Consider the following 130784-nt stretch of genomic DNA (forward strand, 5'->3'; position numbering starts at 1 on the left):
CCCTCCTCTGGTTTTACTCTCGACATGTTGATTTAAGAAACACTTCTGGAAGCACCTAACAAATTCTGCCTCATCTAAACCTCCTGCATTGTTGGCTTGGCTCATAGGTGTGTTGTGGTTAGTACTGTTTGATATTGAAAGCCTCTTGATAAACCAAGTCAGTATGATGAGTGGCTCAGGGGAAAAAGGGGGTTAATGCAGGTCGGGCACATTTGCCACTCCTGTGCTTACTGGTGAATTTTGCAAGGGAGAGAAATGATGCCAAAATAAACAGGGTGACAAAGTGCATTGAATGTTGTAGATAATGCACCCACAGCACATCTCCACAGCTTAGATAATGAGTGGGATAAGGAGTCAAATTACATAATCGGTCATTAAGTGAACAGCTGTGTCATAGATATTGTTGAATTTCTTAAGTGCTGTTGAGGTGAGAATTTCATTCACATTTTGACAACTCTTATAGATGTTGAGGAGGCATTAAGGGGTCAGGAGGTGAGCAACTCATTTCTGAGTACTCCTGCTCTGCTCCAGCCTCATACACAAAATGCTGATAATGCTACTGTGTTTAAGCAATTGGTCATGTAGACTCTGGATGTTCAAATTCAAGTTTATTGTCATTCAACCATACACATGTATACAGCTAAATGAAACAATGTCCCTCTAGGACCAAGGTGCAAAACACAGTCATGTATCACATACAGCACATAAAATAATATTGACAGGTAATAATAAAAATATTCTGTCTATGTACAAGTTGACATAAAGTGCATATGCGACATATAGTTAAAGATACAGCAGTTTTACTGCTAATGCCACTGTCATAAATAATGTGTACTGGTGGTAGCAGTCTCACACCCTGCAGGAAGACAGCCTAACAGTCCTTGTTCTTTTACTGCAGTACCTCCTGCGTGTCAGTAGGCAGTTCAAAGTGATGGTGGGGCGGATGAGAGGGGTCCTTGACAATGTTGAGGACTCTGCGAATGCAAGGCTTCTGGTATATGTCCTGATTGGGGGTGGGGAGAGAGACCCCTATCATTCTCTCAGCAGTCCTCACAATCCATTGCCATTGATATCTGTGCACCAGATCACTGAATGTTAAATCATATTTGGACACTTCAGCCTTCACTTTGCTGTATTGTGCTATACTGGTATGGCTTGACTAAATGTCCAGCTAATCTGATGGATGAATCTTCACCACTGCATATCAACCATTGCATTTACATCTAGTTTAAATGTAAGTGTACGAATATGCATTTAAGATATAATATTCTACTCCAGAATGGAGGCAGCTACAAAAGTACTAGGAATAATGCTAAGACAGAAGAAAACTAAATTTAAAATTCTGAAAATATTGCTGCTTAGCAACCAACAGGCTAGGAGCTGTTTTTTACACACAACTGAACCAAACAACATAATTTACAGCATCAGTGAAACAAAAGTCATGAAGACATAATTAATTTTATCTTACCTATCCAAGGAGAAACCACATTTTCACGTTTCAACTTATTGCAGGGTGAAATCTTAAACAAATTTGAATGGTAATTTTTTTGCCATTATTAATGATAACAACTTGAAATGAATGAATGAATGAATGAATGAAATTAATTTATTTCGGTCAGTACAAACATAACAAAAAGCATCATTTACAACGATGATTTCATAGGACAAACTTTCAACAAAAAACATGCATATTCTTTAAAACAGACCGGAAGGGTGTAGGCTGAAGCTACAGCTTATTACGCCTACCCCTTTTACTTATACAACAACATATTTGGCGCCAATCATCACATCAAAAACAAAAGAATTCATAATCTTTTATCACAAAATCCAATTCCAAATATCATTTATTTACATTGCTCCCATACATTTTAAATCACGTATTTTATATTTGTTCATTAAATAACTTTTTAAACTTGTTAAATGTAGTGCATGTTTTTAAATTCTCACTACAACTGTTCCACAGATTCACTTCTCTGACTGAAATACAATGATTTTTTACATTTGTTCTTATCCTTTGATTTTGAAATATACATGTTCCTCTCAAATCATGTTGACTTTCCCTCATTTTAAACAACCTTTGAATACTTCGTAGTAACTGTCCATTTTTCACTTTATACAGACAGACAGACATACTTTATTGATCCCGAGGGAAACTGTGTTTCGTTACAGCCGCACCAAGAATAGTGTAGAAATATAGCAATATAAAACCATAAATAATTAAATAATAATAAGTTAATCATGCCAAGTGGAAAAATAAGTCCAGGACCAGCCTATTGGTTCAGGGTGTCTGAGACCCCGAGGGAGGAGTTGTAAAGTTTGATGGCCACAGGTAGGAATGACTTCCTATGACGTTCAGTGTTACATCTCGGTGGAATGAGTCTCTGGCTGAATGTACTCCTGTGCCTAACCAGTACATTATGGAGTGGATGGGAGTCATTGTCCAAGATGGCATGCAACTTGGACAGCATCCTCTTTTCAGACACCACTGTCAGAGAATCCAGTTCCACCCCCACAACATCACTGGCCTTATGAATGAGTTTGTTGATTCTGTTGGTGTCTGTTACCCTCAGCCTGCTGCCCCAGCACACAACAGCAAGCATGATAGCACTGGCCACCATTTGTAATCCTCCTTGTAATCCTCCACCATATCCACACTGACCCCTTGGACGGAAACAGGGGTCACCAGTGCCTTAGCCCTCCTCAGGTCCACCACCAGCTCCTTAGTCTTTTTCACATTAAGCTGCAGATGATAATACATAATTTGTATTATTTTAAAGTCTACAATATCTCTGAATTTTAAAGTATTTAGTTGAATAAATAGTGGATTGGTTGGCTCATAATAATTTGTCTTATTTACAATTCATATAACTTTCATTTTGGAGTAGAAAAATTGAATTTGTATTTGTTTTGTATGTATTTCCCCATACTTCTGCACAGTAAGTCATGTATGGGACTATAAGTGAACAGTAAAATGTATACAAAGATTCCTGATTTTAAAAATCTTGTGCTTTGTACAGTGTTGCAATAGATTTTGACATTTTTGCTTTGACATAATTTATTTGCGGTCTCCAGTTTAATTTACTATCTATTACCACTCCTAAAATTTTTGCTTCAGATACCTTATCAATTTCAACATCATTTATTCTAAGTTTACTATATAAGTTTGGTACAGTTTCCAAATATTATGAATTTAGTTTTACTGAGATTCTGTGATAATTTGTTAGTATCAAACCATTTCTTTATAATTTTTAGTTCTTTCTCCAATGTATCCAAAAGTTGTTTCAGATGTTGCCCACTACAAAATATAGTTGTAACATCAGCAAATAATATATATTTTAATGACTGAGAGACCATACATATATTGTTTATATACAAAATGAACAGCAATGAACCAAGCACTGAACCTTGTGGAACCCCACAAGTTACCCCCAAAAGTTTTGAATTTGAATTGTTTATATGTACATACTGATACCTGTCTTCCAAATAACTACTTAACCAGTCATGTGCCACCCCTCTAATACCATATCTTTCTAATTTTGTTAATAATAGTTTATGGTCAATGGCGTCAAATGCTTCTTTTAGATCAAGGAATATTTCCACTGTGTATTAATCTCTTTCTATAGAGTTTGATATTTCTTCTACAAAATCTATTAATGCTGTTGTAGTGGTTCTGTTTTTTTCTGAAACCATATTGCTGTTCACAGAGTATATTATGTTTTGTTATAAAATAATTTGACCTTCTTACAAATATTTTTCCAATAGTTTGGAAAACTGTGAGAGCAAAGAACCTGGTCTATAATTTGAAAACACATGTTTATCTCCAGCTTTGTGTATTGGAATGACCTTGGCTACTTTCATTTTATTGGGAAATTTTCCAGCAATCAAAGACTGATTACAGATATGAGTCAGTGGTTTCACAACACAGTCAATGATAACAACAGAGAAGAATCAGCATTGACTTGAACAATACCTGTCCTTTTGGTTTTGCAGGGAAGTGGCAAATATTGGTCAGACCTGACCGGGACTCTCTTCTAGAACTTGAAGCTGTTGGTGTGTTCACTTACTGGAAATGAGTAATGCAGTCTGAATAAGCAATAAGGTTAATGCCAACTTGTATTAATTTTATGCATACAGTTCATATTGGCTACATTAAATTTTTGTTGATAGCAGGCATTAACCCCCACATAAGATCAGATCACACGAAGATTGTTTACTAATTACACATAGTTGAAAGATTATCTGCATAATAGCAACAATAATGGTGGGGTCTTTGCAGCAAGTGCCGGTGAATCATAACTTGAGCACTGGTAACACTTTCCAGTCCCTTCATCTTGTTCCCCCTCCCTGCCCTTCGCCTCTGCCCCATAATCTGATACACTCCATTGTGTTTTCTCCATTTGTAGCTTCCTAATTCTCCAGAGAAATTCTTAATTCATAGGACTAACAGTCCTTCAGTACTCACCTGTATAATAATTTTTATACAAGCATTTCACTAGGATATTGTTTAACTTCGGGGAATGTCCTTCCTGCACCTTGTGTGCTCTGCATTAGATCAGGATTACTTTCCAGACTTGATAGAGATTAAATATTGAGGCATATAAAACTTGTCTACTTGGGTAGACAGAGCCCAATTAAGAAGAGTCAACATGTGTTTGTATGTGATAGGTCAAGTCTAACCAAACTTGCAAAGTTTTTCGAGGATGTTACCAGGGAAGTTGATGAAGGAAAGGCAGTGGACTTTAGCAAGATCTTTGCCAAATCCATCAGGGAGGCTAGCTAAGAAAGTTCAATCGCTTGGTGTTCAAAATGAAGTAGCAAATTAGTTTCAACATTACCCTGGTGTGAGAAGCCAGAGTGTGGTAGTAGATGGTGCCTCCTTAACCGGAAGCCTATGACTAATGGTCTGTTGCAGAGATCGGAGCTGGGTCTGGTGTTGTTTGTAATCTATATCAATGATCTAGATGATCGTGGTAAATGGGATCAGCACATTTGCAGATGACATCAAGACTGGAGGCATAGTGGACAATGAGGAAGCCTGCCAAAGCTTGCAATTGGATTTGGATCAGCTGGAAAAATGGGCTGAAAAATGGCAGGTGGAGTTTAATACAAAGAAGTGTGAGCTGTTGTAATTTGAGAAAACAAACCAGGGTAGAACAAACATAATGAACGGTGCAGCACTCAGGAGTGTGGTAGAACAAAGGGATCTGGAATACAGATATATAATTCATGGAAAGTGGGACATTATGCTGAAGTTGTATAAAATGTTGGCTAGGCCAAATTTGGAGTAATGTGTGCAGTTCTGGTCGTTTACCTATAGAAAACATATCAGTGGGATTGAAAGGGTACAGAGAAAATTTACTAGGATTTTGCTGGGACTTGAAGACCTGAGTAGAGAAAGGTTGAATAGGTTAGGAGTTTATTTCCTGGAGTGCAGGATAATGAGGGGAGATTTGTTGGAGGTATACAAAATTATGAGGGAGGGGATATTGTAATGAGCTGTTAGTGGTGGATGAGCGTTTGATTGAATCATTAAAGATAAATTTGGATACATATATGATGGGAGAGGTATGGTGGATTGTGATTCAGGTGCCAGGCACTAGACAGAATAATATTTTACCATGGACTAGATGAGCTAAATGGCCTCTTTCTGTGCTGTAGTGCTCTATGACTCTATAACTTGGGGCCATATACTTCAGCACATTTCTTGCTGAACTTCAAGGTATGTCCACAGATTGGTGCCATGGTAGCAAAGGGGTTAATGTGATGTTATTACAGCTTGGGATATCAGAGTCCAGAGTTCAATTCCGTTGTTGGCTGTAAGGAGCTTGTACCGTGTGGGTTTTCATCAGTTCTCCAGGTTCCTCCCATATTCTAAAGGTGCACCGGTTGGTAGGTTAATTGGTCATTGTAAATTGTCCTTATGATTAGGCTAGGGTTAAATAAGTGGGTTGATATGCGGTGTACCTCATTAGGCCAGAAGAGCCTATTCCACCCTATATCTCTAAAATAAAATAAAAAGAAATAAAAGCATAATAATCCCACTACGTACTGGAGGTTCTTCCTGGGTCTGTGAGTCTGTGGACCCAGTAGGGAAGTCAAAGTCCACGTCTACTAGAGGCTGGAGGTCAGAGATGGCCTGTCCTGAGATTGTCTATGTGCATGCGTGGTTTGAGGAAGATATGGGGCTAGTTTTGGTATTGTGTTTTGTTGCTGTTGTTCTACTGTTGTGTGTGTTGACCAGAACACAGTGGGCATGCCATGTTGGCAACACTTGCAGACTGCCCCTAGCACATCCTTGGGTTGTGTTGGTTGTTAACGCAAACTATATTTTTCAATGTACGCATGATAAATAAATGAATTTGATTTGAATCTGAGATATCCTAAATGTGAAGACAAGACTTTATTTTGACAAAAATGAGTGGTGGTCATTGTGTAGAGGCATGCATGTTATAGGATTTGGTCAAAAAGCTTCCTCCCTTTGTTGAGCTTCCAGGTCATCTATTGGAAGATTGGTAACATACAGACTTCAACTACAGTAATAACTCTCAGTGGTGGATAGTGAGGACCCAGCCACAGTATATCCTAAGTTGTTACTTCCCTCAGAGCTTCCAACAATTAAAGTTCAACACGAAGAACTGTTGATTAATGAAATGAAGAGAAGTTGGTTGATTGCAATAAGTTGAATGCTGCCTTGATTTTGACCTGCAGGCATGAGATTTCATTAGGTTTAGAACCAATTCTGATAAAACCCCCTGGGCCACTTCTACCCAAGTGCTGCTTATGAATTTAATTGTGTAACATTCTTTTCAGCATTGTGTATTTGAATTTTAATTCATTTCTAGAGTAAAATCAGTAATGACCATTTCCAGATCACATTCCATCCCTCCAGATATTCTGCGAGGCTACTCTAGACATGAGTTATCCTTGTGTCACAGATACAGTTTCTACTGTGCATTAGGAATGCCTGGAATGATATTCAGTTTGTGCAATGCTCCTTTTGGAGAATTGTGGTAGAATTTTTACCACAAAGTCCTAGCACTTCCAGAACGATCTGGTATATGTACTGCATGTAGTGCTGAACTGACTATTGCATTAGTCACCAATTTATTTATCAAATTTCCATTCTTCCCTCATAGCAGTGGTATTTCCACACTGGGTGTGATCATGATTGCTAAGGTCCCAATATCCTGAATCCATGAACCCAGGATTCCTCCAGGCAAAGCTATCAGTTCCCCAATTTTGAGACTCTATGATCTCCCAAGACTCCCAGTGGAAGCTTTGTGTTTATTTCTTATCACTTACCTCATGCTCAGCCTAACCCTCATTGTAATCACTCACTCGGGCCTATCCCCCAGAGTCTCTCAACAGTTTCCATCATGGCAAAAGCTGCCAATGACACTCCCATACTTGTATGGAACAGCACAAGGCAGTCCACCTGTTCCACCACAAAACAAAGGCTTTGATGACATTTTTCAGCAGTTCAGTAGGGGTTCACACCTTTCCAGATCTTTTACTCTCAAACCACAAAATGAATGCTCCATAGAGGCACAGACTCAGATGTTGCTAATAAGATAAGGAAAAGGCTATAAAATTTAGAACAGGAAAATTACTCTAAATAACTACACACAATCAAACACTGAACTGACAAATTTGATGGCCACTTCAAGACAACAATATCTATAAATAAAAACCCAAGGCCTCTTTCTGTCTCCTTTTTTTCTAATCTTATTTTACTCTCAGCAGCATCACAACAAATAATGACTGGAACCTGACAAAATAAAATGGAAACATCTATTTAATAAAAGTGGCCCTAAAATGTTTTGACTTTCTTTAAACGTTAATACCTCCAGATGAATTGGCTCCAGTACTTTTGTTTCTTTTTGAATAATAATGAAGCCATTACTAATCCCTCCCTGTACCTCTGTTACTTAATTGATTGCAGAACCTTTACTTGAAGAAAATGTGTCTTTAATTACCAGTTAATCTTAAAGTGTATCAGAGACAATTGTGGGATTAACTGCACACATCAAAATTTACTAACAATGCCAGAGTAGTCCAGCAAGGGCAATAGAATAAAACATAAATCTGTTTAATATTAGTTACTTAACCGTGAAACACAGTGCCTTACCTTAAAAGCTTATGATTTCTCGTTAACTATTCATTATTTGTCAGGGACATCTGTGACTCACTCTAGTTACAGTATTATCATTTGAATTGACCTAGCAGTACAACAGATTGTGGAATGAGCAACCACACATCAGGATAAGCACATAAACTACTACAGAATGTAATTAATGTCTGATTTAATGCCATCGAACAATGCTACATTTGGATTAATTTGGGTGCTGAATTGGATAGGTTGCCTCTTCGCACTACTTTTAATTGGAGAAGCACTCTTCCACACAAAAGTGCATATTGCATGCACATAACAATTGTGTCTCTTTGTTTATTCAATAATTTTTATATTAAGGTTGTCTTTTGTCTGTTTTGAAATAAATAATTACTATAATTCCAATCTTCATTTGAAATAGTATAACGCCAATATTCTGCATCTTCATTTTATGCTTTGTCATTACAGCTAACTCCAAAAATATACCTCCTAAAGAATTACATCCTTTAACAACTTGTCAATTCGCTAGTCAGTTCTTGCTGGACCCTATATGCTCAGTTGCTGATTTCATCAATCTGAGTACTTGTTCAATTAGTAAATATGTTTGATCTCATCATTCCATCCTAACTCATATTATACTCTTAACTTCGATATGACTGCAATTTTCAGAACACTTCAGTTAGTGTCCTATTTACTAACCAGCTACCAAAACCTATAACTATGTTTTTTCTCTAATAACTCTTTAACTTTGAGTCAACTAATTCTAGGTTTAACAGTTTAGCTTCTCCTGCATAATATCTGTACAAGTGTTTAGAAAGGCAACTTGATAGATGTATAGAAGATGATAAGAAGCATAGATAGAATGGACAGCCAGAAACTTTTTCCTGGGACAGAAATGGCTAATACAATGGTGTTTGGAGGAACATATGGGGGAATGTCAGAGGTTTATAGAGAGAGTGGTGGGTGCATCAAATGCATTGCTGGGGTGGCAGTAGAGGTGCTTAATAACACCATATTTTATAACATTTTCATAACTGCATTTAATTATAAAAAAGACAAACAATTATTTAAAATTAAAACAGAAAATGCTAGTAATATAGCAGATCAGACAGGGAGAAAAGAAATAAATTAACATTTAAAATCAATGACATCATTAGAATTTGTTTAAAAATATGTTCAAAAAGTTTATTTCCCATTTATTTTCCAACCATATCATTACATCATAGGTTTTGGCTTAATGAGCCATTTTTGAATGTTATCAAAACAAAAGTGGTTATTTGGGAATCAGAGTAGCGCCCTCACTCCTGTGCAATTGAAGTGAGAAAACCTCTAATAAATTATATCATATTGCTTTGCTTTGAAAATGGTGCAGTAAAAGCCTTATTTTAACAGTGCTTAGATAATCCTTTGGGTCTCCTGGGATTTTTAAAACAGAATGAAATCATTTTAATGTTAGAAGAGAAGCTGCTGCCTGCATTCTCTCAATATTAAAAACTGTCCATCTGGGACTGGATCTTACTTATGCTCTTTAGTTTCTAAAATTCAGTGTGGCATATTCCTCTCAGCATAACCTGGATCAGCCAGTTGCTTTGTGCACTATATAAGGCACTTTATTACTGTCTGCACATTCTACTCCCAGTTGCACTCTGTATCAGAGAGCCAATTTCATTGAAGAATACTTAACACCATTGTTAAATAGGAGACTGAAAATTGAACATACTCTTCCAGCTTTCTGCATTTACTTAGGTTAAACTGTGGTTGTAATCCAAATGCCAAGTTTGAATACCTGAATTATTATTATTTTATTATTTTTTGTGTATTTGCACAGTTTGTATTTGCATGTTGATTGGTTGTCAATTTTTTGTGCAGTTTTTCATTTGTTCTGTCAATTTGTTTCTGTTCTCCTGTGAATGTCTGCAAGTAAATTAATCTCAGGGTTGTTTATTGTGTCATACAACATATATAATTTATATATAAATTTACTTTGAATTTTGAACTTTTTAAAATGTAAATTTAAATTTAGCTAGGACAGGAAAAAGACTACTTTGTTCTCTCTGTGCCTTTTGATTACACTTCAAAAGAAGTCAAATAATGATCTGAAAATAAATGCTTGAAGCTGTCATTAAGGAAGAATTAGTGAAACATTTAGAAAGGGGTGGTTCCATTACACAGAAGCAGCTTGGACTCAGAAAGGGCAGTTCCTGTTTGACAAACGTACTGGAGTTCTTTGAGGACATAATGAGTGCAGTGGATAGAGGGGAACAGGTGGATGTCGTATACTTGGATTTCCAGAAGGCGTTCAGTAAGGTGCCACACAAGAGAGTTATAAATAAGATATGGATGCATGGAGTCAGAGGAAGTGTATTAGCATGGATAATGGATCGGTTAACCAATAGAAGGCAGAGAGTTGGTATAAAAGGGTGTTTCTCTGGTTGGCAGTCAGTGGTGAGTGGGGTGCCAGAGGGGTTGGTGCTGGGCCTGCAGCTGTTTACCATTTACATTGATGATTTGGAAGAGGGGACTGAGTGTAGCGTAGCAAAATTTGCTGATGACACTAAACTGAGTAGAAAAGCAAATTGTACAGAGGATGTGGAGAGTCTGCAGAGGGATATAGATAGGTTAAGTGAGTGGGCCAAGGTCTGGCAGATGGAATACAACATTGGTAAATGCGAGATCATCCACTTTGGAAGGAATACTAGAAGAGCAGAGTATTACTTAAATGGTGAAAGACTGCAGCTTGCTGTTGTGCAGAGGGACTTGGGAGTGCTTGTTCACAAATCGCAAAAAGTTGGCTTGTAGGTACAATAGGTTATTAAGAAGGCAAATGGAATGTTGGCCTTCATTGCTAGAGGGATTGAATTCAAGAGCAGGAAGGTTATGTTGCAACCATACAGGTTACCGGTGAGGCCACACATGGAGTACTGTGTGCAGTTCTGGTCTCCATACTTGAGGAAGGATATACTGGTTTTGGAGGCAGTGCAGAGGAGGTTCACCAGGTTGATTCCAGGGATGAAGGGGTTAACTTATGCGGAGCGATTGAGATGCCTGGGACTATACTCTCTGGAGTTCAGAAGAATGAGGGGATTTGATAGAAACTTACAAAATTTTGAAAGGCTCTAAAAGTAATCCGGGAAATTATAGGCCAGTAAGTTTGACATCAGTAGTAGGTAAATTATTGGAAGGAGTACTAAGAGATAGGATCTACAAGTATTTAGATAGACAGGGACTTATTAGGGAGAGTCAACACAGCTTTGTGCGTGGTAGGTCATGTTTAATAAATCTATTAGAGTTTTTCGAGGAGGTTACAAGGAAAGTGGATGAAGGGAAGGCAGTGGATGTTGTCTACATGGACTTTAGTAAGGTCTTTGACAAGGTCCCGAATAGGAGGTTACTTAGGAAGATTCAGTTGCTAGGTATACATGATAAGGTAGTAAATTGGATTAGACATTGGCTCAATGGGAGAAGTCAGAGAGTGATAGTGGAGGATTGCTTCTCTGAGTGGAGGCCTGTGACTAGTGGTGTGCCACAGGGATCAGTGCTGGGTCCATTGTTATTTGTCATCTATATCAATGATCTGGATGATAATGTGGTAAATTGGATCAGCAAACTTGCTGATGATACAAAGATTGGAGGTGTAGTGGACAGTGAGGAAGGTTTTCGAAGCTTGCAGAGGGATTTGGACCAGCTGGAAAAATGGGCTAAAAAATGGCAGATGGAGTTTAATACAGACAAATGTGAGGTATTGCACTTTGGAAGGAAAAACCAAGGTAGAACATATAAGGTAAATGGTAGGGCTCTGAGGAGTGCAGTAGAACAGAGGAATCTGGGAATACAGATACAAAATTCCCTAAAAGTGATGTCACAGGTAAATAGGGTAGTAAAGAGAGCTTTGGTACATTGGCCTTTATAAATCAAAGTATTGAGTCTAAGAGTTGGAATGTTATGGTGAGGTTGTATAAGGCATTGGTGAGGCCAAATTTGGAGTATTGTTTGCAATTTTGGTCACGGAATTACAGGAAGGATAGTAATAAGGTTGAAAGAGTGCAGAGAAAGTTTACAAGGATGTTGCCAGGACTTGAAAAACTGAGTTACAGAGAAAGGTTGAATAGGTTAGGACTTTATTCCCTGGAGTGTAGAGAATGAGGGGAGATTTGATAGAGGTATATAAAATTATGATGGGTATAGATAGAGTGAATGCAAGCAGGCTTTTTCCACTGAGGCTAGGGGAGAAAAAACACCCAGAGGACATGAGTTAAGGGTGAAGGGGGAAAAGTTTAAAGAGAACATTGGGGGGGGCTTCTTCACACAAAGAGTGGTGGGAGTGTGGAATGAGCTGCCAGATGAAGTGGTAAATGCGGGCTCACTTTTAACATTTAAGAAAAACTTGGATAGGTACATGGATGAGAGGTGTATGGAGCGATATGGTCCAGATGCAGGTCAGTGGGACTAGGCAGAAAAATGGTTCGGCACAGCCAAGAAGGGCCAAGAGGCTTGTTTCTGTGCTGTAATGTTCTATGGTTCTATGGATAGATAAGATCGAAGTAGGAAAGTTGTTTTCATTGATAGGTGAGACTAGAACTAGGGGACATTGCCTCAAGATTCAGGGGAGAAGATTTAGGATGGAGATGAGGAAAAACTGTTTTTCCCTGAGAGTGGTGAATCTGTGGAATCTGCCCAGGGAAGCAGTTGAGGGTTCCTCACTAAATATATTTAAGATACAGTTAGATAGGTTTTTACATAGTAAGGGAATTAAGGGTTATGGGGAAAAGGCAGGTAAATGGAGCTGAGTTTATGGACAGATCAGCCATGGTCTTATTGAATGGCGGGGCAGGCTTGATGGGCTGGATGGCCTACTCCTGCTCCTATTTCTTTTGTTCTTATGTTCACTGACCGTGTAAATTCACTGATTACTTTCTGATTCTTCAGCTTTGTACTAATTTAGACAATTTGTGTTAGTTTTTTTTTGCAATAATTTCCATGGAGATTAACAATCTGGTAGAGGAACTCAGCAAGTTGCAGAGAATTCATGAGCAGAAATGAATTGTTAGGAGAACATTTTGGAAACTCTGGGCCTGAGATGTGGAAAATGCAGCCATTTCAATTACTTAAAATATAAAAATATATGAAATAGTAGCAGTGGTGGTGAGAGGGCCCCTTGAGCCTAATCTGAAAATCAGTATGATCATGACTAATCATGTGCCTCAAGTCTACTTTCCTGCCTGATCTTTGTATCCTCTGATTTCTTTTATGTTAGTCTCAATCTTCAATATACTCAATGACTGAGTCTCCATAGCTTTTGAAATGGAGAATTATTTGTCTTCTTAAAAATTAAGTCCATCTTGAAGGCCTTTACTGTTTGTGTTTATCATTCTGGGAGAAGTTCCGGTGGTGGAGGAGACAAACACTTGGCCATTCACCTGTCCACCTCAACAACAGACTTGACTGGAAAACCAGCACCAAGGCTGTTTACAAGAAGGAGATGAGCAGATTCTATTTGCTAAGGAAGCTGTGATCCTTCAATGTGTGCATCAAGATGTTGGAGATCTTTTACCAGTCTGTCGTAGTGAGTGCAGTCTTCTTTGCGACTTTATGTTGGGGGAGCAGCATTGGTGCTGGTGAAGCAAAAAGAATAAATAAGCTCATCAAAAAGACTGGATTCGTCCTTGGCTGCAATCCAGACTCTTTTGAGTTAGTGGTGAAGAGAAGGTCAATAAACAAACTGATATCAATTATGGACAATCTGGCACATCCTCTCCATGGACCTACTGAACAAGCAGCAGGGCACCCTTTTGAACAGACTCATTCAGCTCCGCTGTCACAAGGATTGTTACAGAAAATCTTTCCTATCAAGTGCAATAAGCATATACAACAGTTCATCTTTGTGCAACAGGATACACACATCATAGTACAAATAGTCTGTGCTTTATTATTTTGTACATTATTATTGCACATTATTGCAATTATTACTGTGTATCTTATTATTCTGTACTTTATTATTAGTTAAGTCTGCACACTGTGAAGTGTGTTTTTAAAGGTGTTGCTGTCATGAAAGAATTTCCCACCGGGATCAATCATTATTATTATTATTATTATTACATGCATATCACTTTAGTGATGCACAGGCTTCACATTTTTAAAGTATTATTTTGGACTGATGATGAATTAAGTGATGTATTGAACAATTATAATAATTGTTATAGTTGTATAGAGTTATAAGAGTACTACAGCATGGAAATGGGCCCTTTGCCCCAATTCATCCGTACTGAATAAGGTTGTCCAACGTGACAGTGGAAAATTCTTGAGACAATGCTATACCATTGATAACACCTTGCTCAAGATTCATCCTACATATTCATCTATTGAATGCTTTAATTACATAGCATTTTGGAAACACCAAAACATTTCATTTAATTTTAAACCGGTCAACGAAGGAAGGCGATTGAAAACACTAAGTACTTTTCACTTTCCAGCCTATTCAGTAGGTTGTTGTTTCTAGATCAATTAATTACGTTAACCTCCATATCTTATCATTGAACATTGGGAAAATCTCTTTGATCAGTTGAGATACAAAATGAAGTGATTTGGTGTATATTAAATATCTATTGGCACTACCTGATTAAAAATGTGAAATTCTCCTTAAGTTTTGGTGAGCACTCTTTCTCAGGCCACATTATTGGTCCATTCAGGATTAAGTCAGAGAATGTTGAAAGTGCACAGCAGGCAATGCTGCAGCTGCCCAAGAAGAAATAAGGGAAATGGCCAGGACCACAATCTTCTTCAGCTTCTGTGGAGACTTGCCAACCAACAACATTATGTGGATCAGTACATCCCTGTCTGCTGCCTCTGTGTGTTGCAGCACAATGCCCAGAAATAAAGTTCAGCCTTGCCTACTGAAGGGCCAGAATCATCATTGCTTCTGGCCCTTGGTGTTACCTGAAATTAATGGGGTTTTGACCTGGATTGTGAAGGCCATTTCAGGTTAATGTCTTTCTCTTTCATTTATTTCCTATGTTGCTACTTTCAGTTCATGTGTTTCATTTAAAGGTCAAGTAGAGGTCTATTCAATCTAATATTTCAGGATGATAAAATAAAAATAAGTGCAGATGCTGGAAATCTGAAATAAATGCAGAAAAATGCTGGAAGCTGGGCAGGTCAGGAGGCATTAATGAAAAGAGAAACAGTTAATATTTCAGACTGAAGACCTATCACCAGCTCTGGAAAAGAAGCATAGAAGAGGGAGTTACACATGGATGGAAGAAGGGATCGTCAGGACTGAGGGAATATCTGAGGCAGAGAGAGGTCTGGGTTGCTGTAGAGGTTGTAGGGTTTGTTGGGACCAATGGATTAATGGGGGCAATTATCAGGTGATAACACAGGTAAAGAAGGCATCATATTTTGTTAATAGCACAGGTGTGGGACATTTCCAATATCTCAACTGGATGACTACAGCAGCAATGGCCAGTTCTGAAACAGACAAAGAAAGTGAGTTAAATGAAGTTAGAGATTGATTTGATTGATTCATTGATAGAATACATTCAGTATCTCTCTCCCTGCATTAATTCTGATTGTTTTTTGGACACATCCTAGAGCATGCTATTGGCAACACATTACTCTATTCATTTTTTTCCCCATTGCCCTCACTTGACTGAATAACATCTGCAACTCATTCTCAATGCAACCCTAGCCATATCCCAACGCAGATCATCTCTTTGTCCTGCCACCTGTTCTGCAGCTACTTATCCCTCTTTCCCAATTACGACAATAAGTCTTTAACCTGAAATGTTAATATATTTTTGCTTTTGCAATGTATTTATTTTTCATAGCCCTCTATTTCTAATGAGAATATGCTCCAGTTTCATTCCATTTCAGTTGTTAATCAACACTTCACTTTGCTTTGTATTTTGCACAAATGCCCAACAGGTACTCCACTAATCATTATTAAATTGGCCAAGCTCGACTATGAAATTGTGTTAAAATGGTTTTCATCCAGAAACAAGTGCTATTATGAGATTTGTACAGATCCCCTTGGAAACCTCACTCAAGCTTACTCATCTTAAATAATCTGAGAATATTTCAAAGTCAAAATTAAAGTTGAGGGTATTGCCATATACATATGTACTGTAGATGTATGCACAGATGCAATGAAATACTTATAAGCAACAACAACAGAAGTATATAACATCATATGACCAGCATTCAAAAGAAAAACAAAATTAGTCACAAATTACTGTTCGTAGAAATTTTCAAGAAAGCACAATTAGTACAAAAAATACATCTTAGTGCAAGGTGGTCAAAGTGGCTATTGTGTTGTTAAACTGTCATGTTTAGAATTTTGCCAGTTAGTTCAAGAACCAAGTGACCGAAGAGAAGTAGCTGGTATTGAACTTAGCGTTGTGGGACATCAGGCTCTTGTGCCCCAATGCTACCCTTAGCAAAGTGTATGGACTTTGGAAGTTATATATGTAAATGGTCCACAGTCAGTTCTGAAGACACCCTTTCAGTCTCCCTAAATCAGCTTAGTTTCCCTTTAGAGAGAAAAAGTGCAGCAAGCTAGCACATTATGTTTCCTGTGTTGAAACAACAGTTCACATGAGCTAGCACTGAACCAGATTTTTACATAAATTTAGCATAAGTATCTAGCTTCTTTGCTCTGAACCAATATTTATATAGCCCAGGGTCCTATCTATTTTATTAAACAGTTTGTTAACCTGTCATACCATCTTCAAAGATGCATGCACAAATCCACCCCACCCCCCACACCCCTTTAACATTTCACCACTTAAACACAAGTCATCTTTCCTCATTCTTCTGAATAATAAGTATCATCTACAAAGTTTTGGATTCAACTTCATGTGTCTTTCTTTTGTGTGGCCTCTCTGTGTCTTCTTGAACTAAAAATAGAAAATGTTGACATTTCTCACCAGGTGGAGTAGCATTTGTGGAGAGAACAGCAGAGCTGGTGTTTCAGGTTCATAACTTTTCAACAGATACTGCTTGACTTGCTCAGTATGTCCAACATTTTTTCTGTGTTTTTTTCAGCATTCATTTGGTCTTATGGTCTTATTTCAGCATCTGTAGTAATTTAATTTAGAATTTTGACCGCTTGAAGCCATAAATATCATTCTTGCTATTCATTATACCTTAATGTTGTGTATGATTGGATACGGATGAAACTGTCTCCAGTTCTCCCCCAAGTCCTCGACATGAATCAAAAACTAATGGTGGTGCCAACAGTGAACCTCACCGAAGCAATGCACCTATTCAACCATTTACCACAGACTCTCTTTTACTTAGAGTCACTATTATCTATCCCTGAGCCAGGTTTATATTCTTGCTGCTACTGTTTTATTTCATGAGCTTCCATTTTATAAACAACCTTTATCTCTGATATTTTGTCAAATAGCTTTTGAAATTCAACAACTGTCCAGACTTTATATACCCACTCAGTTATGGTGCCAAATAAAAACACAATTAAGTTAACCTAACCCTATTTACCTTTAACAAATTCATGCTGGCTCCACTTCTGAGGTTAACCAAAGTGGTTGAAAAGAATTGTTTCTAAAAGCTCCCTACCATCATATTAAACTGAGGGATCTGGAATTGGTAAATCCATGCTTCTCCATTTTTGTCTGAGGGTGCAATACCTCCAGTTCTCTTATATTACCTAACAAAAAAGAGGATTAGTTGATTGTGACCAACACATCTGCAATTTACACACTATTACATCCCTCAGCAATTTAGGATAAAACTCATCTAATCAAAAAGACTTACCGACTTTGAGTACTAGCATCCTTTCTACTATAGGCCCTTATATATTTATATTTCATCTAGAGATCCAAAGATCTTCTTATTTGTCATATGTTTGGCAGTTTTCATGAAATTAATTTGGCTATGCCTTCTGTTTCCACAAGGGATTTTCATCTTGCTCAACAACTAGCCCCAGAAACCTTTAGGTCCTCTGTGTTGTTAATCACCATTCTGTGCTCTGTATTCCTTTAAGCAAATTACTTTCATAATTCTTTATATTTTATATCTCAGCTTGATTTCCCATTACACTACAAAGCTATACCTATTGACAATTTCTACTTCATTCTATTAACTCCTTTAAAAATCAAAGAATTTCTGACTATGGTAGCTGTCTCTATTCCCCTTGTTAGAATGTAACTGAGCTATAGCTGAACCATTCCTCTATACTATGTGCTCATTGATTCAATACATTAGTTCTTTCCAGTCTTTAACTCTGATTTACTTGGATCAGATCCCACTGTACATACTTCACTGAAGTTTGTCCTTATAAGTATTCTGGGTTGCTCATTGTGCTTCTCCATAATTAAGTTAAATGTAAAGAATATGAACACAATTACTGATGGGCTCTCTGGTTCTAAAGTACTCTACTGAGCCCATTTTATTATCAAGGTTAAACAGTTAGGATGAAACTGTTACCTGCGATCTTAACACCTTAATCAGGAGCAGAACTAGGCCCACTTGTCTCACTGATTCTGCACTGCCATTCCAATATTATTCCTCTCAAACCCAATCTCCTATCTTCTCCCCATATCCTTTGACGCCCAGACTAATCAAGAACCTATCAACTTCAGCTTTAAATACAGTGACTTGGCTTCCACAACCATCAGTGGTAATGAATTCCACAAATTCACTACCCTCTGCTTAAAGAAATTGCTCCTCATCTCAGTTCTAAATGGACATTCCTCTGTTCGGTGACTGCGCCCTCTGGCCCTAGTCTCACCCACTATAGGAAACATCCTCTCGATATCCACTCTATCTAAGCCTTTCAATATTTGACAGTTTTCAATGAGATCACCCCCCCCCCCCCCATTCTTCTAAAGTCCAGTGAGTACAGGCTCAGAGCCATCATCACGCCTCACATGTTAACCCTTTCATTCCCGGAATCATTCTCATGAACCTCCTCAGAACCCTCTCCAATCCCAGCACATCTTTTCTTAGATAAGTAGCCCAAACCTGCTCACAATACTCCAAGTGCAGTCTGACCAATGTTTTATAAAGCCTCAGCATCACATCCCTACTGTTATATTCTAGTCCACTCAAAATAAATGCTAACATTGCATTTGCCTTCTTTACCGCTGACTTAACTTGCAAGTTAACCTTTAGCTACTCCTGCACAAGCACTTCCAAATCCCTTAGCATCTCTGATTTTTGAACTTACTCCCCATTTAGAAAACAGACTATGCCGGTATTCATGCTACCAAAGTGCATGACCATACAATTCCCTTCACCATATTCCATCTTCCACTGCTTTGCCTATTCTCCTGATCTATCTAATTCCTTTCGCAGACTTCCTGCTTTCTCAACATGAACTGTCTCTCCACCTACCTTTGTGTCATCCACAAACTTAGTCACAAAGCCATCAATTCTGTCATCTAAATCACTGACATATAACGTAAAAAGAATTGGTACCTACACTGACCCCAGCGGAAACCCGGCAACCAACTAGAATAGGCTCCATTTGTTCCCACTCTTTGACTCCTGCCTCTCAGCCCTTCTATCCATATTAGTATTTTTCATGTAATACCATGGACTCTTATCCTGCAAAGAAGCCTCATGTGTGGCACCTTACCAAAAGCCTTCTGAAAACCCAAGTAAACACATTCACTGACTCTCCTTTGCCTATCCTGCTTGTTTTTTCTGCAAATAATTCCGACAGATTGGTTGGGCAAGCTTTCCCCCCATGGAAACCATGCTGACTTTTAACTGTGCCTATTTTATCCTGTGCCTCCAAGTACCCCAAAACCTCATCCTTAATAATGAACTCATTCTTTTTCACACACTTTTATTCTGTAACTACTTGAAAACACAATAAAAAAAGTTTTTTTAAAAAAAATGAACTCCAACCACTGAGGTCAGGCTAACTGGCCTATAATTTTTTTTCTTCTCCTTCCCTCCCTTCTTGAAGAGTGGAGTGACATTTGCAATTTTTCGGTCCTCTGGAACCATTCAATAATCTAGTGATTCTTGAAAGATCATTACTAATGCCTCCAAAATCTCTTCAGCTACCTCTTTCAGAACTCTGGGGTATAGTCCATCTGGTCCACATAACCTATCTGCCTTCAGACCTTTCAGCTTCCCAAGCATCTACTCCTTAGTAATAGCAACTACACTTACTTCTGCCCCCTAACACTCTCTAATTTCTGGCATACTGCGAGTGTCTTCCACAGTGAATACTGACGCAAAATACTTAATAAGTTCCCCTTCCATTTCTTTTTCCCTCACTACTATCTCTTCAGCATCATTTTCCACTGGTCCAATATTCGCTCTTGACTCTCTTTTACTCTTTATATATCTGAAAACAACTTTTGGTATCCTCTTTTATATTAATAACTAGCTTCATATTTCATCTTTTCCCTCATAGCTTTTAGGTGCCTTTTGTTAGTTTTTAAAAGCTTCCCAATTCCATATCTTCCCATTAATTTTTGCTAAATACTATGCCCTCTCTTTTGCTTTTATGCCATTTTTGATTTCCCTTATCAACCATTTTGCCTCATCCTACTTTTATAATACTTGTTTATCTTTGGGATGTATCTATCCTGTGCCTTCAAAATTCCAACAGCAGCTCCAGCCAATGCTGTTCAGCTGTCACCCCTGTTAGTGTCTCCTCCAATCAACTTTGGCCAGCTCCTCTCTCATGCCTCTACAATTCCCTTTACTCCACTGTAATACTGATACATCTGACTTTAGCTTCTCCCTCTCAAACTGCAGTGTGAATTCCATCATATTGTGATTGCTCCCTTCAAAGGGTTCCTTTATCTTAAGCTTCCTAATCAAATCTATTCCATTACACTATATCCAATCCAGGACTGCCTTTCCCCTAATGGGCTCAATCACAAGCTGTTCTAGAAAGTTATCTTGTAGGCATTCTACAGATTCTCTCTTGGGATCCTGCACCAACCTGATTTTCCCAATCTACCTGCATATTGAAATCTTCCATGACTATCATAACATCACCTTTTTTACATGCCTTTTCTATTTCCCATTGTAATTTGTATCTCTTCAGAGGCCTATATATAACTTCCATCATGATGTTTTACCCTTGCAATTTCTTAACTATGCCCACAAGGATTATACATCTTCCAATCCTATGTCACTTCTTTCTAAAGATTTGATTTAATTTCTAGCTACAGAGCCACCCCAACCTCTCTGCCTATCTGCCTGTCCTTTTGATGCAATGTTTATCCTTCGATGATAAGCTCCCAACTATGATCTTTCAGGCATTACTCAGTAATGCAACACCATACCTGCCAATCTCTACTTATACTACAAGATTATCTACCTTATTCAATATACCTTTTTCGATTTTGCCCCGATATTACAATTCAACTCATCCCACTGACTGCAATTTTGCCCGTCTTTCCTCACAGTCTCACTACACACAGCATCTACTTGTATACCAACTGCCCCATCCTCAACCATATCACTGCAGTTCCCATCCCCTGCCAAATTAGTTTAAACCCAAAACCTCTAGGAATCCTGCCCACAATGATATTGGCACCACCCCCCACCCCCACTGGATTCAGGTGTAACCTGTCCTAAATAAATACTTCTCATCCGCAGTCTGAATGGAGAAGGATATTATAATTGTTTAATTCAGGAAGATGGGTGACAGAATTCTAAAACAAAATTAATTTACATAAAGTGGAGTAATGAGATGTATCCAGTGGCTAAGCAAGGCAGAGGAGAGGACTGCTGATGTCCTGTAGAGAAGTTTTTAATTCTTCTCTGGCCACAGGAAAGGTACCCTGTGACTGAAGGACAATGAATGTGACAAGAAGGGCAGCAAGGTAATTATAGGTTGGTTAGTCTAATTTCAGTGCAGGGAATATATTGGAACAATTTCTGAAGGACAGGATTAATGTGCACTTGGATTCGATCTGTAAAAGTCAGTGTGACTTTATTAAGGGAATGTCCTGTCTGACTAATTTGATTGAATTTTTACAGGAGGTGGGTTGATGAGAGCAGAGCCTAAATTGATTTCAATAATGATAGTGCCCCACATGACAAATTGATGCAAAAGGTTAGAGCCCATGAGATTCAAGCCATTTGGCAAACGGAATCAAAACATGGTTATCGAAGACAATGGGTGATGGTTGACAGTTGTTTTTGTAACTGGAAGTCTGTACCTTCAATTATCAATGCTAGGACCCTTGCTGTTAATTATACACATCAATGATCTGGATGTGCATATTGAAGGCATGCTGATAGCTTTGCAGGTTACCTGATGATTGGGGGTGTTGATAATGTGCACGTAGTCTTTGGCTGAAAAATGATGTTGATGAGTTGGTAGGATGGACAGAGAACTGGCAAATGAATGTAATTGAAAAATGTGAGTTGATACATTTTGGGAGGTCTAAAAAGGAAAGAATATGTAGGGTAATGGTGGAATTCTCGGAAGTGATGAGGAACAGAAGGACCTTGGTGTACACCTTAAGATTACCGAAAACAGGAGAGGTAGAAAAGTGATTAAGAAGGAATAGATACTTGCCTTCTTTAGCTGCAAAACATAATATAAAGCATCAAAATTATATATAATTCATTCATTAGGCCACAGCTGCAGTACTGTTTACAGCTCTTGTCACCACTTAATAGTAAGAATGTGATTGCACTGGAGACACTGCAAAGGATATCCATCAGGACAAGGCCTGTGTTGGAGCTTTTCAGTTTTGAGAGTGATTAAGATTGGTTTACCTTCTTGCTAGCAGAGAAGGCTGGGACAATACAAATAGGAGAAACAGGAGTCCAAATAGGAGAGGCATAGATGGAGGAGAAAATGAGAAGCCTTTCTTTTTAGGATGTATATATCTGACCAGAGGACACAACTTTAAGATTAGTGGTATGAGATTTATAAGGAATTTAAGGAAGAAATTGTTCATATGGAGAGTGGTTCACATCTGGAATGTGCTATCTGGAGGTGGTGGTTGAGGTGATCTCACAACATATCAGAAGTAATAAAAACAGAAAATAATATATCATTGGGGGTGGCGGTCAGGCAGCATCTTTTGAAAGACACATCAATTTGTTTTTTTAAATTTTCGATCTCCAGCATTGGCATTTTGCTGTATTAAAATCGGAAAAGTATTTAGATCAGCACGTTGCATCCCATGGAATCAAAGGCTGTCTCTTGGAAATCGGGATCAATAAAGATCAGTACTTGATAGCCAGTGAGCCGAAGGGCCTGTTTCGGTCTTCTTTGTCTATGATTCCAAAATACCTCAATCCACCCTATCAGTTCCTTTTACAAGCTTGAAAGTTGTAATCTCATTGGCATCGCTTACTCACGTTGCTTCTTGCCAAAGGGTAAGGTACCTTACATTTCCCAGCTGGATGTACTGTAAAAATGTTGAGAATCCCACTCCATCCCTTTCCCTCCCAGCTCATGTGCGTTTAAGTAATCTGCTTACCCCATTGGTCTCTGTGGAGTGAGAGCAGACCCTTGTACCTCGTGACCTGGACTAACTAAAAGCTCTCCATCTCCCGACTCTGACCAAGGGTGAATAAGACCTGATATTTTATCTTTATAGTTCCTGCACACTAAGCTTTCGGATCTTCCAATGGAATGACTTTTACACGACCCCATTCTGCAAGTGGATCCTTCCGTGCGGCTCCTGGCCCATTGAATCATTGGGGGTGCATTTCAGCGAGTCGGGAAAAGGTGAGAGCCATGCCCCTGTACCGATTGGTTCTCGAGCATAACTAAATATGTCAAAACATGGGGGGGGGGGGTCAGTTTTGTAAATGAGCTGCGTATTACTCACTGTCACTGTGTTAACCACGTTTATAGTTTGCAGCTATATTCAATAAATACATGGCGTTCCTCGGTGGTTACTGGGGTCAGGTGGACAAGTGGATTCCGGGTCCTCGAGGTGGCCGTTTCCATCACCTTGGGCTTCCATCATATTTATCCCGATCCTGCAAGCAGTCATTTTCATCGCGAAAAGATATTTAACAGAAATCCATCTATTCTGATTTCTTGTGTAATTTAATTACGGGGAGGAGAAAGGAACAGGGGACTGCGTTCAGAATTAGAGAGGGCTTCTTTGGGCAAAATCGGCAGGTAGGTTGGGCCGCGTGGCCGGTGCATTCCCAGTAATTCCTACCAACAGTGGTATTGTTCACTGCGGATGAAACGGATATTCGGATATTTCATTTTCGAGGGGATTCTGTATTTTCGCGCATTCAGATTCTTGCTGTGAAAGTGATGATAAAGCAAACAATTTATCCTTCATACTCTGCATTAATCCATTACTCGGAGCTTTTACCCCTTTGTATAATGACCTCATTATTCATATGAATTCGTAAGTTATAGATTACTCAGGCAAGGGACTGGGATGGTAAATACATTAATACCTTGAGCATTTCTCTATTGAGATTTCGTCATTTAATTGAAAGACTGTTTGGTTGAGAGCGCGTTTGCTATAAATTCAAATGCATTAAGCTTGGAAGAAGATGTGAACACCTGGATAATGGGCAGCGCATCATTAATGTTTTACCGCAGTATTACAAAGAATTGCCGTGTGAAAACGTTGGAGGGTACACTGAGGTTTACAGCAGCCAACGTTTGTATAATTTTCGAGTTAGAAATAGGAAATCAAAAAATTCCTGTACAAACTGAAAGAAGATTCTCTTCATTTTATTTTATTCATGGAAAAATTAAGTGCTCTAGGTTCTGCGTGATCATTTGAAATGCTGATATATTTATATCCTCTTTGTGTGTGTGTGTGTGTGTGTGTGTGTGTGTGTGTGTGTGTGTGTGTGTGTGTGTGTGTGTGTGTGTGTGTGTGTGTGTGTGTGTGCGCGTGTGTGTGTGTGTGTGTGTGTGTGTGTGTGTTTTCAGAAACAATGGAGAGATACTTAGCCCACTTTGTATGTACCTTCCAGTGCACCAGTCCGCATTTTGGTGGCGTTTAGTGGAAAGTTATTGTGTATGGGGCATTGCATTATAGTAAGTTTTGCAACAATGATGGTATTATTTACTGTCACACTGAGATCACACCAATTATTGATTATTCCAAATATTACTCCATGAATTGTAAAACTACTTCAATAATACGTCAATGGCTCTCAAACCTTAGACCGCAGGATTAGGACACCAAGTGCCTGCAAACGTCACAATCAGCAGTAACCACTCCGCATGTAGTAGAGAACTGGACCACAGTCCCACTCCTCGTGTAATACGGACCTGGACTGCAGTCCCACTCCTCGTGTAATACAGACCTGGACTGCAGTCCCACTCTGCGTGTATTGCAGACCTGGACCACAGTCCCACTCCTCGTGTAATACAGACCTGGACTGCAGTCCCACTCTGCGTGTATTGCAGACCTGGACCACAGTCCCACTCAGTGTGTAATACAGACCTGGACCACAGTCCCACTCCTCGTGTAATACAGACCTGGACTGCAGTCCCACTCCTCGTGTATACAGACCTGGACTGCAGTCCCACTCTGCGTGTGTTGCAGACCTGGACCACAGTCCCACTCCTCGTGTAATACAGACCTGGACTGCAGTCCCACTCTGCGTGTATTGCAGACCTGGACCACAGTCCCACTCAGTGTGTAATACAGACCTGGACCACAGTCCCACTCTGCGTGTAATACATACCTGGACTACAGTCCCACTCCGCGTGTAATACAGACCTGGACCACAGTCCCACTCCGCATGTAATACAGACCTGGACCACAGTCCCACTCCGCGTGTAATACATACCTGGACTACAGTACCACTCTGCGTGTAATGCAGAGCTGGACCACAGTCCCACTCCGCGTGTAATACCGACCTGGACTACAGTCCCACTCTGCGTGTAATACAGACCTGGAGTACACTCCCACTCTGCGTGTAATTCAGACCTGGATTACAGTCCCACTCCACATGTAATACAGACCTGGACCATAGTCCCACTCCGCGTGTAATACAGACCTGGAAGTTTATTGATATTCCTTCATAATTGTGGAGCTCCCAGCCAATGGCACTGTGGAAGTAGCTTCGCCCATGAGTGCAGTAGTTCAGGAACTTATTGTTTGTCTTCCAAAGGGCAATAATAGAACAGTATGTCTGGTCTTCTCCAGTAAAATCCTTATTCCACAGGAGAGTAAAACAAAACAAAATTAGATAATGATGTTGGAAATTAGTTTCTTTTGGAAATGAATTTACATGATCTCCATACCTCCCAAAATCTTTACAATGAAGAATAGCTACTAAGTGAATGCAGAAAACAGGTTATCAGCAAGGTACCCAAAAAACAACAAAACAAATTCCCAGAGACCCTGGATTTCATATATTCATCACTAAGTGGGTAAGTCTCTAGTTCATCTTTTGGTGACATCCTAAGAATCTTTCATTTCAACCTGGGAAGGTTTTCAGGAACTCCTGTTTAATTTCTCACCAGAGTGCTCGCACAGCCCAGAGTACAAAGTCCCTCTGCATTCTGCACAGTTGTCAGTGATGATTACTAATGCAAATTTCTTGAGTAGGGATTCCAGAATTGGAATTATGAAATATACAACTTGCTGATGTGCAGTAGAATGCAATAAAACAATTTTACTGGGGTTTGGTTATTAGGGTGGGGCTCTATATAATTAGGTATGAGCAATTTTGATAATCTAAGCATATTCTTGGGTACAGAAATAGAGACTGCATACTATGGAATATAAGCAAATGAAGAATGTCTTGAACAGGGATTTTAAGATTTTTGAAGGAATTTATAGGATAGATAAACTGAAAGTTTTACCACTGGTGTGGAATGGAAACAATATTAGAACCAAGCCACCAGAGGAGGTTATGAAATATTACTTCTAATGATTCTAGTAGTGTAAAACTTTCTCGTATAAAATCAACAATTTTCTAATCTAAAGTCAATCTGCTATTGCTATTGTGCATATAAAGGATATGCAGATGATACAGGTGGATTGATGAGATACATATCAGCCATGATTTCATTAAATTCCAGGCAGTTCAGAAGGGCTAAATGGTTTAGTCTCAAAATATTTCTATTCCAAATGTTTACATTTCTTTTCAGCTTTAGCCCTTGTATTTCTCTTATTGTGATCAGATACATATAAATAATAGTAACACCAAATAATAATTTCTCATATTTTAATTTGGTAATAACATTGTTGCACCTTGGCAGTATAATACTACGTGCAGCTGTACCTGTTACAATCAGGAACTCTGCCACAGAGGCTGGGCACCCTTACAGGTGGGCTGCTGAACAGGGCCAGCAATCAGACTCATGAGAATGCACATTCCACCCAATTAGTGGTTGTTTTTAACTCCCTCTCATTCCAGATTTGTGAAACCTTCAACAAAGCATGGCATCATCAGTGCTCCCTGCTTACCTTTGTCCTTATTCTGGGAATGTAGACCACCATTTAGATTGATGCTGTAAATGAGTGGTATTTATTTAGTGTTAACTTATTGCTTCCGAGCCATAGTTTCGGCATTAGCTTTCAGCTTGAGTTTTTGTTAATGGCCCTGTTGGCCTAGTGTTTATTGGTTTTCCTTTAATTTAGCACAGTTCTTACTAAAATTTAGTGAACTGCTCACTTGCTTCCGTGTCTCTGTCTCTGCAGTTTGGCCATCTGCCCACTCCCATCAGAAGGTTGAATCTTAAATACTTCCTTACAGCTTCAATCTAAATGGTGGTCTACTTTCCTGGAACAAGGATAGAAGTAAGCTGGGAGCACTGACATTGCTGTGATTTGGTCAAGATTCAACCATACTGGAACAAGAGGAAATGAGTTAAACACAATTGCAGTGAAATACTAGTTAGCTGGAATGTGCACACTTATGAGAAGGATTGTCAATCCTCATTCAGGAATCCACCTGTGAGGAAGCCCGGGCTCCACGGCAGTGTCCTTGGTTGTGGCAGTACCAGGTTCCACTTTGATACAGGACCAGATGTAATTCATGGGTTTTATTCTTGATGCATTTTATTTGTTCACTGTGTTTTCTCCTTGGCGGGTTTCATCTTAAATCTTGAGAATGAAATTATTAATCCATTCGCTTGGAGAAGAGCAGGATTCTAATTGTATCTTTGTCCTATCTTCTCATCAATACACTGCAGCAAAAGGTAAGAAGATATCTCATCTTTATAGTGGTGAAAGCCAGATATCAACTGATTGCAAATTGCCTCATTGGAAAGCCAATGTACCAGCTTTTGCTGTCAAGGGTAGGCTAGATTGAACTCTTATGACTGTGAAACAAGATTACTACTACAGAGTGACGGGTAATGAAATGTGGATGTAGGTATCTTACAGGATACTTGCTTAGTAGTTAGGGATTATATTACAACATCTTCTCACCAAGACAATCTAGAATGGAGGTAAAAAAATTCATCTTCAGAATCGGGGCAGAAATTCTTGCTTTCCGCTAGAGATTATTCCATCTAGATGCAAATGATCCATGGAATGCCACTTAAATATTGAGGACTGTATTCCAGTTTTCTCTATCAAAGATGAGTTTCAAGCTCGTCTAGTTTGGAGTCAGGAATTGCACTTTTGGGCAAGTGGTGCCTTATGCTAATACAATTAGCCCAATATTGGAAGATTAACATACCACTGATTGTTGGAAATTTGGAAATGTCCATCTATCAACAATATATTGTTCTGGTCCAAATCCGTAGACACTACATCCAAAAAAGCACACTAGCACCTCTATAGCCTCCAAAGGCTAAGGAAATTTGGCATGCCTCCATTGACCCTCAGAAAAGCCTCCCCTCCATTGACTCTATGTCCTTCCTGCTTCAATAGGAAAGCAACCTAAATAATCAAAAAATCCACCCACCCCTGTCATTCTCTCTTCCTTCTCTCATTGGGCATAAGACACAAAAGCTTGAAAACACACACCACCACATTCAAGGATAGTTTCTATGCCACTGTTGTCAGACTCTTAAATGGACGTTTTCTATGATAACTACCCACACATGATCTCTCACTCTACCTCATCATGGCTATTACACCTTTGTCTATCTACACTCCATTTTCTCCTTACTGTAAATGTAATGTAACACTATACTGCCTTTGTTAGGCTTTGATAACATACTTTTGGATGATTTTAATGTACCCTTGTTTCAGGGTGATCTTTATGGATTGCATGCAACACACAATTTTTCACTGTGTCTTGGTACATGTGCAAATAATAAACCGATTAGCAATACAAATTAGTTATTACCTTTGAGGAATTATTGGATAGAATTACAAATTTCTGCCATGTGTTACTAAAAGATAACACATAGCTTTTTAATACTTGGAGTTTTCTTCTAAAAACGATATTAATTTATAGTCACAATTATAGCTTGTCACAATTGTGAACATATCATCAGGTAAAAATGGACATATAATGCTAGATTGCAATCATACATTTTTAGTAAAGGAAAGTATTAAGTACCTCTTTCTTCGATTTTTTTTGAATAATATTATCATTTATTGAGCTTTAATGACATATTACTGTATGATAGCATAATATTTTATCATAGATTGCTGGCATGTTACTAGAGATAGCAGGTGTATCTTGTCATGCTTTTTTTGACATTCTTGATAATAACACACATACAGCATCATACAATGGCAAGATTGCTGGGGAATTAAACTTGCGCCCTGTCATAGTTTGGCATCATATTTCCAGGTATTATCTACATCATTTGATAACTAACTACAGCTTTTCACATTTTATATTATTTGTACATTGCGCACATTTTACATTGTTAGGCTTTGATAGCGTACTAGCAACTTAATAAGATGTATTTCATTTTAAAAAATATTACATATTTAATAAATAATATCAGTACCCGCGGATTGTAATGGGTAAGTAATTTTTTTTGCTCTATTAAGACCAATTACTCGACATAACAGCATTTTTTCTGCCACATTTAATAATGTTACAGCTCAGTGGTAAGACATAGTCTTTATTATATTACTAAACTATCTCCTATATATTTTAATGTACTGTTTGATGAAATAGGAGCAAAAAGACAGATGTTGTATTTCACTATGTTATATGATACTGAGAAATTTTACTTGGTGGCAAAACAGATTACTTTGCTGAGTTTGGCTCTATGTACTAAACCCTCAGAACAACATGATGTCACGTTTCATCTTGGTGATATATTGGTAAATAAAACATAAGAGTTGGAGAGTTTGATGGCCCGTCACTGGCCGAAATCATTCACGTCGATCTTGTCATTCCACGATGAGTTGTCAACGTTTGGACATGTTGTTGTTCTTGCTTCTTTCTAAAGGAGCTTCCCCCCCCCCCCCCCCACCCCCGGTGAGACAATGTGTGAAGCCAATGATCTTTGTGGTAGTTGAAAAAAAGCAGCCACTTATTTACCCCCAACTTGGGGAGGTGTGTTTCGAATGTATTGTAAATGGGGGCTGGGTGGAGGAAAGTAGTTTAGAGCTGTTAGACATACTCCTTTTAACTTTAAAAAAAAATATTTGTAAGTAGAAGTACAAAGTAAAATATGGTACTGCTTATGTTACATCAAACCTGAAATTACCAGAAGATGTAAGAAGAAAGGATATCGGAATGAAGAGATGATGCAATGATATTGGTTGTTTTCCTGTTTGGCAAGAGCTCACAAAAGGAAAACAAACATTCGGGGTGGCTGATGACATAGTCGGGAGAAAGCTGCAGCGAAGACGCTGAGTACATCCCCTGCAGGAAGGAAGTGGATTCTGAAGAAGGAAAACAAAAGATGGCAGCCTCTCTGACCGCTGCTTGAACCAGACCTCATCGCCACCAGCTGCTTCCCAGCAACTTCCCATTACCTTTCCGTGACACTTTACCCTCCTCTTTCAATAGCAAACGCCAATTTGTTCACTTAATTAAAACGTAAATACCAATTCAACGTAGACTCATCTCTCATGTAACTTATGCGTAAATGTTTTTAAGACTACGCTCCCAACAACCATTCAACACGACGATCTTTTGTCATTCGACCCGTTATGTAGGCGCATTCACAGCTTTCTGCTTCCCTCTCTGAGCCCCACGATGTTTTTCCAGCGTATGCAGGAGCACTGAAACCTACAAACATTGTAAAACAAAACCTTCAGTTTTATTGCAGTAGCCTCTTTACAATATAAATACTGTGGGTGAAACATTTGGAAATGAGGCGAAGTAATGAGAATGGAGGCTTGTGTTTCTTTGTGGAGGGCGGGGTAAGCAAAGTAAACCGCTTCTGCTGTCCAGACCACATATTGAAAACAGTGGCTTCAGTTGTTAACACAATGCTTCGAATCATCAGCGGCCTCCAGGCGACTTCAGTTGTCATCGCACTATCAAAGTAGTCAATGGCTGCCTAAGCTTATATGAAACTTATTATACAATGCGTCGTGGATATCAGAACTAGGCCGCTCCACGCTCTGTTTACATTTGCCCGTACGAAACAAGATGAGGATAATTTGGATAAATTGCTTGGAAATGGAGTCTGTTTAACTAAAATTAATTAATGGAACTATCTCTGATACGGACTAAGATTTTGCTTTTGCAACAAGACAATGGAGCCTATACATACTCAAAAAAGACAGAATTGTATGAATTGTTCCGAAGTCGTACGGTCCAGCCCGTGACACTTAGTTGCTGAACAGCAAAAGGTACTTTTCAAAAAACTTTTAAAAAAAGTATTGACCGTTGACCACATAACGCCTAGCACAAAAACCTAATGTGACAGCAGTTGTGCCCAAACTTATGTCCTGATACGCCATCACTACGGGACATCAATAAATGATTATTTAAATCAGCCATTAGGTACACACTAACTACATTAAAATTAATAAGCCAATCCCGCTTGTTAATGAGCGAAAGAAGATGCTATTGCAAACAGCTGTTCTCTATACATATTTTATATCATGTCAGATAATTAAAAATAAACATTTCAGGCTACGTGACTAACTATCACTAGTTAGGAAAGTTAAAACACTCTTGCAGAATTTTGGTGTATGTATTCAAAATTCAGCTCCCTGAATGACATGCCCGATAACATTTTATTTCAAAACTCGTTTCCCCTTGAAATACCTATTTGCTTCTTGGATGTTTTTGTAAATTCGTTTGCGTGTACTATAAATGTTTCTATTGTCTGAATTTTCCATACAATGTATTTAACCATGGCAATAATTTGACTTTCAATAGAATCGAATTGAATTTTAATTATGACATTTCTCCGAGCATGCTTCTTTGCAGACAATGATTTAGCAAACAAGCCAACTTAAAACAAATTAATGAAGTAATAAGAAGACAGACCAAACTTCGAAGTTGTTCGTTCTCACAGCCCCTTTGTTGGTATCACCAGCAAAGCTTAATTTAAGAAGCTCACATGTTAGTTTGGTAGATACATATAAGTAAACATTGTTTTATATTTGCAATAGCCACTAAAACAATTAAGATTTGTTAAGAGTTGAAAAATGAGCGTTGCTTAAAAATAACACAGTATTTTAATATTCTGCTCGTTCATTGTTAATCTTTAAAATATTAGAATAAATATTGAAATTGTGCCCGAAGTTGATTAATTAATCAAAAAGTTATGTGTTTTTAATACATATCTAAATCAATGTGGAAACTGTGGAAACTTTACTCTGCTTCCCTTTTCCTGTTGTATCTTATTGAAGTGAAAGAAGCAGAAGGTGAATGGATGTCCGTGCAGATTAATTACGAAACCAACATATCGTTTAAATCGGATAAGGTCGATAAAAAACCATATTTATGCATTCTTAAAATCCTAAAATACTTCATAACTCTAGCAAAAATTAAAGAAACGGTTCAAATGCTGGAAATCTAAAATATAAACAGAAGATGCATGAGCTATTCAGCAAGTTGTGCCGTATCAGTCATTTTTCATTTCTGAATCTTTCCAGATTTTGAACATACAAGTAAGCCATTCAAGTACTGCAAGCTCATGTAGATATCTAGGGTTTCCTTTCTTTCTTTCTTTCTTTCTTTCTTTCTTTCTTTCTTTCTTTCTTTCTTTCTTTCTTTCTTTCTTTCTTTCTTTCTTTCTTTCTTTCTTTCTTTCTTTCTTTCTTTCTTTCTTTCTTTCTTTCTTTCTTTCTTTCTTTCTTTCTTTCTTTCTTTCTTTCTTTCTTTCTTTCTTTCTTTCTTTCTTTCCTGTCTATCTGTCTGTCTCTTTATCTATCTATCTGTCTGTCTGTCTGTCTATCTATCTATCTATCTATCTATCTATCTATCTTTCTTTCTTTCTCTCCGTGTTTTATGGTAAGTACTCAGCTGTATGAGATGGGGGGGGGGGGGGTGGAAGTTTCTGGTAGAGGTGGCACTCCAGGAATCAGGCTGAGACCCGGGGTTAGTCCACAATATAAAGTCAAGCTTGCACAAACGCGATAATAACGTCAAAAAGTCGAGACCTTCCGGCTTTCGTGAGTTTAGAATCAAAACTTCAGCCATGTTTTTCTTTTGTTCCTGTGTTTCCTGGCGGTAATCCCTTTTCTGATATAAAGACATTCGACAATTGAAAAGATGTTGTGTGTCTTATTAGCTTTTTCTGAATCAAAAATAATGAGGAAAAGATCTTTTGACAACTTAAGGAGAACGATATTCTATAGACACGCCTTTTGTTTTTGTTGCCTTTATTTTACTTTGTCTTATGCAGTTAGCAGGCAAAATTCAAACAATTTCTTCTCTTCTTGTAGAGTGTTTTATATTCCTATGAACAAACCCGAATGAAGATATGAGCATTGAAACGTTTAAGAAAGCACAGCTCAAAAGAATTACAACATTTTTTATAAGTTCAAAACAAAATTTACTTGAACGCAAGAGATTCTGCAGATGCTGGAAATCCAGAGCAAATACACACAAAATGCTGGAGGAACTCTGCAGGTCAGCCAGCATCTATAGGAAAGAATAGCAGTCAACGTTTCGGGCGGAGGACCTTCAAAAGGACTGAAGTAACTGGAGGCAACTTTAATTTGATTTTTTATTGTCCCTGCAGTTTCGAATCATACCTAGGACATCCCACCACACCACACCACTACAACACAGCCATCCCAAGCCACTTGTCTTGAAACCAACAGTTTCCACAATTCTTTATAGCCTTGAAAACATACAGAATGCTTTATATATATGACAAAGCACTTTAAATCAAAAGTGTGTTGCCCCCTGCAAATCGATGAGTAAGTTCTACAATGGATAACTGCTGAAGTGCCAAGATGAATTCGATAATACCATGAATGAAAGGCTTAATTGGGTGCCCTGGCTTCATTTATGACAAATATTATTTATTTATCTTCCTATTATTCATCTTGCTAACTTAAACCACGCAATGTTCAAATAAAGGGAAACATTTTTATACTCTTTACCAATTCTGCGGAAAAGCAAACAACTACGAGCATCTAGCTGTGAATTTTTTAATGCAGATCTACAGCATTCAATTAACATGCATAGTTCAATATCGAGCAAGCGTATAGTTTACAATTGTTATGCTACTTGACGGAACCCAGATATTGTAATACGCATTGAATGTGATCTATCTGTTTATCTAGCTTCTATCTGTTTATAATAGGAACAGACGGATCGATCAATAGCTCACTGGATGAACAGATAGGTAGATAGATTGATAGATAGATAGCTAGGTAGATAGATAGGTGGATAACAACAGGAACAGATATATAAGATTACATTAATTTCATTGCAATTGCTTCGGCCGACTGGGTGTTTGTAGTAATTTCGGTTTTTATTTTAGATTTTTATGATCTGCAGTATTTTGCTTTCCAAAATCCTATAAACGCTTCCAGGACTTATACTAGAACAATAATGCTAATTGTGCTGTCCGTTTTGTCATTGTTCCTGAATCCTTTGTATGTTTATACAATTTAATCACAAAGGTAAAAAAAAACTTCTCTGAAAAGTTTATTTTTCTGTCTGCGATTTAAGCCAGCAAAACAATTTATAAATATGTATCACTTGCCGGCAACATATTTGTAAACCATGATCTTTCCCATTTTAAAATCAGGCACATAACCTACAAAGCAATAACATAACCCATCAGTCATTTCTGTGGGATACTTATGTAGAGTAATACATTTATTTTACATGAATATAAGACATAGAATATTATAGAATAGTTTGGGGCCATTTCTAATGGGTAACAGTTTAAATTGCGTTATATAAAGAACATTAATAATTGGTATTCATTAAAACGCTGTTTATACTTAGTTCATTGTTATGGAACAAAATATAAAGTATAGACCACTCTGCGGAAATTGTATTAATGATAAACTTTCGAAACTGGGCTCTGGTGCGATTACTAGCTTAAAGTGCAATAGTGCTGCATGAAGTTAAATAATCCGAATATATCAACTTTATGAAAGCAACAGCAGCAGTGTTTGCTGCAGCGTTTCAAAATATCATTCCATTGGCTGTGAGTTGAAAGCAGTTTCAAGTTCTACAACTGTATGCAAACCTTTTCTATTCAGTATACTAGTACAATGTTCAGTGTCCGCCACTTTTACTTCAAATACCTTAAAAATAGCACACATTTAGTTAGTAGTTTTTACAAATGAGAAGCGCTATGATGAAATGTAAAGGTTTCAGGGCCCATATTTTGAAAAGAAAGGAAAATTTTAAAGAACGGTTCACTATTAGTAATTGCATGGCATGAAATTAAAAATGTATGATGTCAATAATTCAAGTACAGCCTTCTTGACTAGTTCGGTTATCTGAACTGTTTTTTTACTAATGAGATAGATTGAAAGAAATAACCACTCCAAATGGCACTAAAACTTGTCCCGTGTTCTTTTGTGGATTGCTACTGCAAAAGAATGCAAATAGACCTGTTGCGGTTTTGGAGTTTGGTTATGTTATTCTGATTTGAGACTGAAATTATCTGCTGCAGTTTGTCGACCGGCGATACTGTAAAAGAGATTCTACCAACACGCAGAGAAAAAAAGTAATCGAACAAGTTCTAAACAAGCAGTCTCGCCTTCCGTTGCATCGCTGTTCACTGATGATAACTGTGATTTGACCTAAGCATTTTTCAATAATGACCGCACCGTAATTTCCAACAAGCTGTTGGTAGAAATGCAGTTGCTTTAAAGCTGCCATTGGCACTGATCAGGCAAATACTGTATATTGTTTTTGTCACGGGACTGCTGTTCACAGGTTACTGTCTCTCCTCTCAGGCGTCAGGCGCCCTTATCGGTATCGATTGTGGCAGACAAAACGGGAGAAAGATGAGTATGATATTCGACAGATGTTGCTCATTCGTGAATAACAAGCTCACTGAATGATGTATTTGTGCCATTATCCTGTAAATTAATCGAGTAAAATATATCTTCCTTAATATCAAAATCTATTTATAGGATACAACCGCTGTATATGTGCGTCTGACCTTCTGTTACAGCAGCCTCAATCAGTACACACTTTTCAATTGTGATTGTGTGTACGTCTGTTTGTGTTTCTGTATGTTAGTTTGTACTTTGAGCGCGCGTGTAAATGTAAATGTCCGCATGTGTGTTTGCACCATCAGCATTAGTCTATCTGTGTGCCCAAATATATTTTCAGTGTTTGGGCATTTGACTGTAATATTGTTTCAAAGTGTGTGTGTGTGTGTGTGTGTGTGTGTGTGTGTGTGTGTGTGTGTGTGTGTGTGTGTGTGTGTGTGTGTGTGTGTGTGTGTGTGTGTGTGTGTGTGTGTGTGTGTGTGTGTGTGTGTGTGTGTGTGTCTTTATGTCTACCTCTCTCTTGGTCTTTGTATGATTATCGCAGCGTGTAGTTTTGTTCTATTTATCAACCCGTATATTTAAAATCCACCACTAATATTTAGCAGATGCAAGAAAAGAGTTACACAGAGGGATTTTTTTCCCGAGGCAGCCAACTTGACCTGGTTGACTGCATCCATTATAGAAAGCAACCTGTCAATTTTAAACAGAATTATGGCACTAACACATTCAATAACAACCTGTAAGGAAGCACATCGTGGGCTGTCCGCAACATAATATAATCTTGACATCATATCTGTGCTATTTTTGCGAAATAAGATAACAAATAGCTGAACTTATCAATCTGGCGAGTGAGTGGCATCGCTATTTGCTTATCAATGTGGAACTAAGTTTACACATTCAATGCAGAACTTGTTATGTCCTATTATATCTCTTGTATCTGATTCTTCGTTGTATCGTCCAGCGTTCTCAAAGTACAGACTGTTTGAATTAAATAAAACGCCAGTAAAGCTGTTAATGATATTCAATGTATATGAGTTCGTAAAACAGTTTCAATAATGTCTAACCCCTTGCTCGGTTTATGTCATATTGACTATCAATAAGTAACTAAAAGATGAACTCGGGTAGTTTATCTATTGAATGGATGAAGTTTATAGGTCCGATCAGCCTGAGGCTGTTAAACATGGAATGCGTTCACTCACAGTACGCACTGTACAATACTTAAAAACTTAATGAATTTGCGGGTAACATGTATTTCAAAGGAATTCGTTGAACTGCTTTTTTGACAAATTCATCAAATAAATGAATAATAGCAATGAAGGCTGATTTAAAATCGAATGTAATGTAGCCTGCCATTAATATCAATGATACAGTTTAATCAACAGTCGTGATTTCACAAAAATGCCAATTATATTCTAAATGCGCGTGGCACAAAGCGTGGACAGCTAGGGGTTCTAATTTCACTACAACGCATCGTAATTCAGAGCAAAGGTGCATGTATATTATTAACGTTGAGATGATCAGTATTTGGAGGAAGAAATCGATGGGGGCGGGGGGTTTGATCTTAAGCATTTTATTATTATTGACCGTGTTAAGTCGGTGAATTCTATATGGCATATCCCATACAGTGTCTGTTGTGCGTTTTTTTTTTCATTTTCATCCTTTCTGTTTTTTTTACACAACGAATCCTAAATGAGAAGAAGACAATGCAACAGGTAGGAGAGACAGGCAATGAGGGTGAGTGAAAATTGACCAAGCACAATGAACATGTGAGAATTGGCAAAGTGTTAGTAAATTTGAGTGTTATAAGAAAGAGAAGGGATGTGAAAATTACTGAGTGCGTGAAAAATAATTCGGATGCTGTGTAAGAACAAAGGTGTCAGCGGAAAACAATACGAGCCTGTGCGTGAAAGAGAAAACAGCAGGAAAAGGGAAGAAAGAGGGCAAGCAAGAGAACAGTGGGACAAGGATTGTCCATGTGTTTGTGTATTTAAGAACGAGGAAGCCAGAAAGAGAGAGCAAAAGAATTAGTTAACTCAACGGATAATAGTCTGAACTCTCATCTGAACCCGCTGTTGTGCAACAAGCAGCCAGATTATGGATGGTAAAAAGAATTAACTACTGAGAGTAAAAACATTAAGATGATACATTTTCAATAAACCTAGTCTACTTAAATGAGAAGTAAATTGGTAGTTGAAGATTTTTAACTGGGTCATCATTACTGAATATTTACCTCGGTGCATCAGCTCTGTTCTCAATTCTTTAACTTGCTTCCAAACTTTGGAAATGTTGAGCGGTTTATACATAAGCCAATTTTTTATGAATGCATTGTGTATAGGTCATTCTCCGAAATCATTAGTGGATAGCGGTATAGAATTAAATTATAAAAACTGGTTGCTCTTCAGAGATTTAGAGCGTGATAACATCTTAAATTATGAAAGAATACCTAGAACTACATGAAGTTAATAGTTTTATTTTCAATATTGGCATATTATCATTGCCCCTCGGTGCAAAGGTCCCCTTAGCTATTTCTAAGCATTTCTCATTAGATCTTAGCCGATGATGATGTTCACAGTGTGTGTGTATGTATGTATATGTATATATATAATATACCTGTATAAATCTAGTGCCGTAATATCTTTGCGATTATGCTTTGTGTTTTTGAATGTTAATTCATTATGCCCGTATTAGAATATCCGAGTTTCCTGCTCTAGGGTCCATTAGGTGGAGAGAGGCTTCAAACTTCAAAGCTTCGAATGTTATTTCTTGGACATATCAGGAGTTGGTTTTGAGAAAACTGTATTTTCATTGAGAGATGTAATTCATAAAATAAACCTAAATCCATACATTCAGCATTACTTGGAAAGTTTATCATTTTGTTGATCATAAATGGCGCCCTCTGATGATACTAAATTTGACCTACATTAATCCTGAAATCTGGACTTGGACTGGCTCGCACAGGAGCGTGATTTACAGGTGTTCCGTTTCTGGGGCTGGAAAGTCGGGGAGGTGCGGGTAGGGGGCTGGTGACTTCAGGAGATGGGGCTTCAGAATTGCCGTGGAAAGGACAGCGTCCTCTGCAGGGCACTGGGGGCATATCATTCCTGCTGAACCCAAACTCCAGCCAAAAGAAGTTAAATTATACAGTATCATCAGTAAAATAGCTAGGTTCCTGGCTAGTACAGTAAATAAACTGTGTCGGTGCAATTAACGGCATAAGTATACTTGTGCTCTATCAAGATCCTTATCAACTGCAATGAGAAACACAATTTGTGATCGCAGCAATCGGTATTATTAGCGTTGTCGTACTAAGAAACCACAATACACTTACTTCTATGGATGCTTGCCCCTGATCCATACATCACCTCTCGACCTCACCAAACTGCCTTAACTGAGGAGCGAAGGGAAAACGGGTGTGCTAAATTCCAAAAGGCGTTGAGCAAAATTTATCTGCTGCCAAAGTTACTTCTGCGTTAGTTCCAGATGCGAGTAGTTGATTGAATTCAAAATCAATAATAAAAACTGTAATGCTGTGTAGTTGATGCATACAGTTTCACTCGCTTTCTTCTCCGCGTTATCTGACCATTAAGGCAGCACTATAATATTAATGTAACATTACCAGTGATTACTTGGGTAGCTCTAATCCGGGATAGCAAGAAAAACTTTAACATAAATCTTCCAGCAAAACCACCCGAGTAAATGTCACAGTAGGTTTATCAGACCAGTGAAGGATTGGTTAGCGTGATTCATTAAAATGGGTAATGCTTAAGGTAAATGAATTCCCAACAATTACTGCTGGTAGAGAGTGCTGTTCGATGCCTTTGAATAAGTAGTTGCGTTACATTTCAAGGTCGGTATTTAACATAAATTAGTATATTTGGAGGTCTAATAGATCTTATTAATAACGGTTCGTCAACTTCACAACCGATAGCAGTTTAAAGGCACGGTAAAACATCCAAGAGTTATGATGAATATTTTTGTGTATTCGTTTCCGAGCATGTGGCACATTCTCATTTGACATCTATTATTTGTTGTATTTAAATGACATTAACGGGTAGTTTATACGTTCTGTGCCCCATGTGAATGTTGTGTGTTGCTTATGTTCACTGTTGTGTGTGTTTTTTGTTTTATCTTTGTCATTTCGTGCTGAGTTTTTATTAAAGAGGCCATTCTGCCCAATGTCTTCCCTCTACTATCTGAAGCGTTATTTCCATCCGCTATACGTTTAACCTTCTACATATTGCTTTTCCGCACATTTTTCTAATCTTCCTTTGAGGATATTTGGATTATCATCCCACCCTCTATTTCAGATAAGGCGTTTCAACCTCATTACAGTCAGCCATGTATAAATATTCCTTATAACCTCTACCTTCCAGAGTCTCTGCACTTTGCATGTAAATATATTGTGTGTAGAAGGTTAACACTATGTGGTGTGTACTTTACTAAATTGTATGTTTCATTTGTGAGCATTATTTTGTTAATCATGAAAATGTTATACCAAAAGAGGCAGCTGGTCCATTTTACCTGTGACAGCAGACTTTCAGTACTTAACGCACGTTAGTGTCTAACCTCATTAGCTTCTGTGTAAATGCCTTTCACTGTTCACCTGTATATTTAATGGTTTTTTTCCCCTCAAATATCCTTGTATTTGGTCGTTTTGTGAATGTTTTCACGCTGAGTGTATTGCTATTTCCGTTGGCGAGACTGCTTCTGTGTATGTTTTCTGAGGTGGCCAGCGACTGAAAATGTCAGCGGAGAGCTGAAAGTTTTACTGCGGTGCCAAAGAGTTATTGACTTCTTTTACTGAATAATATGAATCTGTGAATACACATTAATGTTGTCCGGCGCACATCTTTTTCCAGTGCTGTTTTATGGTGCTATCTTTGTATGTATGGTTTTGAATTTTCAACAGAGTACGTGCTGCGCTGGAATATGTTAATATTATAACTTTACAATGTTGTCAAAAACGTTTCCAGATCATAAAGCATCTTGTAATTTTCCAGAGGTATTGTAAATACAATTGCATTCTTCTCCCATGTTTATTTGCTCACCGTTTATTATATGAATACAGTACACGGGACGTCAATTAATTATTCCCAACAGGTATGCTGCGACTGAACTGCCGTAAGGAGAAGCCCCTGTTGAATCAACAACTACGGCAGCATGTATATTTTTTGGTGCTTGGATGTTTTATTTCTGATTATTCCAAACATTATATAGTTGTTTTAGAAAGATAAAACCATGAACAAAGAAGCAGGTGAAGACAGCTGTCCCTTTGAACCTGCCCTGCCCTTCGGTATGATCACGGCAGATCCACAACGCTGACACCAAATTCTGACAACACACACAAAATGCTGGAGGAACTCAGTATGCCAGGCAGCATCTGTGGAAAAGAGTACAGTCGACGTTTCGGACCAAGACCCTTCAGCAGGACTGGCAGCCGACGGTTTGGTCGGAGACCCTTCAGCAGGAGTCTGCTGACTTAATCTCGTTTGTGACCATATTCTGACTCTCTCGCCATTTCCATTGGTCCCTTTTGAGTCTAGAAATACTGTGTTACCCAAGATCGTTCATTCAGAACGGAAGGGAAGTGGTCTTTCCTTAGCGATCCCAGGTGCAAACGAAATTAAGCCCCTCTATTGGCTACAACGAGTCAAATCGCCTCTAGGCTGGTAAAAGAGTGGAGGGAAGGTAGCGCTGAAAAATTATACATATTTTTAAAAAATTATTGGTAGTACAAAGCGTAGTGTACCTCAAATGCGTGCGTTTATATTTATTGTAAAGATATAATTGTCTGCAAAACAAAGATAACATGTATTGAGCTGAACAATGCCTGGATGGCCTATTAGATACAACATGCATTTGAAGTACAGCACGACTTGTACAGTACTGTCAACTCAAAATTGCAATACTTCTTCAACGCCACTTTCTCAGGTCTCAACTCATTCGCCGCCCTGGTCGTCAAGTGACTTGCCGTAGGTCGTAAACAAATTGCCAAGCTATTGCCATTGAAACGTTCGTGCACATCTCCGGCACAAATATTGATAGAAGATGGTGGCCGTCTTGGACATGCTTAGAGAGAAGAGGTTACTTTTAGTGAATCGCCTAAAGTAAATTCAAATAGCCTGTGAAAAACAGGCCAAAACGTTTCACTAATGTTAGTCTCCAGACATTATAAAGTTCATTTTGCTATCAATAAAATATTAAAGTGTAACTGTCTATCTATCTCACAGTTTATGGTTTGCCCACCTGTCTGCTAATTGGTTCATCCAACCGTTGTGCGCAACAATGACGCAATCACGCCTGTATTTGTCCAGAGAAGTTTTTTTGACATTTCCCACCTTTTGACACTTGAAACAGACTGTATATTTATCAAATACTGTACGTTCAGGTTCATACCATTTACTATTTAATATTGTGGAATTGTGAATTATTCTGATTAAATAGATTGACTGTGTTTAAAGAAAAAAACAATCATATAATTTAATATAGGGGACGTGGTGGGGGAGAAGGGGATATTGAAGGGGGATATTGAAATGCGACGTAGATTTAGTGAATTGCACTCTGAAAAATCATAAACATTGCAACACAATGAACTAGTGCAAAATGGGGCGAGGCATAATAACAGTTCGACACGGAGTACATGGGCAGAAGGGCCTGTTTCTGTGCTGTCGTACTCTATAACTCTATGACTACGACAAGTAGATAAGGAGTACAGAACAAGCTCGCCTTTATCGGTAGGGGCACTGATATGCAAAATCGTATTGCATCTGTATAAAACTTTGCTTAGGCCGCATTTGGAGTGCATTCTGGTCTTTGGAGAGGGTTTCAGAGAGGTTCACCAGGATGTTGTCAAGATTACAGAGTCTGAGCTATAAGGAGAGGTTGAACAAACTTGAATTGTTTCCTCTGGAGCGTTAGAGGCTGAAGGGGAATAGAGAGCAAATGTCTTTTTGCTGATAGATGGAATTATTTATGATTAGCATCATGGTCAACGCAAACATGGTGGGCCGCAGGCCCTGTCTCTTTGCTAAGGTGTTCTTTTGTTTTGTTGCCCAATTGTTATAACTGAACTGCAGTTTTCAAAATTAATTTTGCATTAATTTGAAATCACATAGAAACCTGGTGAAGATATTTCATGGAGTATAAGTTCTTTACTCCGGTATCATTAATAGAGATGCATCCATAAAAAGAAAAGTTAACCTTCGAAACGACGGGATTGAAAGCAACAGTTTATTTATTCATAATAAAGGAAAGTTCTTTTAAAACTAGTCAAGTTGCATGTTAATCCTACGTGTTGTGAACTAAACCGCATATTCCAAGAAGTGGTCTGCGATGAAGAATGATATTTGTATTGTGAAACATTTGTGAAATTCCACCGCAAGGGCAAGACTTATACGTATAGTATTATACATATAGTAGTATGCGTATAATACTATACGTTTTAGAGACTATATTAACTTTTTCACAAACTAACAGAATTAGAAATACTCTTTTGAAATTTGGGGTAATGCAACCAGGCTACCTCGAAAGCGTACTTAAAACAAAGCGGTACACTAGGATGGCATCCGAGGCAGTCATATGTACAGAATTATGTTTGGTGCACATATCCACCAATCACACTAAATCCATAGAACTCTGTCGCATATGTGAGGACTAAGGATAATGATGCAAAAAGACACAATTATTATCATGCCAGTTTTGACGCCAGAACACAATAAATACTGTTGAAAAGAACGACTGAATATGTTTTCTTACGACTCTATTTGTGCACCTTGGTAGGTCGTTGATCTTCATATCAAGAGACCAAGTTGGTGTTTGCACTAGCATCTGCCGGTTGTATCATGGAGCTATATACAGTATAATACCAAGAACAAGTGCAAGATAAAGCCAGAGTACTTTAGAAAACTTATAGTTTGTGTACTTAAGTTGTCAATGAACGTTAACAGATAAATATGAAATTAAGTGCGTTGGTGGTTACAAACAGCAAAGACTTAAGCTACACTTTGCAAATTAAGAAACAAAATATGGAATAAGAGGAAAGGAGTGCTTGTGAATAAAAAAAAGCATTACAACAGCAACACAATTAAACAAAACAATGTAAAATGCCAACACTGGAATTTATTTCCCGTAAAGGCAATGTAATGTTTGAAATTGCTTGCGCAGGAACCTAGCCAACCTTGTATCAGCATAAAGAAAAATACTTTGAAGCATTCGAGAAAATAAAAAGGAAGTAGCAAATTTGTAATCAGATTTTCAGAAAAGGAAAGAATTCGAAATAATCTGATGAAAAAAATACAGTCGATATTACGAATAGATTCGAGGGAGCAACAATGAGAAAACATTCCCGCAGTGAAAAAATTCGAAGCATCGGCCGTCGATAAAAGTTAGTTACATCTAATTCGAAATGGATTTTTGGTCAAAGACCTCACTATCATAGTAATTGGTTGAGATAAATACTTCGGATGTTTAAAAATAAAGCCAGGCAAGTACATGAGAGAAAGTGGAATAGCTGGAGACTGCCATGAATTATACCAAATAGGACAAAGGTCAAGGGAAGTATAAATAACCATGTAATCCAATAAGGTTATGTTCTTACTTCGGCATTGTATATCGTAGGTAAATCTACAAAATGTAATAACATTTGAAAACGGCTATTAATAATCTTGTATCTAGTTTATATGGCTGATAGTAGGAAATGGCAAGTAGGATTTAAGTGAGAGGAGTGAGGTAGTGAACTTGCTGAGAAGCAATATAGCGAGGAAGTACATAGATAATGGAACAACATTAAGTAAAGGAAGAAAACCACCTGTATGGTGGCTTCCTTCATACGCTTTGCTTTGCAGTATCTGGAGAGATCCATAAGATGTTTAGTTTGGCAAGTAGAATGCCCCCTCCCTTTATTAGCCGACCATAGCATATAGGCGGAGATGTAATGCTAGAACTACATAGAACTCAGTGCAGTTCATGTACATTTCTGATCATCAAGTCCCAGTCAGGAAGTACGGGCAATATTTACAGGGATCTTCAGAGGACTGAAAATTTGCAATTATCAGGAAAGGTTGGATTGATTGGTTTGGAACCCAGAAGGCTGAGGGAAAACTTAATTGAGCTGTAAAAATCTATGAGGAGCTAGATCGAATACATAGGAAGGGCCTATTTCTTCCCTTTTATTGATTCCCTCATGGATCGTAGACACTTTAAAATTATGGATTTAAAATAATTAATATATGATGTAGCAAGGTGAAGAATAACTATTTTCTATTTACCTAGGAGGTGGTATGGATCTGGAATGCACTGCCTGAAATGTTGGGAAAGGTAAAAGCGCACATAGCATTTGAAAAGAATTTGAAAGTTTACTTGGAACCCTGACCTGCTCCTAGCAACAGTGGCTCCGATCAGGTTGGGTAATTCTTTTCCGATTCGTATTAACATGATGGACCGAATCACGACTCTTCTGTGTCGTGATTTTTCTATGATTTAGAAAGTCCATAACTGGCGTTAGAATTGAAAGAGTGATGGTTAAGAGACAGGTTAGTGAACATACATTATCCAATTGGGAACAAATTGAAGTTCACGGAATTGTGTATGTAAACACAGAGCCTTTTAACAAGCCTATCTATAAACTAATTTCACCATTTGACCAGCTGACACTATGTAAAAGGACGGCGGGACGGCGTGCTCGGTGAAATTATTACCTACTCGTATTGCAAGATACGGTATGTCCCAATGTGTTCGTCTACGTGGACTGAATGAACGGGCAACTAGAGACCCATTGATGTGGGGCACTGGTCAGTCTTTGTATGGGTGAAAAACGATTTTTAAACCCTTTCAAGCTTGAGTTCTAAATGGCAAATACCTTGAAGAAGTAAGCAAAATGGATTATTGTTATCAAGCTTCCTTTTGTATAGAGTGAGGATGAGTGACAGGGCAGAAAAAAATCTGATACTTCCATCTGCTAATTAGAACAAACACATTTTTGCACTTCATATAACAGTCTGAAAGTCCAAACCTGCAGCAACTCGCTAAACATAACATGCCTGACAAAGACTTGGCAGCAACTTTGTACTTAACACTGATCATACGCTTTAGATAATCGATCTATTTGTGTTTCAAAATCAGCACCACTTGTTGATCATCCGTCACTTCAGTTTCAATTACGTTGTATAAGATTTGTGGTGGGGAAAAAAATGGGAAATGAAGAAAGGGGAATATATGCGCTACTACAACGCCAGAGACTCGGGTTCAATTCCCGCCAGTGCCCGTAAGGAGTTTATACATTCTCCCTATGACTGCGTGGGTTTCCTCCAGGTGCTCTGGTTTCCTCCCACATTCCAAAGACGTACGGGTTAGCGAGTTAATTGGTCACTTGGGTGTAATTGGTCGGCATGGAATTGTTGGGCGGAAGGGCCCGTTACTGAGCTGTATTTGAATAATAATAATAATAATAATAATAATAATAATAATAATAATAATAATAATAATAATACCAGCGTTGTTTTCTGCTTGTGATATTACTGATAGATGCTAATCATGGCTTCTCTCTGATCCATTGCGTTTTTATCTGATTTGAAAGACGTTGTTCTCTATTATACGGACACGTCGTGTACATTGTATAAAAGGTGGCTAACTTAAATCACGGAGAACCCCAAATGAAATCCAACCTGCGCATTAGAATATGAGTTCAGAAAATGAAGTCAGTCCCATCCCAAGGGTTATCCGATAAGGTCATCTTCATCTTTCTCTCCCTCTAGAAATTACCCATCATTTCTGAATTTAATCACATGTATGATATGACCACATTATAAATTATTGAAAGTAACGGTTAATTCACTTGATTATCAGTTCCATCGATTATTATTGTCAGGTCTGACTACAAAGGCTACATTGTATTAATAGTCAAATCAGTCAGCAGCGAGTGAAAAATAGTTTTCTTCATCGTGTACCGGATTAAATCAACAGTCCATTCAAATCCATTCGCACATAGGGTCCTAATGTACACGAGATTGCAATGGCGTGCTACAAGCAATTGTTATCAGAATACTACTGTTGTATAAAGTGGAATATAATTAGTTCGATGCTTGTCATAATTCATCTTCCAAATACTTGGCAACTATTGTAAACAAAACATGCAGCTTGAATGGTCTATTGTTTAGTTTCAAAAACAGTTAACTTGATAGATAAAAAAGTGAGAGGATAGGTTATCATTTCTCAATTTCTGTCACGATGCTTCTATTTTCTAATTTCATACAGGTATTAAGCACGGTGGATTGTGCTTGATACCGCTGCTCACGCGCACACTAATCATGGGGATAGATTCCGAAGCTGACTAAGCTCATATATATTTTATTTTGGATTTTACATAAAATTAGATATTCATTCGGCACGTTTTTTTCTTCCACAAAAATCGTCCTCTCTGTCTTTTGAATGAAATCCAGCCCATTCATTGGGTGAGAAAAACAATTTGAAAAGACTGTTGTTATGATTTTAATTCTATGCTGTCACCCAGACTTTTGATTCCTAACTGGCATATGTAACTATAGTTGTAACCATAACAATAAAGCATTATGCATCATATTCAAATAATACCAGTTAACCACTTCAGTTTTATTCAGCGACCCTTCCTTTCCTTAGAGCAAATGAGATCGCTGCTGCCCTACAGTTCGAAGTTTGCCAGAAAACTTTATCAAAAGGAACATGCGGTGCAGTATTATTAAGCACAATGTTTCCATTGTAGTCGGAAGCATATAGTCTCTGTATCAATTTTGAAGATATTGGTAAGTGTAGGGAAATTATGGTGATTGATTATCTGTGGAGGAAATGGTCATACGTAAGTATTTAAATATATTTAAACATGTGGTCGTTTCTTAGATGAAAAAGCCCTACCCTAGACATGGCTCCACCAATTATTGGTTAAGTAAAATATATTATGCAGCTACAGCGGGCACAAGCACTCTAACTTTGAGCATATTACTTCATTAGCACGTAGATCCGTTAGAGAAGAAGAATATATTTCCAAAAACATGCAATAAATGAAGATCCTGTTTTCTCATTCATTTATTAGTATTAATATTATTATTTAGCGAAGTGGCACGATAATCCTCTAACGTTAAAACCTTGCGCTTGACTGACTCATCTGTTGAGTGCAATGCAGGCGATGGAAATCAATGTATCTGCTGCAGGCTAGGCTAATGGATTAGAATTAGTTTATAGTGTAGAGTGTTCGATAGCATGGGGGATGGTGATTCTTGAGCCGGGATTGTGTAGCTCCCGTTTATCTATAACAAGCTGTCCGTAATCCAAATAAAGTAATCATCACCAGCGTGAAAAGTTCCGGCAGCATTATTTTCTTACAGTAAGGCAGTAGTTCTCACACGCACAAATTAATGAAGGCGCTCAGCTAGTGAAACGGGAACTGATTTGGCAAATTGTTCTTTCATCATCTGTCAGAGGCTTTTTAGAATAAAACAACATTAAAAGAAACCTTTTATCCTCGCTCCGCTCTCCCTCGGGGAGCACTATACATTTGTTTCGAATAATTTACTTTAAGATTTCAAAAGACTAATTGATTTTTAAGTGCAAACTCAGTAGGGGGAAAGTACAATGCCATACGCCAAAAGCAAGCAATTGGCAATTGAAAGGTTACCTGAATTTCATAGCAATCGAGCGTTTTTATTCGGGAGAACTCAAGATGGGCATCTGCTTTGGGCCGCTCGAGGGACCGATTATGAAGAGGCAGTTAAGTCAACTTTTTTTGACTAAAGCAGATTGAAATGTCAAGCCGACTGACCAATGAGCCATGATAGCACCATATGATATTATATTGTGTTGAACTGGATTCAGTGCTTTTATTCATGTAACTAATTCGTTTTGACACATACACACATAACCCGGTAGCAGGAAGCCCGGCGTTCACCCTTCACCTTCTCCTCCTCCCAGTAACTTCACCACCATCCCTATCCCCACCCCCACCATCCTTCAGCACAAAAACGCGCTGCTAAATTTCCTGGGCTTGGACTCACATCTTTGTTCAATTCATTAGAAGTAACGAGTTGACATAAGGTAAATCTACGGTGAGGCGCCTTTATTTCTTGTCTATAGGGCGACCTCATTAAATATCGCTAACAAGGCGTGCAAATCTCCTGATTGGACAGACGTCCTGTAACGCACTGCCCCTTGTAGGATATACACTTAATGAAGGCCACGAGAAAAGTGGGCAAGAATTTGCAAATGCCCCAAGTAAAAGAGTGAAAGTTTTTCAACCATGTCATTTGATACCTGTTTACACTCTCACCACAAACTGCGCATTCATTTCTGCAAAAGAGAGGTTGATTGCAAACATGGTTGTAAAAACAAAGCTGTTCCTTCGAACGTGTTAGAATCTTACTGTCTGCATTCTTAGTTGATATCAGTGTATTAAAATCCACACTAGGCAATTAATGCTTGTCTTATATAAAAGTCTACCAGGAAAGCTATTCCTTCCCAGGTCGCTTGATTATTTAAGCGGCCTGATAATTATTTCGATAATTATAATTTTAACGACAGACTTTTAAAGGTTGTTTTTTTAAAAAAATAAACATCGGTCATTGTCTTCTATTCCAGGCTACGCTTTGATATTAAAAGTTTCATCGTTATTTTTAAACCTTTCTACAATTTCACCATGCCCCAGCTCGGTTATCTTGACTCTCGGAATAGCGACATATGTGGGTCCCTGCATTTCTGACTTTTGGAGCATACTCGATTTTCATCGCTGAAATTCTGGAAGTTTGACTCCTTCACTTCCAGGACTTAAGATCCGGAATCGCCCTACCTCCCGAAGGAAAAACACCTACGTCTCTCTCTTCCTTCTCGGAGCTTCTCGATCAGGCTTTGGACCATTTGTCCTAATATCCCTTTATGTGTCTTGAGGTTAAGCTTTTTTTTCTGTTGCATTGTGTTGCGTTCCAGATGAGAGAAATTTGGTTAGTCGGATTTGGGTCATGCTGCAGCTGTAGAGGGTTAAAACTTACATGCTCTCTAGTCAGTTCAGATCCGAGTGCGTGACTTCTAACTGAAACTTATTACGCTCAAGTTCCAATTCATCTATTGAAACTTACTGTAATGAAAATTATGCCAGCGTAATTTAAAAAGAGAGAATGCACTATATTGTCTAATAAATTGCTGGATTAGAACTCGTTTTGTATGGTGTTCATTGATATCCGATGAGATACCCTGCCCTATTTAACTTTTCTTTTCATTTATCACCTTATATTATAATCAATGAGGGAAAATAATCTATGGAATATATTTCACTGGATGGCGCACTTGCGGATTATGCAAATTTAAAACAACATATTGTATCTTTAAACATTCCACTAAAATAATTCTTAATAGAATCCATTAGTCAATGTTTTAGAGGGATTTAGATTTTCCACTATTAGTTAGATGTTTATTTTCACACAATTTTAATTGACTTTCGTTGAGTTGTAACCGCCTGAATTTATATGATTTAAAGTGAAAATGCTACTCCGCTTTATCTGCGATAAAACCAGATCAGAGGCTGTCGCTGTTGATTTGTATGTACCAGCATATAAAAAAGATTATTAGCGAATAGAAATCATTAATATAAGTAGTTCATCCATGATCCAATGCGAACATATCAGGGACAATACAATTAATAATGCATGCAAACTAAAAATGAATCATACAAGTAATATGTTTCTGCGTTGAGGATTAAAGGCGCGCTGTGCAAGCAATAGATGATGAATCTGGGCTGATTGCACCCAGACTTGGTATTGAAAATAGCGTCAGGAGATACAGGCCCAATGGAGCTCACATTTAACCAGCCACCTTAAAGAGACAAGGTCAATGCAAGAGGAAAGAATAATGGAAACAGTTGTAGAGGATACAAAACAAATTAGAAAATTAACAAGAGACACAGAGCAAAACAGAACAAAAGCCAAATTAATGGCTCTAATTGTATTTGCGACATCAGCACCGGCAATAGTTGTAGGACAATACCAAAAAATATTAAATAATGAATGCGGCAATTTCACATCATGAAATAGGTAACAAATCAAAAGGCAATGCAAACGATTTAATAAAACAAAACACAATAAAAAGTTAGTTATTATATTTCGACACATTCTATTTTATGCCGTCCGGCTGGATTAATTTTCTTCATAATATTGTTCATAAATACACATGGATTCAGCGTTACTTTGATGTACCTACACTTCCGCTCCTTCAGCTGTGTGAACTTTTACAGTTGATCAACCTATGCTGGAGGTTGTTAACCAGTTTTTTTAATAGTTTACGGACACTGGCGATTGATGTTTAATCATGGGCTGTAGCGTTCTGTGTTCAATGTTGTGGAAGTGCAATACGGTAGGAAGGACCTAGTCGCGGCTACAAAAACTTTAAAATTTTCTGATGGAACAGAAACTTCATGGAATTAATGGAAGTCATCTCCGGGGAAAGAGTCCTGGGTATGTTCACCGCTTTCGGATGCCGGTCTATCACTTAGGTTGCTAAATTTCTTAATATCTGTGAAACTTTAATGTTTCTTTCTATTTGGTGAGTTACAGTTGCTTGAGCCGGACAGGACTCGGAGCTTTGTATGAAGCCGTTTCATTGACGGTCGCTGTTACAAACAGAAGCGGCCAGCTGCCGTCATTAAAAAGCTATTTACACCCAGTACTCTTCACACAAAGATTGGGCGAATAATTATGTGCTTGTAGCTTTATGAATGTGTCTCGAATAGGCTCTGACAACCTCGTAGTTCTCTGCTTTTATTCTTAACACCTGCAAATGTATACGTTGTGTATTCATATATATAGCATACATTATATATCATATATACTCAATCTATACATTTATATACATACAGACAGACATATATGTATGTATGCAATCTATACATTTTTACTTTTCACTATCGTTGCATACAGCATTATTAAAAAAATGATGCCACCTACCATTGAGGTACATTGCGGGTTGTTCTTAAGACTGCGCGACACATTGTACAACGAAATATTTGCCTTTTTAAGGCGCTCTCCTTTAGCAGGCGGAAAATCGGAGGCTCCCTGTGTGTCTGAAATAAACAAACAAACAAATAAATAAATAAATACCGATTACCGCGCACCTCATAGGGTTAATCTACAGGGATAATAATTCAACATTTTAGAAACATTTCGACAAACATTCTTTCCCCACCCTTTGTTTTGTGAAGCAATGAACGAAAATTAAAGTGATTATACAAGTGGAGATTATGCTGCTAGGAGCTTCCTATCCTCTTGTGTTGTTCCTGAATGAAACAATTTAGAGTATTTAAATGGGCGTTGATGATACTTTTTAATAGAAATCCACAGCGAATGTGTAATACAGCATCACTGTTTCCAGTTGAACAATCTTCCCAACTGGATCTATTCATGTGCCACTTGGAATTACTTCATGCGGAGTGCGCTATGACAGAAGCGCAAACTGTTTGCAGTCCACTACAGAACCCATACCACCCATTAGCGTTATTATCTTTGTGCAAGGCAAATTCGCTTTCTTGTTCCCCTTTTAAAGACTGCAATATCTTTTTTCATCTGAGTTTGGAAAGCAGATTGGCCGTTATCGTACACCTCTCGTTTCCTCCGATCTGCTTTGGAATGTGGAAGAGAACTAAAAAAAAAAGTTTTGAATTCCTGAATGATTTTTTTCCCCCGTAGAAAGGCGGCTTAGGATAATTATTTCAGCTTTATTGAAAGCAGATTAGTTGAAGTCTGGATGCTGCGTTTCAATACGCGTTGTACAATCCGGTACAATGTCCGTATTGTTCGCTACTGTGTGTGAACCCATTCAAAATATACACTTTTTAACACCAAGCAAAGTCCTGTCTAAATATACACAGTAAGGCTGGAAAGACATCCGTGACCCGTACAAATCTTTGTAAAGCACACTTCCATAGTTACAGAAGCCAAACAAAAGAGCCAACAGCTCAAGATGCTGATTAAACCCTTCTTAAAGGCAAACATACCCAATCATAAAATATATTTGCTTGGCACCGATGACCAATAGAACGGCTGGCGTCAGCACCGATCGAATTATAGCATTAAAACATAATCCATGATTTCAGCAACTTCAAGCCAATGATTTAAAATGAAAGTTTTTTTCCCTCTAATACAGCATGTAACATCTACCTGCGGACTATCCACATCCGTTCCATGGATTCCCACATAGCCCTATCTGCGCGAAGTCCTTAACACAAGCTTCAATGATCCATGCTCAATGCCATAACAATGTACAGTATCATTATTGCAGAATCCAAGAAAACCGGCTTCGGGTTAGCAGCTACGCTATTAATTAAGTGGAGTTACGAGCACGAAGAAAGCGCAGATTAAAACATTTCCTTTCTAGACATAAAGCCATGGCATAAAGATGGGTCTAATTATCTCATTTTTCTTTTATTCCCCGGTACTATTAATGCTCATACCAGCAGAATGAAATGAAACTACGTGCAAATCATGTGTAAACTGCCTCAGTTAGGAGCCCTCTATTCCGAGGAACACAGGCTCTCCCATTTACTTTCCCCCTATCTTCCAGACTTAACGAGAATCGTTAAGATCACGGTAATATTTTCGCCCTCTAATTACTCATCCCATTCAGCAAATATGTGCGCCGAGGTTTTCACATCTGAACTTTCCGGGAGGTAGGTGGGCGATGTTGAGATTTATTTCAGATAACCCCCACGCAGCCCCAAAGTGGTGAATGCCTTTACGTTCTGCTGGTTGATTGGCACGCTTGACAGTGATTGACAGCAGCGCCATGGCAACGGCACAACGACACCGCCAAGACCAATAGAAAAAGCGAAAAAAAAATCGGCGCTCCACACAGTATTTTGGGGATATAATATGAGGGAGTGTGACATTAGTCGATTCCATTGCATCTGACACGTTTTTGTGTTTTTTTCAAATCATCAGGTCAGTCCATGGTGTTCAGGTCCCAGCTAGAGCTTTACAGCGCTCTTCCTCTCCTGCCAAACTCAACCGAGCGCGCTTTCCTCTTCCTAGCTAGCTCCCAGCCCCAAGAAGAGTTGTCAATGTTCCAGCTACCGACCATCAACTTCACTCCGGAACAAGTGGCCAGCGTTTGCGAGACGCTGGAGGAGACGGGCGACATCGAAAGATTGGGACGTTTCCTCTGGTCTTTACCTGTGGCACCAGGGGCATGCGAGGCGATCAACAAACACGAATCGATCCTCAGAGCCCGGGCGGTAGTAGCCTTCCACACGGGCAACTTCCGAGACTTGTACCACATCCTGGAGAACCACAAGTTCACCAAGGAATCCCACGGCAAGCTGCAGGCGATGTGGCTCGAAGCGCACTACCAGGAGGCCGAGAAGTTGAGGGGTCGCCCTCTGGGGCCGGTCGATAAGTATCGCGTCCGCAAGAAGTTCCCCCTGCCCCGGACCATCTGGGACGGCGAGCAAAAAACTCACTGCTTCAAAGAGAGGACACGCAGCTTGTTACGAGAGTGGTACTTGCAGGACCCATACCCAAACCCATCCAAAAAAAGGGAACTGGCCCAGGCAACCGGCCTCACCCCGACGCAAGTGGGGAACTGGTTTAAAAACCGTAGGCAGAGAGACAGGGCAGCAGCCGCCAAAAACAGGTTCGTTGTTTCATTCTGGGTTACTCCTCTGCATCGGGTCAAATTAACATTTAAATAATGTTTCAGGGACCCAGCAAGCCATCGATAAATCACGGTAAATAACGTCATAAGAGACGCCGTATTTTAAAAGTACCAGCTAGTTTGCTTCATTAACAAAATAACCTATATTCTTCCTGGGTAACTGTCGAAACAAAATGGGATCACAAGCTAAACTTTTTGAGCAGTTCAGTCAATAAAACAACTTTCAAATCGATTTGGGAAGAAGTTACTAGATGTTTTTGGAGCAATAACACATTAGCATTTATAAAGCAGGCACATAACGCCGATACATCGCGGCTGGCAACAAAAAAATACGTCAAACAAAAGCCACATGCGTTTTTATGAGGATAAAACCATTTAATGTTTTTCTTTCTTCAAAAAAAGATTGCTTGTTTAAGTAATGGCTGTTGGGTAGAACATTCGCAATTTGTTATAAAATTCATTAAACTTTTTAAAAATCTAGTAATGTCGCTTTAGTAAAATATAATATAGACATTTCGGGTATCCCCGATTTAAGACATTGAATTCTTCTGATTCAGAAAGACAATACAAGTCGCGTTTGATAGTAGTGGACAAGCGATCATTTGGTTTTGTAAAGAAAAATGAATTTAGAGTGAGGAGAGACGGAACCATTAGAGAATGAGGAATTGTAGCTTCCGGGGAAAACGCGGTACTTTCGAACTTTAGTGGATGGATACACAAAACAATGATTCTTATTTCGAACCCGAAGATAAACATAACTGAAGTGAGATAAAATAACAGGGTGAAGAGATGCAGAAAGATAAAAAAAATAGTGCGTTTATAGCCCGTATGTGTCATCCCAAAGATGCACTACGGCCCCCCTTGTTTTGGATAATTTAATATATGCCGTTGACAAGGTAATATTAACTTCTGCTTCTGGACAATTATTGCGAACTCATCTCATTATTATAAACATATATAAACTTTTTCAGTGCCCCAAAGAATGCGTACTTGGGGGGGGGGGGGCATTCAAATCAATATAGAAAATGATTTGCTTTGATTACTATACCAATAGTTTTAACCAAAATAAACTCATATTTGTCCTGTTCACCCTCAGTGTCCTTCTAAGCGCTTCCAGTTGGCATTATAAATATTAGTTACTGAAAGAGTGCACCTTAAACACGATATTTAGGTATAGCATGAAAAATAACCTAAGCATGTGGGCTTTCGATAATGAAAACAATAAGACAACTTTTAAAATTTAGCTTTCGAGAACCACTTGCGTGGCAAAGAGACTCGTGATAACTTTTAAAGCACAATAAATGCAATTATTTACAAATAAGTGGACTGGATTTCGTTTCGTTTCTGAACCTTATGTTAGCTGAAACTGGCCAGCAAATTGCAATAATTTAGTGATTGCATATGTTAATTTCTAACAACTTCTAAATCAGATTTCAATCCAGCGTATTTTCGTGAAAAAATAGTGAATGTAATTTGAAAACGTTAGACTCTTGTTTTACAGAAGCAGCCTATTGAAAGTGATTTTGCAAATGATTATATCCTTGGATTTCTTGTCGTGTGAAAGTATGTTTTTGCCTAATTATGTTCTTATTTGTCTTCCTTCCACTCTCCGACTTTGTTGTTTGTTCCGGACAGGCTGCAGCATCAAGCGGTTGGACAGAGTGGGGTTTGTACGCTATCGGAGCCGGGCTGCACTGCTCACAGCGCGGCGGAATCTCCGTCCACAGCCGCCAGCCCTACTACCAGTGTGTCGAGCATGACAGAGCGAGCGGAGACGGCCACATCCATCCTATCGGTAACCTCCAGCGACAGTGAATGTGATGTATGATACACAAAAAAAAAAGACAAATTCGTAATACATTCACAAAGGAATATGGACCTGAGCTGTAAGACAAAATTAAAAAAGACATTTAATGACAATTTTTAAAAGACAGAAAAAAAACCACATCCGAGAAGAAAAAAAGTGACAAACAGTTCTAGGACGAGCACGTCTGATCCAGCGCTTTTCATGGAGGCACCCGTCTTGCATGATGTATTTTATATCTGAGGAAATAATAATCTACATTAATATTTTTTACAAGGAACTGCAATGAAGAGGGAATGAGAGAATTTTCGTCGCCTTTGTTGCTCTCTATAGTCCGAGTGCTGGTCAGACCCCCGAAGTCAAGCTGCAATCGTTTTTCAGTTTCGCAGACAATCATTTTTCGTAAGCACCTTTTTCTACACTTCTGTTACTGCCTATGTGGGTACTGGTTATGTGAAAGAATAGTTATGACTGTAACAGATTTTTATTTTTATTTCAAAATTTTATATGAATTATGTATATCTAATGACGCGATCATTCTCCCAGTTTGTAATATATGTGTAGAAATGCCTGTATCTGAAATGCTCCTGTTTTTCCTTCTTTCTCTATCCATCTGGATCACAGACTCAATGTTTTTGCATATTGTGTTAAGCGTCTGACGAAAGTGCTAGGTTCTCAAGAAAATGGGAGGGTGGGTGATGCCCAGCTGGATATATCTAGTGCGATGTAACTTTATGCAAAGTGCTATTTTGGGTATTTTCAGTCAGAATGAAGTTATATTATATCACTCCAGTTCATGTTGGGCGCTTATTAGTCACTGTTTCTTCAACTACGTGTTTATCTATATGTAAAGAAAAACCTTTCTAACTCAAAATATAGTATTCCGTTTTGTTATATCTGCTGGCTTGTTGTGTCTTTCTCTTCGAAGTATTTTGGATACCTCCTAAATACTTAACAATAGAAATTTAGATAAAGGCGTATGGAGTTCGCTAAATCTAACAGTGTGGAAACGCTGGATTCTGGAAAAAGTTGTTTAATTTATAAACGCTAAACTTCACGCATTTATGAACATGATTTGATACATCAATGGGGGAAAATACACATGCGTTCTTTTCTAGGTAGACTGTTTCACACAGTAACTACATCTGAGGAACATGTTTGCAGCAATTGATATAGACTAATTATACAAGAAACGGGGTTGGAGACACTAACTTCCTCCTATTTATGGCGGCAAATGAAAACAGTAAATACGGGGACTCGCCATTTAATCAGCTAATCATATTACAGCTCCTCCCCGTGAATCTTAAGTTCATTGTGAAGAGTTGAAAGAAGTCTTTATTTGCATGACTAACAGTCCACCACCAGCACCTTTGCACTAATGTCGTTCATTGCCCCGGGCTGTTAATTCAAGCGTGAATTAAAAATAGAATTGAGCCCTGAACTTGTTTTCACTTGTGAAGTTTTTGAAATCTATCCCTGTGTGCTTTGGATAACTGATTGAGAATTTCCGTGACGAGTTTTCTGGCAACTAAAACGAGATTTAAATGAGGCCCAACGGTTAACCGAAGAAACTAGCAAGCACCACTAAGCGATTGACGGCTTTGAGATTTGACTTATAAACACTGATTAATTTTGCTTATACAAAGGTATGCGCATATATGTTATGCAAACAGGAGGATAGAATTGTAATACATTTCACAGACATAAATGTACGGATGTCACCGGGATAAGTTTTCCGAACTTTCCGAAGTTATGCAATTAGGGACAAGTTGATTTTATGTTACCTTAGCAATGAATGAAGTGATTCCTCTTTCTTTATATTGCAATAAATGTTATTATTATTCATTTCATCATTATAACTAAAACCACAAACAAAGAACTATTATCATTGATGAGCGCTTATTTGTTTATTTTTTTCCCAAAGTTTGTGTTTACGCCAACCTTTTTAACTACTTGGCAACGATGTGTTTCACTACGCGCTTGGCTGGTGACAATTGAATCTTTCTGAACTGTCTTTATGTGAAGAACGTAATCTTCCGCCGCCGATTTCTATTTCTATTGAAACCCAGCTGAGTAGAAACGCTCTTAAAAAGTAAAACAAATCTGTTTTAATTATGTAATGAAAATGCTAAAAAATAAGGTTTACAGTGGGATTTTTATACCACCTATTCGGGCTGAATTGTTTCTTTTCGATTTTGAAGACAGCAAGTTACAATTTATCAAGGCAATGTAGTGTTTGGATATTTTAAAGTCAACCCTTATAGGGTTATATCGTCGCTATATTTTAAATAACTGCAATATTGAGCATTTTGTTTTTGCTCTAGTATACGGTATTAATACCTGGGTTGGGCAAACATTATCGCCAATAGATTAAAATGATTATATACAGATACATTAATCATACCCTACAACTCAGAAATCGTTGTGATTTAGGTTTGAATGTGCGGTGGTTTTAATTTTTCATTGAATATGTCACTCCGAGGAGAAAGAGGACACACATAAAAGCCCGCCTATAAAAATGACTGCAGCTCCTGCTTGAAATCCTATACGAATGTCGGGGAGGTTGTGGTTGTGCGTGGGCAGGGGAGAGAAAGAGCAAAATACGGAACCGGAATCCTCCTGGAACTGGGTTTGCAGGAAGGAAGCAGCGCGCCGCTCCGCGGAGAGGCCGCGAGCATGCGCGTTCTCGCTGTAGTTAGTTTCAAAGAGTGAGCTGAGCTCAACTGCCAGAACAAATCGTGTCAGGCAAGCAGAGATAACATCCCCTTATTAGTCAAATCTCCTTGAAATAATGGCCTGTAGTTTGAAAGTAGTAGGTCTGGCAACATATGCCTTTAAAGAATGCTTCTTAATTGAGATCTTAGGATGCTTTATTTAAGAGTAGAGGAAGTCTAGAGAATTTGGATTCGTTTGTTCTTGGGTAGACGATTGAGACGTAAATCCGAATTTAAGATTTCTGACTTGCTAAATCCTCCTGTCCCGGAAAGATATGGCCTATCGCATGCACCGAGCTTCGGCAGCTTCTTTCTGTTTGCCCAATACCGATTATTATCGATGGGTCTTCTTCAGACCTTCATTAGTTTATTATCCATGACGAATCTAGCTGTTGATTAAGATGAAATTAATCTAAAGCCGATGAGCTTCTATTCATCTATGCTCAAGCCTTCGGCGTGAGATACAAGTCAAACGGACGGCATGGCTGCATTTGTCTTTGATATTCCACACGGGCGCTAATATGCCAAATGCACCAACTCACTCAAGGGGTGCAGCAAGCAACTCCAGCTGCTGACTCTCTGCGCCTTAGTGCAGAGCTTGGACCCTGAAACTTTAAATATAACTAGCCACCTAAAAGGCCATTCCACATTCATAGCAAAGTGGGCATTTTCTATTAACATGAGGTGCACCTAACTCTGTGTCTGTTTGCAGCGTTACTAGTTCTGTGTGCCCAGAAGCCCAAAATAATACACCCACCCACCCGTTTGAACAGTCTTTATTGTCAACTAAATACTATACATACATGCAAATTATTTTGGTATCGCGCGACCATATCGATTATTCATCCATTTGCTGAGGCGTTTTCAGCTTGGGTTCCGAATGGTTGTAATGCGGTGGCTTCAAGAAAGATAATGGCGTTTTGATCATGCTCTGTTCTAATCTTGCGCTAATTTGGCGGTTTAGCGGAGCAGACTTTTTTTTATTCGTGTGTAGTCATGCAGTTCTTACTCCAGCACTGTAGTGATTTCGAGGTGATTTCGAAAGACGCAGGCAGCCGGGAGATATTGCAGTCCAGAAGAAACGTAAAGGTAAGATATAGCTGAATAGCTGCAAGTGCAAAGAATTCCCATCATTTTCTTTTGCCCTGTAGCACCATAAAATCGTACATATATACGGTAAATCTATGTTTTATTTGTTTTATTTTAGAAATAGATTATCATGAATTATTGGAATAAGCTATTTATAGTGTAATTTTAAATATTTATTATATCCATCGTTGGAATCCCTTCAATCCATTTTATTTGTTCACCTTATGCTGTATTGAATCAGTGTTGACTATTTTGTCGTTAAAACATGCGCGGAGGCGTTGGTAGCTAAACTTATAACGAAATTTTAAAGAGTCCCAAGATTCTACAACTTTATATTAGCAATAAAAATTCTACTAATTAATAAGATCTATAATTTATCAGAATTATTATTCTGGATTTGCCGCCTGACCTGACGCTTCCTTATTTCTATTATTTTCTCGTCTAACTTCCAGATCAGGGTGTATAATCATTGTACATTAGTTCGTGTGTCGACCTTGTCCCAGGATTTCCAGAATCTGATTTATTTCACATTATTTGCTTTTTTTTTGTAGGGGAGGGCGTGGGAAATGTGCGGTGGTGAGAGTTGTGGGAAAGTTCCGCGTTAAAATTCGGATGATTAAAACACACGCACCCCAAGAGTCTAAGAATGTGTCTCTGTTCACCGGTATTGCTGCGGCGCCCTGAGAATCGCTGAAATATTTTTAATCGGAAATAATTACTTTAATTAGGAAGCGGACTGTTTTGTTTTCCATTAAGTTTGCTTTGGTTGAACCTAATCTAAGTAATATCATAAAACTTTGGCTGGTAATTTGAACACTGTACGTCAGAAACAGTCTGACCTGTCAGTAGATTTCTTTCACTCCACTGTACGATGCGTTCGATTCTTGTTACTCTATTATGCTCATTCTTTACTGATAAAAAAAACATTCCTTAAGACTATTTGGATTTAAAACTGTAATTCTATTAAATAGTAATTGAAGGATATGATACAGGATCAACTGCCACATAAGCCTCCCGTGTGAACTTTGATTTGTTGTCATACGCAGATGGGATCATGGCCTTTCCAGGCTGATTGTGAATCCCAGACATGGAAAGCTGCAGCTACATTGTAATTAATTAATCTTCATTTAAACGAAGAAAATTGATAGAATATTCGCTCTGTTTCAAAACGATTTCTGATCGTTTTTAACCTCGTCATTCCTCTTGTGGATTAGTTGGGATTAAACACGTTTTGTAGATTGCAGTTAAAAATGGTGAGATTCGGATTTCTGCACTGCTATTCCTTCTCAAAGGCAGAACGTTTGTCGTTGAATTCACTTCGTTTGTTTGTAGTTGAAGATTAATTTGTGTGTTCTGGACTATTTCCAAGTGCGGCTATAAATGTTACTCACAGGCTCATAGTTATCGCCGTATCCGATATAGCATCATCATTACATTGGTACTCTCGGGAGAAACATTCGTCAGTTGGTTTATTATTAATTACCAAGTTCATTAATTGTTTTGATTGAATGGTTGTGGCTTTGAATCTGTATATTAACCTAATACGCGTTACACACACATTAAGCTATGAGCTACGGATGAAAGATAAATAAAATGGATAAAGCGACTTCTCCATTTAAAATTTAAAATTTATTAGCATATTTACATAAAAATATAAATTAATTTAAACAATATAATACTTAAATGGGGCTTCTATCAACTCAGTGTCTACATTATAATTAAATATACCTATACTTCGAACACAAAACATTAGTTCCAAACTCATGTTTTTTTGTGAGAGAGTTTAACTTTGGATTTGCAGGTGTGCACACGAGTGCGCTTATTTTAACAAATGGACACAAAGTGACTGCTGCTAATTTGAATTTTTCACATGTGAAGTGTTCTAATTTTTTTGCACACTTGGAATAAATCTGGTGCAATTAAAATATATGTATGCCTTGTATCATCTTGTTATCTTTTCGTCTCTACGAATATATATTGGAACTATTTCTTTAGATAAAGTTAGAAGTTATGAACCTTATCTCAGCGAAGCTTTGCTAAATGGCGACACTCGTTTAAAATGTTACTGTGGTGCCGCTTTACGGTCAATGTTAATGAACTATAATTCCGAAAACACAACATATTTCCCCAAAGAACAAATTCACATTAGTTTGTATTTCCGTATTTAAATCAGTTATCAAACGGGAACTTCGAGCTGCCTGTACAGAAACGACGAGGTCGCTGTTACAGGAGTTGTGTTAGATAATGCATAATACATCAACAAATTGAAGTGTTAAACATTACAGCACATTTCAGCACTTATGTTGCTAGTGTATTGGGTTCAGGGCTCTAATAGTTCCATTTTATCTGGCTGTGTTTTGAAATACTACCTACTTTGACAGGTCTAAGACACACATTAGCTATGTCATTTCGATGGGTGCGACGATGTGCAAATAGAAACACGCATTTCTCAATAATAATGTGGACAGGTAGGTACATGATATGTCATACAATAAGTCCTCAGAATTAAGGAAATACTATACGTTTTTAGAAAGTTGCCTGCCTTTGTTAAAACGTGTGCATCTATTAATCGTTTAGATCTTTCTGTAATGCCCAATATGAGTACTCTCGTTCTATCTGCCTATTTACAGACGATCATATCTTTTCCTTCTTAGCTTCAAGTTTTGCCCATACAACTATTCCTCTGAGCCAAGGAAAGTTTAGGAATAAACTTCATTTGATATATCCTCTTCTGAACAAAAGACTTAATTATCTTAACTCCACTACTTCAGTTTCCCTTAGCAAATCTCCTTAACCATTTGTGTGCCTAAATCCCTTTTAGTTGCTTCTTTATGAGCGCGAGCGTGCAGGTAGATGTCCGATGACGTACAGTTCGTGAACTTCCCATTTTGTGAGTCAAAACGGGCAGTGTAAATTATTTCAACATTTCCGAGTTGGGGGTTACTGCAGGACGCCAATTAATTGGAGGCAATCAACGGGCAAGGTTCCAATAATTTCCTGTTGTTTACAAAATGGAAATTCATATCTTACTCAGTGCTGTGGAGCAGCTAACTTCCTTCCTAGACTATCACTAAATCTGTTCGCAATTATGCGTACGGTTATGTACCTGTCTAAGGATAGGATACATGTGCACGAGCCTAGCATACAGTATATGCGAACAGGCCCAATTTATGCGTGCGTGTGGAAAATTGGTAAATCCATGTATTCTTTTCTTATTTGGATGAATGAGCCGAACAGATGAATATAGTCGTTGTATACGTATTTTTCCGGGGGGGGGGGGGATCAGAATTGCCACGAAAGAGCAGACGTGTAAAACTAATGATTAATACCTACAAAAAGTGCGTATAGTGCTATGACTTGCGTGTACCTACACCCTGCTTCTCAGCTGAGTTGCCCGTACTCACTTGACAACTTGACCAGAAACTACCCTCGCTTTATTAATGACCGAATTAGAAGACTTTTGCCGACCCCCTTGTCGGGGCAAAAAATTACGCTCCATAAATACTCAAGAGATTTTGCAGATGCTGGAAATCCAGAGTAACTCGCACAATGCTGGAGGGACACAGCAAGTCAGGCAGCGTCTATGGAGAGGAATAACGAGCTTTGGGCCGAGATCCTTCACTAGGACTCAACGCTCTATCTATTACAAATTTTAGAAAAGTCAGTTTTATGTAGCATTGTTTTCTTTCGTTAATGCATTGGTATAAAATAATGCGTACTATTATTATTGACAATACAACACGGAGTAGGCCTTCCGGCCCTTCGAGCCGCGCAACACAGCAACCCCCCAGTTTAATCCTAACCTAATCATGGAACACTTTACAATGACCAATTAACCAACCAATCGGTATGTCCTTGGACTGTGGGAGGAAACCCGAGCACCCGGAGGAAACGCATGTGTTACGGCGAGAACGTACGAAAGTACCCGTGGCGGCGGGATTGCTCCCCGGGACTGCAGTCTTTAAGTGCACTTCTGTCCCTCCATTTTATACGTAAGGTTATTAATTTCTTGTAAAGCGCTTGTGTCTTGCCACGATGCAGCCCTCAGTCTCAATTTTATTGAGGGTGGTAGGAAATTTAGGGTATATGGAGCAGACATCACTCAAGAGTCTCATTTTCGTCCAATACCGCGCGTTCTGGTAAACACAGCTAGCATTTACTCCATCGTGCTGGACGGCTACAGCAGGTGGGTCACGGAGACTTCTGAACTGCTCGGTCCTCAAATTTTCATATTAACATTCGACCTGCTGGGTGATTCTTCTTGACAGGAAGGGGCATAGAGAAATCCAACCTCGAGTCCAGGGCAGTACCGTTAATACTAACTATCTGGGAGATAGATCAATAGATATAGTTAAAATATTCCCCTCCTTGAACGTTTTCCCCGTTATGTAGTGTTTAATGGAAAAGGGCCGGTATTAGGTAGGAGATTAAAGGGGAAGTTTTTTTTCAGGTAAAGTTTGGAGCCTGGCCCTCTGCGGAGGTGGTGGAGAAAGATACTTTCACAACGTTTATGAAGCCAACTTTTACAGAGAAATGGCTGAATGCTCAAGGCATCAACGGCTACAGGCCAAATGTGGATAAGTGGGGCAATTGTGGTCGGTATGGACAAGATACACTGAACGATTTGCTTCTTTGACTCTTGGAGTCAATTGTCAACTGTCTAGTATCCTCCTCGTGCCAACCAAGAACTCTAAGAGTCAGCCATTTCCTGGTTTAGGCACTGCATGTTTCACTTGGTATAGACGGGTCCGGTTAGTCATCATGAGAAGTATTGTAGTATCAGTTGCTGTAGTATCCGCTATCTGCTACTGTGGTATCCGCTACTGTGGTATCCGCTACCGTAGTATTCGCTACCGTAGTATCTGCTGTTGTGGTATCTGCTGCATTGTTAGAAGCAGATACTGACACCTTATGCAGCTGTAGAGGACTACTGGCAAATCTGCATATCGACCAATTTGATTATGAAGACAAGAATCAGGTATAATATTAATGTATGTTGTGACATTTGTTGTTCTGCGGCAGCGTTGCAGTGGAATACATAAAAATACAGCACTATAAATGACAATAATAAATAAATATAATTAAATTAAATGAGAAGTGCAAAAAGAGTGCAAAATAGTAAGGTCGTGTTCCTGTGTTTGTTCTTGTCAATTCAGCAGTCTGGCAGCGGAGGGGCTAGGAGTTGTCCCTAAAACGTTGAGTGTGTGCCTTTAGGTTCCTACACCGTCTTCGGATGGTAGTAGTAAGGAGAAAGCACGGACTGGGCGATGAGGGTCCTTGATGATGGAAGTCGCTTTTTTGAGGCATCGCCCTTTGAAGATGTCCCCGATGTTGTGGAGGCTAGTGCTCATGATGGAGCTGGCTGCTACCCTCCGCAGGTTTTTACAATCTTGGGCAGTGGCCCCGCATAACAGACGGTGATGCAACCAGTTAGAATGCTCTTCGCGGTACATCTGTAGCCACATAGAAACGGAAGGTTTGAGGGTGGTTGGGTTGTCAGCGACCCAGAGAAACGATCGCCGTTCCTGTCTGCGCGGAACCACGAGTTCGCATGTTTAACTTCAGTTTTAAACATTTTGGGCTTTGCAACAAAACTAAACGTGTGCAGTATAAATCAGATATGAAATATTACCTAACTTCGGAAGTCGTGTGTCAATATCTCCTCTAAGGAATTTCTTTTATTTTCCGCTCCACCAAGCCCACATTCTACATTCGGTCTCCCCAGCCGCCCTCCGCGCCAGCTAGTTATATTGTTTTGCCCTGTTCCCATGCCCCGCTGTCCAATTCTTTTCCGTCCACCTATCCAAACTAATTTTGAACATTGACACAAATGTTGTCTGAATCACTGTGAGTAACTGCCAAAGTCCCACAAAGCGGAATTTATACTGAAATTGTACCGTTATTCAGTTGCTTCAGTGTGTGAGATAGTGGTCTGAGTCTGTATGGGAATATGTGTGACTCATCGTGTAATGATGCATGGAAGCTTGTGAGAATGACAGCAGTGTAGTTGGCCGCAGCTATTTTTATGAACGAATATATCGAGCGCGTTCGTGTATGTCAGGATCTACGCAGGTGGGAAAATGCGCATACTTCAATTCAATATAGCAAATTTGGCTTAACAGTGAGAAGATATTTTGCTGTAGCCGAGATTAAGTTTAGCTTTAAGTGTAATGTAATGCAAATTAAGCAAGTAAGTGAGAAGTAGCTCATTTTAACATTTATGTGAAGCAATGAAATATCTGTGTGGTTTAATGTAAAACGAGCTCATTGGCTGAACTAGCTCGCTATAATTGTGAGTGTGCGTTCCTCGTGTCTGCGAGTATAAATAAATCCAATGATAACTGTGATAGTGCAGTGTGAAAATGAGCTCAGAGTGACTGGATGAGAATGTACCATGTGACAGTGCGTGCATGAATGAGCTCAGACTGACTATTGGTATGCAAATGAACCCAGTGTTAGTGTGTCGATGTATAATTGAGCTCAGCGTGACAGAGTGTGCAAATGAGTGCTGCATCTGTGAATGTGTAAAAAGGTCCGCGTGACTGTGACAAAGGGCCCGTGTAATAGTGTATGAATGAGTTCAGCTGACGACACAGGAGTGAATTTAGCGTTACCATGTCATGGAAAAGAGCTGAGAGTAGCTATGATTGTATAAATTGGGTAAGCGTAAATGTGATCAGTGTAACAGTGTGTAAAAAGAGCTCAATGTATGACTGATCACTCAACCATCACTTATGTGAATAAGTTCTTTCATCACTGCGTTAGTGTGTCTAATATAACCGTGAGCTCACAGCCGTGTAAATACGATTGCTGTAACGCTGAGCGTGTGAACTCAATCTAACTTTGTGTAAACAAAGTTTGTGAGTCTGTATGTCAATCACTCAATTAGCATCACTGGGATTGTGAGAACCTGCTCAGTGATAATGAATATTCAACCCAGCCCAATGTAGCAGAAAACGTGAAGAACTTGGGTAAATGTGCCAAGTAAAGTTGCAAGTGTGTAAATGAGCATAGTGTAACTGTGAATGCACGAATGAAGTTTGTATATTAGCCCATGGAAACGGTCAAAGAGAAGCGTAGATAACCTCCAAGAATGGCAACCATGAATAAAATCAGCGCAGTAGTGAATCTGTAAATGTGCTCATTGCGATAGGAAATCCACCGACTTCAATCTGATTGTTACTGTCTGAAAGAGCTGTGTTCGTTAATATTCATGCACTGTAAATGAGCCTACTGTAATTGATCAGGGAATTCAGGTGCTCAGCATGGGCATGTTGGACCGGGGGATCGGTTTGTGCCGTGGAGCTTTATTTATTTATTTGTTGATTGATTGATTGATTGATAGATATACAGCACAGAATAGGCCCTTCTGGCCCTCGGAGCCATACTGGCCAGCAATCCCCTGATTTAATACTAGCCTAATCACGGGACAATGTACAATGCCCAGTTGCCCTACCAACCGGCACATCTTTGGACTGTGGGAGGAATCCAGAGCACCCGGAGGAGACCCACACGGTCATTGGGAGAATGCACAAACTCCTTACAGGCAGCGGCTGGGGCATCTGGGCTGTAAAGTGTTGAGTTCACCACTACACCACTGTGCTGCCCCAGTGTGACTCTTATGACTCCGAGCTCAGCGTGACACTGAATCTGCAAATGAGTTAACCGTGTCTGTTGGTGTAATTGAGGCCACTGCAGCTGTGAGGACATGAAGGAAGTCAGCCTAGGAGTGACTGTATAACCAAGGTTGGTGCAGCAGTGTATATGAATATATTGCATTGTGAGCAGGAGGGTGTGTTCAGTGTGACTATGAGTGTGTAATTGAGCTCCAAATAACTGAATGAAGTGTGTGGATGAGCTCATTATAACACACACACACACACACACACACACACACACACACACACACACACACACACACACACACACACAAATAGATATATATGAAATTTTTGAAATTGTGAATGTGTGAATTAACTATAGTTATGCAAATTGGACTAATAGCAGTGGTCTGTAAGTGCAGAATGAGCACAGGGTGAGTATGAATGTGTAAATTAGATCAGCATGTTCTTTTATTCACAACATTTCTGTTTGACTCTATGGGGCTATGAGTGTTTAAATGTGAATGTGTAAATGAGTGTAACTTTGAGACAATGAATGACCTTTTCTAACTCTAGCTGACAGCGGTACCTAAAAGCAAAGAGAAGCAGTTAATGTTTTAGGAATGGAATCTTGCATCAGAACCGAGAAAGAGTAAAACAATTTCACAGGAGTGACACCAAGTGAATAAGTGACACTGAATGTGCCTTCTGTGTATCTGTGTATGAATGCTCTTTGTTACAATAAGTTTGGTGTTACTATGGATTAAGAAATCAAGCGCTGTGTGGCCATGAGCATGCAGATAAGCCTGATGTAAATGTAACTTAATTCTATGTAACTTTATATGTGAATAACATCAGTGGGACGGTGTGTACACGAGATTAGTGTTACATGGAGCTGAATCAGTATCAGAGTCAGGATCCGAGAGACAGGTTTATTATTACTCCATTATGTGATGTGAAATCTGTTGCTTTCTAGCAGCAGTACAGTGAAATGACATAAAAGTTACTATAAATTACAAAATAAATCAATAGAATAAAAAAGAATAATAGGGTGATGTTCATGGACTATTCAGAATAAAGTGAGCTTTGTAGAAATTGCAGATTTGTTATAGTTGTGAAGGAGATCATTTGGTTCCATAAGTCTGAAACAATCATGTAAGAGCAATACAGCCAGTTTCATTCCCACCCTGTCCCCACAGCCCTTAAAATTATTTCCTTTCAGATGTTATCTAACTTACTTTCCACAAAGACCATTGAATCAGCCTCCATTCCTATCCCTAACAATGCGTTTCAAACTCTACGTAAAAGAAAACTTCTTATCATGTCAGTTTTGGTTCTTTTACATTTGTTATCCCCTAACTCTTTACTGTTCTGCCTACGTGAACAGCTTCTGTGATGATTGTGTCTGGAATGCTGCTCCAAGCAAGCTTTTTAATTGTACCTGTATCTTACCATACTTGTGCATATGGCAATAACTCAGCCTAATTTTATTTACTTTCTATCTACTGTCTCTACTCTTCATGATTTTAGACACCTTTATCATACCTTTTGTTTCATTGAGAAAATTTTCATCTTTTCCAGTCCATTCATGAGACTGAAGACCCCCATCACTAGTTTCATTTTGGTAACTATCCTCTACACCCTCTACAAATCCTTCACATCTTTTCTAAAGTGAAGTATCTAGAAATGGATACAATACTCTTGTTGTGGCAGAACCATCAAGATTATAGATGGTCATCATGGATTTCACTCCTCCTCCTATCCTGGTTTCACCTACCACCTACTATTTTGAACTTCTCTCCTCCCCCCACCTTTTTACTCTGACTTCCCATCTCTTTTCTCTCGGCCTGAAACGTTTACTGTACTCTTTTCCGTAGATGCTGCCTGGCCTGTTGACTTCCTCCAGCATTTTGTGTGTGTTGCTTGGATTCTTTATTCTTGGGCTCTGTGCCTCTCTATAAAGCCTGGAATCCCTTACACACTTTAACCGTTTTCTTAACCCAAATCTTTGACTCTTCCAATGGCAGGTTTGCTAAGGAAAATGGTTGAAAACATATACAAATACCCCTTACCTAACTCTCCTGTTCTTATTTATTTTCTGATATGTTCTTTATAGTTTAAACTGCCTCTTCACATTCTACTTATAAAAAGGAAACACTTCATATTTGTCAGCATTAAACTTCAACTGCCTATAAAAACTCAATCACCAGCCCGTTTTCATACCCTTCAATAAAAACAGAAAATGCTGGAAACTTTTGAAAGGTTAGGTAGTAGTGTCCTTGGAAACAGAAATACCGTGGATTCTAGTTAATGGGGCCATTAGTTAATCAGGGGAGCCACTTATTTGGGACAACTCTAAAAGAACAAAAGCAAATTGAAAAAATAGCTGGGATTCCCTTCATTTATTTGGGACATCATGCCACCTAATTGGGACAGAGGACTGTGCCAAACAGTTTCCAACTACAGTCAGATGTGCAGCCTGGTGTGTCCATTAGATGCTACACTCTGCTTAGAATGAATGAATCGTTTTTAGATAGTGTCAGTTGCAAGTCTTTGAGTTCAAAAAGCAGTGATTTTTGTCCCTGATGTTTGGTGAGAGATAAGCAGTAAGGTAATTCAGAACTGTTTTGCACTCTGCAGTTTCAACCATTCAGGCTTGAAGATGCCAGAAACAGATAGGAGTGAAATGAAGTGATTTCACTACTTCAGTAAGATATGAACTATGAAGAATTTCAAGGTATCACCACTCACCTTGTTACAATGAAAATGAAGATTTGGGGGTTGCAGTCGTCAATAGCATTGTATGAAGGCAGTCCGTTAGCCACACTAGGTGTTTGACTGATTTTGTTCACCGTTTACACTGGACGAATTCCTACATCAATAACAATAAGGAACAATACACTGTTTTATAGTACTGTAGTACTTTAAAACAGTGTTTTGTTTTGTTCTGTATTTCATTTAAATATATAACTTATTGCCCTGTTTGTGTTTCTTATACCTTTTTAACTATTTCTATGAAACTTCATCTCACTGGGCAGCCGCTTAATTGAGCCAAAATGTATCCGTCCTGTTGTGTCCCAGTTAAGTGGAATCCACTATGTTTGTTACACACACAAGATGCTGGAGGAACTCAGCAGGCCAGGCAGCGTCTATGGAAAAGAGTAGAGTCAATGTTTTGGGCCCTGCAGAGTCCTGTTGAAGGGTGGCTCGAAACGTCAACAGTACTCTTTTCCTTAGATGCTGCCTGGCCTGCTGAGATCCTCCAGTATCTTGTGCATGTTGCTTGGATTTCCAGCATCTGCAGCGTTTCTCTGAAATGTGATTGGTCCACTATATTCGTTTCAGGCCTGGGACATTTCGTGAGAGAGTTAAGCTAGTCCATGGGGGAGTCACTGAGCTTCCTGTTGTCACTTTAACTTTCCATCCCACTCCCACTCTGACATCTCTCTCTACGGCTTCATGTACTGTTACAATGAGCCCCCATCTTTAGATAGCTCATTCTTCCTTTCTGTCTGTATCAGACCCGACATTTTCCACCTGTTCTTATTTTGGCTGACTTTTTCAAATTCAATTTGTATAGCCTGTCTGCTGAGCCTCTACTCACTGTTAACAGCATAGTACAGAGCCAGAGAAGTAAAACTATGCTTGCTCATGCACTCATTAATCAATTCTGACTCGCCCTTTCAGAAATATTCAGTTTTTTCTACACATCCACCGCTTTATTTTTGCTACTGTCAATTACCTTGAGTTGTCTTATTTCCCAATTCAGATAAAGGAGCCCAGATCTTTTGCCACAGATGCTGCCTGACTTACTCAGTGTTGCCAGAATTTTCGAGTTTTATTTCAGATTTCTAACATCTGCAGTTTCTGGATCTCCTTATAGCCAATTATTATGCTCCCCACAGCTTTAACCATATCCAAATTGCTAATGTACTGTATATTCAGCAAAACTATGGATGTTTCCCTTGTCCACCTCCCTCCAATCTAAAAACATGTTTTTCATACTCCTCTGCTTCCTGTTGCCTCCCATATTTTCTATCCATAAGACATTTATTCTTTTTATACTATGGTGTTTGATATTGATGAGTAGCAGATTGTGTGGCAATTTATCAGGAGCCATTTGGAAGACTGTATATACCATATGGTTCTTTAAGGTTGTTATAGCCAGGGATGATAGTGGGAATAAGCTTCCACTACCTATTAACACTCCCAATGGCATGTGTCTCAAATAGCTTCTGACAACCAAGCCCAGTTTCTGACCTTCACATGAGCCTTAGCTGCTAAACCCAGTGGACCTGTTTCTACTGACAGGAGAAGGGGCAAAGGCAGGTCACTGGTTCCTTAAAACTGGTTGCTTTGGGCAGATGGGTTTCATTAGCCATGATTGGCAGCTCATCTAGGAGAAGGAAAACTCTGATCTGAAACTTCTACTGCCTTATGGTTATACTCACTCATGGGAAGGCTTCAGGGGTAAACCCTGAGAGAAAATCTGAAACAGCAGTCCCTAAGGCAGCCCTACATTGAGTTCAATATTGACTGGCAACTCATGCGACATTCTAGTGCCAAACTGTATCGGTCTCTGCCGATCATTTGGATTTATTAGCTGTGTCAAGAGGGGGTGCCTGCTATATGGGCAACAGCTTGCTCTCCATGTTGTTCTGCCCTGGGTTGTGTATCATTGAAGCAGCTAGGAGACAACATCCATGATTGACTCCAACATATGAAAGGCTTCAAAATATACCACATCAACTTCAGTTCTCTCATTGGCCCTTTCTATTACTTCATCAAAAAAATCTATCAAATTTGTTAGACAAAATCTGTCAAAGTATATAGGACCATAGAACCATAGAACATTACAGCACAGAAACAGGCCCTTTGGCCCTTGGCTGTGGCGAACCATTTTTCTGCCTGGTCTAACCGACCTCCACCTGGACCATACCCCTCTCATCCTTGTACCTGTCCAAGTTTTTCTTAAATGTTAAAAGTGAGCCTGCATTTACCACTTCATCTGGCAGCTCATTCCTCACTCCCACCACTCTCTGTGTGAAGAAACTCACCCCCCCCCCCAATGTTCCCTTTAAACTTTTCCCCTTCACCCTTAACCCATGTCCTCTGGTTTTTTTCTCCCCTAGCCTCAGTGGAAAAAGCCTGCTTGCATTCACTCTATCTATACCCATCATAATTTTATATACCTCTATCAAATCTCCCCTCAGTCTTCTACACTCCAGGGAATAAAGTCCTAACCTGTTCAATCTTTCTCTGTAACTCAGTTTCTCAAGTCCCAGCAACATTCTTGTAAATCTTCTCTGCAATCTTTCAACTTTATTAATATCCTTCCTGTAATTAGGTGAGCAAAACTGCACAAAACACTCCAAATTCGGCCTCACCAATGTCTTATACAACCTCACCATAACATTCCAACTCTTATATTCAATACTTTGATTTATAAAGGCTAATGTACCAAAAGCTCTCTTTATGACCCTATCTACCTGTGACACTACTTTTAGGGAATCGTGTATCTGTATTCCCGGATCCCTCTGTCCTACTGCATTCCTCAGTGTCCTACCATTTACCTTGTATGTTCTACCTTGGTTTTTCCTTCCAAAGTGCAATACCTCACACTGTCTGCATTAAACTCCATCTGCCATTTTTCAGCCCATTTTTCCAGCTGGTCCAAGTCCCTCTGCAAGCTTAGAAAACTTCCTCACTGTCCACTACACCTCCAATCTTTGTATCATCAGCAAATTTGCTGATCCAATTTACCACATTTACCATCATCTTTGTAAGATTTCTTTAATTGATCTGCCCTTGCTCAAATGACAGTTATTTCCTCCCTGATTATTATGTCTAGAACTTTCTTCATTACAAGAGTTAAATTGATTGGTCTTTTTTTTAATTGATTTTTTAAAATGAATTTTCTACAACACTACAAACAAAAAACCCCCCAAAAACAAAGTAGAAAATTAGTACAGTGCAAGATAAACATACAATAGTAATATAATACAAAATAAGATAACTGAGAAAGCACCCAAGTTGAAGTCATGTAAAGTTAGTGTCCTCCCCAAGCCCCACAACAAAAAAAAAACTCCAGACCAACCAAAATAAAATGTAGAAAATATAAATCAGAACATTCAAACCCCCAAAACTGTAAATACACTTGAAAACAGAAGATAATAATGCCTACTACCAAAAAAAAGAGCTGAAAGCAAGGGACTGAAAAAAAACTTAATTAAGAGGAAAATTATGAAAATACTCAATAAAAGGTCCCCAGACCTTATGAAACTTTATATCCGAATTAAGAATTGAATAATGGATTATTTCAAGGTCTAAACAGGACATGATATTGTTAAGCCATTGAGCATGCGTGGATGGGGCAACATCTCTCCATCTAAGGAGGATTAGACGTCTAGCCAGGAGAGAAGCAAAAGATAATATTCGACATTTAGTTGAACTCAAGCGTATATCTGTCTCACCCAAGAAACCAAACAGAGCAATTAAAGGGTTAGGTTCTAAGTGGTGATTCAGAATACAGGATAAGGTTATAAAAACATCTTTCCAAAATTTCTCTAAGCTAGGACAGGTCCAGTACATATGAATAAGAGAGGCCTCGTCACTTTTGCATTTATCACAAAGAGGACTAATATTCGGGTAAAATCGAGATAATTTAGATTTGGACATATGGGCCCTATGAACAATCTTAAACTGTAAAAGACAGTGGCGAGCACAGAGAGAAGTTGAATTAACCGATTTGAGAATCGAGTCCCAAATCTCATCAGATAAAGGGATATTTAAGTCATGCTCCCAAGCCATTCTGATTTTATCCACAGGGGCACGCTGTAAGGATACTAATTTATCATGGACAAAGGATATTAAGCCTTTACCCAGTGGATTAATAGAAAGAAATAAATCCATAACATTTTTCTTGGGCATTTCAGGAAAGTTGGGAATTAAAGGATTGATAAAGTGTCTGATTTGGAGATATCTAAAGAAATGGGCATTAGGCAGATTGAACTTAGCAGAGAGCTGTTGAAAGGATGCGAAGCGATTATCGATAAAAAGATCTTCAAAATGCCTAATGCCCTTTCTATACCAATCATAGAATGTTGAATCATGCATAGTAGGTAGAAAAAGATGATTATGTAAGATAGGACTAGAAAGGGAAAAACCATAAAAACCATAAAATTTCCTAAACTGGGCCCATATTCACAAAGTATATCTAACAAGAGGATTAACAATTAGTCTAGACAAACTACTAGGGAGTGCAGAACCAAGAAGTGCAGAAATAGATAGATCATTAGTGGAATTCAACTCCATTGCTACCCAATTAGGGCACTCAGATTGGCTATGAAAAAAAGACCAGAAGATAGTGCAACGAATGTTAGCTGCCCAGTAGTATAAACGAAAATTAGGTAAGGCCATGCCACCCTCTTTTTTAGATTTTTGAAGATAAACTTTATTAATTCTAGAATGCTTATTCTTCCACAGATAGGACAAAATAATAGAGTCTAAGGAATCAAAAAAGGTTTTAGAAATAAAAATTGGAATAGATTGAAATAAATATAAAAATTTAGGGAGAACGTACATTTTAATAACGTTAATATGACCTACCAAGGACATAGATAGAGGTGACCATTGTGACAGACTCTGTTTTGTAGTGTATAAAAGATTGGCAAAATTTTCATGAAAAAGATCTTTAAACTTCCTTGTAACTGTAATACCAAGGTAAGTAAATTGATTATGAACTACTTTAAAGGGGAGGTCACGAAATGCTAATACTTGTGCTTCTTTATTAATTGGGAAAAGTTCACTCTTATGTAAATTAAGTTTATAGCCAGAAAACTGGCTAAATTGATCAAGAAGTGAAAACATTGGAGGTAAGGATGTGGACGGGTTTGAAAGAAAAAGTAATAGATCATCAGCATAAAAAGAAACTTTATGCTCAACACCCCCCCTCCAAATCCCGGTCAATTCAGGACAGCTTCGGAATGCTATCGCCAGAGGTTCTACAGCCAAATCAAAAAGGAAGGGACTTAAAGGGCATCCTTGATGGGTGCCACGTTTAAGGTTAAATAACTGGGATTGCTGAGAATTAGTCAAAACAGAGGCGGAAGGACATAGATATAGCAATTTGATCCAAGAGATAAAACTTTGACCAAGGTCAAATTTTTCCAAAACTGCAAAGAGGTAGTTCCACTCTATATGATCAAATGCTTTCTCCGCAACGAGAGAAATAACGCATTCAGGAATCCCAGTTGAAGGTGAGTATAAAATATTAAATAAACGCCATATGTTAAAAAAAGGAAGACGGTTTTTAATAAAACCAGTTTGATCATCATAAATAATAGAGGGTATAACAGTTTCTAATCTATGAGCCAAAACTTTGGCCAAGGTTTTAACATCAACATTAAGCAAAGAGATCGGCCTGTACGAGGAACACTCTGTTGGGTCTTTACCCTTTTTAAATAAAAGAATAATACATGCCTCATTAAATGAAGGTGGCAATTTACCATAGTTAAACGAGTCAGATAGTACTGAGAGTAACTGAGGTGAAAGAAGTGAAGAGAATGATTTATAAAATTCTACGGGGAACCCATCAGGTCCAGGAGATTTGCCTGAAGACAGTGCAGAACCTCACCATAACATTCCAACTCTTATATTCAATACTTTGATTTATAAAGGCCAATGTACCAAAAGCTCTCTTTACGACCCTATCTACCTGTGACACCACTTTTAGGGAATCGTGTATCTGTATTCCCGGATCCCTCTGTTCTACTGCACTCCTCAGTGTCCTACCATTTACCTTGTATGTTCTACCTTGCCTTTTCCCTCCAAAGTGCAATACCTCACACTGTCTGCATTAAACTCCATCTGCCATTTCTCAGCCCATTTTTCCAGCTGGTCCAAGTCCCTCTGCAAGCTTAGAAAACTTCCTCACTGTCCACTACACCTCCAATCTTTGTATCATCAGCAAATTTGCTGATCCAATTTACCACATTTACCATTATCTTTGTAAGATTTCTTTAATTGATCTGCCCTTGCTCAAATGACAGCTATTTCCTCCCTGATTATTATTTCTAGAACTTTCTTCATTACAAGAGTTAAATTGATTAGTCTATAGAATCTGGATTTATCATTATACTTTTTTGAGTAATGGTCTAATCTTGGCAACTTTCCACTCCTCACTCAAGCATTTACAGATGTTAATGATTTTGGCCAGGGCCTCTCCTTTTTCTCAGCAACCTGGTATAACTCCCTTTGGAATTATCCATTTCAAATGCAATTTGACTTTATTCTGTTTCCTTTTTATCACATTTAGCCCATCCAGGGTCTGAATTATATCTTCCTTCATTCAGATTCAAAGAATCTTCATTCTTTGTGGAGAACATTCTGACAAGCTGCATCACTGTCTGGAATGGTGGGGGTGCTACTGCATAGGACCAAAAGGAGCTACAGGAAGCTGTAAAATTAGTCGGCACCATCATGGGTACTATACTCCTTAGTATCCTGAACATCTTCAAGGACCCCAAAACCCCTAAAATACCCTCTTCTCATTGTTAACATCACAAAGGAGGTACAGAAACCTGAAGGCACACACTCAATGATTCAGGAACAGCCCCTTACCCTCTGCCATCCAATTTCTAATTGGACTTTGAACCCATGACCATGACCCCACTTTTTAAAAATTATTTCTGTTTTTGCACTACTTTTTTAATTTAACTACTTAATATACATATATTCATACTGTAAATGGCTTATTTATATTTTCTACATTTAGCATGTATTCCATTGTACTGCTGCTGCAAAGTTAACAAGTTTCAAGACATATGCCAGTGATATTAAACCCAATTATGATTCTGAAACTGATATAATCATTTAGTACCTCAACAACACCAACTACCTCTGTGAATAAACTTTCATTTTGGTCACTTCTCAACTTAAAGCACATTTATTGTTTACTTGCCATTTAAAAAAATCAGGCACATATGAGTGAGTGTGATAAGGTCAGTGAATGAGCTTGGAGTGACATCGTGTGAATGAACTTGTGGCAACTGTATGTTAATTTGCTTCGTGTAACCGAGTAAGCAGAAATGCAAATGGCATGTGGGCGTCAGCTCAAGGTTACATTGTGTGTAAGTGAGCTGACTGTAGCACGGTATATAAATGAGCTCAGTATATCTGCAATTGAGCAAAACAAAATCCTCACTGTGCAAGCATGTATAAACGAATTAAATGTGGCAATGTACGTGAGAACATGTTTTATATGTCTATAGTCTATAGTCGAGTTTATGCACAAATATGTGTACACACACGTGCAATAAAAAACTTGCAACAGCATCACATGTACATAGCATCAGAAAAGCAACATTCACAAGAAAAACTTATACATACATAAATGATACACAATTTTTACAAGAAAGAGTGCTATTAGATCAGAAAAACAAAATCTATTTTAGTGCAAAGTGATCATAGTTTTGCTCATCTGTAGTGGTTGGGGTTTTGCTGGTTGGTTCAAGATCTGAATGGCTGAAGGGAAGTCAAGTTGCTGTTCTTGAATCTGGTGGTGTGGGACTTCAGGTGCTGCACCTCCTGTCCAAAAGTAGCTGCAAAAACTTCGAATTCGTTGGGTGGTGGCAATCTTTGATGATGGATATTGCCTCCTTGAGGCAGCAACTCCTTTAGATACTACCAACAGTGGGGAAGGATGTGCCCATCATGTATTGAGTGGGGTCCACTACTCTCTGCAGCTTCTTAGATTCTTGTTGATTGAAGTGCCACACCAGACCATAACATAACCAATCAGCATTCTAGTGTACATCTGTAGAAGTTCTCATAACTGGGGCTGTGTAGATAAGCCAAGTGTAAACGAGTATGCAAGCATGTTCAACATGACAATGGTGTCAAGTTGAGTTTAGTCAGACTATGAATCTGTGTGATAGCAAGTGTGTAAGTAATTGAGTTCAGTGTGACTGGGATTGTGAGAATGTGCATGATGTGACTGTGCAAAAGAGCTGTAGGTTGACTTTGTTTGAAAATGTTTTTTGTGCATATGAGCTCAGTCTAACAGCAAATATATACTTGAACAGTATGATTAAAAGGATGAGAATTTATTTGGTGTAACAGTGAGTGTGCAAAGCAAGTTTAGTGTATTCACAAGAGCAAGAATTAATTCAGTTTATCTCTAATAATTTAAGTTCTTGGGTGTCAAAATCAGAGGATTTGTCCTGGGTCCAACACAATGATACAATCCTGAAGTAAGCACACTCGCAGATCTACTTTGTGAGGAGTTTGGTCAGATCTGGGTATGTTACCGAAGACCCTTTTAAATTCCTATACAGGTAGGTGGAGAGCATTCTGACTGGTGGTATCTCAGACTGGTGTGGAGGCTCCAATGTATAGGATCACAGGAGGCTGCAAAGGGGTTGGAGACTCAGTTCCTTCATGGGCAAAATCCTCCCCACCATCTTCAATAGGCAGTGCCTCAGGAAGGTAGCATTCATCATTAAGGGTCCTCCACGTCTAGGGCACACCCTCTTCTCATTACAACCATTAGGGAGGGGCACAGGAAGATCTATATTTAATGGTTCGGAACAGCTTCTTCCCCGGCTTCTTCCTGATCTGAATGGTCCATGAACACTACCCTATATTCCTTTTTTTTTAAAGAACATAAAACATAGACATCTACAGCACATTACAGGCCCTTCAGCCCACAATGTGGTGCCGACATATAACTGCCTAGAATTTCCCTACGGCATAGCCCTCTACTTTTCTAAGCTCCATGTACCTATCTAAGAGGCTCTTAAAACACCCTATTGTATCTGCCTCTACCACCATCACTGGCAGTGCATTCCACGCACCCATCACCTATATATATATAAAGACTTTTACACAGTACTGCAGTAATCTTATGTATTGTGATAGTCTGCTGCCACAAAAAAATCAAATTTCAGTCTATGTATGAGTGATGATAATTCTGATTCTGATATATGTCTCTATTGTGGACTGAGAGTGGGAAGGGGAATCATAGTTGGGAAAGGGGGAAGGGGAGCGAGTGGGAAGCAGCAAAGAGAAATTCTGTAATGATTATTAAAGCAATTGTTTGGAATCAAATCACCTTGCCTGGTGTCTTAGGGCTGGGTGTGTCTGCACCTGTGCCACCCTCTGCTCTGGCACTCCTTCTATGCCACCTGTCCCACTCCCCTCCCATGGTGCTCCACCCTCATTATTCCCAATATCTTTTGATTTCCATTCCACATTGACAAATACAGTACTGTGCAAAAGTCTTAGGCACCCTGGCTATACATATGTCCCTAAGAATTTTGCATGGGGATATATATGGACACAGAGTGATAGTAATTGCACAGATAACTTCAGTTGAGTGCAAAATTAAGTTTAATACGATAGTGAGCACAGAAAGTTCAATTTGACCATGAATCCCTGTTAGTTGCTGAACAAGTTGATAGCATATTTAAGCAGGCATATGATACCTTCATTAGTCAGGGGACTGAGTTCAAAGACCATGAGGTACTATAGCTGCTCTACAACAGTCTGGTTAGACCACACTTGGAATATCGTGTTCACTCCTTGTTACCTCATTATGTGGAAGCTTTAGAGAGGGTGCAGAGGAGATTTACCAGAATGCTGCCTGGATTAGAGAGCATGTCTTATGAGGAAGGAATGAAGAAATTTAGGCTCAATCTCTGCAGCGAAGGAGGATGAGAGGTGACTTGATCATTGATGATAAGAGACACAGATAGAGCGGACAACCAGGGTTTTTTATTTCCCCAGGATGGTCATGGTTAAACGAAAGGACTTAAGTTTAAGGTAATTAGATGAAAGTGTAGGGGGGATGTCAGAGAGAGGTTTTTTATACAGACACTCATATATGCACTAAATGTCTGCCAGTGTGACAGCAGGGGCAGACGCATTCAGAACATTTTTAGATACTCTTAGGTAGGCACGTGGATGAAAGAAAAATGGAGGGCTATGTGAGAGAGAAGCGTTAGAATGATCTCAGAGTAGGTTAAAAGATCGGCACAACTCCGTGGACAAAAGGGCCCTACTGTACTGTACTATTCTAGGTTCTATGTTCTATGAATTGAATTGAATTGACTTTATTTCTTACCTTCTTCACGTACATGAGGAGAAAATCTCTTTACATTACGTCTCCATCTAAATGTGCAATGTGCAATCATAGTAATTTATAATAAATAGAACAATCAATGTAACATAGAAATACACTCAAATCAGCGTGAGTTAATCAGTCTGATGGCCTGGTGGAAGAAGCTGTCCTGGAGCCTGTTGGTCCTGGCTTTCATGCTGCGGTACCATTTCCCGGATGGTAACAGCTGGAATAGATTGTGGTTGGGATGATTCGGGTCCCCAATTATCCTTCAGGCCCTTTTTACACACTTGCTTTTTGTAAATGTCCTGAATCATGGGAAGTTCACAACTATAGATGCGCTGGGCTGTCTACACCACTCTCTGCAGAGTCCCACAATTAAGAAAGGTACAGTTCCCATACCAGGCAGTGATGCAGCCAGTCAGGATGCTCTCAATTGTGCCCCTGTAGAAAGTTCTTAGGATTTGGGGGCCCATACCAAATTTTCTCAACCGTCTGATGCGAAAGAGGTGTCTAAGGAAAAAGAACATAAAAGGGTGATACTGGTAGGAGTAAATTCAGTGGAACTGCATGAATGAATGTACTTAGAAAAAGATAAAGGTGTCAAAGATCTCAGTGTGTGAAATATGTGTGTTACTGAGAACATGGATGGGCTGCATGCATCAAAGAGTGAATGTGCTCAGGGTAACTGTCAACATTTCAATAGTATGATGCACTCTACAAAAGAGTGAATGAGCCCAGGGTGACTGTGAACATTTCAATGTGTTCAGCATGGCAATGTGTACAGGTGTCCCCTGCTGTATGAATGTTCACTTTACGCCACTTCACTTTTGCAAAAGTCCTACATTGGTAACCTGTTTTCGCATTACAAAGAGGATTTTTGCTTTTACGAATGTTTTTCTCATATAAATTAATGGTACTTCGCTTTACGCCATTTTGGCTTAAGAAAGGTTTCATAGGAATGCACTACCTTTGTAAATGGGGGATACCTTTGTATTTAATTTTGACTGTGCAGACAAACTTATGTGTTTTAAAGAATGTTGGAAGAGGAAACATGCCAGTGAGCTCAGTGTGACAGCAAGCATGCACATGTTGTCAATGTGACAATGAATCTATTAATGATCTCAGTGTGATAGTGAGTGGGTGGATGAAGGCAGTGTATGTAAATAAGACCAATTTGTCTATGAATGTGTAATAAGCTCAGCATAATTGTGAATGTGCGAATTATATCAGTAGAATAGTGAATGCATTGATGTGGTCACTGGGGTATATAGAGAGAAAATGTACTCATTTTGTTTGTGTACAAGTAACCTGTTTGATGGCAGGTATGTGGATGCAGTCAATGTGAATGTAACATCAAAAACAGAACCAGTGATGAGGCATTCAGGCTCTGACACCTTCTTCACCATTCAATAAAATCATGGTTGGGCTTTCACTTCAGTCCTTCTTTCCTGCACCAAAGACCGTATCTCTTAATGTCAAAGGCATCTCTCGACCTCTGTCTTGAACATACTCAGCAAGTGAAACCCCACAGTCAAATTCCAAAAATTCACTACGCACTGTGGTGAAGAAACTTCCTCTAATCTCAGATCACCAATCCCTTACTTTGAGGCTGATTTCAGGTTCTGGATATCCCAGGCAGAGATCATTTTTCAAGCTACTTTGTTAAGCTCTGTAAAAAGAAAAAATGTGCATGTTTCAATGTGTTTCTCATTCTACTCAAGTGAGTTAAGGCCCCATTTGTTTAATTGCTCCTCAGAGGACAGATCCATCTGGTGAAGCTTAGTAGGACTCCTATATATTCATTCTTAGCAGGGAGACAAGGTCTGTGCTCGGTATTCCAAGTGGAGTATCTGTAGGCCCCTGAGCAATTACAGATGGATGTTTTTACTGCTATATTCAAGTGACCATGCAAATAAGTGTGTGAAAGAGAGTGCGACAGTGTATAATGAAGGCAGTGTAAATGAGGTTAACACAATCATGACAGTACAAGTGATCTGTATGACAGTGTCTGGGAGTGTGCTTTGTCTGACAAAGTAAATTATTACATTGTAACTGAGTGTGTAAAAAGTTCATTGCGACATTTATATGCTAAAAGCGTAGAACAGACAACACATAAATGAGTTCAGTGTGACTTTTTAGAATAAGCAAAATCACACCATCAAACTGTAGATCACATCCTCCAACAGTACCAGAGCCACACTTGAAAGAAAAAGAAAACGTAAAAGAAATGAAAGGAGCATTTTCATGGAGCATCTTGAGGATGTTGCCCATGGTAGCATTGCTTGCTGATGCCATCGAGCACTCAATTGAATGCAATTATACAGACCCTTGATAATACCCATAAGACAGGAACAGAGATAGAATTCCTTTGGTCCTCCTTATTCACCCCACTCTCTTCTGCATCCAACCTATTATGCTTTGTTCTTTCCACCTACTAAAACAGGATCTCACCACCAATTATATCTTCCCTTCTCAAATTCTCTTTCCCTTCTGCTTATTGTAGGGACTGCTCCCTCCATGGCTCATTGCTCTGCTCTTCCCCCCCCCCACACCCCCATCCCTCCCAGTCCCCTATTCCTTTCTTAAGCAACTATTTCCCCTACAACTTGACCATCATCCAGGGATCTAAACAACCCTTCCAAATGAAGCAGAATTTCACATGCCCCTCTTCCAACCTTGTCTATTGCATCCAGTGCTCTCAAAGTGTCCTCCTCTACATTGGCAGGACCAAATATAGACTAGGTGTCCTTTCTTGTGGAGCACTTATGATCCGCCTGCTACGCCCACCTTGAGTTTCCAATCGCAGGTCAATTCAACTCCCCTTCCCATTGCAACAGCAACCTGTCTGTCCTTGACCTTTTTCACTGCCATTGTGATGCCAAATGAAAACCAGGAGACTAGCACCTCATATTCTGCCTGGGTCAGTGTAGTGAACATTGAGTTTTCCAATTTGAGGGAATCTACTCCCCCTGTGCTCCTATCCCACTCCTACTAGTCCACCTTGTTCCCTCTCCATTTGTTCATCTTTCTCCTTTGCAGCTGCTCTTCACCCATCGGGGTTCTTGACCCCGGCCTGCTCTTCCTATCCCCTCCTCCCATCTGGTTCCATCTGCCCATCATCCTTCCATTATTTGTTCCACTTATCACCTACCAGCCTCAACCTTCCCCTTCCCCTCCATCACCCGCCTCTTTCTCCTCATTGTTTCTTTTCATATCTGTTACTACCTATCACCCACCAGCTTCAGTGTTAAGTGTTGAGTTTCCCCCAGCAGTTTGTTTCTTTTCACTCCAGGTTCCAGCATCTTCAGTCTTTTGTGATTTTTTTTTTATTTTTATGTATTGGAATCAGTACTTATTTATCACTCTGCTTGCTATTGATGAGATGGAGACAGCCTCAAAATGTTATGCTAACTTTACCATTAACTCCGATGTACTGTAACTGGGCACATTTCAAAAGAGAGTTCCTACTACAATCGACAGTACGTATCATTTGGAGTTTGCTAGATAATGATATGTGCACAGTGCAATATCTCGCAAAGGCAGTCACGGAGTTGTGTAGACAAAATAATCATGCTCAATCGCTGGTGTCTTAACAGTTTTTCGTCAAGTTTGCCTTGAGTTAATTGGAAATCACTTTATAGTCATGGAGTTATGCAGCATTCAAGCAGGCCCCTTGGCTTAGCTCATCTACGTTGACCAAGGTACCTGCCTGCCTGACCAAGTTCCATTTGGAAGTGTTTGACACATATCCTTCTAAACCTTTTCTATCCAGGTACCTGTTCAAATGTCTTCTCTACATTGTAACTGTACCTGCGTCTATCAGTCCTTGGCAGCTTTCTCCATATACCTACCACCCTCTATCTGAAAAACTTGCCCTTCAGGTCACCTTCCCTGTGCCCTCTAGTTTTAGAATTCCGTACCTTGGGCAAAAGAGAGACTGTGACAATCAACCTTTATCAGTGCCTCACATGATCTTATAATCCTCAATAAGGTCACCACTCAGGCTTTATGGAAAATATTCCCAGCTTTGTCAGTATCTCCCCATTGCTCAAACTCTCCAGTCCCAGCAACTTCCTTGTGATTTTTTTTTCTGCACCATCTATCTCTAGCTTAATCACATTCTCCCTATAGCACGACAGCCAGAACTGCACATAATACTCCAAGAGTGGCACATAACATTAGAACATAAGAAATAGGAGCAGGAGTAGGCCATCTGGCCCATCAAGTCTGCTCCACTATTCAATAAGATCGTGGCTGATCTGGCCACAGATTCATCTCCACTTACCTGCCTTTTCCGTAACCCTTAATTCCCCTACTATGCAAAAATCTATCTAAGCTTGACTTAACTATACTTAATGAGGTAGCCTCCACTGTTTCAAAATATTGGTCTTGCCAGTTTCTTGAAAAGCTGTACCCTAATGTCCCAAATCTGGTATTCAGTGCCCTGTCAGACAAAGGCAAGCATGCTGAATACCTGTCTGCCTACGTTGTCATATTCAGGGAACTACTATTTACTTGTTCGACAACATTGCCTAGGGCACCATGTTTGTCCCGTCTTGGTTTAACATCCCAAAATACATCACTTCACACTTGTCTGAGCTGAATTCCATCTAGAATTCCTTTGCTCACTTTCCCTGTTCACCTAGACCCTGTTGTAACCTACATTCGAATCTAGGTCATTAATGTAGGTGTCAAACAACAGGGAACCCAATATTGATCCTGTGGCACCGCACAGGTTACAGATCTCCAATCTGAAAAACAACCCTCCACAACCAACCTCTGACTACTTTCAGCCAGTCAACTTTGTATTCAATTGACTCTCTCACCTTCTTTCCCATGTGTTCTAACCTTTCAGATGAACCCTTTATGTGGGACTTTGTCCAAGGCCTCTCTCAAGTCCATGGAGTCAACATTTACCACCCTCCACCCTGCCCTTGTCAGTTCTCTTGGTCACCTCTTCAAAAACTCAATCGTGAGTTCTTACTCAACAAAGCCATACTGACTATCCCTTATCAGTCCTTATCTCTGACTGTTGGATGCCGTCTCTCAGAATCCCCTTGCGGGAGTTGGCAGACAATAAATTTTACGTTTTCTTATATAAGTGCCTGGTGCAAACCTATTAAATTACAGTTATTTTCATAAATACTCCCAGTCTGCTAGTTTTTAATTTCCAAATTGAAAGATAGTCTTCTGACTCTAAATAGACATGTTGGAAAGCACATTCAGGCTATTTGGAGGCTGTGAGATTATTTTGTCTCTGGTTGTGAATGAGGAAGATTCTTTTGTTTATCCTTGTGGATCTAAGAGTTGATGTGTGCTTATGAATCCATAGATATATGGCATGGGAAAAGACCGCATCATCAATTTAATCAATCCTTTTAATCACATGTATTGCCTCATGCATCAAGTCAAGAGAATCACTGTGGCAGAAGTCCAAGGTGGTAAAAGGAAGAAAGCAAAATCTCTTATCCCACCAGACAATTAAAATAATCCAAGGCATCATTTTGTCAACGACTTACAGCATATCATAGCATGTTTTGTGCCCAGTGAGGTATAGCCACTCTGTTAGAGGTACAGTATACAGTAAATTGTCAGTCACCACATAGCCTCCAAGTTTATGCTTGAGAGGATATGAAAGGATGTGAATTTGAATCAGTGGGTGCATTGCCAAGCCTGTCAGTATATCATTCTGCTGGAATATGTCTAAATACTTGATCATTGACTCTGTTGGTGAGTGATCCAGACAAATCTCAGAACTTTGAAGCCTTTTTCTGACAATATGAGATTGTTTTTGAAAGGCAAATATGTCAGAAAATAACAATATCAAATCTGCTTGACTATACCTTCTCCTTCATAACAGTTTGTTTTATATTAGCTCAACTAAATTGCATTTAAAATCAAATATCAATACATTTTGAGTGAGAATCATAATAGTATCATTGGTGTATTGTGAATACGCATATGTTGATTTGCAGGAAGGAATTGTGTGGGTCAAAGGCCACTTCCTATAATGCATACGGGTCACTGCAATCTATTGTGCAATATAATTTCTGAATGATATTGAGAGTCATGGGATCATATAGCATGGAAAATGGCTCTTTGGCCCATTAAATCCCCCTTGATCATAAAGCATTCTTTTTACACAAATTCCATATTATTCAGCCTACATGCCCAGTAATCCTCCCTAAATTCGACAACTTACCTGCACATTGGGATCAATTTACAGTGGCCAATTAACTCACTGCATACGTAATGGAAGTGACCTTTGACCCACACAATTCCTTCCTGCAAACCAACATATGCGTATTCAAAGTTCACCAATGATACATCCACATGTTTCTGAAATGTGGGAGGATGCAAAGATACATATCTACAGAAAGTACATGAAGTTGTAGTAAGAATGTGCAAACTCCACATAGACAGCTCCCAAATTCAAGATGATGAACTGTGATCCTTTGCATCTGACTTCATTTTTGTCTTTGTGAGAGCATGTGTTTATAATTACTTTTTAAATTCATATTGCAATGAATAATTCTGGCAGTGTGCACAATAACCTAATTATAACCACAAGAGATTTTGCAGATGCTGGAAATTCAGAGTACCACATAGTAAATGCTGGATGAACTCAGCAGGTCAGGTAGCATCTATGGAAAGGAATAAAGTGTCTTAGTTTTGGGTCAAGGCTTGAGTTTCTCCAGCATTTTGTGTGTGTTGTACAGTAACCGAGATTTTGTCTGCCTAAAATTCTGCTTGTATCAGATAGATTTTATGATTATGTATATGTCAATTAAGCAGTTTGCCACCTGCTTTGTACGGTATAAGTAATGCTGTTTATACCCCTTCGTCTAAGCATGACTGATTTTGTGTGGCCATATTCATATGTGAGGCACAATGCCCAAAGAGAAAGGAGGAAGCTAAAAAAATCAATTAAGTTATTTTAATGAGAAATTGTATCAACCCACAAACAAACCAGGTAAAACATTTTTAGAACTATCATTGGTGTATGCCACATGTATTGTCTAAAATACAACATGATAAAGGAAAAAAAGCAAGAGTTTGTCTTGACCTAGAAGTTGTAAGTGTGCACCAAGTGGATGTTTCAGTATGTTTATTTTGTGAAAAAGATCTTCTTGCCAATTTTCTCATTTTAAGGCATTACATCCTTCTAGACATTTGATTACTATCAATATCCATTAGTCTCATGTGAACAAAAGGTAGTCTGCATCCGATATTAGACGGAGTCATTAGATGCAGATCAGAACCCAGAGCCATGGATGGTAATTTTCACCTTCGGTAGGCAGTGAAACCTGGGCCAGTAGTTCTCTGCTGACAGTTCAACTGAGTTCAGCTTCTGGGTTGTACAACTCGATTACACAATGTCTTGATTACATGAGACTCAGCAATAAACTTGCCTTTTAGAGTCAGCATGAAGCTTTCACCTTCTTTTCACCTTCCATGCATCTCCCCATTAACTGACTGGATGGGGGACAAATATGACACCAGAAGAAAGTACTCTAACAAAGCAAATCCACTGTACATTGGTGCTGAACTGTATAGATTAAAATACAACATAATCAAAAATACAACATTTCATGATTATCCCAATGAAAAGATCAATCATTTATCTCAGCTGGAAAAAAGTCATTGGGTGCATTTAAGGCAGAGATAGATAGGTTCTTGATTAGCCAGGACATCAAGGGTATGGGGTGAAGGCAGAGGAGTGGGGATGACTGGAAGAATTGGATCAGCCCATGATTGAATGGTGGAGCAGACTCAATGGGCCAAATGGCCTACTTCTGCTCCTATATCTTATGGTCTTATAACATGCCATCAATCATCTGTTCATGTTGTAACTTCAATCAATACTATATATTAATAAAACTTATTACAGGTCTTATATAATGATGCCCTGAAAAGATAAATTCAATTATGTTAATATAATGGTGATTACATTTGGAAATGAATTGCATATATTGCTTGTATTCAAAGTTAAAAGTCCAAAGTAAATTTATTATCAAAGTATGTATATATCACCATATGCTACCCTGAGATTAATTTTCTTGTGGGCATTCACATTAGAAACACAATCGAATCAATAAAATACTACACACAAACAAAGACTGACAAACAACGAATGTGTGAAAGATGACAAATGTGCAAATGTAAAAAGAAAAGCAAAATAATAATAATAATAATAACAACAACAACAACAACAACAACAACAATAATAATAATAATAATAATAATAATAATAATAATAATAATAATAATAATAATAATAATAAATATTGAAAACCTGTGCTGTAGAAAGAGAGTCCACAGGTTGTGGAATCAGTTCAGTTTTGGGTTGAGTGAAATTATCCTCAAGTTTAGGAGCCTGATGGTTGAGGGGTAATAACTGTTCCTGTATTGGATTGTATCAGCGTGTGAAGGTACCCACAAATTTGTATTGCTCTTTATGAGAGTGCGGAGTGGTCTGAGTATCTGCATACACAGTGAGGTTATGTCTGCGTTTACACTGATCATGACCAAGCTTTTATAGTCAAATAAAAGAGCACTTATGTTCACATTGACATAGGTAAGAAAGTGATTTTTCCATTAATATTTTTTGTGACGGTGTGATTCGGTCCAGGAAATGGTGATGGTGGATATGAAAATCGATCATCTTGGTGTACATGAAAATGTGATTAGATGTATACATTTGTATAGAACTATGGAAACATTTGCTTATGTTCATGACTTTGCAATATTGTTCTTTACAAGTTTATGTTGTTGTTGATAAGGTATTATTTTTCACCTAAACATTTCTGAAATTTAAAATGTATTTAAGAATTTGTACTGGTGTATTATTTAATTTGTATTAAAGGAGTCAATCTTACAAATTCCATTGAATTAGTGTTGTACGTATGAATCTGAATGTATAGTATCTTCTGCATATGCTAATAAGAGTGATTATAAGAGCTTGTGTTGTAAATATTGGCATGTCCCTATTGATATGGGTTTGTACTAATATATTGATTAATCAGTCTCATTTTGTATTGGTGCATTATTATGTCATTTAATGTTTTTATTATATTAATAAATGATGACAAGTTTCTGCTGGGATATCTGACTATAAAATATGTGGGGAGATTTTTATTGGTGTCTTAGTTTGTGAACATGTGTTGGATTGTATATATCTGTTTCATACATTTGTATCCTATGTAAAATACACATAGGTTTGAGATTATATATGAAAGCAAATATGATTTTAATGAATATATCTGAAATGTATGTGTAAGTTTAGGTCTAATTATGAAATTGTATGAATTTATAATCAGACATGCAAATGTATGGTCTTTATGAAATTGTACTTCTGATTTTGTAGGTATATACTGTACGGGACTTAATTTATGAACTTGTCCTCCAAGGGGTATATGTGAACTTTATTTGTAAGTATCAGAATATGATAACTTGCACAAACTTGTTGATGAATGCAAAATTTAAAAATATTTCTTTCATTTGATGATGAAGATTACATCTGGGTACGTTTTGATGCAAGTCTGAGTTATGTTCTTAGATTTAAGCAAAAAAGTGCATTTGGATTTGTGAGTCTGGGATTGCCGTGGCTGAGTTGCAGATGATAGTGTGGGATGGAAGCTGCACTGAAGTTTGACTGTGTGTGTGTGTGTGTGTGTGTGTGTGTGTGTGTGTGTGTGTGTGTGTGTGTGTGTGTGTGTGTGTGTGTGTGTGTGTGTGTGTGTGTGTGTGTGTGTGTGATGGAGGGAGAGAGAGGGGGGGAGGAGAGACAGAGCGAGAGCAAGCGAGAGGCAGATTCTGATTGAGCTCCAATCCGCAGACTCTAATCCGCCCGATTTGGCCCTCCGGCATCACAATTAGCGCTCCTTCTGCTTCCCTCCCGCTGTGAAAGAGCGCTCGCCCCTTATGTCCGCGATGTTTCTCGGCACCACCTACCGGGAATGAAGGGAACAATCAGGAAACAATTAAAGAAGCTGAGTGATTCTGTAAATAATCTTTGACGTCTCAACAAAGACGCCATTGGTTAAGAGTTTATTAGCAAGAAACCATTAAAACAGATGTCATGTTAGCTTTTCTTTGGGGTTTGGTGACACATCTCCAAGAATGAATTGCCGATTGTCTGGTGCTCAGTCAGTAAACACCCGGCCTATTGTTCAACTTTAAGGGAGCTCACAAAACAGAATGAGTTTCTTGACACGCATTCCTAACCAGCCCGGGTGTACCAAATCTATAATCTGTTAATCCCAAAGCACATTGCTTCTGAGCCCGCACCATTTGCAACCAAGTTACCTCACAATGTTAGAAAAGTCACTGCCTGAAATTCCGATTATGTTAGGTTAGGCCATGTCCTGGAGTGAATAATTCCCTCGATCAAACCAGCCAGGAAATTCACCGAGTACCGTTTTACATGACAGGACAGGGCGGGAAGTTAAAATCATCAGGAAGCAGGAATTGCAACGCAGGGAAACGCAGAGAGAGAGAGAGAGGGAGAGAGAGGGAGGGAGGTGATTTCACAGCAAAGCGAAGGCAAACGAGTGTCGGTCAATGGAGAGAGATGAGATTGCAGAATCTGGAGCGAAGAACAATCTGCTGGAGGAACTCAGCGGGTCAAGCAGCGTCCGTGGGAGAAAGGAAACTGCCGATGTTTCGGGCCGAAGCCGTGCATCAGAAGCCGGGTGATGCTCTTTGACCTGCGAGTTCTTCCAGATAGACTGTTTCTTATTCGGGGTTCGGTCAAGATCGCGATAACTTGAATTAATTTCAGTTTATGGTTGTGTAAATGACGTTTCATTCGTCGAATCGACAATGACATTATTGTGCTATACATTAACACGCATAAGAAACTATATTCTTAAAATTTCAAGGAAATTGCTTTCCATCTATCCTCTATTTTTCAGGGTATAGTAATAATTTTGGAATAAATGTCAGGCATGAATGGCTGATTTAAACCAAACCCATATTAAGTTATTTTCATATTTACCACATCTTAACCAGACTTCGGGTATAACCCCAGGTAGCCTTTGACTGAAATCCGTTGTTTTTTTTTGTTTTCAACTGCATATTCTAATTGTTTTCTCTTCGAGGCCGAAAGATCGCGATGATGCACTTCCTTTAGTTTAACTTCTGTGGACAAAGGGGGAAGGAATGGCCGCCCTTGGTTTGTCTAGGTGTGACACGACAGGACACCCAGCCCTGTTAGGACCGAGAAGTGGCGTGTAATACAGACAGGTTTAGTTTTTCTTACATACAAAACCAGTGAATATGTTAGTTCTGACACTCTATGTTCTCCCCCTGAAAATGTTACTGTGAACCAGTCCTGATGAAGGGTCTTGGCCCGCAACGTCAACTGTTCACTCTTTTCCATAGATTGCTGCCCGGCCGGCTGAGTTCCTCCAGCATTTTGTATGTATTACTATGCTACTTTCGACGCTGTATTGTCATAAGGCAGTCGCGTAAAAGGCAAGAATAGCATGCCCGCCCCTGGTGTGTTAAATGCACGCCCAGGTATTCTCGGCGAGAAATAAATCAGGGTAAACGGTGTCCTGTCGTAAATGGGGGTAACTTCATGGGTGGTATGGTTCCCTAAACAAAAATGAGATCCAACTCTACTTATTCAGGCTTGTCCCAGTGAAGGTGACCTGACGATGACGGGGGTTTACAGCAGAGACCCCTCTTTGCTTCCATCATCTCCAACAGACCACGCACCTATAACGAATCTGCAATAAATGCATTATTCCAGATCCATTATCTTATCTTTATTCCTGTCGTAGGAAAATATAGATACAGACAGATCTGTCACCGCTCGTCTACCATAATCTTTTTAATTGGGGACAATCATGGGCACTTGAAGATACAGAAGTGGATCCAAAGACAAAATTAAAAAGAAAAAAAAACCAAGAATCGTACCAGAACAATCGGAGTAATCCCCGCCACACAGCACATTATCACGCTCAAAGTCCATAGTGAATATTCCAAAACAATTTTGTATAATTGGATTTTTAAAGTATGATGAGAGTTGCTAGTTAGCGCAATTAAATATCCCCACTTTGGTTGTGACGGACGGGGTAAGAGTTGGCGGTGAAAAGCGGGATAAGAGCAGACGGGGTTCTCTGGCATGGTACGGTGCTCACCTCGCTTCAGTCGCTCTTATCGAAATAAGCCAGTTTAGTCAGTGGATGCAAAAAAAAAGCAGCTTGTTAAAGACTATTTTTTTTTAAAGGTGCGGTATTCTCTAGAAATAGATTAGATCTGGATGTGAATGCATGTAAAAGGTTTGCCAAGAGAAGGTTTCAGGGACCGAATATCTAATCAAAACTGGAGTGGAGAAAAAGGTTTTCAAAACTGAAACGGAGGAGTTTCTTTATAATTTAGTGAATATTGTAACAATGAAGAATTGTGTCTGATTAGGGTGTTGAGCGGGCTCCCTGGGTCTGGATCTCAGCCCCTTGAGGGACACACATCGACTCCAAGCAAACTTCGATTTCACACACGCTGATCGATTCAGCAGGCGGCGGAGAACTGAACTCCGATGAGTTCACACACCGAAGAAAGAGCGAACTGGTTCGAAGGAGGTTAGTTTCAGCGCTGAAGATGTTTTATAACCAAACCACTGGCCTGCCCGGACCTCCAGGGTAAGAAAACAAGAGGTAACTAAAACGTTCAACGGTAAAAATGTTAATGTAGTTAAAAATCTAGGTCACGAGGTCAAAGAAAAGACCACATCAAACTTCACTGCGACTACGTTTCCCAGAGCTTGTCCTGGCCCTGCACACCGCCGCCTGCCGCTTTTCAGCTTCATTCACAAACACGAACAAGTCTGCAGATGCTTGAAATCCAAAGCAACTCACACAAAATGCTGGAGAAACTCAGCAGGTCAGGCAGCATCTATGGAAAAGAGTACAGTCGGCGTTTCAGGCCGAGACCCTTATTCAGTTCGACTGTTTACTCTTTTCCATAAATGTTCCCTGACCTGCTGGGTTCCTCTGGCATTTTGTGTGTGTTACATCAGTTTAATTTCTCACTTCTCACGTCTTGCTTAGTCTCATTGTTTGGGGAAGGTTAATGGAGGAAACTCCGTCTCTGAAAGAACCCCACTGAAGGGAAAAAGTTGAAAATTCGGAGCATTTGTACATAACACACCATTGAAATACACACACACTGACACACAGACAAATAGACAGACATAGACAGACGTACAGATAGACGGACACACAGAGGTACATGCAGATATATGCACTGTACTCACACATGTAAGTATGCGTGTATACAAAAATAGTGTAATTACGTATCTGCCTTCACGCACGAGCATTATATATATGAATATATATGATTATATATTATACATATTATCTATAGCTTGTAGCTGCACATAATATACACAACGTATTTGTGCGTATACGTTGGTGCGTAAAGTATATAAAATTATATTTGCATATTTACATTCACACTCCTATATATACACATGTATAATTAGCTGAGGAGTTAGGACACAGAGTATCCAACAGGGATCGGTTCTTCATTACTTCTGACTTATGTTTCCAGTTGTACATTAATTACTTTTGTTCTGCCTCTGTTTCCTGCGTAAAGGGGTCTAGGCATTAAATCCGGCGCAAGCTCTACTTTGGAGCGTCTGGCGGTGTTGCAGCGCCATCGAGCGGCCAGGCATCAAGGGGTTTAATTTCAAAGGTGTCCGTCGCACTGTGTCACTTTCCTGTTATCATCAACACTAGTAAAAAAGGACAAGATTGCTTGAAAGAGAATTCTAAGTACTTTCTACATATTTCACACTATAATAACTAAATATATTAAACATTCAAAGCTTATATTGTTTGAGAAATAAATTCTTGTCACGTAAACCTGCTTGGAAGAAATTCAATATAACCGTTATGATTGTCACATGTTTAAAGAACTTAAGTCGTTCTACTGTATTTACAATTTTTTCAGTACTTCAGTTAAATGTAACTCCTGCAGTCATTATTCCCTCCATCATCTTCCTCCAGTTCTTTGCACAGTGCCACTAGAAGTGGCGTTGTTGCTAATAATTTCATTTGCAGCTTCTCAGAAAATAAATAATTCAACAAGACCTAGGTAACGTTTAGGCGTGGGCAGATAAATGGCAGGTAACATGACCATTTCCAATACCATGCCCCTTTTCCTTCAGCGGCGTGATTATCTTGAGACTCCCATCATCAATATCAACAGGTCACCATAGATAAGAATCTATGCTGACGCGGGAGTATTGAGATCACTGGAGCGGCTCAAGCAGCGAATATGCTGATAAAAGTAGAACCTCAAAGCCTTTACTCCAGTTGCAAGGTTACATCAGGGGTATATTCGAAACAACTCCACTTGCCTGGGGAGTGGAACTTGAAGGAGTGAGCAGCCCAATTGATTGGCACCTCCTGAGTCATCTAAACATTCATTACACTGACTGATGAGGTTCCAAAAGGCACTGTATCACTACCTTCTCAATTAATAAACGGCATCTTGTTGGTAACATCCACTACCCCTTATTTAAAAATAAGGGGTAGGCCATTTAGAACTTAAGAATAAGGGGTTGGCCATTTAGAACAGAGCTGCGGAAAAACTTTTTCACCCAGAGAGTGGTGGATATGTGGAATGCTCTGCCCCAGAAGGCAGTGGAGGCCAAGCCTCTGGAAGCGTTCAAGAGAGAGTTAGATAGAGCTCTTATAGATAGCGGGGTCAAGGGATATGGGGAGAGGGCAGGAACGGTTGTGTATTGTGTATGATCAGCCATGATCACAGTGAATGGTGGTGCTGGCTAGAAGGGCCGAATGGCCTACTCCTGCACCTACTGTCTATTGTCTATTGTCACCCCAGAAATGAATATAAAATATTTGAGGATACATGATTTTCTGGAAGTTAACAACAAGTTGTGTTTTTCAGGTGAGAATGTCAGAAATCTTTATGCAAGTAGGTTAGATTAGCAATTTACTTTATTACCCTTTAATGATCCATCAGGATTTAATTATATCCATCAATGTAATTGAGACATATATCACTGTCTAACAGCACTTTCTGCGAAAATATAATCACATGCTTGTCTTTACTACTTTATGTCACATGTTGCAGCCTTTTATTAACATAAGAAATTAATGAATTTATGATTAGATCTTGACAGCAATGGCATAGTGTTAAGTTTGGGTCATCAGAAGAACATCCCGCACACAGGATCCACTGACAGAACAAATGCTTAAGGCAAGTGCTCCATTCAGAAATTCGAGGCTATTCTTAATCTTAAAACCTAACGTAGAATTCCCCATTCTCTCAGATAGACGATTAAACTAGGAGAAATACTTAAAATGTGATTTTTACATTCCATGCAATGTGGAGATAGGCAGGACAGATTTGTAGAGGTTCTATGCCCATTTAAAAGCAGTAGGAATCAGAGAAGTTAAGATGAGGGGGAATGTATACAGAGTAATCAATTTCCCCGACTTCTGGCACAGACGGGTGCACCCAGGACCCGATACAAGAGAGTGCACAGCTGTACCTTTGTACAGGAGAGTGCACGTCCTACTTTGGAACAGGAGTGTGCACTTCTAAACTTGTGCATAAGAGTTTTAGCACCGAATAGGGGAGAAATGTCATCAAGCCCTTAATATCAAATACACAGCAGGCCTTGCCATATGTTGATCCCTGCCCATCTGTTAGCACAGGAGGATGCACACATGATCCATGGTACAGGAAAGTATACATAATACTACTTGTGGTGTCATGTGGGCTATGCTGCTGTACTCCGGTCCCTCTGCCAGGCCCAGGCTTCTCTTTCTTGTCTAATAATAAGGCAAACTGACGTGTAGGTGTTATATCACATCTGCACATGATAATATCATTACTTTCTATGACCATGTTCCTTTCCCTCTTTGAAAACTGATGAGTGAACATACTTTACACATGTAAGCAGTCATTATGGATGCAGATTACTTAGCTTTCTTTTTCGATTCTCTCTCAGCTGCACACTTGTTTCTGATGGTGTTTAAGTTCACTGAACTGGCAAACGTGTAACCTCTTGGCTTAATCACTTTTCTGCTCTGTGCCACTTCAATAGTGGGTGACGCTGCTGTATGTCACTGTCAGAAATGAATTCATTATCATACCTCACTTCGGGATCTTCAAGCATGTCTCTTGCTATCGTCATCAAATCAACGAACATTGACTTGGCCGACTCAGCTCAGGTAGCTTTGCTGAGTCTCATTGGTAGGATGACTTCAGCTGTTTCACATGCTCAGTTTATTTTTGCTTCCAACCATTGTCCACTGCTTCTCCGAGGATTGTCACCTTGTTTCTGTTGAGAGGCTTGTGACTTCCTGCAATCCTGAGAGTGATCCTGTCTGGAGTTCTGCTCCTGGTAGGGTTTCTCCTGGTGTTAAGGACAAGCAGAAGGTTCCAGACAAAGAGCAATCCAACCAAGATTGGAGCTGGTGGAAGATGATAACTCATCGCAGTGGCAGTGAAGGGTCCCCAGTCACCTTGCATTCCATGTCGGTGGACCCTGACTTCGATCTGTTAAGGACCATGCCGTGGCTACCTGCGCATCAACCTCTGCAATTTAAACAATGTCTTGCACTTGCATCCACCCTAAAATCTCGGTTATATGGATCTCAGAATGGCCTCCAGAGCCACCTGAGCGCCCACCAATAGACAACCCCCTTGAAGAGCATCCTAATCAGCTTGAGTGATCACATTGCCACCTCTGGTCTCTCCCCTCCAAATTAAGCAGCAAGTTTTTTTGGACACAAGTCTAGTGTGACCCACTCTCTCAGAATTTGTTTGTAGGCTTGCTTCACAGGTTTATCTAGCTGAGCAACTTGAGGAATCTCACTCAAACACCCAGAGGATCCTGTGCTAAAACCACACTTTTGCCTATTATATCAGATGATTACCTCAGAGTGTCAGCTATTCAGCTATTTTATTTGCTGATTTAAATTCAGTTGTTTACAGCCATTCCTCAATTTACAAAGGAGATGCGTACTCAGTAAAAAGCTCATGAAGTTGAATTTAGTCAAGCAAAATGCTAGGCAAAATGGGTTGGGGTACTCAGTGTATTCCTATAGTGGAGAGTTGTGTTTTATTCATTATAGCAGAAAAAAAAGCTTTGTGACTTGAACACGTGTATCCAAAGAGTGAAAGATGTTTTATGAAAATCATAAATCAAATATAATCACACTGTAACAGTAAAGCCGTCCATCCCTATATCTTGGAAGCTGTGATTGTTGGAATTGCTACTTTAGGATTATTAATAATGGTTTGTGATCTGTAATGAGGACAAAGGGTCATTCCAGTAAGAACTAATGAAATTTATTCACACCAAAGATAATTGCTACCACTTCTTTCTCGATGTGAGCTTAGTTTCATTTGCTTTTGTCGAGAATATGTGAAGCAAATGTATGGGCTGCTCCTGCCCATCATCCATTACCTAGTTGATGACAGCACCTACGCCCTCACTTGAAGCAACACAGGCAAGCTTTAGGGTTCTCATTGTAGTGTAGTGAGCCAGAAGATATTTGCTACTCAAAATGTGCTTACATTGATCAAATGCTTTCTGTTGCATGTCAGTCCAATTCCATTTCTCATTCCTAATAATTTGGTACAATGATCCAACCATGTGGAATGATATTTAAATATTTCCAGAAAAGAGCAAACTTCTGTAATGTTTCCTGGCTATCTGACTTTCACAATAGCATCAAACTTGTCTTTAACAGGCTTCACTCCATTAGTACCCACCATCAGACTGAGGTACACACCTTTGGCTGTACTTAGACCACTTCACTTTTATATCATAATGGCGGACTCCAGCATCCAGCACACCTTCTAAAGGTGATGCCTCAGAAAGGCGGCATCCATCATTAAGGACCCCAACACCCAGGACATGTCCTCTTCTCATTGGTGCCATCAAGGAGGAGGTACAGGAGCCTGAAGATGCACTTTCAGCGTTTCAGGAACAACTTCCTCCCCTCTGATTCTGAATGGACAATGAATGCATGAACACTACTTCAGTAATTCTTCTCTTTCTTTTTGGACTAACTATTTAATTCAATTTTCTAAATATCTTTCACTAATTCACAGTTTTTATTATTATGTATTGCAATGTACTGCTACCACAAAACAACAAATTTCATGACATATGAGACTAAACCTGCGTCCTGCTGAAGGGTCTTGGCCCATAACGTTGATTGTTTACTCCCCAGTATACAGTGCCTTGAAAAACTATCCTGACCCCACAACTATTTTCACATTTTACTGTCTCATTTTCTAAATTTAAAATATATTGAAGTAGGATTTTTTGAGCTAATCTACAAAACTTTGTGCATCGTGTCAAATTAAAAGAAAAATTCAAAAACCTGTCAACAGTTTGGTAAAAGTTAAAAACCAAAGTTTTGAGGCTGAAGAAGTATTCATCCCCTTTGTAATTACTATGCTATCTTTCCTCAGGTGTAATACTATATATTACCTAACCAACTCACCCAATTTGTTGATGTAGAAAATTGGACGATCACCTATTTACAATGAATTCATAAGAATAAATGTCCTCTCTCTTTGTAAGTTGCAACAGCATGGTAGATTTTTAGCAGATCAAACCAATATGAAGACAAAAGAGCATTCAAAAGAAGTCAGGGAAATTATAATACTGAAGCACAAATCTGGGGAAGGGTGCAAGACCATCTCAAAGGCTTTGAACATACCGTACCTCGAAGCTCAGTGTAGGCCATCGTGAGAGAGTGGAAAAAATATAAAACCACAGCCACACTGCCTAGGTGAGGCCACCCCTCCAAACTTAATCGCTGGAGAAGAATGGCACTTGTAAGAGAGGCTACTGTGACGCTATTGGTCACTCTGAGTGAGCTGGAGAAGTCGGTGGCTGCAACTGGAGATGAAGTTCATGGCTCCACAATCTCTAAGGCCTTGCACAAGAAAAGGTATTTATTGAAAAGTGGCAAGGAAGAAGCCCTGGCTAAAAAAAAATCCTTGCCTGTAAAGGCTTTGCAAGTCATCATTGAGAAGATACTGTCGATGTGGAAGAAGGTCTTGTGTTGGATGAGACTAAAGTGGAAGTTTTTGGCCTCCACACTAAGCAGTATGTGTAGTGTAAATTTAATACTGTGCATCAGCCAGGTGACATCGCCACTACAGAGGCAGCATCATGCTATAGGGTGGTTTTCAGCAGCAGGAACTGGAAATCTAATCAGGATTGATGGGAAGATGGATGCTTCTAAATACAGAGAGATCATGGATAGAAATCAGCCAGCTTCTGCCAGAAAGGTTAAACTGGGGGGCGGGGGAGGAATTCATCTTCATCTTTCAATCTTTCAGCAGGACAACAACCCAGCTGCCAGATAGTTTTTGAGTGGCCCTGTCAGAGTCCTGATCTTAACTTCAAGATGGCAAATCCTCAAGATGGCTGTCCACTGCCACTCTTCAAGTGAACTGGCACGGCTTGAGGAATTTTGCAAGGAGGATTGGGCAGATGTCGCTCCATCATGTTGTGCAAAGCTAATAGAGACTTATCCAAGAAGACTCCTGGCTGTAATAATTGTGAGGATTGTGCTGCTAAGGGCAGGCAACAACTTATTGATGGTTCCGAAAGCAAGAAATCCCACTAGAGACTTTATTAATAACACTTGTTCTGTAAACGATTATGGTAAACAATCACTGTGAACAACGAAGAGGCGTGCAAAGGTGAGGCTGAGTCGAGGGTCGAAATGTGTGGGTGTGAGACAAAGTCGGAGTTGGAGAGAAGTCAAGGCATGTTCAAGGAGGAGTTGGAGCAAGGTGGAGGTTTGTTTGAGATAGAGTCGGGGCGCGTGAAGAAGAGAAAAGTCAGCGTGGAGGAAACCGGGAGCAAGGTTTGATTGATCTAAGTGCTGGGCTGATTTGGAAAGGTCGGGTATGCTGCGGAACACAGTGGTGGGGTCCAGGCCCAGAGCGTATCGAAGCCTGGGTGCTAGAGCTAGGAGCGACCCAATATGTGGACAATTTAAATGCTGGGCATGATGAATTGAAAAGGCCAGGTGTAGGGGCCAGAGGCGAGGGCTAGGGCAGTTCTGCTCACCGTTCCTCAACATTTACTCCACTTGTCGCTGCACTGAAGCCGAAGCTGTGAACCTGTTCTGGCTGCTCCAGGCTTTGTGTTTGCAGGCTCCGTGATGTTTTCTTCACTCTGTGATGTACTGAGGCTGAGGCTGAGGCTGTGGGCCTGCTCTGTCTGTTAGGAGATTCATAACTGAGGATTCACTTTAATTCTAAATGCTATTTGCTCACTTTTAATGTTTGCACGAGTTGTTCTTAATTCTCTCTTGCACGTTGGGTGTTTGTCGGATTTTTCTTTAAGGATTCTTTTGGGTTTTGTGGCTGCCTGTAAGGAGCTGAATCTCAAGGTTGCATAATGCATACATACTTTGATAATAAATGTGCTTTGAGCATCTGAACTTTGAGAATTGGTTCAACTAAGTAGTGAGCAAAGAGGCATGGATACCTCTGAAATGCTGACATTTCCGGTTTTGAAATTTTAGTTTTTCATGCTTTACAATTTTCCATGTGTGTGGGCTGTACTGTGAAAAATGGAGCACATGATTCACAAATAAAAATACTCAGTTAAATTGATTATAATCTCTGGTTGTAATGCTCATGTATGTGTACAAACAGTTGGGGTTGAATACTTTTTCAGGTACTGCCTGACTTGTTGAATTCCTGCAGCATTTTCTGTGTGTTGCTCATAATTTCCAGCATCTCCAGAATCTCTTGTGTTTCAGAATGGATTTTGCTTTGCAGAACACTGGCATGGCATTAGGGTTTAATTTATGTATCTACCTTGAGTTCAATGATTGCTGTGTATGTGTCTTCAAAGATGTACTGAATTTGGGACAGTAGTGTCTCCAAATATAATTTTGATGTATTAGTGTGCATACTGAATATGTCCTCTTTTCACACCATCTTGCACAAAGTACAAAAGCCTTAAGTACCACATCACCAGGTTCGGGAACGGCTATTATCCTACAACTGTCAAGGCTCCTGGGTGTCAATATCTCTGAGGATCTAACCCAGATGCAACATATTGATGCAACTCTCGAGAAGGCAAGGCAGCAGCTATATTTTATTAGGAGTTTGAGGAGATTTGGTGTGTCAACTAAAATACTTGAAAATATACCACGGAGAGCATTCTAGCAGGCTGCATCATCGTTTGGTTCGGGGCGGGGGTGGGCAGCTACTACACAAGATCAAAGAGAGTTCTAGAAACTTGTAAAATTAGTCAACTCCATCGTGGGTATTAGCCTCTGTAGTGTCCCAGACATTTTCAAGTAGCGGTGCCTCAGAAAGGCGGCATCCATTATTAAGGACCCCCATCACCCAGAGCATGCTCTCTTCTCACTGTTACCATCAGGAAGGAGGTACAGAAGTCTGAAGGCACACTCAGTGATTCAGGAACAGCTCCTTTCCCTCAGCCATCCAATTCCTAAATGGACATTGATACTACCTCACTACTTTTATATTTCTGTTTTGTTTGCACCATTTATTTTAATTTAACTATTTAACACACACACACACACACACACACACACACACACACTGTATTTCAGTTTTTCTCTCTATATTTATATATCATGTATTTCATTGTACTGCAGCTGTAAAGTTAACAAATTTCACAACATATGCTGGTGATACTAAACCTGATTCTGATTCTTTACAACTCACGTTCTCAGTATTATTTTTATTTGCACTAGTTGTCTTCTTTTGTACATTGGTTATGTGTCACTCTTTGTTTATGTATACTCTTGAAATTCTATTTCAAAATAATTTAAGAAATTAAATAAAATAAGTTGGATAAAATCAGAATGGCTTGGGAGCATGACTTAAATATTCCCTTATCTGATGTGGTTTGGGACTCGATTCTCAAATCAGTTAATTCAACTTCTGTTTGTGCTTGCCACTGTCTTTTACAGTTTAAGATTGTTCATAGGGCACATATGTCCAAATCTAAATTGTCTCAATTTTACCCTAATATTAGTCCGGTTTGTGATAAATGCAAAAGTGGCGAGGCTTCTCTCATTCATATGTACTGGACCTGTCCTGGTCTAGAGAAATTTTGGAGAGATGTTTTCCTAACATTATCTCATATTCTGAATTGCCACTTAGAACCTAACCCTCTGATTGCTCTTTTTGGTTCCTTGGGCGAGATGGATATACATTTGAGCTTGACTAAACGTTGAACATTATCTTTTGCTTCTCTTCTGGCTAGACGTCTAATTCTTCTTAGATGGAGAGATGTTTCCCCACCCACGCATGCTCAATGGCTCAATGATATTATGTCCTGTTTAGACCTTGAAAAAGTTCACTACTCAATTCTTAATTCGAACATAAAGTTTCATAAGGTCTGGGGACCTTTTATTGAATATTTTCATAACCTTTCTTCTGATTAAGTTTTTTTTTCCAGTCCCTTACTTTCAGCTTTTTTTGGGTAGTAGACATTATTATCTTCTGTTTTTACTTGTACTTACAGTTTTGGGGGTTGGAATGTTCTGATCTATATTTCCTACATTTTGCTGTGGTTGGTCTGTAGTTTCTTTTCCCTTGCGGGGATGGGGGGGGGGGACACTAACTTTACATGACTTTTATTTGGGTGCTTTTTCAATTATTATTGTGAATTATATTATTATTGTATGTTTATCTTGCACTGTATTAATTTCCTATTTTTTGGGTTTTTTTTTGCTGTAGTGTTGTAGAAAATGCAGAAAAAATAATAAAAAAAGTTGTATTTCTTTCATTTTCCTCTATGAATGCCTGCAAGAAAATGAATCTCAAGGTAGTATATAGAGCCATTTATGAAATTTGATAGTAAATTTACTTTGGAACCAAATAAAGGATAGTGGGTTGATGGGAATTTTCCTCTACTGTTTCCTCTCTTTACCCTCCTTTCTTGTAAGATTCCATAACCTGCAGCCCATTGTGGCTTCTACCTCACCTCCAGGCCTCCATTCTCTATCTCCACCCTTCACTTCCCCATCTAACTCCATCTGCCAATCAACCCTTCCTCACCTGGATCCACCTATCACATGCCAGCTCCTGCTCCGCCATCATACCCACCCACCTACAAGATATCTCTCCTCACACTTTCAGTCCCGATGAGGGGGTTTCAACCCCTAATGGCAACTATCCATTTCCCTCCACAGGTGCTGTTGAGTTTCTCCAGCAGCTCGTTTGTTTTGTTTCTATTTACAAGTTGCTGCTATGTGTTCTTCCTTCAGCATCAGTCATTTCTGAAGAACAATTGTAGCGTCAAGCACTCTTCTAACTTCTGAACTACTTCTCCAAGAAAGACATACTTGGCCTTCACTGGAAGATAATGGTTATGCAGAGCATTTTGGAGCTGGCTTTTGTAAAATCTATCTCTATCTTTCATTCCCTCACTGGCCATGTGGTATCATCACCGTCTTTCTCAATTATCATAAATTGCATTTCCAACTTCGGAAGGGATATGATTATTTCACATCGAGTAAACCAGATCTTCCCATGGAGCGTTGCCCATCTTGGTGTGCTCACTCTCAGGGTTCTTGTATCAATAGCTGCTGTGCGGTCTCATCTACCCTTAGTGGCATGTGTCAGTACACACCAAGTATTTAGTAAAGGATTTTGCACAGCTGGTACTTGCACAGGGAACCGCGTATGCAGCCCTTAGTGATGAGAGGATGCGTACCAACACAGTAGAGCACACACCTGGTCCTGAGCAGAAGGAGATAGATTTCTGCTCTTTAGCAGAGAAGAGGGTACAACCTACATTCTGAGCAGTTATTCTAAGCACACCCTGAGAGCAGCTTACATCTACTACAGGAGGAATCACACACACGTGGCCTGAAAATGAGTTGTTCAGCCAACCGTCTCTAGGCTATAGACCCTGTTGTTCGGATTGGGAGATACCCACCCTTCCCGTACTACATGAGAGTACACAATGACATGATCTGCCTTCACACCGCTGAGTGCATATCCTTTACTTTTAGCACGGGGGGAGCCTTGCCCTTTAGTATAAGATGATGACGTATACTTGCTCGTACTATAGTAACACACACAAAACGCTGGAGGAAATCAGGCAGTATCGATCGAAAGAAATAAAGAAGCAAAGGTTTGAGTGGAGACCCTTCATCAGGATTGGAAAGGAGGGAGGCAGAAGCCAGGATAAGAAGGTGAGGAGAGGGGAAGTACAAGCTAAGAGTTGATAGGTGAATGGGGTTGGGGAAGGTGGGTGGGTGGGGGATGTTGGATTCAACTGTTTAATTCTTTGATTAGACTGCTCAATTGTTATTTTCTTTGCAGTTTAACAATTAATTATCTGCTTGTATATAAGTAATTGTATAAAATACAAGTAACTGCTTACCTGATTCCTAGTGATTATAGTACGCATATACTGTAACTGTTTAATATGCTTAAACAGTGGCTATACAAAGTATAACTCTGGAAAGCTCTGGAAGCTTCTTTGTTCGGCATTAAGTGAATAAATGCTTTATCATTGCTTAACTTGATACTGCAGTACTCATATAAGTACTTACTAAATAATTGTTTCTTTATCTACAAATTTGAATGGAATTTTCCTTGTCTCGGTAGTATAAACATAAAAATATTTATGCACCATTATATGTTATATTAGGCACCATCTTTAGTTTCTCTATCTTCTTCAAATAGTAGACCCTAGTCACTGTTCTGTTCAACTTCCCTCTGCTCCGTCAACCTCTTAATAAAATGATCATGAAGTAGCATGTTTTGTGACTCTTTGCTAACTTCTAAAGAATCTTGGATCAAAAATACTAGAATTGAACAAGTGGCATAGTCAGCAAGATGTTATTAACTTGAAGACAACGTAGAATTTTTAGCACACAACAAAAGGGGTAGGAACTTCCTCATATTTCAAATTGTCTGAGGGAAAACTAGTTCTGGCTTCTACATCTTCAGACAGGAGTTAAGGGTGAGGAACTGTTACATTGCTATTTTTAAAAAAAAGCAGATATGTATAAACAAAACACAACACAGTAGAGCCATATGCAAAACTGGGAGATCTCGGATTAAGTATGCAAGCCAATACAGCATCAAAAATTAAATTTACACAGGCAGAGGAGTACAGATAAAAGAGTGCATGTGAGCCAGTGGAGTGTGTGAGAAAACTTAAATACGTGCAAGCTAGTGGAGAATGGGGGGAAAAGAATTAAATTCAGGGTGAAGGACAACCTGTTCAAATTTTGAGATCGTGGTCAAAGTAATAAAAAGTACATATGAATTAAGATTGAATTAAAACAATGGCTTTATTATTAAGCGCTCTTACCTGAATAAAACTTCTCAGTTTGATAAAATTAATGAAAAAGTCTGGATGAAAATGATCAACAATGTTAAGTTTATTAAGATTAGGAAGACAGACAATAAGTTTCAGAGAATGCTTGAGGGAAACGAGAAACCTGGAATGGCTACTGATTTAGAGATAAGACCACATGGTCAGTTTGATCAAACATGTGAAAGAGTTAAAGGGATGAGTAGAGTCTTTTACTAACCGAAAGAAATGTGAAACTTATGACAAACTACAAAAACAGCATGATAGAGACAGTAAAAAATCTAAAGAGCAAACCTTTGTATTAGCTGAATAAGCAGAGAAATAACCAGTAATGCAATTGGTGTGCGTTGTCTGGAGTTTCAAAGTGTAAGTAATTACTCCATGATGTCAAATGGTTGGTCCTGCTAGTGACACTGGGAGTGATGCTATGGCTGATACTCTGCCCTGGGAAACACCTACTTCTGAAGGTCCCATTGAGGAATTACAGCTCACATTGAACAGTCTCCCGACGCAAATGACACCATCCAAACCCGAAGAATTAAAGCCTATATCGGACAGTTCTCCAAGACAATAACAAGATCTGAAGTCTGAGGAATTACTGAATGGGCATGACATGGGGTCTACAATGGCCCTTAGCAACTCAAGTGAGAATGACAGAAATGAAACAATAAGATTGACAGCTACAGTATGTCACACCTTCCTCCAATAAAGATTGTTAATCAATGTGTGACAAGCTGGCAGCAGATTCATCAACTATTGCTCAACCACTCAGCAATCTGCTGAAGGCCAATAAGCTCTCAGATGACCCTGTGACTCTAACTGAAGAACAACTGGAAGTGTTTCAAACTTTGAAGGTGACATTGAAATGCATCTGCATTTAGAATCCCTGATACAGGTAGAACATTTACCCTGCATGTCAATAAGAAACACATGATAGCAGTTTTAACTCAAGAACATGGAGACCAACAGCATCCTTGTTGATTGTTACTCTACCAAAGATCTGATTCTGCACACTGATTGGTCCTCAATGATTGAGAGAGGAACTTAAATGATTGTTTCTGGAAAGTGCTGGCATTAGGAAGCATGGCTTCTGATACTTTTGTGCAACAAGTAGAACAGAAAGCTTTAATTGAAGCCTGTAACTTGGCAGAAGAAAGATCAGCTAATATCTACACTGATTCTCAATATACTTTCAGAGTTGTTCATGATTTTGGCAACTTATGGATATAAAAATGATTTCTTATGGCTGTAGGAACCTCAATCAAGAATGGCCAACTAGTACAAGAACATCGGATGCCAAACAACTGCCTTCAGAAGTTTCTGTATTTAAATGTAAAAGCCACTCCAAAATGACTACAATGGAAAGCCATGGAAATGTATTCACGGACGAAATTGCAAAAAAAAGGCAGCATGGGGAAAAATAGAAGAGATAGAAGAAGTACAAGGAACATAGACGTGGAACCGGACAACTGGAATTATGGAAACAAAGCTGAACTCTACCACAGATGAAAATACAAGATCATCTGGAACCACAAGTACACTCTTTAGGACACATTGGACTGCAAAAGATAATCGACAGATTCTCCCAGTAGTGGTGGAATCCAAAGTTCAAAGTACAAGCACAACGAATGTTTGAAAGATGCATGACATACGAGAAAACAGATCCTGGAGCAGCGGAGAAGCTACTATACTGAGTGCTCCTGCCCCACCTGGTCCATTTTTACACTTACAAGTGGACTGCATTTCTTTACCCTAGTGTCAAGGATACTCAGATGTTCTGATAATAGTGGACAAGTTTTCAAGATGGGTGGAAGCTATTCCAGCAAGGAAAGCTACTGCCACTCCTATAGCAAAAACTCTGATCAAGGACTATATTCCCAGGTTGGGAATCGCCATGTTACATCAAGGGAGTGTTTGCCAGGAATTATGTTGACTGATGAACATTGAATGGTCTTTCCATTGTCCATGTCACCCAGAGTGATGAGGACAAGTTGAACGAATGAATGTAACTATCAAACAATGACTGACTGGGTACCATTTGAAAGGCATACCATGACCTACAGCTCTTGCTATGGTGTTATGTAGCTTCAGAGCAACCCCAAAGAAGAAAAATAAACTGAGAGGTGGTAACAGTGTGTCCAATGTCATTGCTGGGAGCCCTCGATCTCAGAGAGGTTGATCTGCACATTATAGCACTTCATTTGATTAACTATTATGTTAAATTGTCTAGTCTGTTTCTCAACAGCTTTCTGCACATGGGAAGAATCAACAGGGAGAGGACACACCCTGAACCCTTGTCTGTGAGTCCTGGTTAACAAAACCATAAAAGGAACTGCTGGGAGCTGGATGGGAAAGTCCTTTCCAAGTGCAGTTAATCACTAACTCTGTGGTGAAAGTAGATGGTAAAGGTAAGTCGATGCACACCACCACTGTAAACGAGCTAAAGTGGTATCCGATGAGGACAACAAACATTGGTTAATGTACTAGTAATCTTGTGGTCACAATGTCTATGCTGGCGGGCTACAGTGAGCAAATCACTAACCAGCCAGAAGACTTCAAGCAAGTCCAAAAGACATAAGAGCAGAATTAGTCTATTCAGCCCATTGAGTCTGCTCCACCAATTTATCATGGCTGATCCATTTTCCCTCTTAACCCCATTCTTCTGTCCTCTCCCCAAAACCTTTCACGCCAGGACTAATCAAGAACCTATCAACCTCCACCTTAAACACACCCAATGACCTGGCCTCAAAGGCAGGCTGCAGCAATGAATTCCATAGATTCACCTCCCTCTGGCTAAAGAAGTTCCTCCCATCTCTGTTCTAAATGGTCATCCCTCTATTCTGACGGTGTGCCCTCTGGTCCTAGACACCCCCATTATAGAAAACATTCTCTCCAAATCCATTCCTTCTAGGCCTTGCAATATTCGATAGGTTTCAATGAAATCCCCCCTCATTCTTCTAAATTCCAGTGAGTAGAGACTCAGAGCCATGAAATGCTCCTCATGTGTTAACCCTTTCATTCTTGGGGTCATTCTCGTGAGCTTCCTCTGAGGCCTCTCCAGTGTCAGCACATATTTTCTTAAATAAGGGGCCTGAAATTGTTCACAATACTCTAAGTGAGGTCTCACCATTACCTTATAAATTCTCAGCATGACATCTTTGCTTTTATATACTATTCCTCTAGAAATGAGTGCTAGCATTGCATTTGCTTTCCTCACCACTGACTCACCTTACAAGTTAACCTTTAGGGAATTGTGCATGAGGACTGCCAAATCCCTTTGCACCTTGGATATTTGAACTTTCTCCCCGTTTAGAAAATGGTCTACAATTTTATTCCTTCTAAAAAAAGTGCATGACCATACACTCCTTGACATTGTATGGTCATTTGCCATACAATGTCAATGTCACTTGACATTTGCCCATTCTCCTAATCTGTCTTAAGTTCTTCTGTAGACTTCCTGCTTCCTCAACACTACCTGCCACTCAACCTGTCTTTGCATCATCTGCAAACTTGGCCATTAAGCCATCAATTCCATCATTGCTGATGACTGATATATAATGCATAAAGAAGTGGTCCCAACACTGACCCCTGCAGAACACCATTAGTCACCAGCAGCCAACCAGAAAAAAGGAAAGTATAAGCCAGTTCGTCTGACCTCAGTAGTTGGGAAGATGCTGGAGTTGATCGTTAAGGGTGAGGTCTCAGGATACTTGGAGGCACGTGATAAACATGGGCTTCCTCAGGGGAAAATCTTGTCTGACAAATCTGTTGGAATTCCTTAAGGAAACAGCAAGCGGGATAGACAAAGGAGAGTCAATGAATGTTGTGTACTTGGATTTTCAGAAGGCCTTTGACAAGGTGCCACACATGAGGCTGCTTAACACGTTAAGAGCCCATGGTATGACGGGAAAGATACGAGCATGGATAGAGCATGAACTTGTGAGCATCACATGAATTAGCAGATGCTGTTTAGACACTAGCTGTTGGATATGTCAATGTATACGGCACACTTCAAAATATTCACCAATGCTAGGCATTCCTGCAGATCCAGAATAAACATCCACCCTCTGTACTGAACATTCCAGCAATGAAAATGTTGATATTATGCCCATGATTTGTTATTCTCAAGAGAGATGCAAGTACCCAGTGGTCATGCCCCCCACATACTGATTTAAAGTAGATCATTTACGTAAATATAATCAGCATGATTTAGGGAATATCTTGTCTGACCCTGTTTATGTTTTGTCCTGGGAAATATCCACATCTAATGTTAATGACAAAGCTATTAAATCTTTCCATGTGTTCAGGATAAATCTACCTTTTGCTTGAATTCAGAAACTCCCTTTCCAGTAGGACAGAGTTTATGTAATTACACTCTACATTGTCCAAAATAGGGTACTAACTCCGGAATTTTCATTGCCAATCAGAAAAATATTACAATACAACAAAGCTCCTGTCGAGTAATAAGAAATGGTTTAAGTTCCAGGAACAATATGTATACTTTATATGGCGAAATGGAGCCAATGACTCTCTTCCACATACTGTAATTGGTTAGGAACTTGTCGGTTAGGGTATGTTTTTCCTGCCGCGAGACATACACACACCTTACCTTTATCCCAAGTCTAGAAGTAAACTTTTCAAAAGGAGATTGTTTTGCATCAATTTTGTTCCAATTTTATGGTGCAGCCAGGAGTATAAGAGAGAATGAAAATATTGCTGCAGCCTCAGACAGATGAAGCAAGGAAACTGCATAAGATGGTTCTTCAAAATCATATGGCATTGGATCTTCTCTTAGTAGTTAAAGGGGTAACATGCAGTGAAAGGCAAGGAGAGTTGTACAGTACTTACATATCTGACAAGTCTGAAGACATAACTAATTTGGCTGATCACATTCTTAAAGAAGAAGCTGAAATACACCAATCTGATGGATGGGATTTTTCTGGTTGGATTCATTCAAGTTTCAAAAGCTGGGTTTACTCAATATTATGAACCATATTATTCACACTAATATGCCTTATCATAATTTACATAATTTTTAATTGTTTGAAGATGATCATTAAGAGAATAGTTCAAACTCGCATAAGTGTGACTACTGATCTGCCTAACCATGACATAATCTAATGAATACTTTGAAGAGTATATACTCTTCGATGTTTCATAACTTAAGTGGTTTTTTGATTATTTATACTTAACGTAGATGCCACACATTTTCTGCCTCTGAATTTTCAGATACAATGATTCTAAAAGTGTGATTTAGAATCGAAGAAGAGATTGTTAAATCCGACTGATTAATTCTTAGATTAGACTGGGTAATTGTTGTTTTCTTTGCAGTTTAACAATTAACTACTTGCTCGTTGTTTATATATAATTGCTTATGTACAACTAACTGCTTATTATGATCCCAAGAGGCTATAATATGCACCTAACAGTTTAATATGCCTCTAGTGGCTATCCAAGTAAAATTCTGGAAAGCTCTGGAAGCTTCTTTATACTACATTAAGTGAGTAAGTGCTTTATTATTGGTTAACTTGGTACTGCAGTGTTCAAATGAATACTTTCTAATTGGTTGTTTCTTATCTACAAACTTGAATGGAATTTTCTTTAGCTCGGTAGTATAAAAATAGCTGTTTCATATAGGTGCTAGCTTTAGTTTCTCTGCCTTCAAACATAGAACGTATGTCTACAGCACATTACTGACCCTTCAGCCCACAATATTGTGCCAACTATGTAACCTACTCCAGAAACTGCCTAGAATATCCCTTCTGCATAATCCTCTATTTTTCTAAGCTCCATGTACCTATCTAAAAGTCTCTTAAAAGACCCTATTGTATCCGCCTCCACCACCTTTGCTGGCAGTGCATTCCACACACCCACCACTCTCTGTGTGATAAACTTACCTCTGACATCCCCCTTGTACCGACTTCCAAGCACTTTAAAACTATGCCCCCTCATGTTAGCTATTTCAGCCCTAGGGAAAAAGCCTCTGGCTATCCCCACGGTCAATGCCTCTCATCATCTTATACACCTCTATCAGGTCACCTCTCCTCCTCCGTCGAAAGGAGAAAAGGCCAAGCTGACTCAACCTATTCTCATAAGGCATGTTCCCCAGTCCAGGCAACATCCTTGTAAATCTCTTCTGCACCCTTTCTATGGCTTCCACATCCTTCCTGTTGTGAGGTGATCCGAACTGAGCACAGTTGGCTCCTAAACTCAATCCCATGGTTGATGAAGGCCAATGCACCATATGCCTTCTTAACCACAGAGTCAACCTGCACAGCAGCTTTCAGTATCCTATAGACTCGGACCCCAAGATCCCTCTGATCCTCCACGCTAACAAGAGTCTTACCATTAATACTATATTCTGCCATCATATTTGACCTATCTAAATGAACCACCTCACACTTATGTGGGTTGAACTCCATCTGCCACTTCTCGGCCCAGTTCTGTATCCTATCAATGTCCCTCTGTAATCTCTGACAGCCCTCCGCACTATTCACAACATCCCAACTTTTGTATATCAGCATACTTACTAATCTACCCTTCTACTTCCTCATCTAGGTCATTTATAAAAATCACAAAGAGGAGAGGTCCCAGAAAAGATCCCTGCAGAATACCAGTGGTCACCGTCCTCCATGCAGAATATGAACCATTCACAACCACCCTTTGCCTTCTGAGGGCAAGCCAATTCTGGATCCACAAAGCCAGGTCTTTGGATCCCATGCCTCCTTACTTTCTGAATGAGCCTTGCATGGGGAACCTTATCAACCTTACCTTCTTTAAGAAGTAGACCCTAGTCACTCTTCTGTTTAACTTTCCTCTATTCTATTAACTGTTAATACAATGATTGTGAAGCAACAAGTTTTGTGTCTGTTTCCTGACTTCTAAAAGAACCTTGGATCAAAAACATCAGTATCCAACAGAGAGGAGAGAAGTAGTGATAAGCTGGGAGGTGATGGGTGGAAATGGTAAAGGGCTGAAGGGTGAATCTGATGGGAGAGGAGAGTGGACCATGGGAACAGGGGCACCAGAGAAAGGGTGGTGCTCTTAGTACAGGAGAAATCACACCTGGCTCTTAGTATAGGATGCTGCAAATTCAGCCTTGGCATGAATAGCACGCTAGCATTTAGGGCAAGCTGTCACATGTCATTCCTTAGTGCAGGAGGCTTTGACACTGGCTCTTAGGATGTGGGACTGCACACACTGGTGCACTTCGGCTTAATCTGCACCCTTCTTAATAACTGGGTCTCAGAGCTGGTGTGCACCATTCAGTTAGCAGAGAAACGGTGATCCCTGGTCTCAGCACAAGAGTGTACACACAATATTTATAGCACAGGAGGATGCACACACTCTCAATTGCATGGAGCAGAGTACCTCATGCCCTTAGTACATTCAAATCTAAATACAGGAAGGTGAACATCAAGCCTTTAGCACAGTATGCTTGTTCTCAGCAATGGACGTGCACATTTAACATCGAGCTGAGCAAAGTGGAAATCTAGACTGTAACCTAGAACACCCTGTACCTGGATGGTGCAATGGAAGGTGCATACTCTACTGTTAGTATTGGAAGGTGTGCCTGGGCCAGAAAGCAGGGGAGTAATACACACTCCATGGTGCATATTCAATGATCAAGGACCACTTTATCTGCCATGTACATTTACATATATTAGGAAATTTTTGTAGTGTTGGTGTTACACAGAACAGAACCTGACAATTATACAAAATGAAGAATTATATAAGAACAAAGTTAGAAGTACAGATATGGAATAAAATCTGCATAAATACATACATGCCAGCAAGTATTTACAATGTAAGCAGCATTATACAAAGTGGTTTGAAGTGTACAGTGCAGTGACTGTTAATAGACAGAGGGGGTGGGGGTGCCTTAGTTCAGAGAACATCTCTGCTAAAGGCACAATAAGGTGTCAACCCAGTTCTTAGGACAAAGAGGTGAACAACCTACCCTTTATTTGGAACTGTACAGACACAGTATGAGTACAAAAGGGATCTCATTGTCCATTGTAAAACAGAGAGAACCAGCTTTTACCACAGGAGGATGCACGTCCAGTCTTTAATACAGGAAGGTAGAAGATCAACATTGCTGTAACAGGAAGAACATTGGCATTTAGATGAGTAGAGTGCATAGCCAAACTCTACCACAGGAGATGCACAACAGAACTGGGTATATACCTGACCCTTTCATCAGGAGGGCCAGACTCTGCCTTTGCGCATCAGGGTACTTATCAATCATCAATATACACATGCCCCCAGTACAAGAGGGTGTCAAAGGAGGATGTACTGTACACATTAGTGGAGGAGGATTCACTCCTGGTACAGAACTGTGAACACACAGACATTAACAAAGCAGTACACAAGTCAGACTGAACACGAGAGGGAGCACATTCAGGCCTTTGCAAAGGAGGCAGCATAAAGAACCAGTGGATCAGAGCTGAGGGTAGGTGGTCTTTGGGGCAGGGGCATGCTCACAAAGCCTTCAGGAAAGGAGGGTGCAGACTGGCTCTTAATGCAGAATGGTGCTTGTAGGTTTGAACACAGAGAGGTGAGCATCCATCTTTTTATACGAGGTGGTGTAGCCTTAGGAAAAGAGGGAATTACACAGTCCTCAGCAACACACACAAAATACCGGAAGGGCTCAAGTCAGGCTGAGTACAGCACAGTCTTCTCATAAGAAGGGTTAACATGCAGTTTTTTTCACGCCAGCACTTGGATGTAGCGGGATGTAGCACTCACAGTCTTCGTATGGAATAACACAAACCCAGCCCTCAGGAAAAGAGGATGGACACACATCCTTTGTTACTGCAGTGCTAAGGGCTGCGAATGTGTTAAACCTTTCCTTAACACAGGAGGTGCAGACTCAGCCTTTGTACATAAGGCTGAACATTATTGTCAGTAAAGACTACACTGAGCCCCCTGCCTCAGTGGCTCATAACCTATCCTTATTGCAGGAAGATGTACACATAGTCTTTAGCACAGGAGGGTCCACACTCTGGGTATTGTACAAAAGCCTTCATTCTGCAGAAGAAGGTTGTCGCCTGTCATTTTGCTGGGATGGTGGTCACACAAACCTTTGCATGCTTGAGTGCATAAAATCCCCGAGCAAAGGGCACTATAACCATTGCATTGTCAGTCCTTGGACAGAAGGTTGCACACCATTTAGCATAGTTGGATCATCTCTGCTCTTAACACAAGAGAGTGAGAAGCTATTGACACAGGAGGGTGCACACAAATAAAAGTGCAAAGTCAGCCTAAAAGTTAGTGCTTGTTAAAGAATGAATATGGTGCTTGCAAAACATGACACATGTTGATGGTGTATGGGTTGTCCAGGGAGGGGTAGCACCTCTGGTGGTGGACTTGTCATGGTCCACCCAGGGGCAGCTCGTCCACCTTTGGTCCCCACCTACCACCCAGCTCTCACCTGCAGCTCCAAGTAACTGTTTGCATGTGACAGTGGCCACACGTTGGTACATCAACGTGTACGTGATAGGCGGGCTAAACCAGGTGAGGGTAGCTGGGAACCTCCAACTCCGGTGAGACAGGGATAGGCCTACTCCAACATGCGAAGTTCAATTCCAGCGGACTGGGCGGATGAGTTCACCTACAAGATCAATAGCCAAGGAGACGGTGCTGCAACCCTTCGTGGAGAGCGAAGGGCAGGACAAGGCACAGAAGGCTTCATGGCTATCCACTGCAGCCGAGGCAGTCTCCAGATGCGAGGTGTTTTTGTACCATTGGACCAAGAGGGTGGGATTGCCCCAGTGTAATGGCTTTTTCACCGTAGGTTACGTCATCATCGGAAGCAGCGGACAACCAGCACTCACACATCGATGGTTAAGTGGTCTATGCTTTTCGCATAGAATGGTAAAATGTAGCCTTTTAACACAGCAGGGGACACAATCCTTATCACATGAGCTACATACCTCATGCAAAAAAACCCAGAAGATGTTAGAAATTCTAAGTAGGCCAGGCAGCATCTACAGAAACAGAAACTGATTTAATATTTCAGGTTTGTGACTTTTGATCAAAATTGAGAATAGTTAGTCAAGTTTTTTTCCAGCTGGAATGGAGGGAGAGGGATGGAGAGAATATTGGGAATGTCTGTGAAAGGTGAAGACCAAGAGAGACAGTGCCATTTGAAAACGGGGGATAAAAGCCTGACAATTAGGAGTTTGTGCCTGTCTGACAGAAATGTAATGAGAGAGAAAGAGAGTCAGTATCAGAATCAGATTTATTATCACTGACATATATGATGTGAAATTTGTTTTATGGCGGCAGTACAGGTAACCTCAATTTACAAATATAATAAACAATGCAAGCAAAGGGAAGTGTTCATGGGTTTATAGACCATTCAGAAATCTGATAGCAGAGGAGAAGGAGCTGTTCCAGAACTGATCACTCAAGATAGAAAGAATGACTGAGGCATTGTGGAGATGATTTAGGAGGGTGACCGATACTTTGCACAGGTTGGTACCCACACAATATGACGTGCAGGGCGTTGCCTACCCAGCTCTTATTTCAAAATGGTGCAGACACAACTGTAGCACAAGGTGGATCCCATCCTGTGTTGTAAAGCAGAGTGAACATCTAGTCCTTAGGAGTGAAGGACTATCTTTAGGCAGCAGTATACACAAACTTATCCTTACCAAAGGAAACTGCATGCGTAACATTTAGTGCAACATGAAAAGTACCCGACAGTAGCACAGGTTCAAGCAAACTGTGTCAGGAAATGTAGTTTGACCCAGACGCAGAGCAGCGGAGATGATTTAGCAGTGAGCAATAACTTTAATAATAAACTGCAAAATAACAAGCCATGTGGGGCCACAGAACAAGAGAGAACAGATGCTTAACACGACAAGGCAACAAGCTAACTGAAGGCTATTCATTTAAACAGGAAGGGAGACAGCATCCTTTAAGACTTCATAGATTGGATTCGCTTTCCCAGTTCTGATGAAATGTTAATTCAAACACAGATGTTTCCTGATCTACTGATATATCTATCACTTTTTAATGGAGCAGATCCACCTTAGCAGAGTTTACAATGGAGGGCAGACACTGGTCTTTAACATTGAAGGGTGCACACCCAGCTCTTAGCACAGGAGGGGAGATACACAGACCTTTGAAGAAGAGCTTTGAGCCCTTGGTTTAGTACTCCATGATGCACAACCTGCAGAAAAGAGTGCCTACTTGGTCCTCAGCAAACAATGCAGTATACCATACTTGGTGCAGAAGGGTGCACGGTGTCCTTCTCCATGGGGACGTGTGTAAACTCTCAGCAGAGTACAGAACACACAACTTAGATAATTCCTGTGAGATGGTGCACTCCTTCCACTGCCTACGTGGATCCTCTGGGAGCACCCGAAGCTACTTGAGATTCTTTTTACTGTTTTGAATTCTCCTTTTCCCATTCCGGCGTGTCATGTGCCAGGTGTTACCTTGAGTCAGTGAGAATGATGCTTTTGTTCAAGGAAGATTTGAGCACTTCTTTGAATCTTTTCCTCGGTCTACTCATAATCTCCTCCTTAGACTGGGCTTGGGGTGGATGGTTTGCTTCAGGAATTTGATGTCAGGTTATTGGATTCATGGAGTTATGGAGGCATACAGCTCTTCACCCAACTCCAACAAGCTTGTCCCTTTTGCCTACATACCTCCAAACCTTACCTATCCACGTACCCATTTAAATTCCTTATAAATCCTGCAATTGTTCTTGGCTCTACCACTGCCCCCGGCAGCTCTTTTCACATAACCACCACCCTCTGAGTGATAATGCTTACCCCTTACATCCCATTTAAGTTCCCCCCCATCTTAAATCTGCCCTCTCATTTTAGACTACTCTCTCCTTAGAAGAGGCTGTGACCAGGCTAGATATGCAAATGTCAAGGTCTGCCCAGTGGAGATAACCGAGAATACCTTGGGCCTCAGTTCTGGTTTTGCCTCCCTGCAAGAGCATGTTGACATCGATTTGCTGATTCCCCATTGAATTTGGTGGTTCTTTAAAATTGGCTTGAGTTGCTTGCTGTAGTAGTCCAGGTCTCTGAGCACGTATGAGGGCAGGGGTTGCTGCTGCCCAGTTGATACGAGTTTTGTGCCATGTCTGAATTTTGATCCTCAGGTAATCTTTTCCTTAATTGACCAAAGGCAATGCTGGGACATTGAAGGCGGTAGTGAATTCATCACCAAAATCTGTCTTCAACAGCAGCGGGCTCCCAAGACACAGCAAATGACACGTGCCTTCCTGAGTACTTTTAATGCCAGAGGCAGGCTGGCGGAGGGTGTGTTTTGCAGATTTTAAATTAACATTTCAGTGAAAGTGTTTGTAATACTTTAGAGACAGGCCTCTGAGTGTGAGCAGATGTAAACATTCTCTGCACCTTGTAGTTCAGCTGCTGACTGTGGGTTACTTTGGATCTAGAATGCAGTTGGCAGAGATTGAATAGCTACCTATAATTGTATGTAATTAGTTTTGCTACAACAAGTGTATGGGACATTGGAAAAAATGTTGAATTTCCCCATGGGGATGAATAAAGTATCTATCTATCTATCTATTAATGCTGTAGATTAGCTCCAAACCCATGGTACGTGCACGCAGGCATGAACACAGGGGTGTATAAACTCTGACTGACCACAAGAGGGAGCCCAGGGTCAGGATATGCATCCATACCAATAGAAAATGTAGACAGCCTTCAGCATGACTGTGGGCACACGGTTCTCGTCATACAGGAGGGATCTGGCTTGGACACAGAATGGTGCAACAGCTGTGCTTAACAAGTTCTGCATACTTGTAACAGGTTGAGTGTAACAGGAGGGTGAAAATCAGAGCCTTAGGTAGAGATGAGACGCTGTGTTGGAATGTTCCCACAATGCCTATGTGCAGGAATGTGCCCATCTTGCTCTTAGCCCAGGCTTACACACCCTGACTTTAACATCCCGGCCATGAATGGAGTCTATAAGATCTTTAGCAGAAAATGGGGTTTCTTAAGCTTTTGCATTGGAGAGTTCATACTGTATGATTGGTGCAGTAGGATGCATATTCTGTTCATAACAGAGAGTTCCCATCCAGACCTTTGCATAGGAGACTCGCACATAGCCAGGAGTGTGCTCTTATAACCCTTAGCAGAGTAGTACATATCCTTTATCCACAGCAGAGATGGTCTCAGAGCAGCTTCTCTGCACAGGAGAATGAATATTCTTGCGCGATATCAGACAGAGATGGATAAGATGTGTTTTGAAGTTAGATCAAAATTGTTCAGTCTCCCTGTTGTCTAGTTGACTGAAATGCCTGCTAGTAAAAGCCACCATACAACATCTATACACAGAAACAAATTACAGCTGTCCTAAACAGCCTTAAAGTGAAGTCTCCAGAACCGACCTAGGCTATTGAATATCCCTGGAGAAAGCCTATCTACTGATGTCTATTATAAACCAAATAGTTCTCACAGCTACCTGGACTATACCTCTTCCCACTCTGTTACTTGTAAAAATGCTGCCCCCTTCTCTCGATACCTCTGTGTCCGCTGCATCTGCTCTCAGGATGAGGCTTTTCATTCAAGAACTAAGGAGATGTCCTCCTTCTTCAAAGAAAGGGGTTTCCCTTCCTCCATCATCAATGCCACCCTTATCTACATCTCTTCCATTTTGTGTACGTCTGCCCTAACCCCATCCTCCCGCTACATCAGGGATAAGGTTCCTCTTGTCCTTATCTACCACCCCACCAGCCTCCACATCTAGCATGTAATTCTCTGTAACTTCTGCCATCTCCAGAGGGATCCCACCACCAAGCACCTGTTTCCCTTCTCCCCCCACTTTCTGCTTTCTGCAGGGATCGCTCCCTATGCAAATCCCTTGTCCATTCATCTTACCCCACTGATCTCCCTCCTGGCACCTATCCTTGCAAATGGAATGAATGCTACACCTGTCCCTACACCTCTTCCCTCAGTACCATTCAGGGACCCAAACAGTCCTTCCAGGTGAGGCAACACTCTACCCATGAGTCTGTTGTGGTCATCTACTGTATCCAGCGCTCCTGGTGTGGTCTCCTGTATATCGGTGAGATCCGATGCAGATTGGGAGACCGCTTCGCCAAGCACCTATGCTCCATTCGCCAGAAAAAACAGGATCTCCCAGCGGCCACCCATTTTAATTTCATTTCTCATTCCCATTCTGATGTGTCTAGCCATGGCCTCCTCTACTGTCACGATGAGGCCACACTTGGGTTGGAGGAGCAACACCTTATATTCCATCTGGGTAGCCTCCAACCTGATGGCATGAACATTGATTTCTCTAACTTCCGGTAATACCCCCCCGCTCCCCCTTAGCATTCTCCATTCCCTTTTCCCTCTCTCATCTTATCACCTCCCTTTGGTGCTCCTCCCCTTTTTCTTCCATCCATGGTCTCTGTCCTCTCCTATCAGATTCCCCCTTCACCAGCCCTGTATCTCTTTCACTAATCAACTTCCCAGCTCTTTACTTCACTCCTCCCCCCTTCCGGTTTCACTTATCACCTTGTGGTTCTTCTTCCCCTCCCCTCACTTTCTTACTCTCACTCCTCATCTTTCTTTCCCAGTCCCGAAGAAGGGTCCCAGTCTGAAATGTCGACTGTACTCTTTTCCATTGATGCCACCTGGCCTGCTGAGTTCCTGCAGCATTTTGTGTGTGTTGCTTTGGATTTCCAGCATCTGTAGAATTTCTCTTGTTTGAGCTTAATTAATCTATGTGTTTTAAGTTTGCTTTGCTGAGGAACATCAGTGAACCTTTATAATGTATGGTCATACCAAAGTTCTTCGGGTAGATGGGGCTCATCAGCGGTGGTTGGCAGCCCATCTGGGAGGAGGAAAACTCTGATCTCAAACCTCCGCTGCCTTGTGGCTCTACTCACTCATGGGAAAGGCTTTGGGAGTAAATCCCAAAGAAAAATCCGGAACTGGAATCCCTAAAGCAGTCCCTAGCGATTAATTTCAACAGCAGCTGCCAACTATTGCGATACGTCTGGTGGCAAACTGTATCGGTCTCTGATGTTCCTTTGTAATCATCAGCTGCGTGGAGAGGAGCAGCCTGCTGCACAGGCACCAGCTTGCTCTCTATATCATACCGCCCTGGCTTGTGTATCACCTGACAGCTAGGACTCAACATCCATGGTCGATCTCACCAAAGTTCGAAAGACAGGAGTACAAGTCCATTTCAAAAAGGTATCAAATCCCTTAGCGGAGATATCACCATCAAATTGTCCTGACCCAGCAACATTGAAGCTCACCAACACCTCCACCTTCTCAGAAGGCCAAGAAAATCTGTCACGTCCTTAATGATTCTTTTTCACAGATACACCATAGAAATGATCCTGTCCTGATGAAACAGAGCCTGGTATATCAACTGAAAGACAGCAAGAAATCACAGAGAACTGTGAAACAGCCCAGTTGATCACACAACCAGCTTTCCTTTCATTGACTCTATGTAAACCTTCTGCTGCACCAGGAAAGCGTCCGACTTAATAAAAGATCTCTTCCTTCTTCCCTTTCCCACCAGGCAGAAGTTACACAAGCTTGAAAGCAAACACCAGCAGTCTGAAGGTCAGCCATCCTGCTATTATCAGGCTTTTCAATGTACTCTTACTTGCTTAAGATGAATTCTTAATTTCCCAATCTAGCTTGTTGTGACACTGACAATTGTTTATGTGCACTGCACCTTCTCTGTAAACTGCAAAACTATATTCTGCATTCTATTTTCTTTTTACTATCTTGACCTACTTACAGTACGTGTGGTATGATCTGTCTGGATGCTACACAAACAAAACTTTTTCACTGTATCTCAGTAATAACCCAATACTAAGACCAGAGACCAGTGGGCCAAACTAAGATCAAATGCTGAGTCAGGAGTGGGTCTTGCTTTGTGAAGCCAAAGGTCAAATCTAGATTTAGTGCTGCACAGTTTGGATTTTGATGCAAGAGTTGAGAGTGTTGCCATCTTTCTAATGTCACATTTCTAATGTCAGAGACTGGGTAAGATTGGATTTTAAAGGCCACAAAATTGCACGCAGTGATGGAAATTCATTGAAGTAAGTCCTGAAGCATTTGTTTAAAGTTCCAAGAAGGACTATATTAGGGTCGCAGTTAATGTCACTTTCACAGTGAAAGTGCAATGGAGAGGGATGGTATGCAAAACAGAGTGAAAAGGAAATACTTCATGACCATGGTGCACAGAAGCCAAACAAAGAGACAGATATTCACTTCTTGCACTATACCACATGCCATTTGATTCGAGATTTATGCCCTGCCACCTTCCTGGAGATCAGCTTCCAAACATGATCACAAAAATACTTTAAGCTGATGTGAGTTGTTCAAACATCAAATTCCCACTTCAGAGTTGGTGAACAGCTGTAAAACGGTATTATTCACTGGCAATTGGCCTCAGTCATGGTAACATGGAAACTGAAACAGGTTTACATGGATGCTTTCGATCTACCAATTTTCTGCTTGAAGACAAAAGTCTTAGCTATGTGTCTAAAGACATCATTACAATGTACTTTCCGAAATCTGTCCTGTTTTTGGGTTCTAGGATTCTGATTATGAGCTGATCTCTTTCCACAGTACTGCTTCTGACTTTCTGTGACAAGCAAGATTCAGAAAGGCAACCATTTCACTAGGACCATGAGTCCAGATAAAGCTGGTAGCAAACAGTAGCTCATGTTGTCTGAGAACTATAGGCTTTTGCTACTGGTGCTAATGTTCCAGAGGTTCTGTCTGCACTCTATCAACATCTCGGTGCACCCACTGAGGGTCAATGCTGTTGTTGATAATCTGCTCTTATATATGTGACAAAATCTTTAAAAAGTGCTAAATCCATCTCGAGGCCCCTGGGTTTTTGTTGTTCTTGTTTATCTCTTTCCGAAGCACATTGTTATAATCAGAATCTTATGTGACACAAAATTTATTGTTTTGTGGGAGCAGTATTGTGCAAAGGCATAGATTATTATAAATTACGACATAAATAAATAGTGCAAGAATCATAGAAATCTGCAGCACATTACAGGCCCTTCAGCCCACAATGTTGTGCTGACCACGTAACCTACTCTAGAAACTGCCTAGGATTTCCTTACTGCATAGCCCTCTATTTTTCTAAGCTCCATGTACCTATCTATGAGTCTCTTAAAAAAACCCTATTGTATCCGCCTCTACCATCATTGCCGGCAGTGCATTCCATGCACCCACTGCTCTTTGTGTGAAAACTTAACTCTGGCATCCCCTCAGTACCTATTTCCAAGCACCTTAAATCTATGCCCCCTTGTGTAAGCCATTTCAGCCCTGGGGAAGGCCTCTTGATTAATGCTTCTCATCATCCCATACACCTCTGTCAGGTCACCTCTCATCCTCCGTCACTCCAAGGAGAAAAGGCTAAGTTCACTCAACCTATTCCCATAAGGCATGCTCTGCAGTCCAGGCAGCATTCTTGTAAATCTCCTCTGCACTCTCTCTATAGTATCCATATCCTTCCTGTAATGAGGTGACCAGAAATGAACACAGTACTCCAAGTGGGCTCTAAGTTCTTATATAGCTTTAAAGTTGCCTTACGGCTCTTGAAGGCCATCACACCATACACCTTCTTAACAACACCGTCAACCTGCACAGAAGACGAATAATGAAGAAGTATTAATGGATCCATGGACCACCCACACCATTACTTCCAAAAAGTTGAAACCTAACAGCATAAATGGCAGTGACACTGTGCAAATCTCCGCAACCTCCTGTGACACTGTGATCTCTATCTCCTTCAAGAGGGTGAAATCTTGCCAGACATCAAGCCCCAATGGTGTACCTGGCTGGGTACTGAAAATCTGTGCTGACCAACTGGCTGGAGTGTTCAAGGACATCTTCATTCTCTCAGTGCTGGTCTCCGAGGTTTCCCATCTGCTTCTTTCTTTCTTTTTCAATCTTTTTATTAATATCAAAATAGTGGATACAACATAGTAAAGCTGCACAATTATTGGGATTACATTGTTAATAGCTAACACATATAAATATATATTCAGATAATACAAAGGTAATAAACCTCCCAAAAATGTTTGAGTACAAATGAAAAAAGGATTAACATATCCAAAAAGAAAAAAAGAGAAAAAAATATATACCCCCAAGGAAAAAAAAACCTAATATAAACAATAGTAACCAAAAACTAAGAAAAAGGAAAAAAAAGAACATGGGCTGTATGTAACATCAAAAAAGAGAGAACTAAAACAAAAGAATAGGTTTGGAAAAAGGTCAAATCAGATCATATGGAAGTGTTGAAGAAAAGGCCTCCAAGTCTTTTCAAATTTAATAGATAGATCATATATAACACTTCTGATTTTTTCTAAGTTTCTAAGTTTAAACATAACATAGTTTGAAACAACCAGTGAAATGTGGTGGGAGGGTTAATTTCTTTCCAATTCAGCAAAATAGATCTTTTAGCCATCTGCTTCAAAAGGTAGCAAACACACCAGTGCCCAGGAGGAGCAGGGTGAGCTGCCTCTATTGGTAGCACTCACAACTACTCTCATGAAGTATTTTAAAGGGTAGCTCACGGCTAGAGTTATCACCTGCCTGAGCAAAGACCTGGATCCGCTGCAATTCGCCGACCACCACAACAGGTCTGCAGTGGATGCAATCTCATTGGCTTTCTGCCCCGCTAGGCAACAAAAATAACATGTCAGGCTACTGTTTATCGATCATAGGTCAGTGTTCAATACCATCATCCCATCAGTATTAACCAGTAGCTTCTAAACCTTCATTAGCTTCCTCACCAGGAAAGCAGAGTCAGTGCGGATCAGTGATAACATCTCCTCCTTGCTGTGTGTCAACAGATGTTAGCCAACAGCTCCACTTTCTCTACACTCTTGACTGTGTTCCTATGCACAGCTCAAAAGGCGTCTATAAATTCCGGGTGGTGACGCTGTTGTTGGGAAAATCTCAAATGGCAACGAGGAGACAAATGGCAGCTCAGCTGCTTGAGTGGTATTGCAGCAACAGTCTCATGCTCAAAGTCAGCAAGACCAAAGAAATAACTGTGGGCTTCAGGAAGGGGAAGTCAGGGCAACACACACTGGTCCTCACTGAGGGGTTAGTGGTGGAAGTGGTGAGCAACTTCAAGTTCCTGGGTTTTGTGGAGGATCTATCCCGTACCCAACACATTAATTCAATCAAGAAGGCGGCACGACAGGGGCTCTACTTCCTCAGGTGTTGGCAAAGATTTGGTATGTCATCAAAGACGCTTGCAAATTTATACTGATGTACAGTGGAGAGCATTCTGACTCCCATCCTGGCATAGAGGCTCTAAATCAGAGGATCACAATAGGCTACAGAGGGTTGTAGACTCAAGTTAGTTATATCACAGACACAAACCTTCCCACCACTGAGGACATCTTCAAGAGGCAGTGCCTCAAGAAAGTGTAGTCCATTACTAACGACCCTCACCACCCTCTTCTCATTACTACCATCAGGGAGGAGGAGGACTCACGCTCAACGATCCCCTCCACAATAAAGGTCTCCGTGGGTAACTACAGTCACACCAATACAGACTCTTACTGATGAATATTCCCATTGTTTCCAACAAAGAAACAGCTTTAAAAAAAAGAATCCAGAGTCTAGAATGATATGAGAGTGCGAGGACTCAATAATGAAACATTTTTACTGATAGAATTCCCCATCGATATTTCAAATTTCCAGTACTTGTTTCATTTATGTACTTCAGGATCTTAACTTAGAGAGCCGCCTTCTTGAATCACTGCAGTCCTTCTCGTGAAGATACTCCTGCAGTGCTGTTGGAAGGGGTCTCCAGCATTTAGATCTGACCACCCCCCCCCAAGTTGGTCAGGGTTGACCATAGATGTCATGTCCCAGCTGCCTACTGTAAACCAGGGCAGTATGATATAGAGAGCAAGCTGTTGCCCATGTGGCAGGCTCCCCCTCTCCATGCAGCTGATGAATCCAAAGGGACAGCAGAGATCGATACAGTTCGGCAACGGCGGCATTGCAAGAGTTGCCAGTCAGCGTTGAACTCAACGTAGGACAGCCTTAGGGACTCCAGCTCTGGACTTTTCCTCGGGGATTGTTCCCAAAGCCTTCCCCATGAGCTGGTATAGCCACAAAGCAGTGGAGGTTTGAGATCCGAACTTTCCTTCTCCTAGATGAGCTGCCAGCCACGGCTGACGAGCCCCACCTCAAACCATGTCACCAAGTTTGCGATGTCGCAACAGTTGGCCTTATCAAGAACGATGACGAGACAGAGCATAGAGAGGAAGTGGAGCGGCTGCTGGATTGGTGTGAGAAGAACAACCTAAGCCTGAACGTGCGGAAGACAAAGGGAATCGCTGTGGGCTTCAGGAAGGTGCAGACAAACCACCCCCCTCTGCAAATACATGGCTCCTGTGTAGAGAGAGTTAAGTACACCAAGTTCCTGGGAGTTCACATCATGGCTGACCTCACCTGGTCCCTTAATATCACCTCCCTGAACAAGAAGCCTACAGCAGCACCTCCACTTCCTGATAAGATTATAGCAAGTGAGGCTCCCCCTGCCTCCCATCTTAACCGCATCTTACGGGAGCACCACTGACAGCTTCCTGACAAGTAGCATCTCCATCTGGTATGGAAGCAGTCGAGTATTGGACCTGAAGTCCCTACAAAGGACTGTGAGGACAGCTGAGAGGATCATAGGGGTCTCCCTACCATCCATCCGGGACATTTATACGCAGAGTCCTTAGTATTATTAAGGATCCCACGCATCCATCCTACATCCTCTTCAACTTTCTACCATCAGGCAGGAGACTATAAAAACAAGAATAGTCAGATTGAGAAACAGTTTCTTCCCTAAGGCCTTTAGGCTTCTGACCTACTGGCCACATCTGTTTTGATGTGTCACTGGCTAATCTGTACTTGCCAATATTTAAAATTAATTCACTTTAGTTTGTTATTTACGTGTGATTCATCTGTAGATTTGATCCGTACCTTCATGTTATCGTGTGTTATGTGTTACACGCTGGTTCGAAGAAACTTTGTCTCATTTCGATATACGTTATATGGTTATATATTTTATATACATGTATATAGTTAAATGACAATACACTTGACTTGGTGATGTGGGGAATGAATGTTTAGGATGGTCAGTTTGAATGTAGTTTGTTTTATAATGAAAACTAATTAAAGTCATTTGTGAAATGGGGCATAATACAAAATGGAATCTGTAATCACCAGAAGCACGTATAGAATATGAACTTTCAGTTGGGTTCTAGGGAGATGTTATGCTGCAGAGTAATAATGGTTGCCAGTCAACTGAAGGTGTTCTGTAATGGAACATAGAACACAGAAATTTACAGCACATTACAGGCCCTTCGGCCCACAATGTTGTGCCAAACAAGTAACCTATTCTAGAAACTGCCCAGAATTTCCCTAGCACATGGCTCTCAATTTTTCTAAGTCCCTTGCACCTGTCTAAGTTTCTCTTAAAAGAAATGTGAACAATTACTGAAAACAGCCTGTTTATGAGTTTTTCCCAAACAGATGTCTTGAATGTTGTACACTAACTGATAACACATAATGGCAAAATCATGGAACCACAGGTATCTCTTCTCCTTCACAGACCAGCAATGCAGATTCTAACCAGCATTCGGCACTGTTTGTGAAGAGTTTGCAGGTTCTCCCTGTGACCACATGGATATCCTCTCCATACCCTGGTTTCCTCCTACATCCCGAAGGCTTGCTGGTCAGTACATTTATAGGTCACTTCAAATTATTGTAACGTAGGTGAGTGGCAGGTGTATTGGGGGGATTATTAAGCATGTGAAAGAGAATAAGTAGAAACAAGTGGATGAAAGGGATTACTCTGTGAGCCAGCATAGACACAATGGGCTGAATGGCCACCTTTTGTATCCTCAGAAAATGAGAAAAATTGGTGGCTGAGGAAGTGCTTTGCTGCGAGCCCTGCCTCTTGGTGACCAGAATAAAACACGGGGGTAATGGCAGGAGCCCAAGGCACTGGTTGCTTCCGTGGGAATGAGTGAAAACTCACCTGTAACAATACAGCTGTAATTTGTCTTGGGTTTATCACACGGCTAACTCCCAATTGCCTAGATACTAATTAATTCTGACACTTCCAACCTCTGTTCAGCAAAGTGATGCATGAAGAATTGCAAACTTGTGTGCAGTAATATGCCAAATGTATTGGGGAGGAAATATGACATTCCTTTACCTATTCTTTGGGACTGAAATGGAATCTGGGTGACAACCTTTGGATTATGGACTTCGCTGGAAGTGTACCAAACATAACAGAACTATTCACTTTTAGGTACCTGGATCATCCATTTGAAACTGGAGTCATCTGCCCTGCTTCAGCATCTAGACCTATCGAACACTACATTATTAACCTGGACTAGCAATATAATTTTCCCATGTGATTCAACATTAAAGTCAAATGGTAAAGATTAGAAAACCAGTATTAGCCTTAGAAATGCTCCAAAGAATAGAAACCAAATGCACACTTCAGCTTTATGTTATGTTAAAGGGGTTGATGTCAGGAAAAACAACATTTTCCATTTACATAAACAATCTTCCATCAAAAACTCAATGTAAACTGACAAATTTGCTGACAAACCTGGCAAAATAAACAATTACTCTGAGGGGGGTGATGGCTTCCGGCAATGTTGTTCAGAAATTAAAAGGATGAGCTTGATAAAATATGAGCATGAGCAGATATACCATCCAGTCTGATGAATCGCACTGGATGGAGATTAAAGCTAACACTTGTGCTCCTTGGATAGCATTGATATAGTTAATGCTGAATGTGAAAATGCCTTTAGAACTTAAGTAGATTTGATGATTAATATACTCAACTAATGCACAGCAGCAAAGCCAAAGAATACAGGATCACATGCCAGCACAATAAAACATACCAGAGGAGGCTCCAATCAAAATGTACAGTAATGCTTCAAATGTCATGTAAAGTTTTGGTCAGTCAAGCCATTAAAATAGTAAAGGTTTTACGTCAAGCATCCTTAATATTAAGGGCCTACTGATTGAGGAAAAGCTGAAGCTGTTTCATATTTTCAGGGGAAATTGAAAAGTGATTTACCAGTATAGTGTAATATAGTTAAATCCATCTTGAAATTAAATGCCATAAGGTGCATAGATCCATACCAAGAAAGAGTATATTTACGATTGAGGCCTGTTCTTTTTTTACACAGTTCTGGTCAACTTCTGATATAAGCTAGAAAGTGATAGGTGGTTGGGAAAGCTAAAGAGGTGGATAAGAAGGAATCTGATAGGAGAGGAAAGTGGATCATGAGATAAAGGGGAGAAGGAGGGAGACATTCAGGTAATAGGCAGTAGAAGAGAAGAGAAAAGAGGCAACAGTGGGCAATGGAAGGAGAGGAAACAGGAAGGGAATGAATTACCAGAAGGAGAAATCAATGTTTGTGCCAACAGTTTGGAGGCTACCTAGACAGAATACTAAATGTTGCTCCTCCATCTTGAGAGTGGCTTCATCATGGCAAAAGAGGACGGCATGGACTGACATGTCGGAATGGGAATGGGGACGAGAATTAGAATGGTTGGCCATTGGGGAATTCAACTTTTGGTGGATGGAGTGGAGGTGCTTGACAAAGCTGCCCCCCAATTTACGCCGGGCCTCACCAATGTAGAGAAAGCTGCATCGGGAGCACTGGATACAATAGGCAACCCTAACAGAAGTCCCGTGTCACCTGGAATGGGGTCCTGAACGGAGCTGAGGGAGGAGGTGAATGGGCAGGTGCTTGCAGGGATATGACCCAGGTGGGAGTGATCCCTGGGGAAAGCAGAGAGTGGTGGGGGAGGTAAAGATGTGTTTGGTGGTAGGATCCCATTGAAGATTGTGGAATTTGTGAGAATGATGTGTTGGATGTGAAGGCTCATGGAAGGGACAAGAGGAACTCTAACCTCCTCTGTGGACACTTTCACTCTAATTCTCTTACAGAACTTCATAACTAAAAAGGAGAGATTCACTGCAGACATTTACATAAAGCTTCTGAGAATCTCAAGATATCCTAATGTGCACTGCAGCCAATGTCACTGACTGCAACCACTGTTACCCAGGTAAAAATTCTAGGCCATACCCCTGTGACAATTATACTAGGCTCTGATTA

General features: G+C 39.8%; 1 protein-coding gene and 2 long non-coding RNA genes across 6 annotated transcripts; 2 read left to right on the forward strand and 1 right to left on the reverse strand.

Moving 5' to 3' along the window:
* Window positions 1-662: 662 nt before the first annotated feature.
* Window positions 663-53953, reverse strand: LOC140730361 (uncharacterized). Of its 4 annotated transcripts, none has more exons than XR_012099569.1 (5): window positions 53762-53953; window positions 52260-52375; window positions 26054-26209; window positions 3971-4063; window positions 663-2740 (listed from the first exon to the last, which is right to left on the reverse strand). It is a non-coding gene; the product is annotated as an uncharacterized lncRNA (long non-coding RNA). The 4 variants fall into 4 exon arrangements; XR_012099567.1 differs by having other exon boundaries at window positions 53469-53953; XR_012099566.1 differs by having other exon boundaries at window positions 53306-53953.
* Window positions 53954-54167: 214 nt separating this feature from the next.
* Window positions 54168-57660, forward strand: six3a (SIX homeobox 3a). Its single transcript, XM_073050679.1, has 2 exons — window positions 54168-54939; window positions 56596-57660. The coding sequence occupies exons 1-2, from the start codon at window positions 54257-54259 to the stop codon at window positions 56786-56788; spliced, it is 876 nt and encodes a 291-aa protein (XP_072906780.1). The 5' UTR covers window positions 54168-54256; the 3' UTR covers window positions 56789-57660.
* A 2855-nt stretch (window positions 57661-60515) lies between these two features.
* Window positions 60516-113449, forward strand: LOC140730366 (uncharacterized). Its single transcript, XR_012099571.1, has 5 exons — window positions 60516-60567; window positions 90659-90722; window positions 93718-93941; window positions 108885-109047; window positions 113198-113449. It is a non-coding gene; the product is annotated as an uncharacterized lncRNA (long non-coding RNA).
* The last annotated feature ends 17335 nt before the right edge of the window (window positions 113450-130784 follow it).

The sequence above is a fragment of the Hemitrygon akajei genome, chromosome 7 (assembly GCF_048418815.1).
Source record: "Hemitrygon akajei chromosome 7, sHemAka1.3, whole genome shotgun sequence".
NCBI lineage: Eukaryota > Metazoa > Chordata > Chondrichthyes > Myliobatiformes > Dasyatidae > Hemitrygon > Hemitrygon akajei.

Excerpts from the sequence above, each read along its gene's own strand:
- six3a (XM_073050679.1), top strand. The coding sequence starts at position 54,257 with ATGGTGTTCAGGTCCCAGCTAGAGCTTTACAGCGCTCTTCCTCTCCTG. Across the intron at positions 54,940-56,595 it reads GCAGCAGCCGCCAAAAACAG|GCTGCAGCATCAAGCGGTTG; the intron begins GTTCGTTGTTTC and ends TGTTCCGGACAG.